The sequence below is a fragment of the Takifugu rubripes genome, chromosome 20 (genome assembly GCF_901000725.2).
Source record: "Takifugu rubripes chromosome 20, fTakRub1.2, whole genome shotgun sequence".
NCBI classification, from domain to species: domain Eukaryota; kingdom Metazoa; phylum Chordata; class Actinopteri; order Tetraodontiformes; family Tetraodontidae; genus Takifugu; species Takifugu rubripes.
The window spans coordinates 6,551,451-6,666,824 of NC_042304.1; the positions used below are offsets into that span (position 1 = coordinate 6,551,451).

Consider the following 115,374-nt stretch of genomic DNA (forward strand, 5'->3'; position numbering starts at 1 on the left):
TTTTTCCCAATGGGGGCCGTTCTGAGCCGTGAATTAGCACAGGTTTGTAGTCTTTTGCAGCTTTTTGGGAACATTTGTAGAGAGATGCGAAACACACAGAGAAGGATTGAGACAAAGACAAAACTGTCGATTAACCCCTAAAAAAAACAAGCACTGCCAGTCCTGTAGTACTGCGGCGGTGGTCCTGGTGGACTGGCGACACGGACACAGCAAGGGCAACATGTTTAAGGCACCGAAGCCTTGACATAATAGAGACTCCACCAGCTAAAAAACACTAAACCACAGATGCCCAGTGTCCCCGTAGACCGTGTTCAGGACAAATCCGATGACGCTGCACATTGAGGGACAGAAAATAATCACATTTCCGCTCCCATTGTCCCCAATGTCTGTTTTTTTCTTTTCTTTTTTTTTTAGTGAAAGGTAAGGCCACTTAAAAAAAAGTTTGAGGTTCACCGAAACGGTAATCTCTCACTGCAATCTCTCGGGAGTGCAATTAGTGGAAAGGTGGTTTTCAATCGGACAGACGAGGACGCAGAGCGGACAGCACCGGCGGTCCGCCCGTCTGGGACCGGTTCCCTGTCAAAGTATGTCCACATGAGCCTCAGGTTGGCGTTCGGGCCCGAGGGTGGGCTAAAACAGGCTTTCTGGGTCCTCGAGAGTTGGGGGAGAGGCTTTCAAAAGAAAAACAAAGAACCAGCGGTTTGCTCATCATCTTCATCATCGTCACATAACAGGAATGTTCAGCGCTGAGCAAGACGCGAGTCCACAGTTAGCTTCATCCGTTCTGTGTTTGGATTTCTGGGGGGGGGGGGGGTTGTTTGTTTGTTTGTTTTTCAAGCATTGGAAACACTTTGTTGCTCTGACGCAGAAAAGTAAAGATCACAACAATGAAACCCTAACCAACAGAAGCAGCATTGTTTATTTTCTTCACAAATTCATGCACGTTGTCAACCTTCATTCCCACAGCACCTATTTTTCCAGCGTTTTGCATGCAAAGAAAAGCCACGCCCCCTTCGCTATTTCTTTCTTTTTTTAAATTTCTTTTTTCTGAAGTCCACGTTTGTAGCAGCGGAGCTAAGAAAGACCTAACCTGATATGTCCGTAGATGCACTAGTGTAGGCACTAGGTAATGATGCAGGATGCACATCCTACCTTATCTCCGATAAAAAATAAACAGTTTCGTTTTTTTTCGTTTCCCTAATCGGACACGTGTGTGTGACGCACAAAAGGGCTCGTGACACGTTACGATGGGGCCCCGTCTCGTCGTCCCAGCTGTGCTTTCCGAGCAGCCGATGTTCAGGGTGTCGAGGGCCGGTTTTTTTTTTTTGGTAGTAGAGACGCCTTTTGACGGAAACACGGGACATTCTAACGCAATTTACACTAACAAACACCCTCGCGGACCTTTTGCCAATTGTCATATATATTATACACAAAACCCTCTGGATCAAGCCAATCTCTTCGGACCATCTTTTGTGGCTTGACGACAAATGAAAAACGTTTGCTGACAAATGATTGAACGGATGCGCGGGCTTGGCGCCGGTCGACGACCCGGCCGGAGACGCGGAGGGCTGCCGCTTTTTGAAAACGGCAAACAGGAAGCGAAATAAAAATAGATTTTTCTTTTCTCCATATACATTTTAAAGATTTTTAAATCCTCTAAAGCACTTTTCTGTTAATATTAATTCTTTTTGTTCATTCATTAACCATATCTATCCCCTACGCCACCGAGGTTGATATTAACACTTCAGTATTTTAGTCTATCCCAGGCCCCGCCCCGAGTCACGCCCACGGATGACGCCCACGGGCCACGCCCCTTTGCCGCCGTCGTCTTGCACAATTTGACCAGCTGTTGTGAAAATGTGCAAAATTGACACCTACTTTGAACCGTTACATGAAAACCTGAATGTTTTGTGAACAATGCTACATATTATTTTCAATTATAAAATATAATATGTTTCAAGATGGAAAAAAAAGCATAACCACCCCGTAACAGGTAAAAATTTAACTCTGGTTGGTGAGTTTATTTTTGATTTTTTTTTTTTTTTTTAAAGAATGCCCCGTTGGAATAATCCATATTTTGGCAGTCCTGCCATCCTTTGAGATTAAGAAACACTGTCCAGAGTGTGATTTAGAAAAAAAAACACGTTAAAAAACAAAAATACCACCACCCACCGAATTCTGCTAAGCTCGAGTTCACGTCCAGTCTGTTATCATACTGTAAAAAGTCTTGTACGCTGCTGAGTCCGAAAACAAGCATCAGAACAAAGTTGTGTTCCGTGCTGCTTCACAAGGTCAACTGTGAGTGACAGATTGGGATTGAAGTCTGCAGGGAGCCTTTTTAATGTGACACACTGTCAGTCACAAGGAGAACTTTGATTTCCTCTTGGCAAAAGACGCCTCTGACACAGTTCTGTGTCACCTCCTGCCAATCCGCTCCCTCCTCTCTTTCCGTAAATCCCACGCTCCCGAACGCATCGCACAGGGGTCAGCCCTGCTCAGGCCATGACAAACTCGGACTTCAGGTCGGCCTTGACGTCTGGCTTCCACACTGAATCGTCAAAGTCCAGGTCCAGGGAGCCCTCGCTGGACATGCTGCTGTTGCTGTTGCTGCGTCCGGCTTTCCGGTTGGGCAGCCATTGGTACGGAGCGCGCTGGTCCCGCCGGGCCTTCCTGCGCAGGCGCTTCTGCTGCATCAGCAGCTGCAGGCGCTCCACTTTGCAGCGCGTGGCGCGGTTCTCGTTCTGGCGCATGTGGTCACCTGGAGACAGAAAAGGACAGACGCGGTGGTCAGATTGGCTTTTCCGGACGCGGTGACCCTCATCCAGGCAGGAGAAAATTAATTAAGCGAAAGAGAAAGCTGGAGTTGTGAGGATGTCGATACATGTTTGTGTTGTGTGTCAAACAGGAAGTAAATAAAGAAACACAAGCCTGACAATAACGTCAGGACAGCAAGAATCAATTCATTGGCTCTCTCTCACTCAGACTTTGCACGTTAGAACCCCCCACTGAGCATCATTAGCCCTTCGGAGCCATTTCATCGTGTAACGGACCCCAATCTCCTTGAAAGATGAATGGCAAAACCAGTCGCATGCAAAGACGAGCGGGATGGAACCGTAACTACAGACGACACGCCTGAGCGACTGGGCGTGTTGCTAAGTGCATTTCTGGCTGTTGATGTGCCTATAGCAGAATCCAGTCCCGAGGGAGAGGGAGCGCATCACGCCGCCCATGCTTTCCTACACAGGACCAGTCAAACCTAATTTCATTTATGCGTATATTCAGGGGGCCTGGAAGGAAAGGAAAGCAACCGCAATCCATTCGCCGGCTCCATTAGTATCTGTCTGGGAATTAAATAATTAAATAATGGCCAAGAATGTCAATAAACCCAAGTAGAGCAGCCATCTCTGCTGCACACCAGAACACACACACACACGCACTGCCCACAAATCTACGGCCGGGTACATATGCGCATAGACGCGCACTCGCGGCCCAATGCCGTGCACGCTCGCGGACACACGTGCGCACACAGCGACGGCGAGAGGCAGCCGCAGTAGCTTTTAAAGTGGATCGATGGCAAATTAAAAAGACCTATTGATTAAACCTTAGCTCTAGTGCAGCCATCCATCTCGGGCCTGGGACCACACTATTGGCTTTCAATAGAAAATGCAAGCAAATGGAAATTGTAAGGAGAGGAAGGGAGGAAGGGAGGAGAGAGAGGAGAGAGGAAGGAAGGAAGAGAGAGAGGAGAGAGGAAGGGAGGGGAGAGAGAGAAGGAGAGAGGTGAGAGGAAGGGAGGAAGAGAGAGAGGAGAGAGGAAGGAGGAGGAGAGAGAGAAGGAGAGAGGAACAGAGGAGGGGAGAGAGAGGAGAGAGGAAGGAGGAGAGAGAGAGGGAGAGAGATATTTGTTTTTTCCTGTTATTCCTTTATCAAGGCTACAGCTTCCCACTCTCGGCTCGTTGACCCCCCAACCATCAGCTCTGCTACCCCCTCCCCATTGTCACCCCTTTCACCTTCTCTCTCCCCCGTCTCACAGAGACGTGCAAAGACAGAAGACCCCCCTCCTCCTCCTCCTCCTCCTCCCTCTTCCCCCATGACTCTCTGGAGACAGCTAGGTGGGGAAGTGGGAAGAAGGGGAAGCAAGAGGAGAGTGTAGGTGGGGGTGTTGGCGTTGGTTAAAGAATTTGTCCCTCAGGGGCAAGTGGATTTTGAGAAAAAAAAAAAAAGAAAGAAAAAGACAGAAAGGAGGTGGAGGGTAGAGGATCAACCGTAGGTGGCAGTTTTTCCCTAATCGATTGCACCCTCCTCTGCTTGACTTAACTCCCCCCAACACACACACTATTGGAATGAAATCCTGACTTTGTGTGGGCTTAATTTTACTCCTTCCCTCATTTACTTATCGAATCAAGCAGCGCTCCCCCCCCCAGTTAAATATTCACCAAGGACCACTGGTGCATAGTGAAGCACTAAACCGCCATCCAGCAACATCCCCCAAAAACAGACAGACAGACTGCGCTCTGTGTTCTGCCCTGACAAGAGTGTGTATCCAGATGCTGCATGCATGTGTGTGAGGGTCACCACCAGAGAATGGGGGGGGGGGGCAGCAAAGGGAGCGTTGCCCCTACATTAGACCCATTGTTCCGTTGTCTCAGCTCCATGTGACACCCATATACGCAACCACGAGGCTTTGTTCTCTTACTGGTCCTCCTTCTGGCTGACAGCGAGTCTGCCCTCGACTGTGTGGAAATATGGCCCCACACACACACACACACACACACACACACAACGGAAAACACGCCTACTGACACAATCTGTGTGCCTCTGTGTTATTTAGTTTATAAGTAATTAGTTCGATAACGATTCGGAGACCCGTAAGAAACAACTGTGTATTCATAGCTTAAAAAGCTACCACAGGGCCTGGTTTTAAAAGAGTTCCGGAATGTGGAGCACGGAACACGAAATTAACTTGAGTGACAGTGTGTGTGTGTGTGTGTGTGTGTGTGTATGGCCACTCAGCAGCGTCACTACCGGAGCCCTGGGCCGCTGGGCCGGACACAGCTGGCCGCAAGGATCTCCAGACTATGTTTATGACAGTAGGGCTATTATTAGGGCTGGCCTCACGCACACACGCACACACACACACACACACACACACACACACACACAGACACACACAGACTATGGGTTGATGTTAGCACAATAACATTGGAGGACCAATCAGAAGGTGTGAGCGCCGCGGAGGAGACAGAGTGCACTCGTGCACGCGTACTCGCATACACTCCTGCATGAGACAGCGCCGATGGAGCCATAATAGATCTTTTCTTAGAATGTGGAGGGAACAGAAGGCAGGTCAAGGGCACCGGGAGCAGCCTTCTCTTCCTCCTCTCGCTGCCGATCCCGCTAAAGCTCAATCCCAGGACTCTCCTCCTGGAAGGTTCGGACACAGGCCGAGTAAGAGCGCCCGGCACTGCGGAGGAGAATCCGGGGAGAAAAAGCAAGACAGGAGGAGCGAAAGAAGGGCTGATCTATGAATAATCGATGCGTCAGTCGGTTTCCCTTGCCTCTGAGCCCAGCCCAGCAACATGGCGAGGGCTGAGATAGGGAGCAGGGGGAGGGAGGAGTGGGTGGGTGGGTGGAGGTGAAAGAGGGAGGAGTGCTGCGGCAGCGTGCAGGACACACAGGAAGATTAAAGGAGCTTCTCCTTTCATCGATCGGGTAAAGATCGGCCTTCATTTGCGGTTGTCTTAGCGCTGTTGTTTGTTTGTTTGCATTGATAAGTCTTGTGATCTCGCGGAGAGAACATTGTGTTTGCTCAGCATCCAGAGAAGAGGTGGAAGGAGGGAGGGGTGGACGAGAGGAAGGGGAGGGGCCATCACGCTCTGCAGCAAAGTCAAGCGCTCCCTCATTGTCAGGAATATGGGCATACGTTCTACGCTCGTTATAAACGGGATTAAAAAGCACTGGTCAGCTACAAACTCTGGCAAACCGGACAATTCAGGGGGAAATTGTCAACCGATCCACCACAAACCGAAGTGACCAATCAAATCGAAGCTAATTTAAGCGTTCTGACAGCCAGTGAAAGGGCACTGCCAGTCCTGCAGGGACACAAGCTCTTCAATGACTTTTAAACTTCATTTGCATTCCCTCGCTCTCCTTGTCGACTATGAAAGGGCACCCGATGTGCTTGGCTGGCTTCGTTAGATAGCTCTGCGCCTCGCTGCGTGGCTGGGGTCCACCCCGAGATACCGCTGACACGTGTGCCTCGGTATCCGAGGATCTAACGCGGCCTGACAAAATGCACGGATGGAAAAGAAGCGAAGGGATGTGAAAAACACACAAGAGGGGAAGCTGGGGAGGCTTTCTGAACTCCCCTCAGTCCGGCTCAGCCCCCTCTGTGTGTCCTTGTTGAACTAAGGCAGCTGTAGGGGAGTGGGACTAAAAGGCAGTACTATAATCCCACAGCCCTCCCCTCCCCTGCCCCACAATGGCTCAGCCTGGTGCCCTGAATACAGCCCCTGTCTCTGGCCTCAGCACAATAGGTTTATCAGGGCAGGGGGTTGAAGAGCTGGAAGAGGGGGTGCCGGGGAGGGCCACCCTCCTTAGTAGAGGAATTTAGCTAACAATCGGCCTGCCAAGCCACCCTAAAGCCCGCACTGTTCAAATTCAGACGAAAATCCTCGCGCTCAGCAAAACTGCACAGACCGAACTAGTCATCCAACCCTTAAACCAGGCGCTCGAGGTCGAGAGCAAGCACGGGTGAGCGCAGCCGAGCTTCTCATTTGTGCCCGTCTTCTCACCCTTGTGCATGAATTTACAGTGGAAAGGGTAAAGGCTCTCTGGAGACATCCAAGCTATGTGACATTTTCAAGAGGCTGTTTCAGCTAGAGTAGAACTGCAGAGCACAATCTCTGCCTCTGACACACACACACACACACACACACACACACACACAGACACACACACACGCACTGCTATCTTAGTAAGGACTCTCAGTGGCAGGTTATTCCTGTAGCTGAATGAAGCCAGACTGCCGTGAAGCAGCGTTAAGCCCTGGTGTTAACTCCACTAAGTCTTCCACCAGGTGTCAGTTGATAAGGCCGCCTGCAAGCGCTTAGTCATTGCTTCCTTAGGACACCGTATGGAACAGGACATAAATGAACGCACGCCCCCCCATCCAGGCAAACACAGTGGTGCGTTCATTGTCTTGGCGCCGCAGCCAGACACAGCGTTTAGCTGGCACAGGTTGCTGAGTCACGCCACTCGATGGAAGAGGACAATGCGTGGAGGACATCAGACGCAGGCAGGACAAAAGACATCAGACAGGCTAGTCTTGTTTGTTTCTCTGCCCCCGGTTAATCAGCGGGTAGTTGGTAGTCGGATGGGCAGGACATCAACATCCTTTGAATTAACAGAAGCCTTTATTCCCCTCAGACTTTAAAAAAAAAAGAAAAGCTCCTGTTTAAAAGGTTAAACGAACAAACGTATCAGCCACAAAACGGGCGTGCGAAGGCAGGAAGAAAGTCAGAAAGATGGATTCTACAGACAAGGCTGTTTTTGGAAAGCTAATGGGGGGAACGGCAATGTGGGCTGTTGAGTGCAGAAGAGAAATGGCAGTGGAAAAAGAGGGGAAATGGGTGGTGGTGGGGGGGAGACTGTTTATGCGGGGGCTGTGAAAGAAAAGGTCTTCCCTGAGTTAGGAAAATAAGCCGGTGTTATTCCAACTGTTCACTCAACACTTGCGAGCCTTGGAATGAACGGGCGCTGCCACTGGATCTGGGTTCGGATGCTCTCTGGTGCTTTATTCACACAGAATGGAATCTGCTGCAGCCAAGCTCAGAGCAGATGACAAACTTAAGCACAAGCGCACCAATTTCCTCCACAGACGACGAGGAGGTAGCGGATCCTCTCGGCACCGCCGGCCTAACCTTACAGCAACCGCCCAATCTTATCTCCCCTGGACATCTGTCCCACACTCCACATCCGCTGTCTCGAAACGCCCAGCCCGCATCATCGTCCGGGATCCAGCCCAGCCCTCGGGCACGGTTATGGGAGGGTTTGTCCAGCTCTGGTCTATACACGTCGCTGCCAAGGGCTTCTTTAAACCACCTGGAGCCTAATCTAATCTAAACACGGCCCGGCCCTCGCTGGAAGGGGTAAACCTATCTCCTTGGTGAAAAACAAAGCTGTCGCTGGTGCCTGACAAGTGACGCCTGACTGAACAGGTCTGGAGACGTTTGTATTGCATTACTAAGGAGACCCCCCGCCGCCACCCTCTCCTTCCGCTCATTATTTTTCCTCAAAACCCAGGAGGGATTTGCACACTACTGTTTTTTTGTTCCTCTTCCCTCTGTCTCCAAAACATCGGCAGCAATAGAAACATCTGCTGGGGTATCCACTACCTTCAGAAAAACGCAGGTTTCTGCGTCCTCCCGGCATCTGTTTACCCGAGTAGAGGTCGTAAAGAGTGGAGTCACTCACCGGGGGATTTGCACATGCGGATCTGACTCTGGCACTGCACCAGCGGATGGAGCGCCGGCACAGGGCTGCTAGGGCTGCCAGCAGGCACAGAGGTAGCTTCAGCAGAGAGGCCCGTCACGCTGGCGACCGGGGGCGAGGGCGACGGCGAGGGCGATGGAGAGGTGGGCGAGCCGCACTGCGTTTGGCAGCGAAGCTGGGTCAGGGAGGGGGGCATGCCTTGGTAGTGGCGTGTGGCGCTCAGGAGGTCGTTGAGGATCTGCAGGATGGTACTGATATCTCGCCTGGGACGCCCATTACTGTCCTGGCAGTTTGGGTGCAAAGTGCCTGAGAGAGGAAGTAGAAACACGGGAAATCAATAAGAATCGGGTTTTTACACACACACACACACACACACACGCACAGGAAACCTGCGTTTCATTTTCTAAACACGCAGCTTCTCATAAACGGAGGCTTTCCGCTGGAGCCGACCGTGTTTGAAGATTTCGCTTAGAGCAGCAATAAATGTCATCTTACCTGAAAAAGTCCCTGAGAAGACTCCGGGAGCGTGGTTCACAAAGCTCTCAATGATGGCGCCGGGTTTACGGGAGCGTGTCGAGGGACCGCTGCCGCCGCTGGCACTGCTGGGGCTGCAGTTAGCCTGCAAGGAAATCCAGCAGCGGTTAGCGACGTGCGGTGGTGCAGCGAGAGCCCTGATCTTTCTGCCGCGCTGCAGCTTCGGACACTTCAAACTCTACAATGTCCCGAGAGGCGCCCGCAATTGAAACCAAAACCCGAGTGCGGGTCTCCGTGTGGCGTTGCCGTTTGCAGGTTACGCTGCTGAAAGCCTGCTGGGGAATAGCCGTTTCCGTTTTCTCAGCACTAAACTGACCCGTCGCTGTGCTGGTGCTGTGAACCGTCTCCCACATAGTCGACGGACATCTGGTTCTTATTCGCTTTCCACAGCCCGGAGTTCAGGGAAGTGCAAAGAGTTTAAAAAGCGCAGTTGTTGTAGACGGGGAGGAATGTTTACGCATGTGTGCGCAGCTGTTTTTAGAGCGATCCAAAGTTAAATCAATAGTTAAGGATGAGTAATGGGTTTGTATCAAAAACACCCTTGATTGCTTAAATCTGCCTCTCTGATTTTTTTTTTTAAAGTATTTTCCCCTTTCCACAGCAAGTCTCAGTGGGCAGGATGAGGTCATACGGACGTCGTGCCCATCTGGTTTGTGTGTACTGGTTAAGCCGGCTGCACTCTAGTTCTGACTAAGTGCACTGTTGTTTGGAAGCGTGCACACACACACACACACACACACACATTACTTCAGGCCTTGGTCAACCACGCTGCTGGGACATCCCACCAATCTAATCCATCTAATTGTGGTTGATTTAGTTGTGCACGCCACTTGGGTCACACTGCCTTAACCCCTCCCTGCCGTAGTTCAATCATGAACAGGCTTAAGTGCCTATGATGTCATCGATTATGGAAAAACCATTAGACCACTCTCTACCTTCTTTGAGCTAATATTTAATAAACATACCTCAGGGCAGATGACCGGGGCGATAGGGCCGGCCTGTCCGACATCATGGCTGGTTTGGCTTGTCGAAGGCTGGTGGAGGTGGTGTTGATGATGAGCCGGGGATCGGAAAAGACTGCCGGGGACGTGGGAGGGCCGAAGGGAGTGGGGCGGCACAGGTGGAGGAGTGGGGGGGCTACAATGAGTAGAGGACTGGTGATACATGGGTGGGAGCGGCTGATGGTGCGCAGATGGCAAGGGGAAGGAGCGGGAGCCTGGCGAGGTGGGAGAGGCGGGGAGCAGGTGAGGCTGGGGCAGGTGGGAGCCGTGGTGGCTGTGGGGGTTGTGGGGCTGGTGGGGGTGCGAGTGCGGGTGGTGGTGGAGGACGCGAGGGTGCCCCGCGGGCTGCCCCGCCGTGGCCTCTGCATTGCCGCGGGTGATGAGGTGTCTGTGTTGGAGCTGGGGACCGCCCGACTGCTGCGCCGCCAACTGGAGCTGGACAAACATCATGTGGTCACCGACGCGCAGCGCCAGGGTGAGGGGGGAGCGGCCAGACAGGAAGTCATTGACCTGCAGACAAAGGAGAGAGATTTTGAGCAATCGCATTCAGAAAACTGCTAAAACCCTGCAGGAGAGATCCACCCCTGTCCCCATAAATGTTACACAAGACTTCCTCTAAATGAGGCGTTTGCACCTCAGAAGAGGGTTAAAACGCACACAACTGCCCTTTCACCCCCCCCCTCCCAAACAGACATACCACATTAGCCCATCACACAATCAATCACTCCTCTGTAACACTGGCCTGTTTACAGCTGTGGGGCAGTGGCTGAGAGGACCTATTGGAAACAAGCACACACTAATAGAGCTCACTCCGGCTCACCTCCCACTGCCCCCACCCAGGTTCATTCTTATTCAGACGTGTCATTCAGCTCGGGGACAGAGGCCACCCTTCTGTCTGGCCCGGGGCCTGAAAAATCAGTCCCACGTCCAGGAAATACACCCCACCCGCCTCTCAGACACAGAATGGACGATTGTCTGCAGCGGATCTGGAAGGGCTGCCCATTTTTGGAGCGCTGGCAACGCTAATGCGGGGGTCTCCGCCATCCCATCCGTAGCCCGGATGCACTCGCAGACGCAGGCTGGATGTTCCAGTTGTGACGATTTGGCGTAAGGATTCACACTGTACAACAAAAATTCTCGTCTCTTTTCCCGCATGCTTGAGGCTCCCAGTGCTGCGCAATAGCACTTGTTGCACCGTGTGTGTGTGTGTGTGTGTGTGTGTGTGTGTGTGAGGCTGTGAGTCATCCGTGGGTCAGCTGGCCTCTTTGGTTTTTGACGAGTCAGCGGTAAGGACATCTCGGGTTCTCCCCAAATAGAAGCAAGCAAACACGAACCGGCGCAAACACATAGTGACGTCTCTGTCCAAAGAGGACTCAGCAACCTCAGTGACTCATGTGCTGGCAGAGACGGACCAGAGCAGATGAACCAAACCAAAATGGAGATGCGCTAATAAGCTACATTAACAGGAAATAGAAGATGAAATGGAGAGGGAAAAATAGACAGCAGAGGTCTGACTCCCATCAGACCAGGAGCCGTTGGAGTGTGCTCCTGAGATGTTGGCCTGCATTTAACCCTGTGAATCATCGGGTTCTGCCCTCCATTACTTTCCTCCCTTTTCTTCCGCTTATTTATTTCTCTATCGACCGCTGCCTCTCTGTTGCCAGGGTGACCTTTGCACATTGGTATTGACACGGCGTGGATGGGTAGGATAGAGACAGAGGAGTGGCAGGTGAAAGGATGGGGGGGGGTCTGCAGGCTGCATCGCAACATGTAAATAATCAACAGGGGGAGGGATAAAAAAGCTGCACAACTCAGCAGGATCGGTGACTGGTTAAACAGAAACTGGTCCCGTTTTCCCTCTTCTGGGTGTAATTTCAGTTGATAAAGCCTGCTGATAGGTGAGGCTCCGTGATAACAATGTTGGCGTAAGACAAACTCAGCAGGGTGTGGCGTGAAGTGGGGGGGGGGCGGGGCAGGGCGCCACCTGAGAGGCTCTGTCAACCACGTAAGCAAAAGGTTGTCTGATAAACCCGATCTCTGTGTGCGTATGTTTGGGCCTGGGGGGGGAGAGACAGGCGGGGGAGGGACAGAGACAAAGGAGCAAAGGTGAAAGGGGGGAGGAGACGCCGACTGCGCCAATGACTGACGGCTGTCGGGGAAGAAGAGTCGGCAGTTTCCCGAGCCAACAAACACGCTAACCTCCGAAGCCTCAGACCCCCGGGGGGGAAGAAAAACAGTAAAATCAACCCAGTGTTTAATTAAAGGGAGGGGGACACTTTCTGAACATTTACTTGTGGATTAATCTGAAAACCAAACCGTCGCTGAAGTCCACTTTTTCAGCTTTGCTCAATGGTTCTTCTGCAGTCTGCCGGAGCTGTTTGCAGAAGGCAAATCAACCTGGGGGGGGGGGGGGGGGGGGCAGCTAAATATGGTAAAAGGAAACAGCGTGTGTTTGAGTCCAGTTTGAAAGCAGCCAAAAGGCCACGCTCTTTGACTTTGGGGAAGTCACATGACCTCTGTGCGAAAGGGGTTGGCTTTCTGGAGCACATGTGAGAGAATGTAGTGGGGGAGAAAACGGGAGATGTGAGGGGGCAGCGGGAGAGAGATGGAAAGGACCCATTACAAAAAAAACCCTGCGTCCTCCTACCGAGCTCCTGGTGCCACAGGGCGGAGGCTTCGACCTCGGCCTGTGGGAGAGGGGAGCGAGCGGTCCGCGGCGGCTTGTTATGAGAGACGCAAGATTACAGGAGCAGAGGGCCCCACTTCTGTTGTGTCCAAACAGACGGGGAGAAAGCAGCTCCTCATTGTCCTTGTCCTGATGAGGCAACAATGGCGTGCGGGGGAGAAAAAAGCAGCGCTGATAGCTGCAAACAAAGTGACCGTTACAATAACACGGAGGGGATTAGCGAACACGGACGAAGAGTCTCTCCTTTGTGGCGCACAGGTGTGTTGATAAAGAGCAGCTCCGTTTAATATGCCGACGCCGCCTCCTAAACAAACTGACCCCGGATCCATCAATCATGCCGGTTTTGTCCAGGAGGAGGTGTTTAGCTCCACGGGAGGCTTTAATCACTGCTGACGGATGACGGGCGAATATGATAAGGGAGAAAAGAAAAGCGGGAGTGGAGGAAGAAAAGGGGGAGTGTGGTTGGTATGAGTTATAAAAAAGAAGCAGAGATGTGGGAGGGGGTGGATGTGGGTGATGGGGGTAGGGTGTCAGAGCGCTGGTGGTGCTGGGTGATGAAATATTCAGTGAGAGTGTGCCTCTGGCTCCTTCCTTCTCTTTTTTTTTTTCCTTCTTCTGACATCACTGCCTGACAGTTTTATTTATTGGGGTCCCTGTGGTTCAAGGAACTCATTTGCAGTCGCTCTTCCTTTGCACACTAAGCGAACTACGGGAGGGAGATAAGGAGTGAGGGAGGGACGGGGGAGAGGGAGGGAAAGATAGAGAGAGCTGGCAGCACTGAGCTGACATTCATGAACAACTGAGCGGCTTTGTGCCAGAGAGAAAAGAGGATCGAGGATTGGAGGGCGGGAGCCAGGGAGAAGCGCGAGAGGAGGAAGCGTCCTCCTCCAACGGGGACTTTACGTGTCAGGGGCAAGGTAGAGGGCACAAAGCCCCGCACCTTAAAGTTCTCCGCACGCCTGGGTGCTATCGATTAGCGTCTGTAGATACATATCAAGTTGAGATGCAATAACAAGCTCTCAAAAAGAAAGAAAAAAAAGGGGGGGGGGGGGGGATCGATGGCTCGCATTATGCCTCGAAGGCTCTTCAAAGGTCCCATTAGGGGGAAAAAAAAGAAAACAGATAGGCGTCTGTAACACTGCCTGATCACAAACAGAGCAGGAAGGAGAGGACCAGCTGGCAGGTCAGATCAGAAAGGCAAGGTTCAAGTGGATCCTGTTCCATGTCACACTTCAACTCTGCCAAAATAGTCACCAGAATTATTTTATCCCAGTGATTAATGCCTGCTACTTAAAATACCGAGTTGGTGGTGAAACTATTCCTGGTTTCTGGACCCACTGGGAGAAGTCTGCAGGCAGCCGACCGACACATCAAAACAGGGTCTGCGTTGTTTGAGACGACCTCAGCAGGTACGAGCAAACAGACAGACGGCCAAATGTTTCTTCATTGGGGGGCATCAACCCGGATCTTTTGACCCATGCCCCCGTTTCTCTAGTAGTCGGCTTAATTGACTTGATTAGTCTCGGCGGTGGCTACGAGACGTGACATTCCTGGCCGCTGTCCGCCCACGCAGTGGTGCCGGTACTCACGACGTCTGCTCCTTGAATCACAAAGGCTCGATGTCAGCGGAGAACGCAAACAATGAGGGTCACGACTCAAACGCGGAGAGATAACCCTCCCTAGTCACCAGGAAGCGCACGCAAGGATGTGTAAAATCACACGCACGCACAATGCAGCCAGTGGGCGCATACGCACAATGCTACAATGAATCCTCCCGAATCCGTCCCAACCTTGACCGCCTCACGATGCACCTTCCCTGCACCCCCCCCTCCCCCGGCTCTGTGTTTAAGCACCACAAAGGAGCTTATGCAGGTGCTAAAACACTACACGCGGCACTTTATTAATACAGTTTTTCAAGGCCGGGGTTAAAGCAGGCATTGAAAGAACAATGTGATTTACATCCTGTAGCAAATTAATTTCTGGAGCTTTGATTTAGGAAACAAAGAGAAATTACCATCAGAACCATCCGGGTTTATACCGCATGCATACAAAAAGCCCTGATTGTAATGCCAGTAAGAAATACAGAGGGCCGTTAAAAGGGGAGGGGCTTCTCATATCGACCGGACTCGTTTTTCAACTCTTTGCACTCCCAAATCCTCAATACCATTACTCTGCAATGATTTCCAGTAGTGTCAATCCTGCAGATTAATTGACATCTGGATGGGGTGGATGCGAGACAGGGGAGAAGCATCGACCCTGTGTATTGACAGCTACGCCACCCGGACGGTCCAAATGGTACCTGTGCTTTCTGGTTCCTCTCCTCTAGCCCGTCCTTCCACACGTGTGACTTACACTGGCCAGTCGCCTAGCTCAAACATGTACTCAATCTAGTTTGACGTGTTACACACCCGACTCCCGGCAAAGCCCCCTCTTTCATTTGCCCTCCACCCTTCTGATCACCCCCTCTGGACTCCCCCACCCCAGGCAAAGAAAACTGACCCACAGCTAACCCCCAACAGATCATTAGACCCTGCTAGTTTGCATGAGTCCTCTTTCCAGACACAATGAGAGAGCCGCGCCACACCGCTCCTAGAGGCAGGGGCAGAGCTGGGGGGTGGGTGGGCTTAGGACAGGAGGGCCAAGAAAAGGGGAGCACATATGCAACGGCGTATTCCACTGGGACGCACGGGAAGGCGACGCACGACCTCCGCCCAAAAGCGATCTGTGTCGGTGTTCAAGGCGAAATTTGTCGATGCGCGGCCCCCGCTGAGCGCCGCTCCAGCGGGGGCCGCGCATTGATTTTGAAACCGGTACGCGCCACAGCAGCCGAGACTGGATGTAACCGACGCCTGTGGATGTTTGGGGGAAGAAATGGGATCGGGAAGGGGGGGGCAACTTTAAGAGTAACTCCACGATCATTATTGCATCTGAGGGTCTGTCAGCTGGGCAGGTCTGTCTCAGGCTTTAAGACAGGAACAAAGAGGATGCTGTGTGGGGGAAGGGCGGGAGGGGGATGGTGGGGGTGATGCCTGCCTGCCTGGTTGGCTTTTATTCCAACATCAATGTGCATCAATGGGCAAATAGTCCCTGTGTGCTAGGAGCAACAAATAATCCCTCTCTTTTTGTCAAATACCACGATCGATAGATGGAGGGCTGATGTACACTCCCTTTATTTCTCCTTCCCTGCTCAGCTTGCATGTATACAATTATTTCACGCCAGCCATCAGATGTTGTTTTTTTTATTCTCCGAGCGGGTTCAGAAATCCTCTTAAATATATCCTTTTAATTCTAGCGTGTGTGACCACATGTGGAAAAGCTTCACACACAGCCTGGGTACTGCAGACGAAATGAGTGGCGCAGCCCTGTACGATGACAGGCTGTCAGGAGGCAGTGGCTTAATGCAGCTAAGACGCCCTGCAGAACCTCCAGAGAGATGCCAGAGGAGGAATTAATGCAACCAGGACTGTCTTTACCGAAGAAGCGCGGTCAGAAATTGAGGCGGCTAACTGGACTTGCAAACCACAGCACATTTAAATTATAGGGTCCAGGGAGAGCTATTAAGCAGAGGGAGAGTGAGAGAATGAGGGAAGGGAGAGAAAGGAAGGCAAAGGGAAAAGAAAACCCATTTCGATAATTGCCGAGGTCCCATTTCCATAAAACATTTGCTATCAAACTTGGTCCACCAATGTGAATCAGCCCTGGAAGCTGTCACGTTCTGCTCGGTTGGCTAGCCGACTAGCTACAACACCCCCCCCCCGCCCAAATTCCAATAAAGGAGTTGGGTACAGGCTCTTCCTGGAAAAAAACACTCCTAGAAGTAGAAGTGACACCGGAGTTTAAAAGTCCAGATGGGCGGATGGGGTTAGAGGAGGTCTGGGTGCGTGTTGTTCTGCAGCCATCACAGCGAGCATCCACCCCCGGGCTATTTTGGGCGCATAGGCATATCAGTTATCGTGTCAGACACTTTTAAGAGCTAAGTGCATTGATTGATTTTTGATAGCCCCAGAGTCCGGGGGGAGGAGGAGGGGGTGAGAGGAAACAAGGAAAAGCTTTTGTGTTCCAATTTTCTAATCTTACCCAGATCCTTAATCTCCCTGCAATCTATATCATTCCATTCTGGCTCATGAATTATAAAAAGGACCAATTTTGCTGGATTAAAAACACACTAAAGCCGCTTTGTGCCTCCCCCACTTTTTTTTTTTTAACCTTGTGCTCCACTACTGTTCTTGCCATTTCCTTTGCCCCCAATTCCACAACAATAACTGTCATTCCAAGGTGGATTTTTGGCTCCTGACTCATAATCCTGCAACAAACCAAACAGCCGAGTGAGCGTTTGTGATTATTCATCATTCCTGGCTGCGCTGGAAAGGTGGACGTGGCTTCCTTCCACTCCGCATCACACACAGACGCGCGCACGCTCACACACCAGCCGTATGACGTCAGCGCTCCGGCGCCCGATGCCCTTGTTTCCCGAGCGCCCAGGACCGCCCGGCGCGGAACGTGAAACAAACCCCACACGCAACTCCGGCACGGACATACTTGAACTCCCAACATCCGCATTCAGTTTCACCATCTTGTTCTGTTTTGACATCAGTCAGCAGCGCATCACTGATTCAGTTACGCATGTCGGCGCTGGCCAGCGCTGCAAGAGGAAGTGGATGTGAGTCACTCAGTCAGCTGCAGAGGATCTCATACGTCACATGGTTGTCTGTGTACATTCAGCCTTATCTCTCTTCCTGCTCACGCTCTCTTTGCGGCCAGAAAAGACAACTTTGCTGTTGTTGGGCTTTTTTTTTCTCTGTTCTACTCTCACTATCGATCATTTCGGTGAGTCACGCGAGGACGTCTCAAACTTATGGCGTGCTCCGGCGCACCGGTGGAGCTGTTGCACCGTAACTACAGGGGTGTAAACCCTGTTCTGCGTGTGGCTGCATGCTTGGCTTCCAAGAACCCAATGCTAATAATGAGTAAAGAGGCCACCATCTGATGATACACTCTATTTATGAGTGAGCAAGACTACGCTCACTTTGTGCAGCCAAGGCACATTTCCTGGAAACTCGACCAGCCTGTGGGTTTGGGTTTGGGTGTGTATGCGTATGTGTGTGAGTGTGTGTGCGTGCATTAATTACTAAAGGAGAGCAGAGAGATCACAAATAAAGATAGAAACAGAGAGGCTCAAGAGAGTGTTGTACACCAGTCTGAGAAGCTTACAAATAAACCCCTTATGTGGTCTTCACGCTGGCTTCCTGCAGCAATGTGCAACACACGCACGCACTCGCACGCTATCACAGATGTTACTAGGATACAGAAGAGTGTTGCTGCTTATTATATCCTCACCCCTCACTCTGGATAGCTAGCTCGGCTCGGCTTGTTTAAGAGGCCGAGATTAGGCAAGCAAAGAGGCTTTTGCGTGTGCAGCCCGCTCGTCTCGTTACTTTCTCTCTCTGCATCTGCTGGATCTCGGCGCCGCACCTCCGCCAGAGCCACGGCCGCCCGTAACCCACGCATGCACGCTCAGCCCGCAGCCACGGTAACGCAGCACAATCGGCATGTTATGAAATGATCCCTTACCTGAGTTTCCGTTAGACTCTCCAAGGCTTGCATTACTGACTGTTCTGGCCTTGATGCTTGAGACTGCACAAAAAGAGTTCACAGGGATGTTTAATGTCAGATTAAACGGCTCAAAGGATGCAGACATCAAATTGTGCTTAATGCTAACAAACTATATTTGTGAGGTTATTCAGAGGGAAAATAAATCACCCCTGGGTGAGCCTTACCATTAATCCTGCTTCAACTGTCGGTACAAGTGTTAACTTGCTCCCATCGGAGATACCAAGATCCTGGAGTTTGCCTGAACTTAGTCGCCTGCAGGTTTAAGAGAGAGAGAGAGGGGGGGGGGGGGGATAATTAGAGTGCTCTGACAATATCTTCTTTATACAGACAATTCAGCTGGGGGGCAGACAGACTTCAAAAGTACTTTGGAAAAGAGCTGTGGGGGGAAAGGGCTCCATGAAAGTGGAGTATTGATCGCACCGCCATATTTCAATCTGGAATACAGTGGAGCTTGACAACTGCTGGCTAACTGGCTCGGCTGCCACTCGCCCGAGAGCAGGTGCGCAAGTGTCTGTCTTACAAATGAGAAGATCAACTCCCGGACCCAACAGTTGGAGCAGGAGCGCCGGCTCCGAGGAGCCAGATTTCTGTGTGTGCGCGGTGCCAGACGCTCCTCCTGCCTCCTGCACGTCAGCGCAGATAGTAACAGAAACCGTGACTCAAACCTAATCCCATGCAGATAAAACCCTCCACCAGCGCGGGGAGAAAACAGACCTGTTGTTGGCCTGTGGCTTAAACTTCGCGGGGCGTTCTGCTTTTAAAGAATGATGTGATTTGTTGGGTGATTACAGTGGGTGGGGGGGCGAAACAATGCTGCCTCTTTGCGTGCGCTTAAAAGCCTCTCCTCGTTTTTGCATAACAGCGCCCGTGCTGTTGTTAGCCCATATAAACCTGGGTGTGAACTGGGGGGAGGGGGGGGGGGGGTGCTTTGGTTAAATCGGAATAACAAATGCTCCCATTTCTGCTCTCGCCTCTCGGCGCTGCCGTAACCTGCTAATGCGAAACTGGCCCAGAAACCGGGACACAAACCTCCACCGTTAATGTATCTGTCGGGATAATTCCATGCTGAGCAGCTCAAGATGAAGAGTAAAGGAGCAGAGCTACTACTGAGCAGAGTCTGCTCATCATTTTTTAACTAGTTTGATTCCTGCAGCATTAATAATTCACTCGGGTTTCGGTGTTTATAGTGAAGGACGCATAAATCAATGCGCGCCCGCGCATCGCCTCGTCGATACTGGTCCAGTGACCGGTGCGTCCCCTGTGCGTAATGCCAATACCGTGCGTCCTGACGCCCGGTAGTTTCCTTGAGTTTATCGATGCCTTTAGCGGCCAAGGTTGCCTCTGAATCTCCTGAGAGCTCAGTCGCGCATAAAAATCCAAAGTATGGATTCAAGCCTACCACGGAGGGCCCCGGGGATAAACCCATCTAAAGCCGTTTTATTATAATTTGCAGGATCAAAATCGACGTTCATTGTCCCTAGTATGGCGCAGATGCTGGACTTTCAGGACAAAAGCTATTGAATTGCTTTAAATACCAGGCTGCAGCGCTGTTATAACAAGCAATCGATTGTTACACCGCGTTTACTCACGTTTCTTTGTGCAGCAGAGCGAGTCTTTCTTTCGGTACTTTGAGTTTCTGAGACAGCCTCCTCTTCAGTCCTTCTACAGTCTCCTCCTGGGGCAGGGAGAGCTCGAACCGTGTTCCGGTGGTGGAGTGGATGTAAAGATTCATGGAGGGCTCAGTCGGGACGGCCTCGCAGGACGAAGCCCCGCGGCTGGTGCAGCTCCGAGCGCTGGGGTGCTGGTCCATCCGATAACCTGTGGTCAGAGAAGGGGTTAGAGGAGGCGAGCGCAGCCGGGGACGAAGACGGGCGAGAGCGGGCGGCGAGGAGGATCCGACGGCTACCGTCCCGAGATCTGCTCACGAATCAAAGGCAGCATTCAGAGAGGTTCTCTCGACCTCAGTCACAATAAAGCCAAGTCCGTCTCCTCTCCCGTCAAAAGCATGAGAGTATTCCCCCAGCAAAGTCAACTGCATGAATCTGGTTATTATCTTTTTTTTTTTTTTTCCCCAGCGTGCAAAACAAAGTGTTCCCAAATGCTACATGCACGGATGCCTGGCAGGAACGCAAGTATGTCAGCGGAAAAATGCCATGAGCGCTCGTTAAAGCAGACGGTACCTTTAAAACTAAGAAAAACGACTGCTGAAATGATGATAGAAAATATTCCACTCGGTGTTTCGGAAGGGTTAGAAAAGAAAACGCGAGTTCCGTGAGCTGCAAAGCCTCACACAGCCGGTAGGAAGAGGCTCCCTGCAGCGTAGGCTTCTCAGACCCACGGCGGCGGCTCCGGTAAAGTATCGACCAGGAACCGAGTCACCAAATATCCCACTTCCACCATCGATAAGACCCGCCCACAGACCGGAGGCCGCCCAGCCAATCGCGTCGCCGATATCAACCAGCCAATGAGAAGGCGAGATCCGCACCCACGTGGAGGGCAGGCGCGTTGAGGCCATTCATAATAAATTACGGCAGCGAGCAAAATATGTTGTTCAGTAGAACAAAACAACGCGGTTTAAACGGCCCCTGCGTGGGAACTGCGCAACAGCACCGCGAACCTGATGGAAGGGCAAGATGTTTGAGGCCGGATCAATGCCAAGGCCAACGTGTTTCGATCAGTGGATTTTAAAGATGACGAATCTTTACATTTCGGATGTCAAACCCGTTCCTGGAATGCATCATTACAAAAACTGGGCAAGACATAACAATTCACGTTAAAATGACAGAGATTCAGTTCAATCAACTACGAATAAACGCTCGCTTACAGGAAAAACTGGAACGATGCAATTTATTGTAAACCACGCAGGCATCTTCTCACGACTAAAAAAAACCAGTCACAAAGACTATGTCGCCACCTAGTGGCACCTAGAGTCAACTGCGGCGAGCAAAAGTTGATTCATAGTTTACCAGCAGTGTTGCGTGTTTCAGTTTCTGGGCGTCAAACGTCAAATATCAATCATTAATCACTCCGGATCACAGAGATACACAATATCTGCAGATGTATCTGTGTCCAGTATGTTGTCATTCAGTATTTCTCTAGAATTCCAAACACGAAACATCGGTGACGATTTAATGTCAACTACTAATTATCACTGACACTAATAGTGGAGCTGAGGTCGATAACTCATAACGTACTGAGGATTCACATGGAAGCAGGCAGATCCTCTCATAACACAGCGTGTTTTTATTGACCCTCCGCACATCGACCGCCTGTCTTCGGTCAATTTGTTGCACAACAACGCAACTTATCAGAAATGAGTCCACCGCAGCCGAAAGCGCTACTCACCGATCACTGTGGCGAAAACCGTGAAGCTCCGCGCTGAACTCTGCCGTGCCGCAGTCTGTTTCCCCAGCTTTGGCATGTAACTCAAACCACCACAGCAGAAAAGAATCACAGATAGGGATCCAGGCGGTCCAATATCCACACGCGTCTCCCCGGTGAGGTCTCTGGGTGCCCCCGGTGCGTCGCGTAATTACGCGCCGGACTTGGAGCTTCTTTAGAGAGGAGCCGAGTCGTCCAGCCGCTTCTGGCGCTTCTACCGGCGTCTTCCTCCGCACTGGTAGCTCAGACTGGAAGGTGAGCCTCCTCTTTAGGGGCACCGCCGTGAGATGAGTGGGGAGTGGCGAGCTTGGAGTGTCAGCGTGTGATTTAAGGAGGCCCCGCGTCGCCGAGTCCGCCTCTTTGACTTCACGCGGGGTGGAACCCTTCACGCGGGGTGAAACAACAGCACACGCACAACAACAGCAGATAAACTTGCCCGACTGTGGGGAGAAACTACGCGGGGTGTCTTCAACGAGGGTCTGCGCGGAAATGGCAGCGCGCCGCAATCACCACCTTAAGGCAGCAGTCGGGAGAAGGCTTGGGCCATAGCAGGGGTGTGGCCAGGTTAGAGAGGAAACGTCACCAGGCAACAGGACAGGTAAACAGGCTGCCTGGATACAAGAGCACGCAGCGGTAAACAAGTGTTTCCCGTAAGCGTTCACGCCTGGCGGCCGCGTTTTTTGGCTTTGGGACAGTAACTTAAGCATACATGAGAATAATTCTGCAAGATTTGCACCATAGCTTATGAAATCTTGAGCACTTATGATAACCCAGACACTGTTTTAAGGCCTATGAGAGTATAGTCTAATCTCTGTTTAGACATTTGATATGTAAAACTATGAAAGTGGTCATTGCAAACATGGTCCTAACAAAGCATGTTTCTAATAAATAGAGTAATTAATCAAACAGCCCATAATACAAACCACCTTGGAACTAACTTTAGTGACATTATCACAAACTCTTCAATCGCAGCTGAGATGTGCGATAAAGATGGCGGCGTGGTTCACCTGAGGGTGAACCGCGTGACAGCGGGGAAGCACCTGACGCTGCCTCCGAGAGCGTTTGAACGCACATACCCGAGCCTCCGCCTGGCCTCGGGACAAACACAGATTGTCTGATTACAGAGATTCCCAACCTAGCACACACACACACACACACACACACACTCACACACGCACACACACACACACACCGCTGTGCCCCATCAGTATGTTATCACAGCGAGTGAGACTGAATCATCCGTGTGTCTGACTCCGAGCCGGAGTGTGTTCAGAAATATCTCCTTCCACAGGCAGACAAATAGGCCTGTCTTTGCCTCCCCCCTCCCTCTGTCTCTCTCTTCTTCTTCCTCTTCTCCTCTCGGGGAGGTGCTGACTCGCCGAAACGAAGCAAAGGCAGTGGTGTAGAATCCCAGAATCCCCCTCTTCTCTCGAAACACGACCCTTTGTTGCAGCCAAACCCGGCGCTCCCTTATTAGCGCGGCTCCTAGCTTGTGTTTGATGCTCGGAACGCCTCGTTACACCATCCACGAAGCGTTTCCAGGCCGCAAAGCTCGGATCGGGATGGAAGCGCTGACCTCATTTGTGTATCGATCCGGCCGTTGTCTGTGTCGTCAGGCCGGAGAAGGTTCCTCCCAGTACTTCATCTGTTTTAATCCACACCCGCTGTTCGACCCCGTGTCTTTGCCTCTGCGCTAATGTGACCAATCACCCTCCGACCAGCTGAAACAATCAGGTTAATGTTCAGATTTATCACGGCACAGTGTGAAAGCCTGCAGCCTCCCTGCAGGGCCGAGCCGGATGTACACGGGTGGGCCTGTGATGGAGGACGCCGGCGCAGCCCCTCCAGCCCAGCTTCAGGCTAACGCACCAAACACCTCTGAGGACGCTTTATTGACGGAGGGTGGGCGGCGGCGTGGGCAGGTCGTAAACATTTCACCGGACGTCGGATGAGCTGGGACAGAGCAGCCAGTGCGTGATGGTGACCCCCCCCTCTACGCCCGTCCACGGGGGCCGTGCGCCTGCGACCATGTGAAGGCAATAACGCGCGCGTTGTGTGTGGGAGGAGTAGGAGTGTGTGCGTGGGCGAGCAACATTCCTATCCATCAAAGTCACAAGTGGGCCACCCTCTGTCTGGGGAGACAAATGTACCGTGCCCTGCGCGCCATCGTTCCCTCTGGCGTCACCCCGAGGGACCCCACCATACATGCACGCCCCTCCACGTGCAATTATTAACAGAGTGCAACAGTGTAGACAGTATAAAGCTACAGCCCCAAGACCAGGAAAAGCCTGGAATAGTTCTGGAATCGGTTCAGATAAACTATGGATCCAGCGAAGATCCCTGAAAACGCCCGTGTGGGACCCGCCCGTCGAGGCCGCGCCACACTGCTCTCCCCAGGGTGCTGCAGGAAGTCGGTGCATGACGACGCCCGCGTACTGGCGTGCTGGTGCAGGGACGAGACTTCCCGCCACATCATAAAAGGGTGAATCCCGACGCCCCACCGTGGCGGCCGGGCCGAGTCAGACGCCTCCGCCGCCATCTTCATCAGCCTGGTATCGACTTTTCAACCCAGGAGCACTTTTTATTTTTCCAACTGAAGAATGTTTCTGTGTGAGAAACCGTTCTGTCAGAAACTGTGATTTAAACTTTCTAAATTATCACTCGGGGATCAGGGAGTTTCCAGCCCCCCCGCCCTTTAATGGCCCCTGGTGTCCTGTGATGAACTGGTGACCCACCCATGTTTGCACTAGTTCTAACGGATTTAAGCCAACATGAGGTGATACGGTCAGGAAGACGACTGCCTACACGGGTTATTTTTGTCACTTAATGGAAGATTAAATAACAGAATTCTCATAACCAGCCCTTATATGGATCGCAGACTCATCTATTTCCAGCCTTCTGGTTGGCATCCATTGGTGAGCTGATGCATTATGCTAAGCTAAGCAATTCAAATAAGAGAAAAAAAACAGCGTTAAAAGGAGCCCTGAGCTCGGAATAGCTGATCACAGCAGCAAATGTGCAGTAGGAGCGGTGTTAAATCCTCGGAATTTAGTTCAAAGCGACCTGAGATACAGGAAAACTGAGGAGCAGGGAGTCAGGAGATAAGTGGGGGAGGGAGAGATCCCAGGAGAGGGAGCGGGCCTCTGATCCCAGACCCGCGGAGGGGCCGTTGGAAGCGGCGCTCGCAGCACAGACGACCGAGGAGACGTTTGCAGCTGAGGGTGGCGAGTGAGAGGTGGGGTGGGGGGGGGGGGGGGGGGGGGGGGGGGGGGGTGGCAAACGTGCAACGACAGAAGCCCAGAAAAGAAAGTGTCACAGCAGACTTTGATTTAGTCACAGTCGCAGCTTACTGTAACTGTAACGGACTTCACGACCACAGCCGGATTTCCAGGACTGTGAGTCACGACATTCCCGGAACTTTTATCCTGAAAACTTTTCTTTTTTTTAAATACATTTTTGTTTTAGGAGAGCAGCTCTACCACTGGGCAGGAACTCGGGAGTTTACATTCCCCAGTTGCTGAATGAGCGGTGACTAAACGCCGGGCCCCCGGGGCTGGAGCCGCTCCAGACCTTTCACAATAAAGCGCCGCCGGTCGATCCCTGCGGATGACACACTCATCGGCCGCGTGCGCGTGCGGGCGCGCGCGCGCGTGCTGTTTCTGTACATTTAGAACACGTTAGTCACCGCGGCTTTTCTCAACACCTCCGAGGCACACGAGTGTTTTGTAATATTTTGGCTATGGCAAAGTTGAGCGAGTTCATTGACATGCTTGTTTGGTTAAAGGCCAGGCAGTGAAACCGGCTGTTGTTTACTGGCTGTTTGCTTTGTAACCTTGTGAATGAGAGTTTACTGTTGTTATTTCCGGTTAGGACCAGTTTGCAGGCCTGGTACGGTTGGTCTACGAGCTAACCAATGCTAAGCTAAATGGACCGTGGGACAGTAGCTGTGCGTCCTGAAACAGACGTCGGTGTCTTATTCCAAAACAGAGAAACGATGGTTGAGAAATGAAATAGAGAATCAAGTCGGTGGTTAAATGTCTCAATCCCATCCAATATCCTCCCAGTTATTACCAGTAAAGATAATTACAGAACAGAGACATTTGCTTATGTAAACGGTCTGTTGCGCGCGGCTGTGTGGAGACGCCAACCAGACGGGTGACCTGGTCTCTGTGGAGGCCTTTAGATGAAATACGTTAGCATGCTCAGCTCAGTCGAGCTATATTTCTAACACAACTTAGCTAAGAAATGACGCCGCAGTTAGCGCGTTAGCAACTGAGAGGATATATAAAGTGTAAAAAGTTGTGTATTGGTGTAGGAATAGATCCACGGTCCGGTTGTGTTAGCTTTCCGTGGAGCTTCAGCTATGAAATGATTATTTATAACTACAGCCAGCGACAGTGACTGTAGTAACAGTTACATGAGTCAAGGCGTCGCAGTGACTTTAGCCTCACACGGACCCTGTGAGAATGTAGAACGTTCCGATGCGACGGAGCCTATCGCATTCGTCACGGGACGCTTGACGCCGCGTTCTGCACCCTGTCTGCCCAACATTTGTCTCCTTCTTGTGTCTATTGTGTCGTGACGGGACACTCGCTCGGCAGCGCCGAAGCCCGGGATAGGTGCTGTCCAACACTTCCTGCACAGTCTGAACCAAATGGTGTCAATTCAACACCCCCCACAAAATGGACCTGATAATTTCTGGCTGCTGGTTTGCTCACACCAAAAAGGCCCACAATAGGACTCAGCCTGGAACTGGGCTGAATGTGCTAAATAAGCTAATGAAATCCACCCACAGGACACAAGGCGGACACGATAAGAACCTTTATAGCTGTGAAACTCAGCCAAGCCGAGAGAGCACTAGCTCCACGCGTTTGTTTATTTGTCTGTTTGACAGCCCACGGCGCAGCGCCAGAGGAGCTGGTGGTCCAACAAAGGTTAGGTGTCAGCGCGGGGAGCGTAAAATAGAACGGCGCGGAATGAGTTACGGCGAGAGACGGGAGATCGCAGCGAGAGAGTGGAGGAGCGGGAGACTCAGGGCAGGAAGTGTGGGAGGTTGGGTAGGTGGTTTTGGCAAAACAGAACGGACTTCTTTTCTATTACTTCTGGTGAAACAAAGATAGGAGTTCTGCAACGGCGCTGCCCATTCACCGAGCGGCGGCGGTTGTAAAAATCCCGCCCTCTGAGGTCAGCGTTTGTGGAGGGGACACCAAATAAGTTTAGGAGCAGCCTGTTATGCACCCAGCAGAGAAGAGATTTTTGAAGAACCAGCGTGTGTGTGTGTGTGTGTGTGTGTGTGTGTGTGTGTGTGTGTGTGTGTGTGTGTGTGTGTACAGTAGGCTACGTAGTGATGAATACCAGATGCAGGCATTTCCTTTGTTGGTGCAAGCGAGTTCAGAACTTGCCAAATCGCCATGCTCTCCTCCCACACGGTTGAATGCGTCCACACACACACACACCCACACACACTCCAGAATCCCTGCCCACAAATCCTCCTCCGTCCCAGGCTTAGGGGTGGCCAGAGCTGCAGGCAAACTCAAATTTTGGCTGCTGCTTCTCTGTTTTATACCTTCTCCAGCTTCTCCTCTCCACCCTGGGGCTCTTAACTCATTTTGCTGCATAATTATTTTTCTGTAGCTTTTAACACCCCACCCCCAACACACACACACACACACACACGCACGCACACGCAAACGAGGGAACGTTGTATCTTAGAATTTTAAAAAATAAATTCCCTCAGTTTTTTCTCTCCCTGCTTCCTTTGTCTCCCGATATTCTCGTTGTTTCGGTGCATCTGCAGCTCGCTGCCTTGGTTGCCACGTGAACGGGCGCTAACCTAATCATTTGATAGCGCTGGTCGTCACAGGTGGTCACGCTGGGCCAGGAGATCGCACACAGAGTTGACCTCATCCGTGACGTCCACTCAGAGGCGCGCGCCGCGGCCCTCTCCCCGTCGCAGCCTTTAAATAGCTCGCCATCCCTGTTGACGACATCACCCCGCGGCTCTGCTGCCCCCTCCGTCTCCCTCCGCCTTTGCTCTACTTTTCCATCTCCTCCTGCTCTAAATTTTCAAGGCTTTGCCCCCCTGACCCGCGTGTTTGTGCCTCTTGGTTCTGGCAGTGAAACAGAGGTTGTTGTACTTTATGCTGATTACAGCGTCGCAAACAGTCGCACCAGCTCCGGAATCTAAAACACGCTCCATTACCTCCCGCTAAAGGCTCCTTGTTTTTCTCAGAAATGTTAACAATCTCACGCAAGTAAATGTGGCCTTCCGGACCAGACGTTTTCGTGGCATTTTGTCTAAAATTTCAGGGGTTTAAATACCAGACACAGGGTTTCCTTGAATGTCACCAATTAGGCCGAGTTAAATATTCAGATCCAAGGTGGACCGACCGAGGCCCTGCAACCTCGCGCCCACGTTGGGTCCGTTTGTGTCGAAAGTAACGTTTCCCACACCCTCCTGCGGCCCAACATCGAGACAACCTGCAGAAGAAAAGTGGCGACGCACTGTGAAAGCAGCTGAGACTTCTCGCCTAATAACAGTTAGCATGGACGCTACTAAAACATTTGGCGCTCCGACACTTATTTCTAACAAACAACCTTTTTTTTTAACTGCTGTGTTCACAGCTCATATCGCTCTTTAAAATATGTCGTCTTACTGTTAACACCGTGTCGTAACTTGCGAAGGCATCTGCGCGGACGGCCGTGTTCCTGGGAGGACCCACCAGGGTCGTCCGGGGCCACAGTTGGACTGGGCGATTTTGCGCCTCTGTTTGGTTCTGGCGGTCGTCATCCAGCCCTTTTGAATACGTGTTAAACCCCTTTTTGACATCAGCTTTTTCTTAGCTTGCCTGTTTTCAACGGAACCAAACAGCTTTGGTGTGAAAGCGCCCGCCTTTTAGCTTATTCTGGAGCTGTTTCAGCATCTTGTAAAAGGGTTTGAATCAAGCTTGCGCGGCTATCACGTTCCCCATAACAGGTATCCTAATTGGGTTGTGCCCCCCCGAGTTCTCCACTAAAGCTTCCCAGTTATTGCCACAAAACGTCTCAACAGCTATCAAATGAATTGCTGTTAAATTTAGGAAACCAGCTCAATGCCTCTCCACAGCCGGGCTGTAATTACCTCCTGCTGGCTGATGCTATGAGCCATATTTAATGGAAGATTCCGTCATCTCAGAACGGGATCACATGGCGCAGGTCAAACAGGGACTATCATTGGACCCTTTGATTCGTAACACCATCCGTTTGCCCCCAGCGAGGGTTCCCGACACGCCCGGGGACACGGCACACAGTTTACGTGACGTCCGGCCTCGTCAGGTCCCTCCTAGCTTTGGTCGGGTCTATTCCCTCCGCCCGATGTGAGCCGATCCAGCCCGGCCAAGCCTGAGCTCCCAATTGTGTCTATTTACGCTTCACCAGCGAATGCGGCTGGTGTTGACAGACCGCTAAGGACGTGTTTATCCAGAGATGGCCAGAGTCTGTGACACGGAGGTCACGTCGACATTACAAACATTATCGACAAAACGTGTCCCAACTCGACGGCTCTCGGATGTGTTGAAGTTGATCGGCTGATCACACTTTGACATGTTAGATTAAGTTGCAATCCACATAATCCGGGTTATCGGCGCCGTTCTTGTCTGAGATGGCGTTCCGCTTACATTCCTCTCTTTATTGCCCCGTTTCACTCGAACTCTCCTGCACCTTTATTGATAATCTTCAGAGCGGCGATAGCAACTGTTAAATATTGTCCTTTACTGAAGAATCAGTCAGCGGACTCAACATGGTTAATTATTTAGGCTTATAGAAACTGTTCCGCTTGTTCAGTTTGCAGAAACCGGCACCTGAATATTGTCCAAATGCCGGCATTTGGCCACAGAGCTAAGCTAAATGCCATGAAACGTGATAACATTCTTGCTCTTAAAGGGACAGTTTGACATTTTACCCGCACGCCACACTCGGCCTTGGACAGAGAGACGAGAAATATGCCTGGTATTTATTCTAAGCTGAGCTAAGCAGCACGAGAAGAGCGTGTAATGCTCCATGTGTTCGTGGATCGAATGAGTCCCGCTCATCTGATCGCACCATCGAGTGGTTACAACATGGATCAGACGTAAAGATTATAAATTATCTGTTTAGGTGCTGGGATCCATCTATTTGACCTTCTCAGAGGTGTGTAGTGGCGTTCCGTTTGGAGTCGTGGTCTTCCCCCACCTCCTCTGCCTCTGTGTGGGGGTCACCACCTGCGTATAGAGCCAAAGGACCTGAGATGAACTTCATGCCGACAAAAAGTGCACAATAAATGTTCCTTAATAACCGCCGGAGCCTTTGGATGCTTCTACAAAGGTTACACTTGATAAAGCGTAGAGTTTTGGAATAAATCACTCCTTTAGTATAGAAATACAATACACCCTGTCACTATGGTAACAGTCGGCCAGTCTTTAATATACAACAATGCATCGTCAGCATCTACAGGACAATCCCGCAGATGCGACAGATCCATATTTCTAAAGGTCAGCGTTTTTTTTTGGGTTTTTTTTTAAGTTTATGCAGAGAACAACCATGTGCTGAACCACAGAGAATCATTTATCACCGATCTGACCAAAAACAAACACGGAACTCGAAGACTTAAAGGTCAGGAAAGATGAGGAAGTATCCGGGCGGCAGGAGAAACCGAGTTTTCTCTCAAAATTGAGCCAAGATGCAGGAATTTAGAGGCAGTTTGGGGCCGTGCCCCGGCTGCACATAGCACCTGAGTGTAATAACACTCTTTATAAGACGCTAATAAACGGGCAAATCTTAAGGGGCAGGCGCAGAGGGGAATGCTTCGCCCAGAAAGAGGATCCAGCAGCCGAATCTAAACGTTTCCTCATTTTAAAACTGGTATACAGCATCTATTATTAACCACAGCCATCAGTCTATACCAGGATCAGACATATGATTCGTTAGCGTTAAGTCGCCGTGTACAGTAAACGCATCGTTTACTGCGCCGTGTTTCAGGGACAGAAGACAGCTTCAGATTATTCCAGGGGATAAACTCTTCTATAAATAATCCCTCGCTGTTCCTGTTAGCGAGCACTGTCGAGGTTAACCAGGGCCGCTAAACTCTAAGGCCCATTATTTCCTCCCATGACTCCTATTGGGGGTCGTGTGCGTCAGTCACGACTGGTCCGTGCATGTGAGGGGAAGTTATTTTTGCCTGCTTTAGGTGTCAAAGGTGCACGCTGGGACATTTTCCTCGTGTGCAAGCAAAGACGCGTGTGACTAAAAGCAACAATGAGCTGCTGGTAAGGACACAAGTGTCGCCGGCACCCAGGGACCAGCCGGAGCAAAGCTTGTTCTTTATGGGTTTTCCTGCAACATTGGTTTCATGTTACTCATTTTTTAAAAATAATGCACTATTTTTAATATCTGCGAGTACCCCCAAAAAAAACCGAGCACTGGGAATCACATCATTTTCACAGTTGCCTCTGGAGATTTTGGAGGAAGTTATTTTTCATCCCCGCGCATGAATAACTCTGATTTTAGAGCACCGCCCTGTTTGTGCAACGCCACGGGCTGAGGCTGGCCGTCACAAGGGCGCCGTGCGTGAAATTCTACGTGTTGCCAAAGAGCATTAATGGATGAGGAAACGTGAGACTGCTCAGAGATAAAAAAAAAATCTACGTCAGCCAGAAAGTTAGCTAACGACAGAGCGCCGCAGCGGTTGCATGACATGAGCATTTCGCCACTAAAGGAAGGAAAACGTAAGTCGTAAGGGCCTCTTTTGTGTTATCTACGCATGTCTCACTTCCTCTTTTGGTATGCTGCTGTCAAACACACACACACACACACACACACGAATGCACGCACGCGTGCATACACACTCCACCTTACAACATCATCTGTTGTTAGCGTTGAATTAAAAGGACAACAAATAACTGGTTGCACCTTTAAGATGGCCGTTCGTGTGCCGTCAAGTGTGAATGCATCCACACGTGCCCAGACAGAGATGATTCAAGAACCAAGACGGTTGAAGGAAAAATGTGTGTCCAAGTCTCCCAAGGTAGGAAAACACTCCCCGGAGCATGTGGCCACATCACATGGGAGTGAGTGTCCTGAAGTGCAGGAGAGGAGAGGAAAGAGTAAAATGATCCACAGAGGAACATTTCAAACACCCCAGAGATGATGACTGAGCCCCCTAAACAGGGAGCAGAGCGGACAGACGTCACCCGCCCTCAGGGGCCGCTTCTTGGCCCCTTGTTTGGGAAGAGTCAAGTGTCCATTTCAGGATCGCTGCGTTCAGCTGATGCTAGCTTTAGCGCTCAGATCCGTGAGAAACGTGAGCTGTTTTACAGGTGGTGTCTGTGTGACCAGGGACATGATCAGGTCCCTGAGACAATATTTTGTCTTAATGAGCTTGTCATAGTAGCGCGGCTAGCGTGGCTAGCATGGCTAGCATGGTTCTTTTGGCGTGGAGCTTGCGCGCTCTCCCAGTGTCGACTGGCGTTTTCCAGTTGGCTTCCACGGTTCAACAGCGTCGCTCCTGGGTTCTGCGATGAACTGGTGTCCAGTCCCGGGTATGTTCCCACCTCTCACCCAGCAACCTCCTGTGACACTGTCAGGAATGAGGGCGGGCCCACGAACGCACAGATGAAATCATGCTCAGTCAAACTGGTCCGGGCCCAGTTTGCGTTTTCAAGCTGGTCGTGTACAAATAACCATCGAATAAACGATAGGATCGTTGCAGCTGTTCCCTGAAAGAATGCCTCCATGTAAACGGGTTACACCTCTGCCGCCCTCCACACACTCACACTTCAACACTATTTCCTGCTCTGCTGTTCTGGTTGAGACGCCCCCTCCACCCCCACCCCGCTCATTCCCTCCTATTCTGAGAAACATGACAAATGTTACACCTTGTTCCTAAAATGATCCCCTTCGTTGGTTCCTGGCTAAAGATAGATCCCCGCATGTGGTCAGCAGGGGCACGAAAGGCCACACTGCTCCCATCACACTGAAAAATACAAGTGTGTGTGTGTGTGTGTGTGTGTGTGAAAGAGAGAGAGAGAGCGAGCTGGCCGTATCTTCTTTTGATGACAAATCCCTTTAATTGGAGCCCTTTCTGTCACACGGGCCCGACCTGGTCCGACCCTGCACCAGGACGGCCTCCACCCCAACATTCACACGTTCCGCCCCCATTTGGTCTTAAAGCCGCCGCCTCCTTCGGCGTCGCCGCTCGATCTTGATGCAAAGCTGAAACCTCTTGAAATGACAATAATAAATGTGGAGCAGCTGCCTGGTTTCCTCCTGCAGCGGAGCAGAGCTGAAGAACTCTTAGCTGCCCCCCCCCGCTTATGTTAATCTATGCGAGGTGGGAGAGCAGCCGTGAACAGAACGCGCTCGGGCCCGTTTGGCGTTCCTCTGCTCCGCGTTTGCGTTAATGTATGTTTGTTTGGGGGTGTTTTCAGCGTGGGGGAGGATATTTATGCGCTTTTAAATGGACGCCTGTTAAACACTCCGATTACCTGCTTTGCCGCTCACCGGCCATTTGTTGTTGCCACGGCGCCGATTATGTCACCCCGCCGAGGGCGGCGGTGCGGCTTTCGTCCCAGGTGCCCGCGCCGCTATTTATGGAACTGCTACCTCCATGAACCAAAATATGTTTGTGCGGATTTTTGCATCCGAGCGAGCGTTTGCCCTGCGATGGGCGCGTGCACGTGTGCGTGGGCGTTTGCGCGGAATGGAAGCATTGGTGGGGTGCGTGGCACAAACAGGGCAGAGCCGTGGGAGGGTGGTGTCAGGGCCTCACTCCCACCACCAGGCTGGATACATTATCTGACAGCTGGGAGTCTGCAGGCAACAGCCCAACCGGAAAGGTCAGCGCTTCAATCGGCCCGCTCCCTGGATGCTCTTATCTTCCAACGCCCTCCGCTTGCCCCCCCCTTTGACGCGCACACGTGCGCGCTCCTCTCTAGGTGGAGCCCTGAAAGGCATTGTCGCCCCTTCACGCGGTGACGGATGAGCAGCAGGCAGTGGGTGCATGTGTGTGTGTGTGTGTGTGTGTGTGTAATTTCTGGGCCTGTTGAAATCTGCCATCCTCAGTCAGAGTTGATTCACAGCTCGGCGTGTTTAAGTTTCCCAGACCTTTAATTTCCTCTCCTCGGGTCTCTAATTTGCCGATACCGGCTCTCTCTGCACCCTGATGCCGGCCGCAGGCCCGCGTCCGTCAGAATCGGCGGTGACGCAGCAGGAGCAGGCAGGTGACGGCGCAGCGCCGGCTTCCGTGACCGATAGCATCACTTCCTGTAAGTCGGCCAGCGCGCTCGGGGTTTATCTGCTGTCATGCTTTAGATGCAGCCTATCTCAGAGCGAAGTAAAGATCTGTGACTTCAAATGCGTCATCCGTCACTCGCCCTCGTCACCGCACGGCGCCCTCGTCACCCGCCATTTTTCTCTTCCTTCTTTATTGGGAGCGGGTGGATGCACAGTTCTCCCCGTCAGGCTTCCAGACGCTTTAATTCTCACCGGCGTGACGAACGTGACGTTGGCAGGGGCGCTGGTGGATGATGCGTTTAAGGCCCAGGACTCACTCGTGCTCCGCCACTGAACCTGAGCTACACCTGTACCGCTGCAGGGGTGTTGATTCACCTGTTATTCACCGTCACCACAACCGCTTCTTCTACGAGCTTGATTCTATATCAAAGACGTCCAAGGTCAGGCAGAGGGATTCAGAGTCTCCAGTATTCCCCTGGTGGTGGATCACTCTGGTCTCCAGTATTCACGTGGTGGTGGATCACTCTGGTCACCAGTATTCCCCTGGTGGTGGATCACTCTGGTCACCAGTATTCCCCTGGTGGTGGATCACTCTGGTCTCCAGTATTCACGTGGTGGTGGATCACTCTGGTCACCAGTATTCCCCTGGTGGTGGATCACTCTGGTCTCCAGTATTCCCCTGGTGGTGGATCACTCTGGTCTCCAGTATTCACGTGGTGGTGGATCACTCTGGTCACCAGTATTCCCCTGGTGGTGGATCACTCTGGTCACCAGTATTCCCCTGGTGGTGGATCACTCTGGTCTCCAGTATTCCCCTGGTGGTGGATCACTCTGGTCTCCAGTATTCACGTGGTGGTGGATCACTCTGGTCTCCAGTATTCCCCTGGTGGTGGATCACTCTGGTCTCCAGTATTCCCCTGGTGGTGGATCACTCAGGCGGTGAGAAGGTGTCGGGGCTGATTATCATGAAAGAAAGGCACGTTGCCGAAGAGAAAGGGTGAATTCTTCAGATTGTGCTTCAGCTTATCAGCAATGTACACACACTTTGACCTTTGGGAGGACTCCCATCAACAGGGTGTATCCACCAGCCACAGCCCTGACCTTTAACCTAACCCTAACCAAATGTCCTCACTTTGTTCATGAAACTTTGGTCCTCACTGTGTAGCATGTACAAAAACACACCTCTGCATCCCTTGAACTTCTATGTTTGGGAGGACGTTTATAGCCATCATACATTCTCCAGCTCTTCATCCCAACCTTAAAAATGTCAACTTTGCTTTTAGAATACGTATTTTGATACATAGCATAACACACACACACACACACACTTCCCCTTCAGTAATCCTAACAGTAATACAGAGAAATAGACAAACTCGCACCTTCGGTCGGTTAAGAGTCACTGTTGGACTGTGGAAGGAAGCTGGAGAACCCGGAGAGAACCCGGGCAAACACACGGAGAACATTCAAACTCCACACAGAAAGGCCCCTGGCTCCAAAATAGAATTTCACTGATAACAAAAGTGAATCCTTATTAGAACACAAGTTAGCACAATCTGGGTTTCCCCCTGATCTCTGGGCCCAACAGAACAGATTAGCGTGTAACACCCTTTCTCCGGTTCTACTGGTTTACAGGGGGATGTGTTGTGGTTCTTTATGAGGGATCAACTGTAACTGGAAATAAATGCAAGTTATGTTGAGTAATGGCCAAGAAGAGTTTTAGCAGAACATTTTCTGGCAACTCGCCAGTTCAATTTACAGGAATCTGTGGGAATCTCCGGATTCCACAATGACTTATGCATCCCAAAGCGGCTTGAGCAATGGAATTCTCTCCAAATATTCCACAACATGATTGAGAGCGCCGGACGGGACTCAGCGGCGGCACGTTTTCAGGATTGATCTCGCTGCTGCCATGACAGCAAAGATCTGGCCGCAGGCCTCGGCAGCACGTGAGCGAGGACTCAAGAGGAGTCCCAGTTTTTCCACAGGGCTCCTCACTGGAGGACTTTTCCTGGCTTTGTCAGAAGCCTGAGGTCATCCCTCAACAGGCACTGCCAACATTTCTGAACAGCAGCATCAGCGGGGAGGGAGGGGTCCGGGTCAGCCCGAAACGAGTGAACCTCCAGCAGATACAGAAGCTGAGTTACTGCGTAACAGCACTTTCAAACTCTGATTAAGAGGAGCCTTCTCTTTAGGAGAAATCAGCAAAAATGGGACCGCTTTGGTTTGGTTCTGAGCATCAGCGCTGGTATCTACCGCCACCAGGCGGCAGAGGCCGTCACTGCACCACAAATAACCAGGGAGTTCATTTCCACACCACTCAGCAAGTCTGCTTAATGAGAAAAACATCCCTTCAAAACACTGAATGAAGCCTCCTGTTCATGATTATCCACTCTTTCTTTATACAGGAACAGTGCAGCATGTGATCGACACTGACGGAAAAAGAAAAAAGACTTTTGACGTGTAATTCCAAATAAATTTATTCTTGTCATTTTATCCACTGTACAAAGCAAAGCATGGAATCTTCTGGACACCAACGTGAGCTGGAAAAACAGACGGACTGCCGCTTTCCACTGAAGAAACAGAAAAGATTACCTAAAGAGGAGGAAAACACAGCCGCTCAGATGATACAGTCACCGCTCGTGTCCTGCAAGTAATCTCGGTACTAATGAAGCCGCAGTCTGTCATTTCTGGGAAACAGACTCACTATTTTTCTGACAGGATCCATTTACTCCAATGTTTGTTGCCGGGGAATTGCTATTTGGGCAGAAAAGCCTGATTAAACTACCAAGTCTCCCTGGATCACAGGTCACGAGCTCCATCCATCAATCAGAGCCTTTGTCCTGTGTAATCCTGTCACTTCAGCTCACAATTTTGATTAGATTTCCTTCAGCTTAACTTAATTTACTCCCCGCAAGCTGAGAAACAGCCTTGTCTCCCCCCTTATTGAGTGGGAAAGAATAAAACCTCTCACCTGGCACTGCTCGTTAAGAGGACTCTGAGACAGCAAAATAACGGACTGCAGCCTCACGCCGACAGCTAAAGGTCATTAAAAACAATCTAACGATCAGATCGGGACGCGGCAGCCGAGGCGTCGTACCACAGCTCTACTCCAGAGCCTTGATGATGGCCTCGTTGGCCTCTATGCTGATCTGAACCTCTGCCCTCGCCGCCTCGTCGGATGCGCCCGCCAGGGCAGACTGGGCCTTCTCCAGGTTGGCCTTGGCTGCCTGTAAACACAAACAGAGGAGCAGATTTTACCCACACAAAGCAAATTCAGGACGGACGGAAGGATACTTGACTCTAGTGCGAGCTCCATGTCTGAGGATTGAGGGATTATTAGAGGAGAGGACGGCGGGCTCTCTGCTCTGCCTCTGGGCTGTGAAAGCTTCATTTGTCACAGAAGTGATTAGAAAGAAGAAATGCCAAACATAGCTGGAAGTTAAAGGTCTCCCAGTGGGGATTTGACACATCTGCTATAACTCAACAGTGACTGACCTTTTCCTGCTTATTAACAGTGTGAGTCCGTGTGTCTTTTCATTGCAGGCTGGGGAAAAACGTCCACCCCCCCCCTCCTCATTTACGACTATAAAAGCAACTTGACTGTGACCCGGCGCAGCCCAAGGTCAAAGACGGGCGCCTTACGCAGCGAGCGGGTAATAATGCAGCCCGGCGTTAACGAGAGTGACATTTCAACGAGCGCCGGGCGTGCACGTGTGACTGAAACGCTGATCAGAGGGATCATCCGCAGCTGGGAGGTGCTCATCAGCACCAAACAAGAAGAGAACAAGTTCAAAGATGTCGGAGCTCGAGTCTCCGGGGTACACGGAGCAGCAGAAACAGACACGAGCACTAAACCTCATTACCAACATCCTCAATCAATCAAAACGATGGACCCACCCACAAAAATACAGCTAACTTCAAAAAAAGGGGGGGGGGGGGGGCACATTGGGAACACGTGAGTACAGAACCCCTACAGCTGATAAATGATGTACTTTAGATGAGACGCAGATCTCCGCAAGATATCCCATAATAGCTGGTATTTGATCTCATGGCTTCAGGAACGCGAAACAATTATATGAATGTCAACCGGAACTTAGCTGCAGCTGGACTGAGAGTAGAGGAGAAGGTTTTATTGAGAAGTGCCTTCAAGTTCCATGTGAGCGCTTTGAGATCACCATAGCAACGAGTTACAGGACTAATATAGTTAAAAGGGAAATATAGAAGTAGACACAGCTTCCTAAATGTGCTTCCAACACTCATTTTAGTAGGAATGGGCGAGTACGGACCCAGGCTGTTAAAGCCAGCCACTGATACTCAGGGGAACAATCAACTTTAGAACCGTAGAATGAAAACTCTGCAAAATGAAAGATTTGAAACAAATTCCCAGGTGCTCCCGTTCCAGAGTTCCGACGCTTGTGTTTTCACTGAAAAGTGCCACTTGCACCGAGACGTTTGCTTGCTAGCGACAGTGCTGCTAGCTAATGGTTCAGGTTTCAAAAGACTTTATGGTCCGTCACATAGCTGAAAACATAAAGGCTCCAAAAACGCAAGACACATTTAAACACATTTAAATCAAAAGGCTGTGATTGTCTTTGCTTTAAACAAGTAAAAATAGACACCTGTCACTGGTATAGATGTGGGCTTTTTAAATGTCTTTATGGTGTTTATGTTGTGAGCTCTGTGATGGACAATAAAGTTTTTTGAGTCGTGAACACATCAGATACAGACATGTCAGCGATGTGGCACGGGGAGTCTACCTGCTGCAGAAAAGTGATTTCATTTGGTTAAAGCAATTTTACTGCAGTAACTTCAGTTCTTGTGCCCATGAGTTCTGTCTCCAGTTCTTTTGGGTTTGTCCTGACTGAACTGGACTCTGGCTAGTCTTGATGCCCTCTTGAGGTCATTTATGTTTAACCCTTTCATTTCAGTCAGTTTGGGACAAAAACTGCCATACAAAATCCTTAAGAATATGCTTAGATAGTACGCATGCGAATAAAGATGTTGATCAGTTTATTTAAACTCACTAATTGCTACTTAGCCCCCAAAAATCCTGCTCGTGTAAAGCTGAGTGGCATCAGTACTGATGAACACTCAAGAGTGAGTACCCGTACCTGGTCTGAAAGAAAAGAGGTATCGGACCTCCCTATATTTCCGCTTCAGTCTGAAAACTTCAGTGATGCTTTGACTTTATAACTCTGCCTAATGAAATGGTGCAGGTCACCCTCAGCACTCACAGCAACATCCAGCTGGTCCAAAGAAACCGCCTCCTCAGCCAGCAGCTGCACTGAAGAATCCGCGTTGACGGTTACCGACCCGCTGCTCACTGCACACAAGAGTACGCACACAGGACACAAGTCAGCTAACCAGCAAGGATGCACCCGCTTCTACAAAACTGTACATCAGGAGAGTCTATGGTTTTGCAGACATTATTACAGGGGGGTAAACGGGCAAAAAGAAAGCTCAAATTTACCTTAGCAATATCAGCATTTGCATTAAGATAATTTTACTTTTTAGATTTTTGGGATAAACAAGCACAGATGTTTTATGGAGAAATAAAACTCAATTTCAAGTTTGTATGAACAAAAATGACGGTACAGGTGTTAAGCTTCTGTAAAACTGTTTTATGGTACTTTGCGTAGGTCATAATTAAGTCTGAAGGGTTTTCCACATTTTATTTTCAAAGTCTCACCGAAGTACTTGACGGCGGAGCCATCATCGCTGAAAACTGTGACGACACCGGGCCTGAGGACCTGCAGGGTGGGGACGTGGGCAGGAAGGATGCCGAAAGTACCCGTGAGCGTGGGCACGTCCACCTGTTTAACACTGGCCTCTTGGAAGAACACCTGAGGAGAAGAGACAGTCTCATTTTCAGTAAAAAGTGCAGTCAGTCTCCAACATATGATTGCAAACAGGCAATTTGATGAATTTGCAGTAGAATTGCGTACTGATGGCAGCACAGCGCAGTAAATATTCACTTTGTCTGAAACTTTAGGCTCTACAACGGACTGGAAGGTAAAACTGTGGAGGTCCAGTGAAATCTGCCTCAAGGTTAGAGAGCGCTGCACTTCACTCGCACTTTATGTACATTTATGCTGAAACCGTGACTATACATTACAAACCACAGAGCCTATTTTCAGTTGCTACCTAAAATAGATCGACGTGATAACAAAGAATGATCTTTATGTAAAGGTCTGTGAATTATACCCAGTAAGCCATCAAATGCTAGCTTAGCTAAATTGTTAGCTCACAGTGCACAAACGCTCAATGGAAAAGGTGCGTTTCTAAATGCAACACACTGCATGGTGGCAAGATAAACCACGATAAACCACGCACTAGCACCAAACTACTGAATATAAAAATCACAATAACGACTAAATCTGTGATTGTGTATTTCAATGACGGGCAAATGTAGCCGGTAGCTGGGCCTGAGCTATATCGCGAGCAGTCTTTAGCTAGCAAAAGGTACCTGTGTCGGGGAGGCAAAAGTGAAGGACATCTGCGGGGCACCGGTGGCAGCCTCGGCGTAGGACCGAGTTTGTCTCAACACGGGGAGGGCGCGGCGGAGAAACCTGGCTGCCAGCATGTTTGCAGAATCCGGTTTTGTTCAAGCACAAGTGAATGACAGAGATCCTCAAGCCCTTTCGTCAGTGTGCGCTCGGCAGGACAAGGACGTTGGAACCCTACCCACAAGGCCTTACGGCAAGACAAAGGATGATGGGAAATGTAGTTTTAGCGAGCAAACGGCGCGGGCTTTACATACTGAATATGCAGTAATAACATCCGCCACAGAGGCTAAATGACATCCGGCGTCTCCCTGTTTGGGAACAAAACCGACATTTATTTGTGTGTGAACAAAATAATTAGAAGCGAGACCTGGGCTCTCCGAGTACTTTCCTCCTTAATTTATGAAATTGATAATAAATTACTTAGTGACCAAATACTGCTGCTTTGCTGCTATTGCCATTACAACCAACAACGATGTCATAATATACATTTCCAGGAGGGGGCGCCAAAGTATTAAAATATGGCGCTCCTGTCGACGATCGGTTTAACTTCTTTTGCGCTGGCACGCAAAGGCACGCACCTACATGCACGCACACGCGCATTATAATTTTCCAAGCCCCTTTGTACATATATTGTCGACGTCCCCCCCCCCAACAGATAGGTGAAATAAGCAGTAAAGACCCCTTGCAGGCGTTATTGCTGCATTATGAGGGTCGAAGCCTTCCCTCTGGCCGGGACAGCCTGGTGGTCTCTGCCTCCCATCAATAATTCGGAGAAAACCCCCTCAGTCACTCGCCTTTACCTCACTCCTGACGTCACGTGGTGCGCTGCTGACCGAGGTGGGCGTGTCCTCATCGGCAGGGCTTCATTCATAAATACTTACGCCTTCCAAAACCCCCCAACATTAAAGAGTTGACCGATGGTTCCGGTGGTGTCGGTATTGGACCGGGACAGCTGAGTAGGTGAGTGCTGCCTCCGCTCCGCATCCGCTCGGCTGATCGAGCAGCAGGTTCGGATCGTGAGCTGCCTCCTCCGTCGGATAGAGATCAGAGAATAGCATATTTATTGTCTGCGCTGCTTTGTTGGGGTTTTTGAAAAAAAGAAAACTCGGCTGTCTTTAATCACGTCTTGCGACGCGACTTCCCAACCTCCTCGAGCAGAGCTCCGCCAGAGACCACCGAGCTCTGGGTTATTTGGTTCCGGGAACGTGTTTTTGCGCCCCAGCTCGGACACATTCTTTCATGCAGCCGCGCTGTTTCAAACAGGTTATTGCGAGATCAGTCTTTACAATTAAGTGAACGCCAAGTCAAAAGAGTGGGAGGGAATATTTCAGCAGGGAACGAGTCCATGGCGGAGGGAGAAAAATTGAGTTATACGGCAATGCAGCTGCAGGACGGACATTTAGTTCAGCCTGTCTGCATGTCATGGTCAGGACTGTCTTTATGCACTTATTAGAGAAACAGGTTGAGATTGCAGTTAAAAAGTTATTAATTATTATTATTATTATTATTACTACTACTGCTATTATTATTACTGCAGTGAACAGTCCTGCAAGCTGTGTGTACTCCGTAATGTCCACATGCTTTGATGCAATCCTGAATAATGAGCCTGTCCTTTTTTTGTCTCCGTCTCTCAGCCATGCAGCACTGCTGTCCTGTTGCTTCAGTCAGGCCGGCGGGCCATCCCTGAGGGGGCACCCCGCTTCACTGCTTCACTCATCTGGAAAGGCTGAGGCGGCTGAAGATGCAGCAAGACAGCTGAGGAGACCCCCGAGCCTCACGCACTCTCTCTCTCCCTCCCTCTCTCTCTATCACACACACACACACACACACATTTCCCTGCGACGCGCACATCACCAGAGCCGCTGCTGCTGCTACGAACTGCCCTCCATCAGGGTAAGGCACCGGGCTGGCAGAAAACAGGATGTGGTGCGGCGCTGCAAATGAAAGCTCACTGGTCACAGCCTGACGTGCACTTCCCGTATCAGTTTTTGTTGGATGGAAGGGGTGGGGGTGGGGGGGGGTGCAACAGGGTGGTGGTGGTGGTAGAGGAGAGATCGGCACTAGCTCGCAGGTTATGGTGCTGAAGTTGCTGCAGCGACTAGCAGGCAAAGCGAGGGGAGCTGCTGGCTTGTTTTTACCCTGCGGGGTGAGTAGGGGTAGCTCTCCAGGGATGGGGGGAGGGAGGGATCGGGGGGAGGGGAGGGCGGCGTGTGTACATGTGTGGGCGTTTGGTGCAGCAGCAGTAGTATTAATGGCTGTGATCTATAACAACAGATGCATAGCAGCAGTAGTGTAGCTCTGCTGGAGTCATTGTTGAGTAAGAGGTGCTGTTTCACTCGCTCTGCGCGTGTGTGTGTGTGTGTGTGCGTGTGTGGGAGGGAGGCTCGTCATTTCCAGACTTATATGGAATTATGGCCAATGAATTACAACTGGGATGCTGGCGTTGGCATCTTCCGAGACGCTCCGCGCAGGCGCGCGGGCACAACGTGCACGGCTCCTGCTCGGTCCTGCAGCATTTTAGGTGCCGGCGGTTTTCACCCTGCCGCGTGCGTCTCCTGCACAGGCGACTTGACGTGCACGTGTCACGTCGTGGAACCTCAGACATCAACGCCCCGGGCTGTGCCGAGAGATGCTGCTCTGTCTGGAAATGCTAACAGCCGTGACAGTATCCGAACACCTCCAGTAACAGTCATTTCCCTTCTCTCTCTCTCTGACCTCTCAGGGGGACCTTCTAGCTGGCCTGGACCATGAGCAATGTGTCTACCGTTTGGAACGTCCTACCAGAAAACTCCACGGTATGTCTCAGGCCGCTGGCTGACCTCGCCGACTCCCCCAGACGCGGCTCGCCTCACGGTCTCTCCCGTCCACTCCACTGACTAATAGAGCACATCCTGACCTGGACCTCGAATAATTAAATCTCTGATCCAATCTCAGCTTTCATTTCCCCTCGCAGAGACATTAAAGCGTGACGTCAGCGCGTGGCGCTTATTAACACTTGCCGTGCCGCCTCTTTGCCCCAGATCCATAAGAACGTACGGTCTGTGACGCGTGTTGCGTGCTCAACATGCCTTTACTCCAGTTTGGCAGAAACAAATGGACTTTTTGAGGAAAACAAACCTTGAAAACAGTTGATTTTTATGTGGAACAGATACTGCTTTGCTAGTGCTTTCTCTTTTTAAAGTGGCACAGGCGAGATTGACAGTCACCAGCGCCCCCTCTTCCTGCCATGCACTCGCTACACCCCACAGATCTGATCCTCTGCTCTTCCCCACGTGTCCTCCCAGATCCTGTTCGAGGCGGAGGAGCAGCAAGATGGCTACATGCTTCTCCTGGTGGTCCTCTCCATTTTACTGGTGGCAACGCTGATCTTCGTCTCCGTCTTCATCGCCTGCCGCCGAGGAGCGAAAGTCTGTGCTGGGTAGGCTGAAGCAGCTATGCAACAGCATTTAGCCGTTTCAGCACTTTTGAGGCATCCCGGTCCCACGCGACTTATTAAGAGCCTGAAAAAGACAATACTGCAGCACAGCCCGAGATCTGTCCGTCTGTCTGTCTGTCTGTCTGTCTATCTATCTGTTTGTCCGTCCACCTGTCTGTCTATTTGTCTATCTATCTATCTGCCTGTCTGTCTGTCTGTCTGTCTATCTGTCTAGCTATCTGCCTGTCCGTCCGTCTGTCTGTCTATCTGTCTATCTATCTGCCTGTCTGTCTGTCTGTCTATCTATCTGTCTGTCTGTCTGTCTGTCTATCTGTCCATACACACACACACACACACACACATACATACACACACACATACACACACACATACACACACACACACACACACACACACACACACACATACATACATACATACATACATACATACATACATACATACATACATACATACATACATACATACACACACACACACACACACATACATACATACATACATACATACATACATACATCCACGGGGTTGAGCTGCTCTGAAGGAGACACTTGCTGGGCAGAGCCAGAGAGAATGAGGCAGACTGGCACAAATGATGAGTGTAATGAGATTTCATAGCAGCCATCGGTTGTGATTAATCTCGCATCTCAACCCAGCCTCATGAGCACACAAAGGCTACTCACACACACACTCACACACACACACATACACACACACACACATGCGTACACAGACTGTGGGAAAGCGTGAGCCACAGAGGAAATGAAAGAGAAGAAGAAGCGCAGATCTGAGTGGACACAGCTTCCTCAAGCCTTTTATGCTCACACACGCATAAGAAGACTGCACAGAAAGATCGGCTGGGGGGGTCGGAATGACCAGAAAATGCTCTCAGTTGCTGCCATCCACCTCCTAGAGTCCATTTCGGTGGAGGGATTAAAGGAAGAGATCGGCAAGGGCGTTAGCAGTGTTAAAAATGTGACCTTTTCCGCGCCTTAGCTCCGTGCCCTTAAAGAGAAGTGGGGTTGTGCTATCCAGTGAAGTGCCCTGCTGTAGCTGTTCAAGAGGTCCCCCGGCCCTGAAGGTTATCAGGTTACCGCCAATAATTGAAGCTCTCATTGATTATACAAGCATCCTTCTAGCAGACGGAACAATCGTTCTCGTCCTGTCCTAATATACTGCTGACACGAAGGACGGGAAGGACAGGTCATTCCTTTAACGCTAAGTACACCAGCCTCGAAAGGTTGAATTACATATTTGTTTTGAAACTTCTGTGTCGCAGTTTCTAGAATAGTGGTCAAATAGGTAATCGAGTCTTTCCTGTGTGCCGCAGGGCCAGTGATGACCCGGAGAAAACCAACACCACCTACCTGGAGGAGTCTCAGCCCAGTCATGGTAGGAAGAACTAAGGGAAAAGAAACGTGGTGGTAAAATCCGGCCCATTCTTCCCACCGTCTCTTTTGCCTTTGTTAGAAATCACTATCAGGGTGGACGAGACCGAGTGCCTGTCGATGGCTAGCTCGCACGACCAAGAGACCGAGCGCTTCCTCTGCACCGGCACGACAGGCCGCCGCGTCTCCTTCAATGAGGCCGCGCTCTTAGTTCATGGCAAGAAGACCCAGGAGAAGGGCCGCAGGTCCGACACCCAGCCCGAACCGCTAACTTCAAGGATTAGAGCCTTCTTTCTCTAGCACTGCATGTCATTCGATCTTGTCCACACCCAGGTACACTTTGACGGAGGGCGACTTTCACCACCTGAAAAATGCCCGGCTCACGCACCTGCACATCCCGCCCCCGGCCCTCAACATAGTGACCATCCACGAGTGCGAGTCGGTGGAGAACAGCATCACCATGACGCCGCGTCCAGTTGCGAAATCGGCGCTCTCCATCTTCCAGGTGACAGCCTTTAGCCAGCTATTACTTCTGGCGCGTCACTCGGCCCGACCGGGGCCAATGGCAGCATCAATCATGCGGGTCAATCATGCGGGTCAATCATCCGGAGAAAACGAGCCGCACCAAATAATAGCTAATGAATTAACGAACGCGGCAATCAGGAGATTGGGTCCTGCTGATTTCAACAGGCCGGCCACATTGATTTCCCATTTAGCTTAGGCTGCTCAATCACGCGCTGCGGATAGCTGAAAAAGAAATCTGGAGGTCATTCGTATTTATTTTAGGCCCAAAATTTTCTAAGTTCTAGCTGTCTATATGACTGAATTCATAGGATTGTTCAACCATTAAAAAGAGTGTACTTCTTTGGGTATGCTCTCCTTCAGCCAATGCTGTGTCCCCTGCCACAAACAGCACTGACCAGCACCAGTGTCAGCCCCAGCTCCGCCCTGCCCGGAGACGCTCTCAACTCTGTTGTGGACCCCAGCTTCAGCGGAAACCCTCCGGCTCTCGCCACCGCCGAGCCGAGCTCCGTAAGTTTCTCGCATTCACCGAAAAAACTGGGTTGGGACTGGTTGTGGAGTTCAGCCCTGACTGAGTCAGTCTGAGGCTCCCGCTGCAGGACGGAGCAGAAAGGGGAACATTCCCGTCCGACCCGTCATGGCGGGATTCTTATTCTGACCACTTATCGGTTTCTGTTCAGATCGAGATGACGCTAACTGGTCCCAGGGGCCACGTTGGCGGAGAAACGTCCACCTTGGGCGCCATCGCCCCTCCTGCCGGGAGAAGCGGATCTAGCCAGGGGCCCATGCTGCAGTTCTTCACCAAGCTGCGCCGCCACGCTAGCCTGGAAGGGGCCAGTCCGTACTTCAAGATCAAGAAATGGAAGCTGGACAGCAGCCAGAGGGCCTCGAGTCTGGACACCAGAGGTAATGATCCTCGATGACCCAGAGTGGATTAAACTGGACCCTCAATCAGCACAAGCAGTCAAGTATGGAAATTCATAATTGTTCTGCAGCGAGAAAATCAAGTCATACTTTTAGCAATTTCGGTCCATTTTTTTCGCACCTTGCCAGAAGTATGTAACAGACTGTTGCGCAGGGGTCTCCAGCAACCAACTGTGAATTGGATAAACACGTAGACTCACCAGCACGAGACAGATGGCTTGATGACGTAAAGTTTGTTCTTTCCAAGTCAGTTTGAGCTCCTGGCCATACCCCGTCCTAAACAAACTGGAAGACAAACTAAATAAAGTCAAACCCCAGACAAACATCGGCCAACGGTTGATGCGAGCCCTTGCGTGAATCACGTGACAGCCTTTCCCACTTTGGGTGAGTAACGGCTAATGCAACTCGCCCCTCTTGCCTCCCCCGTGTGCGAGCCAGGCTCTCCGAAGAGGCGCCACTTCCAGAGGCAGCGGGCGGCCAGCGAGAGCATGGACCAGGAGGACAGCGACGTGCACCACGTGGACCTCATCCAGTACATAGCCCGCACCCAGGACGTCAGTTTCCCCTCCAGACAAGCAAACGTGCGCCACATCGCCGCTCCGTCCACACCGCCTCCCTCCCTTGGCAGGTATCTTTAATTCTCTTGCCATTCATCGTGTCCACGGCTTCCTCACCCTGCGCCCATTTCCCAGTGTAGAAAACGACTGTACAGTGATGTTGTGCAGCAGGAGAGGGCTCTAAGTCCCAATTTGTAACCCTTTGTCAATTTAAAAGAGTAAATCAATGTGCCTATAAATATGCATCATTTTATTATTTTCTTAATCAGTTTATTAGGTCGTTTGAAAGCAATAGGAACATGTGAGGTTAGGAATTGGGACATAGGGTTTATCTTTGAAACAGGAAACATTTCCCCGCCGACATGATCACATGTCATGAGTGCTAAACAAGAACAGGTCACATGGTTTTTCTTTGAGATCGCCCCGAATTAGCCTTAAGAACAGTTTGTTATCCCTTGCCGGATATGGGATGGTACAGTTTTCCTGTCTGCGTTTGCAGATTTTTTCAGTTTTTTTCGAAGCAAGGGGGTTACGATATTACGCAATTCCCGTGTTTACAAATGCACATTGCCTCTGAAAAATTGCCCTTTGTCGAAGAGGAATTGTTCACGCTTGTTGTGAACAAGGGAACAAGGGAATTGGTCCGATGAGTGACGCCCCGACTCGGTTAGTTTCGGTCTGAGAACATGCAGCCGCCATTGCAAGTCATGAACGCCATTGAAAGCTCATTTCGAGTGTCGCTGTAGGTAAGTGATGCTCTTGATGTCTGCCTCCTTCCCTCCCTCCCGCCCTCCCACCCGCCCTCCCACCCTCCCTCCCACCCTCCCTCTTTCTTTTGATACCATCTCATCTTTGAACTCCTATGTGCACGCTGCAGGTTAGAGGTGGAGGTCATGGTGGAGCCGAGCGTCAGGCGTGGAGGACCGGCGGTTATCGGCTTATCCCCAGATCCTCCAGACGAAGCAGTGTCACCTCACAGAACGGGAAGTGAGAGCCCTTTGGATCCCCCCGACTCACAGTCACTTTACAAAGACATCTGGAGCCTCCGCGCAACACTCGAACAGTACGCAGCGTCCGACCACAGCAGCAATAACGACAGGAACTCCGTCTGTAGTGACGCCGACAGCGTGTGTTCGCTTGGCGGGCACCCGGAAGCGGAGAGAGGGGGGCTGCCGAGCTACCTGTCCCAGGATGTAGGGGCCGACCCGGGAGGAGGAGAAGATGACAGAGATGTTTTCATGAGTACGCACCGGGAGTACGCCACGAAGGGAAGGAAGAGGAAACAGGAAGACGCAGAATCAGAGCGAGGGGGCGGTAATGGGGAAAGCGGGACTCGTAAATTGCTGCAAATGGACAGCGGCTACGCATCAATCGAGGGCCCGTCTCGCTGTGCAGAAGACCTGCGGCTCTTTGGGAGCGGTAGCGGTAGCCCGAAGGACAGAACGGCCCACGAAAAGAGGCACCGCTTCACGAGCACGGGACGCAGCGGCACGATCGGTGAGAGTTTCGAGTCTCACTTCTTCCAGGAGGAGTTGGATGAGGAGTTGCTACTGGGTGCCAGTGGAGGCGTTTCCATAGAAACAGGCGAGGATTCGCTCAGCTGGTTCCCATATGGTCAGATGCTTATGCCTCGAGATGCTGCACAGTTTTCATCACAGCCACCGAGGCTCCACCAGCGAGACTACAGCATTGATGAGAAGACAGATGCTCTCTTCCACGAGTTCCTTCGCCACGACCCCCAGTTTGACCAGCAGGAGTCTCCCAGGAAGCACCGGTCTAGAATCCACATCCGGAAGCAGTGGCAGCGCCACAAGCAGTGGAGCGACCCCGGAGTCAGACACTTCCACTCCTCGTTTGAGAGACAGCGGACCCCTCTGCGGAGGGGGGAAAGCGTGAACTACCCACTGGACACAAGTTACCACAGCACGCTGCCGCGCATCGTCAGCGCCCCCGACGAGGAGACCAGTGAAGGGACCGGCAGCGGTCCTGAAACCCCAAAGACAGAACCGTGTGAAAGGTGTGGCAAAGAGGGGATGGAGGGGGAGGCCGCCAAAAATCGCCCCCTTCATCAGTACATCTCAGACAAGGACGGAAGGCTCGGGGAGCCCCATGACCCCCACGATGACGGCAGAACATCTGGACTCCCTCTGGAGCCCCAAGAAGAACACTCGCCCTCTCAGATGCCGGACTCCTCAGGCTTCGGCCCCCAGACTATCAGCACAGAGCTCACGGACAAACTAACTGCTAACCTGGACGAGAGGCTCTATAGGAGCCTGCGCAGAACCAATGACACGGCCACCGAGTGTGTGACGGTGACGGCCGCGCACGCGTCTCCAGACCACAGTCCAGTGTAGCAGGGCTCCAGATGGCCTCCTCACCTCCCACCGACTCCTTTTCTTTCAGTGCGATGGGTCTCGCCTCAGAATTCATGTCCCATCATTTAGAGTTACGGCATGACCAAAACCCATTAGCCTACAACCAGAGTTCTCCTACATATTAATCCCGAGTTATATATTTATTCTCAGACCATCTGGGATGCCGGTTCCCTAAAGGCACATGTAATCTTCTGTATCTTGTGTTATCATTACGACGTCCACTGGTTTCCAGTGGTACAGTTTGGTTGATGGAAGGCTGGTAGACACGATTTTAGATGTAATTTCCAGTTTGTATTCCTGCAAGTATACAGTTGGTGTTGGTGTTACTGCATATTTTTCAAAAGGTGTTTACTTCAGGATGCACCGAAAATGCCAGGTGGACATACGTCCGGATCATGTCAGAGCTAACACATAAACAGTCATCTGGCTTCAGTATAGTCTGTCTTGTGTATATTCTTTTATGTCACATGTGTTCTACAGTATATTTCAATGCAGTTGGGGCTCAGTTTGGTATCTGTTTTCTAAAACCACTGTGAAACCAGGTGCTAACTTTGGATCTGTTCACTGGACCCGTATCCAAACCCGCCACAATATAAGATCACAGCTTTCTTTGGGGTGGCACTGTGGTGCTGCTCAATAGGTTGATTCCCAACGTCGGGGTTCTGTTTTTCATTTGTAGAATTCTCAATTCCTCATAGTCCAAAGACACTAAATTGCCCCGGGTGTGTGTGTACACAGTGTGTGTGCCTTGCAGTAGGCTGGTGTAATTATGCCAACTGGGACAGGCCCCTGCAAATAAAGTCCTGGCTAACACAAGCTAAATTAATATTTTCTATCAATCGATGCTAGATGCAAACTTTATGTCAAGATGGATTGTTCAGAAGATTCCATTATTCACCACTATATTTGACCTGTGATCATAGCCAGATGATGAGCAAACAATGGTCGATTAAGCTTCTTAGCTTCCACCCAGCAGAAGCTCACAAACCATTGTCACAAAATATTGACAATTATTTCCTTCTTAACAATAGTTAAGTATAGTAGAGCTTAGCGAACAATAGTGTTGTTTGCTAATAGACACTGAATGGCTTTTGTGAGTTACAAATCAGCTAGAGCTACTCTACAGCTCCTCTTTTAGTGGTGGAAGTTTTTTGTATGGGGAGAATCCTAAAAGTGACAGCAGAGAAAAGTATTTATTTTTAAAACCAATAGCACTGATGGATTCGGCCATGCTAGTTGCCCGTATCAGGCGATGTGAATGTTCTACTTTCCTATTTGCATTTATATGGCTTTTTTCATAGTTATAGCACGACTGTTTGCTGATCTGCGTAGAAAGTGCCAATTAGAGTGAAAAACCTAGAGTGAAAAATGATGTCACCATTTATGCTCTATTAGCTTATTTCAATGTCACGAAAAACACGTTCAGTGCAAACTGACAGCAGACAACCACCAACGCTCTGGAACAAAGAGAGTGATCTACAGGATCCTCCTGTCCTCCGGGGAAAACACTGAAAACACATTTAGTCTTGTTTGTCGCTTTGAGGCAGACGGATACAATATAGCTTTAGTTTAGACAAGATGGCTGCCATCCCAGATGTGTGCTGCTTCTTGAATTTAAAAGAAAGGCATGCTTTCTTCTGCATGGAACTGACAGAACAGGGTTTATTTGTCCACATGGGACGTTCCCGCGCTCCCTCCGCTTCCCCTGAGAAAGTTGACAAGAGCTCAGACGCCTCCCCGAGAGGCCAAGGACTTCCACCCCCCCCCCGTTCCGAAAACCAATTCAAACAAATACCTCATTTATAATGACACCCGTTCTCTTAGTTGCGAAAATGAGAGCCAGCGCCAAATCAGAGGGAAAGCGTGCTCCTCCTCTGTGGTGTAACGACCACGATAACGCACCTTCGGGATGTGGCGTTTCTCTGCCGTGAAAGAGTAATCATTCCGTTTGTCGCTGACCAAAGGCTGGGGACATTTCATTAGCAGAGCAATGACTGAGATGAAAGGCAATCAACTCCGATAGGCAGCGGGGACTGATTGCACCTTCACACACACACACACACACACACACACACACAAATATGAGTTCACATCATAGCCCAATGTGCCGTAGACCCATTTCTTGAGCCAAAATGAGATAATACCATTCTATTAAAGACAGAACCAAACAGAGGAGAGGAAATGAAATCCCGCTTATAATGAAAGTGTGACAATCCCAAATCCTGTTCTGAGTGTAGCTGAGCGAGTCCGACCGGATCACGTTACAGAACCTGCAGCGACTTTAATAAAATGCTGGCGAAAGCTGACGCGACATAACCCGGGAGCGCGTTTGCGTGGATGCTTCGCCGTGTTTGGGGTCTGCATGACACTTCTCCTTTTTGACTTGAGACAGTAAAGTTTATTTGTTTAGGGCTGAAAATAAAAAGCCGGTATGACTCGATTTTTCCTACTTGGTGAAATCCGCTTCTGACTGTAACAAAGAGATTTTGATTTAGAGCACGTTAAAGGCGGGAAGGTTAGCTTTCTTATCAACTTTGCGTTCCGTTAAACTTCGAGGGACCAAAACATGAAGAAGTGTTATTTTAGGGTTGTTTACAAATCTGTGAATAAAAGAAACTATTTCAAAAGAAAAAAATCCAAAAGTTTGGGCTGTTTATTAATCACGGTTTAGGAGCAGAGGGTGCATTCCAACAGGAATCCCACACTATTTCCTGTTTTACTCGTGCGTTTATATTGGTTTTGTACTCGGAATAAACAGAACAAGAAGCAAATTCAGCCTTTGAGCTAAACAAAGAACATTTCTAGCTTCACACAACAGCCGAGGATCTGCCCTAAATTCTCCTTTCATAAGCTGATTTCGATAGGAAAATAAGTTCATAGAGTTTTACATTGTCTGTTACAGCCAGGAAGGGTTGCTGACTACAGATGAGGTTTGGAGAGCGGATCAAAATGCAAATTTCAGGGAATGAGTGAAATGATCCTCATCAGTCAGTCAGTCGAACTCACTTCCCTCCTCATGGGGTGGAGAGAGTTAAGTGGAAGCTAGCTGTCCTCAACAGGGGAGAACTGCTGGTTTCAGTCTGCCTCAGCTCTCTCTGACATTCTGTTGCTTCGTATGGCGCCTGTCAGGAAACCACTGCGATGTTCATGTCCGGAGAAATCCCCCGTGAGACATCACATGTCCGAGACGTCCAGCAGTGGGTGGACTGGTTAAAAGGCAAAAGCAGGCGGCTGTCCTGGTCCTCACCAACCCGCCTGATCCCCACTGTGAGGCCCCGTGTGCATCGTAGGTGCAGCCCTACGATCCTCCATCTTCTCTTAACACACTCTGGAGGGGTCAGTCATCACAGGACACACACACACACACTCACATGTACAGGCAATTTAGAGTCTCCACTCATCCAGATGTTCATGATTTACTGCATTATAGTATGAGCCTCAGCAGCTCCATATACACCAGAGGACACGCTTCCATGGTGGCTCGTATTCTCCAGCCTCGATGGTGAGTCAGGGAACGTGTGAACTGCTGCGCGTTCACAAGCAAATGGCTGCTCAGCCAGTCAAACAGTGATGCTGAGGTTTGTCTGACTCCCCGTTCCCCCCCTTGCTCTGCCCGACTGTGTCTGTATAGATTAAGGGAAAGCCCCTCCACCCCCTGCCCCCCCCCCCCCCCCCCTTCCCCATCTGCCCACGCACTCTTCCTCCTCCTCCTCTGGCCGTCTCCCACCAGATTCCCTCTTAAAGTGAGCAGCGCGGCGAGATGCCGATGACTCACTGGGCTCCTCGCCGGTCACGATTCAGCCGGTGTTTCATGTTTTTTTATGAAGCGGAAATAAATGAGATGCCAAAAGATGAAGAGTGTCAACAGTGTTGCAGGAGCGCCGCCCGGCCGGGCTGATCATCTTTCATGAAGTCACACGCGCTTGTTGCAACATGGCTGCCGTGCGAATGGCCGCGATAATCGCTGTAATTACTCCTTTATGAAGGTGAGATGTGGGTGCATACAAGACTCTGCTTGTTCTTCAGCCATTCAGCACCTGCGCTGAAATTAGGAGATTGTTATCGTTATTATTATTACGGTTGATGAGAGCGTGGAGATCAACCGGATGGCACAATAAACAGGTGTGTGGGGGGGGGGGCAGGATATTGCTGCCTTTATTATGCATCATCTCCTTTCAACGAAGCCTGCCCACACTCCCTCTTCACCTCCTCCACATCCATTCTTTTCTCTCCTTGTTTGGGATTCGGCTATATTCGTAGCCTCCCTCCTCGCCTTTCTCAGCTGCGTCATCCAGCCTTTTGCTGTGCGCACACACACACACACACACAGCCCCCCCACCCTCGACCCACCTCTCCAGGGAACGGAATAGAGAGCCTGTTGATACGTGAAGACGCGCACGTTTGGAGCAGCGTCTTCACAGAGCCTCGTTTATCCCACATAGAGCGGAGGGGAAATGACTTTGCTCAGGCGCCAAACAACCGGGGAACGAGGTGTTTATTTCCTCTAAAATGGTGGGTACAAACAGCCGAGAAAAATGTTAAACTGATGACTCAAATGATCAGAGGAGCGCTTCGTTTTCTCGCTACTCTGAGAAGTTTTGGGAAACCGCAGGGCGGCCTCACGTGGCCGGGCACACGGGCGCACTCCTCAAGCCCGGTGAGTCAGACATAAAGACAAAATGCAAATGACAACAACGTGCACTCGTCCTCCATCCGACAGAAGAGGTTGTGTGATGTGGGGCCGTGCGCGCCAGGGGATGCCTTCAGGAAATGGCATCGCTGTGTAAAGAGGTTTTCATTTGTCCCGGATGGGCCTGAGTTGTGTCCTCAGCCATCGCGGTTCCTTGTGAGTAACGTGAAATTTCATTATCTCGCCATAAAGAGCTGCCGCGAGACTCTAAACTTGCAAACTCTAAATGACAAAACAGGAACGAACTTTCTGTCAAAGGGTGAAATGAAACCATTCTTTCCGGAAATCTCCGTCGGATGCCCCCCTCCGCTGAGCTCGCACCACCCACCTCCTCCACAGTGGGATTCTCAGCTGTGGGTTTACTGATTAGCGTGATCCATAAATGAATAATGAGACTGAGAGCAATGAGATTCCGCTCGTCTTTATCATCAGTCGGCTTTGTAGTCTGTCTCCATCTCCCTCTAATACACATTAAACCGATGAGCCCCAAACCAGGAATCCAGGTCAGATCCAAGATGCTTTGGACAAAACTGTGAGCAGAAGCAAGCAGAGGCAGCAAAGGATAAAAATATATCTGCAACATGTGGACGGTCTCTCTGTTAGGCCTCAAAAATCCAATTTTAGACTTGAATAAATTTGCTATCTTATGTTGTGGAGCCATGAAGCTATTGTTGTTCTGCTCTATTTTATGGTGGCCGAAACAGGTCAAACTCTTGTCACATTTAGAAGCAGTGAATCTCTTGAACAATCCAGGGTGTGTGTGTGTGTGTGTGTGTGTGTGTGTGTGTGTGTGTGTGTGTGTGTGTGAGGGGGGGGGGGGGGGGGTTATGAGAAAGGTAAGAGAAGCAAACATACAGTCGGTGTGAGTGTGACTAAAATGACTGCAGCAGAATGACTCACCCTGTTGCTATAGCAACCAGGAGACACACACACATGCACACACTCACTTTCTCTCTCCACTAATGTACGATTTCAGCTGCAGGCGGCGGCGGCTGGCTAACGGTCGGACAATGTAGCACCTTCTGAAAAAAGGTAAAGGAGGAAACAGAGGGGCACATATGAGCAGAGGCAGTGGATGGGGGGAATGGAGAGACAGTAAGGAAAGACAAAATGGCCCCCACCTACCCACCCACCCACCCACAGAGAAGGCCTGCATCAGCGGGTCGACGCTGCAGCATTAAACCCAACAGCTGCTTCTTCTCCTCCTGCGCTGGGCTGCTGTGTGTGGGTGTTCAGCTCGAATGCCCTTGGTAAACAATCACCACGTAGGGAAAAATACCGCCCTGAAACACGTGAGAATTCCCGATTCGGACTGCTGCTCTTTCTTTATGTCCATGAGCTTTGAACAGATAAATGCATTCATCAGAGAGATCATGACAGGTGCTCCGAGTCTCCTCTGGGTTTCCTCAGATTTAGCATGAACTCCCTCCGTGCCGTCCGGCCCCTTTAGTGGTCAGCTGATGATCACCAGACCGTGCACACCTCTGTGCGCATACTCACACTGTCAGAGGAACATTAGAGTGCATTCGTTCATTTATTATTCTCTACTCACTATACAGGAAGCCCGTCCATTTCTCTTCACAATGCATTATGGGACACTGAGTGCACCAAACAGGCTCCTCACCTCTACAACTGTGTGCAAGCCGTGTTGCACGCAGATTATTTATCTTTTGCTTCCTGATGACCTCCATCCTTCCCACTAGATGAAGGTCTAATGTAATCTTCCTCCTCATAAACAGTCGGGTCTGACATATTTAACCTGCCGGTAATTGGCAAAAGAAGATGATTCAGCCTCGTCTCGTCCACACTCTTCCTACACTAAACACAAAAGTGAAGGTAGAGGAGAGTGATGGTCCTAATTCGGGACTTAATTGGGTCCTGCGTGGACCTCATCACACTTCCAGGCAGTTCATTACGAACCACTATAGAAAAATAAGTGTTCCCGGTCAAAGACTGAAAAGAACATGAGATGGGCCGCAGAATAAATAGACATAATTTCCCCGGTGACAACCGAGACAAGTTTGTGGAGTTTGGCGCTGGTACGTGTCATAACAAGGAACAACGACACTGTTCTCTCTTCCTCTGCAGAGCCGGCGCAGCAACACGCTGGGCCGGGCTGTGATGGAGGAGGCTCGGAGATGAAGGCTGCTCTTAAACTGTGGCCTCTGTCACCCTGGCTGACTCACCGACGAGAGAAAAGGTTGTTTCATAACAATGGCCCAAAGAAATAAACTCGCAATTGATGACACTGCTGGATACTGTGAAGAAAACTAAAAGGAATTATAGTTCCTGCAGCAGTTGTGCATGAAACACTTGTTTGCATTTTTATGACTGATGGAAAATGGTTACAAAACTCTGCGTGTGTCCGTGTGTTTGTGTCCTTGTATTTGCTACGTACTGAGGACCAAAATATGCAAAACGAGGACAGTTTTGCAAGATAATTTCAAAGGACTCTTTGAGAATTAGGACTGAAGGTTTGGTTTATGTGAAGAATTCAGGATTAGGGTGAGGGGGTTCGTGGTTAGGGTGGGGGCCTGGTTAATGTTAATGCTTGTGTGTGTGTGTGTGTGCATGTGTGTGTGTGTGTGTGTGTGTGTGTGTTTTCCCAGGTAACAGCCAAACAGACCTTCTGCCGTTCGGCTTCATGCCATATCTGCTGGCGTGTTGTCGTTACGCTCCTGGACGTCACAGAGGCAGATCAGTTTAGAGGGATGAAACATTGGTATTACTGCAGCCCTGAGGCGAGTTCGGCCTCTGAGGGATGACGTGCACATGTGATTCAACAAGGACAAAGACCTTGTGCTTTAGGGACTCTTCTTCTGTATTTTTCATTCTTCAAGGTTCTTGGCTCAAAAGCTTTACGAGCTGGAACAGCGTAGAACATTTCTTTAAGTGAAAATAAGAATTTGTAAAAGCACAGATGTCAGCCAATCAATGGATCTGAAAGAAAACACTTCATCGCCCTACAAAAGTTAAATAGTCCTTTCTGGCAACTTTCCCAGCAGCGTTTTCTTTCTAACTTTTCCATCCATATTGAACGAGTCGATTACAAAGTGTCAGGTCATTTGTAGCCACAGACTGCAGCGAAATCACTGCATGCAGGCTACATTTCTGATGAAATGTCTGCATTTCTCCTGCTGGCCATGAAAACCTCCGTCACAATCGTTGTGGTGAATCACTAATTAATGTGGGCGCAAAAACACAGAAGACAACATTGAAGGAGACAGTTTGGCAAGAGGCAGATGGCTCATATAGAAAAAAGGAAGCGGGAGTGACGGAGAACTAACCCCAAATAGACAGGAAGTCTAAGAATTAATGACTGTAGCAAAGCAATGAAACCCTACACAGGTAAAAATGTCCCTCCTGCGGCCCCAAATCCTGGAGAGTCTGCTGCAACACAAACGCTGAGTGTTGTGTTATAACAGCTCCTAGAACAGAAGCGATGCCAGCGCAACCAAAGGGCCACGAGGTAGGTAGCTCTAAGAGTGTGTTTTAATACGCGTGTGTGCGTGTGTGGGAGGTGTGAGTGCAGAGCAACGTGTGGGAGACGCATGTGCGCGCTCGTGTGTGTGTGTTTTACTGCACTGACAAACCAGCGCACGCTGGGAGGTGTCACATGTCTGGCCCGAGTACGTGACCTCCTTTATTTCCTTTTGTCGATGACCTTTTGTGTGTGATTGCCGGTGGACCTTCGCCTGAAATTATTCTTTTATTCCGCCGTATTTCTTCCCACCGCGTCCACGTTGTGATGTTCCACTCGGCTGCCTCTGCCACCTCCAACGCTACGGTTACATAAAAAAAAAAAAAGAAGAAGCCATAAAGGGTCAATTACGTGTGACTTGATTGGTTCGATGGGGGAGTGGAAACGTTCGCGCAGGTTAATGTTTGAACGCGCGCCCACAGGCCGGGAGGCTGCGACAGGCAAGAACGATCAATTAAAGGGGAATATTACGTAAGAAAGGCTCTTACATATGGAGTTTGGGACACAAAAAGAGGTTCTTTATGCAGTTTCTAATATAAAACTCCTTCCTGTTGGTCGCCAGACAATGAAATAAGGGTTCATTCTTACTTTGTAGGTCACGTCTGAGCTAAAATCCTGCACATTTTCTTTTTAGAGCAATCTCCAAACACGAGGAGGTCTGCTGTCGTGCGTCAGAGTCACAGTCTCATGGCCCGGTCGGCCCATTCGGACTCTATGGATTCCCTTTCTATGATCCGATGAACCCCGACGGCACCCCGTTAGAGCCGTATGGCCTCCTGGTCCGCTCACCTGACCATCTACTGCTTCATTCAGTCGGGTTAAAGCAGTAAACTCGTTGGCCAAGCCAAGCTGAGGGGCATTAATACTGCATGGGCTCCAGCTCTGTGCCACTTCTGATTGGCTCCCTAATGCTCATATTTACACTTAGTGGGGTAATTAATTCTAAAGACCTAGTTGCCCTTTTTGCTTCTTTAAATATTTATAGAGCAGCTCGACAGCCGTGAGAAGGCAGCTCCCGTTCACGGCGGAGACATTGATTTCATTCTCTGGAATAATTCATGGCTGTTAATGACCGGGCAGAAGGCTGGCGGAGGAAAACAATGAATCAGCCTGTCAAACATCCGTCCGCAACCCCAGACGAGCGGCAGAGAGCTGACACGTAGTTGACGGTGTCGGTATCCGAGCCCGTCGTCACGCCGATGCCCCCGTTTTCGCCTCCGCTGGTGGCAAAGGTCACACGGAGGTCAGGCCTGACAGGATCGCCCCTCCCCGTCTTATTTTAGCTGTTTCTGATCCCTCTCATCCCAACGACAGCACCACACACAAGCACACCCGCGGACACGCTTCAGTCATCTGTTGCCACGGTAACAGCTGCCAGCATGAGCAACGGCTCCTTGTGCAGCCGCGAGTGTTTTAGAGGAGCCGCCAGTAAAAGCAGGCCGAAACAACCTTTCGCGTGCTGACATTTTTACACCGAGCGCACAGTTAAATTCAACAGGAAGAAGCGGATTCAGGTATTATTTAGCTTTTGACCCGTTTTGGCCCGTTTTGTACCATAACCAGGGCAGGTTTCTGCTAAAGGACCACTTGATTATGGCAAGAATATGTGGATACACACACACACACACACACACACACACACACACACACACAAACACACACACACACACACACACACACACACACTTCCCCCACTCCCTCACGGACAGATGGCTATTTTTGGTCAATGTCTCTGCCATGACGGTGCTGGGAAATAGCTGCTAGCTGTGAAGTGACTGGAATTAAGTCGTCCCCGGCCAGAGTTTGCATGGACAGCCGGCACGAGTGCAGTAAAGGAACTTTTTCTGCAGCTATGAAGGGCACTGTCTTCTTTTTGTCCTGTATACTGTTTTTAAAAATGGTCATCTGATCTGTGCTCGTCTCTCAAAACTTAACAATATTGGTCTCATCAAGACCATCCCAGGCTGAAGAGCTGAACTCTCAGGCTGTGCTCATCATATTTCTGTATGTACGTACAGGAGCAGCTCAGTCGAGATGATTTGGCGGTTTTGCTGCTCTGAAACCTTCAGATGTTGATGGACACAAGGAGAGAAGACATCAGTAACCATCATTGCTGCCCAGCAGTCGATCTGAAACCAGAACGGCTTCTGTGACCACTTCAGGACCTCTGCGGAGATGCTCCACAGCGCCGCCGCTGGTGAGAATGAAGAACAGCACATCAGTCAAATCCTCATACTTGCAGCCACGGGACCAGGGAACCGAGCAGTCCACGAAAGCTGCCTCTATGTCACATTTCTCCATGATCTTTGTCACATCCTGAGAATGTTTTTATGGCCATTTAGCAGTGGTGGTCTGGATTCCGACTGCCTGTAGCAAACATATCATTTGCACACATGACTCATCCCGTCCTCACCTGCTGTCAGACTGACGCTTCTCCCTGATTTCTCTCACGTCCCCGTCGAGCTCCCGTAGATGCATTAACACCCGCAGCCTTTTCACCACCAGCTCTGAAAGGGGCTGTAAAACAGGTCTGAGGGGATGCTACGCACTCCTCTCTGTTCTCACGTCAGGTTTGTTCTGATCTCGATCCAACTGGAAGTGAGCTGCTAGAGGAGAAAACTCACCTCCAAAGGTGACATCATCTCTCTGTTTTTCTCTCAAAGCTTTTGTAGATGTAACAATAGCACCTCTAGACTGTCAATTAAGTTCTTTCTTCCCAAGTGTCACTGCGACTGGTCCCTGGTCACATGACATTGTACGACCGCCGCGACGATGATCAGGAAAGTGATGACAGCCAGCTCACAGCGGCTCGGTCCTGTTTGGTACCAAACCAGTGGGCAAAGATTTATAAACTTGAAGACCTCGTATCAAGACAGACTGAGGTTTGAAGGGTTAGCGGGGCAAAGATGGAATGTTATAACAGGCCAGATGACAAATAATTAAGAGATTAGACTGAACAGAAAATGTCAATAATATGGTTCCGAGTTGACGTTTCTGCCGCTGAGACGGTGGAAAGCAGCAGGTGATGTCACTCGGGTTGGGCCCGCTTTAAAAATGGAAACCAAGAATCAAGCTACTGGAAATAAAAGGGACCTGCCACTTGAAGAAGCAGCCGAGTCTCTCCAGGACGCGTGCGCGAAATCGTAAATCTGTCGCACAAGTGGAAGAAAAACACTTGAGAGGCTTTTCAAGCGTTAATGAGCAGAGAGGCATTCAGGGTCCGTTCAGAAGATTAACGGCTGCCCACTCGAAGGAAGCAGAGGTGCAAACACTGAGACCGAGGGGGACCCGCAGTCACGACAGCACTGGTGTCCTCCTCCGGTTATGAAAGAGCTCAGAGAAGGTGAGGCGGGGGCGCCAGGGCTGAGAGGAAGAGAGCGTCCGTGTGAGGGACGCGTGCGTCCACATTAACTCCCCTAATTAATGATCCACTCAGGACAACGTTGCAAAGCTAAAAACAGGAAGTGAGCCATGGGGGGGTGGGGGTCAGGCCTGGAAAGACTTCAGTCAGTACCAAACCAAATGAAGACGTTCAGGATTGTGCTCCCTCATGTGCGTCCTCAGAAACACACACACGAGTTGACGAATCTGCTGCAAGAACAAATACTAAACTTCTACTCAGTAACTGCGTTGATGAGTCAATAAAGGTTCAGGCTTCATGAAGGAAAGTTGAAGCGCTTTAAGCTGCAGAAAAGACTGAGGCAGAGGAGCAGCGCCCTCATTCGGCCGGTGGGAGACATGGATCCGTTGGTAAAGAAAGTATAGGTATATGTTGTGTCTCACTATTAATGATGAGCTGTAGACGTAATCATATCAGTGGTTATTATTCTGGATAAATCGGCTGTGGCAAAAATAAATAAACAAATAACCTTGAAATAAACTAATTCCCTACTTTTGCTTGTTTGCTTGTTGCTTGTTACTTGATTCTTGGTCTCTGATGTCACTGTCACCCTTTCAAATTTAGTTTTCGCACTTGTTTTTACTGGTAATTACAAGTACAACAAAAAAACTAACAAAAAAAGAATTTCACATATATTAAATTTACATTTCAAGGCCAAGAGTTGTGTGTTGCCCCCAATTTCACAAAACGGATTAATATTCTCATAATATATAATATTATTGATCAACTTTGAGCAAAGTGAAGTTTCCAGTCCCTGAAATCGCAGCAAGGACATCCTTCCGGAAGTTGAAGATGACATCTGGAGTCGTTTTTTCACTTCCTCTCCCACATCCTCCAGCACCAGAGCCGCATATGGAAACTAACCATGGGTTACAGGCCCAAATGGTCCTGTCGACTGCTGGTGATCAGTTGGTCCCCCTGGTTCTTCAGGAGCACTTGGCCCATCCTCTGTGCGTCACGTGGTCTCTTTAAGATGTTGCTTTGTGACTTACCTGAACATCTTCTAATGTTGCAACCTGGTGTATTTTCAGGGAACCCAACAGGCAATCCGTCATTTCCTGGGTCAATCGATCAAAGTCAAGTTCTAATTGATTGAAGATGTGTCTTCTTGAAGCTTGGTGTGTTTTGTTGCGTGTATTTCAATAGGACTTTTCTGAACGGTCAGCTGGCGTTCAGCAGCAGTAACACCCATCTGCCGCCACTAGAGGGCAGCGGTGTTTCGTGGTCTTTCTCAGCAGCGAAGAAACTGGAGCGCCACACCTGCCTGGACTCTGGACACACTTATGCTCCCCACATTTCAGATTAGACACAGCCTTGCGTGGCCTCCGCCAATTTCACGCTTCCTCACATAGTCGTGCACTTTAAAAAAAAAAAAAAAAAAAAGAAGAAACACATTAACATTTCTCAAAGGTGGGAAGCTTCATGCCAATGAAGAGCAAGCATCAGCAAAGCGCTTAAAAGTCCCTGCCATGTTGTACTCATTTTTACGGCTCGGCAGTGATGATCCAAACCATATGAGGGACTGGCTGGATGTGCGGAGACCAAGTGAAGAGGCAGGCCACCCACAGCCATCACCGCTCTATTTCTTTTCCCTTCTGAGGTCAGGCAGCATTCCTCTGTGCCCTGGGGATATCTGGCAAACATCATTCACAAAGACTCAGATAGGACTACCTCCAGTTCCTTCTCCAAAAACCATCAAACGCTCCCATAAAAAGGCCGTGACAGGCACAATAACTCGCGTTATTTTGGGGCTGAAGGCATAAACCTGAGTTTCAGAGGTGAATGGGTGCACGGAGCGCAAAGAGCATTGCAGATGTTCCGATCAAACACCACGATAGCCCGGTTTGTCCTCATCCCTGAAGCCTGCATGGAACCCTCCACGCCGGGTCCTCTGGCAGACAGATGTGGCACAGGGATCCACGGGACCTCGTTGTTTTCAGTCTCGCCTACTGTGGCTGTCTGGGTTTGAGGCTGAGACTGAGGGGGCAGACATGAGCGTTCTTGATAAGCCCCAGTGTTGCCGTGTTTGTTGAACTGAATGCGTTGCTCAAGGGCAGACCACCTTGCTCCCACGCTCCCCCATATCTTGCAACTGCAGAGTGAAATACAGGCATTCGTTGATAAACCCAGACAGTCAGCAAAAAGAGCTGCGACAGATTGGGTCCTTTCTGAACACCTATTGTTCTGTTAGGTCACAAAGAAAAGTGCTCCACAATAAAACAGCATTAGCAAATATCAGGTGCGGGTGTAAAATTAAAGAGTAATAGGGCTCCTACAGAACTTTTAAACACATCACATTTACAGCCAAAGTAACAAATGCGCCCAAATACCCCAAACATTTACTCCAGTAAGCTCATTTAAAGTTGAATAATGAAAGCTAATAGCCATTTATGATTTTTTTCCAGGACTTAATTAGCCTTTAATAAGCATAATGTGAGGTGAAAATGGTTTGTAAGGTCATATAAGTGCCCAGTGTCTGGCACTCCAGGGCATGGATCACTTCCCGGCTGTGGAAATTGAGTCATACTGTGTCCTGCCCTGGATTATTACTGGCTGAGAGGATCGCCCATCCCATCAGCATAATTCCATCTGGACTAAATATTTATACAGAGGGGGAACAACATCACATATCCACAACACATCCATTCACATAGGGAGCAACGTCCACAAGTGGAGTCAGACCCATCAGCTCTGTTCGGAACGCCGCTGCTCGCTGACATTTGCCAAAGACAGGCGACGCTTTGAGAGGGGAGTTTTCAACCGGCTCGCAGGCACAATGAGCTTTTCCGTCTGTGTTTTGGGGATGATAATCACTCTGTATCAGATTGGGAGGAATCCCGCAAATGGTGAGTTTCTCTTTTTAGTTTCCTCACTGAACAAAAATGCATTTGTTAAAAATCATCAAGTTATGTTTTTTTTAAACACAATTCTTTTTTTTAAAAAAAATCTTTTTAATACACAGATTTAAAACCTTAAGGGGAGCTTTTCTACTTTATGTTTTTTGAGACCAGAAAAACTTGTAGGATCAACTGCTCACTTAATGTGTTCGAACAGAGTTTAAACAAACCAGTTAACCAGTTAGGTTCGCTCCAGTACACTGGTATTATGTCTGGTGATTTAACTGTGTGTGATGATCCCTCCAGCTGGGATGTGCTGGCTGCAGAGTCAGGACCAAAAGTGCGACATGGTGCTGATGAGAGGGGTGACCAGAGAGGAGTGCTGTGCAGGGGGTCGTCTGGACACGGCGTGGTTCAACACCAGCCTGCCCATGAACGAAGTCAGCCTGCTGGGATTCCTGGGAATCGTCGCCTGTAAACCGTGCAAAGGTAATCCCATGCAGGAGGAGCCGGTCCGGTCTGCCAGTGCCAGATTCCACTTTTTGTTTGTTTTGTGTGTTCTAAAAGGGGAACAAGCGTGAGTCAAATGTTTATTTGGCTCCTCAGTAGAGACATAAGGTTTAAATGTCGGAGCGTCACAACTGAATATTCCATTACCCATGATGACTCTCCTGGAGAGTTTGTGTAAGCTAATTGAAACCATGTTATTTATGAATCAGGATATTTACCAGTGAAGATCTGGAATAGCTCCCCCCTTTATAACAAAATGCAGACGTGGTTGGAGAGGCGTTCCACATAACTCCAGCCAGCTGCCCGGAGTCGCTAAAGTGATCTTTGGAAGGTTCAAACAGCTTCACAGATCGATTCTGTTTTTACAGACAACGCGCGACGTGGCCGGCCAAACCTCTGAACCTCTCTGCGACCATAAAGTCCGGTTAAAATCTTTTCTTTAGGTGCGCGCCAGGATTTTTGAGCTTGTCGCGCAGCGAGCCTGGTTCAAAAGAGCAGAGAGCTGCGTCACACGGACCCTGAACGAGGCTGCAGAATAGATCCTCTGTGCTTTTTGTTTCCACTTTCTGAAGTTAATTGAAACGGAGCCCCGCGCGCGCTCCCGTGAGTGACGCACATTCCTCCGGGCTGGAGCGAATGTCTGCCACATGCTGCCGCGTCTGGGAATCATAACGCACAACACTAGCCTAATGGTTTGGAATTGTGTGGCCTCGTCGGAGAGATTTGAGACACCTACGTTTGTTTGAGAGAGGGAATGAAATGAGGGATGAAATGAACCAAAAGAGAGAGGAAGGAACAGAGCAGGATATTAAAGAGCAGGCAGGAAATAGGCAACGTGTTTATATGTGATGAGAGGCTCATCTGGACTCGGTCCTGGGCAGAGGCCTCATGTGCTTTGGCTTGCTTCGACTCGCCATCATGTCATCTTACACCTCCTCCCCTGCGTTGACATCATGTAGCATCGGAGGAGCCCTCATTCCTCTCCACACATGTGAACTCCAGCCCCCCCGGCCCTCGGCAGGAGGGGCTGAGGCCGTGTGCAGCGGTACACATAGATCTGTTATGAAAACACCGCGGACCCACATTCCACGGCGCGAGACGTCCCTCTGTGTAACGGTCAATAAAGAGATGTGATGAATGTAAATATTGTGCCAGGTGAGAAGTGTGTTACGGTCTGGGGAAAACCCCCAGAGCTCCAGCTTGTTTGGTCTGAAAATGAACGTAGGGATCGCCTGACGTCTGCAGGCGTGCTGATACAGCAACTGCTCACGCTCGCTCTGCTTTTCCAGACACATGTGAGGGGGTCAAATGCAGCCCCGGGAAGGTTTGCAAAATGAAGATGGGAAGGCCCCAGTGCGTGTGCTCCCCGGACTGCTCCCACATTTCCCGGAAGCACGCTGTGTGCGGCAGCGACGGGAAGTCGTACAAGGACGAGTGCACCCTGCTGATGGCCCGCTGCATGGGGCACCCGGACCTGGAGGTCATGTACCAGGGCGGCTGCAAAAGTAAGTTCACCCGCCCGGGTCCAATCGTTCCCAAAAGCGGGTTCTTTACCGACGCCTTTCTCCGCAGAGTCCTGCTCCAACGTGGTGTGTCCGGGTACCCACACCTGTGTGACCGACCAGACCAACAGCGCCCACTGCGTCGTGTGCCGCACGGCCCCCTGCCCCGCCCCCATGCCGTCCGAACCAGCCATCTGCGGCAACGACAACGTCACCTACCTCAGCGCCTGCCACTTGCGCCGGGCGACCTGCTTCCTCGGCCACTCCATTGGCGTCCACCACTACGGCCACTGCAACAGTAAGGACAGGAGGAACGGCGCCCCCTACGTTACTGCGCGTAAACAGATAACCAACACGTGTCACGTCTTTCTGCAGATCCTCCTCGGCGAGCTCATAGTCAGGAAGGCAGCGAGGAAAACGCCGTCTAGACGGACGGCCGCCGGCGAGGCCCGCTTCGGAGAGAAGAATCGTCGAGTTCCACACCATTAGCTTTCCACGATGACCACTTTTGCTATGACAATCGCTCCTCCTTTCCTTTGTACACAATGAGAGCAGGTTTGATGTGGACAGAGGCCAACATGTGAACATGAGCTCTTTGGGAGACGTGTGCATATTGTAAATAGAATACCACTATTTATTGGAGAAGGTATCAAATTCTATTTATATGCTGTTGTTTTTTTAAATCCTAGCAACAAATCCACATATCCTTGGGAAAACTGATGCAGCAAGTGTATTTATTTCGTGTTGTTGGTGTATGTACAACAGCGGTCACAGGCAGAGGCCTGTTTCAACCTTTTATCCCCCCCCTCCCCCAGTGTCTGTGTCTTAGTGTCTGTTCCTCACAAACAAACAGTTTTTCTTCCTGAGCTGATGGAAAGGAACTTGATAGCGCTTCATTTCCTGCCAATGTGGTTACAGTTTGGTGCCAACTCTAAACACTACACCTACAGTTTTCTTTGTTTTTCGAGGAGCGGCCTTGGCCTTTAAACAAAACATGTGTACGTCTCCGTCTGCCTCCATCGTGTTTACGTAGACTTTAATCCAAACCACCCGTTGATCCCTAAAGTCTGCGCTCGCACTGCCTTTGTTGGCGTCTGTCCCCGGAGCCCCCAAACACACCTCCTGAGTTGAGTTTTGCCCTCTTCCAGAACTTCTCAAAGTCATTCTCGCCGATTCTGTTGTCCCCCCCCCCCACCGCCCCACGCCCGTCCTAAAGTGCTGACAGACAAAACCCGATTGAAAAGGAAAATTCAATTTGTCTGGAAAAGGAGCGCCATGTCTCTGCCAGCGGAGCACCCCTGATCAACCTGGAAAACATCATCAGGTGACCCCCGGCAGACGACCGGCGTCCTCTCTGAAGAGTTCATCCACTCTCCTGTATATCCAGTGTCCTCTACTTACCTGTGTACCTACTGTGAAATTTGACGGCTACGTTATTTTTGTATTTTTGTACTGACATTTCAGAACAACATAAAGCTCAATAACTGTCGCCTCATCGTCTTCTTTGTCTTTGTCGTAGAGGAACGTGCCTCCCTCCCCTCAGCAGACTGTCTGCGTGCCATCAAACCACATTTAATAACAACACATGCGCTCTTCTGCAACTGTGAGGCTGCGTGTGATATACGCTTGTTTAAACAGCGTTGTAGGCCTAATCATCGCCAGTCTCAACAAAATGAGATCACACTCGTGCCCCCGCGGGGGACTTGGACCACTTCTCCCTCACGCTGTGTTTTTACAGCACCGGGGTCCCGGCTGGAGCAGCCAGCCAGGCTGCGTGCGGCGGTTACAGCCCTCCTCCTGTGCGTGCGGCCTCTGACAGGCCTCGTGCAAGAAGCCACGGACAATCAAACCCAGGCCGGGTGGTTTTCGCCTCCTTGGGGAGCTCCTCCTGCTCCGCATTAGGCGGGAGGCATCGGGGGGCTGCAGGGTGCAGTCTGGTCCTGACTCACTCTTGTGTGTCAGGACCCTCCTTTGTTTTTGTGCATTTCTGCTACCACGCAGCAGCATCTGGTTTGACTTTAGGGATATATGTACACCCCCGTCCAAGTACCCTTTTATTACTCAGGCCACAGAATAAAATGGCGTGTTAGCTTGAACAAGTGCCACGAGGGATTGTTTCAGCACCAACGTATAAAATGGGCTAAATGTTACATTTGATGAAGGTTACCTGCGACTGAAGTCGCACTCCTGTCATGAGCACAGAGTTACAACCACCACATCAGATCCCCTCACATTACCTTCGTGGCGACTAATACATCAAAATGAATATTCTTGGATCTCTGAAACCTCTGGAAACTTTAACAGAGTAAATTATTCCTGTTCCCCCATCAGTGCCAGTATCTTGCAGTCCTCCCGGGACACAGTAAACCTAACAAACGGCTCTTTTCGCTCCAGTATTCACCACAGTGTAGGTGTAGATACACCAGAACGGCATTTCTTAATTAAGTTATGAGGTTACGAGAGCACAAACAGGAAGACCGATGGTGGCAAGGAAACATTCTGACTGAAGGCGTGGAGGCTGACAAACACAGATGCATTGCCACGGCAGTATTAAGGATGGGTAAATGGAAAGAAATATGTGGAAGATGGCTTTGGGAAGATGTTAAGATGGACATAGGTCCTCCAGTGGCGCCACCCTACAGCAGCACAGCCGTCTGCAGAGTCATCGCCGTCTTAATTACTCCCTGAAACCAGAGTCGAAGGTGCAGGTTGGCCAAACAGAGACTAGACAGAAGCTTGAATTGTACGGCTCCTATTTTTAAACCCGATAGCAAATATTTTCCAAATAGCAAGGGGGAGTTTTATTTTTGCTCCGATTTTGACGGGTAACTTGCGCAGCGAAGCCAGCGCGGGGAAAATACGGCGCATTCTACTTGTTCATGTCAGGACACAGTCCAGCAGAACTCTGGATGATTTATGGTTTCATTTGAGCGGCCTGATAATATGGAGATACAATGATCCAGAAAAATGTGGCCTGTTTTTGCTGTTTCCCCAGACAGAAGGTCTGCGCTCTGAATTTTGGTCTTATTAGTTCAGTAACAGAAGATATTCAGATGTGTTTGAATGTGAAATTTCAGGGTCCAGATGTTTTGATTTTGTTGTTGACGTTGTGTCAAGAGACCGTGACTAAAACCAGGAAATTTAGAAACTGGCAAATGTCTAGGTTGTTTTATCTTACATGAGTTATGTCATCTGACTTGATTTTGTTTGGTCAGCAGAGATTTAGTTGATTCTGTCCCGATATTGCCTGGAAGGACACCGTTTGGATGTGCATTGATCCGTTTGGAGCCTTGTTTGACTCCAAGATTAACTCAAGGCGACATTTAAAATGTATTAATAACATGTCCAATGTGAATGAGTAACAGTAAACCATCGCATCTAACAGGACGTGAAGGTCCAAAGTTTCAAACGTGGCACTGACGTCAGGCGGATGACAAGCGCGCCGGACTGGCCGTTGTTTTCCAGTAAAATACACAATAATGAATAATATTTGCCAACAGGCCGAGCTGATGGAAACAAGACAAAACAGTTTCCCATTTGGGGAATGTTGTCATTAAGGCGAAGTAAACAGTGTGATTCCTCCTTCGGGAACGGCCTGTAAGTCATTAGATTGCGGCCCCTCGGACGGATGTGATGTGGCTTCACACCAGCGGTGGTAATGACATAACAACAGTCGACCAGTGTTTCGCAGCTATGGTAATTACACCTAACACGAGACCTCAGAAACTGTCTGCAGTGTACCTGGTCCTCATTTCTTCATTTTGTGGTCTGTGGTGCAACCAGGAGTAGGAATGTGTGTGTGTGTGTGTGTGTGCGTGTGTGTGTGTGTGTCTGTGTGTGTGTGCGTGTGTGTGTGCGTGTGTGTGTGTGTGTCTGTGTGCGTGTGTGTGTGTCCTTGTAGTTGCTACATATTGAGTCCTGAAATACGTATTCTTGCAGATGACATTTAAGACTTGGTAAGAATTGGGTTAAGGTCAGGGTTACTTGGGATGGTTAGAGGTAGTATTATGTCTATGAAATACCCCCCAAAGATAGAAATACCAGAGAGTGAGTGTGTGTGTGAGTGTGTGTGTGTGTGTGTGTGTGTGTGGGGGTGTGTGTGTGTGTGTGTGGGTGTGTGTGTGGGTGTGTGTGTGTGTATGTGTGTGTGTGTGTGTGTGTGTGTGTGTGTGTTCACTTGCTCCACTGGGAACAGTCCGGCGTCACACACTAAGACCTCTTGCCAGGCCAATTATGACGCAGTGTTTGGATATTTTAACATCGTGACCCCTGACCCCATGCAAATATTTCAGCGGCGCGTAATCGCCCTTCGCCAGTGCATCAGCTTCCTTCTCTTCCTGCATGGTATCATTTCCAGAAACGACAGCTGCATCTTCCAGTAAGCGATCCGCCAATTTAGACCTGAAATGCTGTTGTGATGAGACCAGGCGCTGCGCAGTGTTTTGAAGACCACCCACCGTCTGGATCACGCCACTGGATTGTAAACAGCTGAGCTCCACAGCTGAAACTAATGGATCTCAGATCCATCACTACATCATGCTAAAGCCAACGCAGCTATAACTTCCCAGCCTTGTTGTTATCTGACACATTAAGTCTGCCAGGTATGATTGATACCCTGAAGATAAATTAGTTCCACACTGACAGAAGTGCCCGCACCCCAATTTATGTTTCAACGTCTTCTTGGAAGTGTCTTATCTGATCGAGATCATCCATATTTTATTAGAAGCTGAGTCAAGTGGTTGTGGTGGATTAGTACAGAAACAACAATTAGAGATGGTGATGACATCCGATGGAGACGACGAAAGCAGTTCCGGGAATGACCGAAGAAGATCATGTAAAGTCCAAACTACACCGACACCAGCCATCATTTCACGCTATCTAACGCTCGGGATGGAAAGAGCTCTCAGAGCGGTGATGTCATTTGCTATAAATGACCGTATTGAGCAAGAAGTGAAATTCTAGGCAGGTCCAATGCGGCTGTGTGGGAAATGATTTGCAGAACATCAACAACAGATTTGGCAGGAAGTTGTGCAAATGCTAATTGTCCCAATTATTCTTCTGGAGAATTCGTTGACTTCCTCGTGGTGACCTCTGGGATGGCTCCTTTTCTCCCTAAGTGGGTGGTCTGGCCCATATGTACAGTCTGACAGGACACAGCAGCGGGGTTACCAGAGGAAATAAGGTTTCAAAAGCATTAAATATGACAAAATTAAATGGGATCCTGTCCACAAGAGCACATTGGTCTGCTGGTGAACATTGTATGTTTTTATGGACATTTATGGACAGTTTTTTTTTTGTTCCATCTAAAATGGAACAATTTTGTCAGTGGGAAGAGAAATCAAAAGAGTCCACTTGTGCTTCCATAACTTTGAGATGGACAATCTAAGCAGGAACTTGTATATACTGGAACAAGAGCCGTAACAACCGTGTAAAGCTGCCCAGTTTCCTCCAGAGAAAAAATGCACACAATCGCATGTGTTGCGTCTTTACACTGCACCTGCCATGGAATTATGCGATATATATCTCTGTTTCTTCACTGTTATTCCAGGGTGCTGGAGCCTATCCCAGTCGCTTATGGGTGAAGGCTTGAATGAGTCGCCAGCTCATTGCAGGCTCCCATGTGAGCATTTGAGGGGTTCAGTACCTTGCTCAACTGTACCTTGGCAGTGCTCTGAAGGTGTCCTGGCACCTCTCCCGAGGCTAGAGGTGTTTAGTCTGTATCAAGTTGTGAACCAAGAATCCAAATCAATCAATCTTTATTTATATAGCGTCTGTTACAACTCCCCTTTAACAGGAAGAAACCTTGAGCAGGACCAGGCTCACATAGGGAGACCCTGCTGCTGTTGGGGGGGCTGGGTAGAGGGAGAGGAGAGGAGAGGAGAGGAGAGGAGAGGAGAGGAGAGGAGAGGAGAGGAGAGGAGAGGAGAGGAGAGGAGAGGAGAGGAGAGGAGAGGAGAGAAGACCAAATGATATAACAGGACAAATGTATTCATTCATTTAATGGTTTCATTTAATACAAACAATATTATGGGATGAACCTTATGGGATGAAACACTTTTTTCTCTTTTTTCCATTGAAAGCACTTCCAATTGTCTTTACCATATTGGAAGAGTTCTATTTTACAGAAGCATTTATGGCATTCCGGATATGGATCTGCCAATATTCCTTTTCTTCTTTGTTTTTTAAAGCCATTTTATTTACCTTAGTTACACTGTTTGATTGTCCTGGAGCTGCTAGCGTTGCTATTCTCCCATCTTTACCAGTTGAACAGCAGGCAAACTCATTTACAATGATTATGATGAATTAAACAGAGTACACAACGTCCATCACGCTGAACCTTTTGGCACAGATTCGTATCGTGTTATGGCCAAGAGACTAACATTTGCATGACAAACTGCCTGGCTCACTGTTTAACACAACTTTTGAAGGCCTTAGCTGTCCTCTTGGTTTGCATTTGTCTTTTTCTGGAGATACACCACAGCCACGGAGTTATATTTTAAACTGGCTATCTAAAGAACTTCCACATCTACAGAGAGTTTAAAGAGCAGACTGCAGGCGGAACCCGAGTCTGACACATGCATCATACGAACTTGCTGCCTTTCCTATCTTGGCATCGGCGAGGCCGGTGGATTAACTCTGGTTTGCATTGCTGCTGAAATATCAAACCACAAATCTGGAACAGAAAAAGAAATACAGAAAGCAAAGTGTTATAATTGAGCTGCCCTTGTTTCCCAAATGTGACACAAATTGGGTCCAATTTTGCAATTTGAGGTTTGAACATTTTCCAGGCCGAGGCCACAGTTCTCTTCAGCTTTGCAGGTGGCTTTCGCAGACGAAATATTTTTTGTTTTCAGATTTCCACTCATGCAGAGCGGGTTCATCATTTAATTTGCCACCGCCCATTCAGGGATCCAATGCGGAGACAGAAAAACTGATAGTGGGATCATCGCCCATTTTATTTGACCACACACACCGCCATCGACATCAGCGCGACAAAATCCAGTAAACAGAATTTGAAGGGGAATAAAACATCCAACCTTTGCCCCAGCGTTGCTTGGATTGGAAGATATTTAACACAGTTAAAACGTTTTAAAAACTCCACTGAATGTCTTTTCATGCAAACATTTTTCACAATTTGGACTCTGACTACTGCAATGTAGCTGTTAACATTTTCCCATCCATAGTTTATGTAACTAAGTCTGTCATTTAAACCCTTTTTAAACTTAACTTTAGCTACTGCTGGATGACGTTACTTTGAATACAAATTGAAAAAGGCTACTTTTATCTCCATAAAGTAAAACAAAACTGGGTTTATTAGTACCAACACGGGCAATTATCAAGCTAATTGTTTGCATGTGTTCCTTGAGCAACGTCTGTATTTTCAGAGCGGCGTTTGTGACGTGATGCCAAATAGTTATGTAGCAACGAGGTACGGAGCGAAACCACTTGGTTACGTGCAATAGTACACGCCGTACATGTTGACGACTTTAGGGTTTGTGTCTTCATGGCAGGGGCTTTGTTGACCATTACACACTTCCTACTGTCCCTGTACGCATCCTGCACAGCAGGCAGGCTCGTGTGTCATGTGACATGTGGCCTCAGACAGAGCGTATCTGGAGGGGGACAGAGTCTTCCACGGGTGGGACGGAAAACAAGTGACGCATGAATAAGAGGCCCAGGAAGTTAAAGCAGGCAGCTGTTATAGTGCTGTGCGTGTGTGTGTGTGTGAGTGTGTTGCTGTACTTGCTCCATATTGAGTACCCGAATCCTCCATTTAAGAGCAAAGTAGTGCCGTGATTGGGCAAGAGGGGGGGCATTTTGCTGGTCGCGACAACATCAATGTTTAGGAGGTTAAGATATGATTTTAAGGTTGAGGTTAGAATTGGGTTTAGATTAGGGATAGGGGCTGGGTAATGTACTATTGCTATAAAAGTCCCCTCGGAGATAGAAATGTGAGGATGTGTATGTGTGTGTGTGTGTGTGTGTGTGTGTGTGTGTGTGTGTGTGTGTGTGTGTGTGTGTGTGTGTGTGTAATTAGTGGACCATCTGGAAGTGCTGTATGGAATGACTGAAGCCATCATGTCTGTCTGCTGCGGAAGACACTGTCTTCATCGCTATCATCCTTTCACACACACAGAACTTTACTTTCCCCACAGCGTCTGGCAGAGCTGTTTTCACTGCTGACATGACCTGTCTCTGACCCGAAGTCACACAGTCCCCAGATCGCATTGCTGCAGTGAGCATTCGACTGCGATGGCGGTGACGCACTGGGGAGCAAAGAGACAATAGCCTACCTCAGCCGGGCAGACATAGCAATCCTCGGCGCTATCAGACGCTCTCTAATCTCAGCCCATGGGACAGCGATGTCTTTCCTGCTCCCACATGGCTGATCTGACACAGCGCTGACCGAGAGACGGGACGCAGGCTCCGGATGTTACACCGCCATGCCAGTTAACTTCGCATTGGAGCAGGTGGTGGAGAATAAAACCCATAATGTTTGTTAAGAGACTTTTATAAGAAACGTTGGTGATGTCTGTGGCGTGGGAGAGATACATTAACCTGTGGTTTCCACGGTTTAAAGGCCTGCAGACAATGTACAAAGACACAAATTTGCACAATCCGGCTTGGATATTTTGCTGATCAGAGAGCATCGTCTACTTTGTTTCCACATTCTGTTTGGCAGCTAACAAGACGTTGAAGGCACCGGAGAAAAAGGATCAAACCTTACAAAGTTTGCAACTGAATTCAAAAGTAACGTCACTCTTATTGTAACTTGCAAAAGCTGCGGGCCTCATCCAGGGCCATTCTTCCCAGACCGTAAAAAGCAACATTTGTAAATAAAAGAATCAGGCCAGACGGTTTAAGAGCTGTGATTGGCCGATGGTCAGTCAGAGGAGAACTCCTACGTGCATATGCTGCCAAGCACAGGAGACGCTCCAGACATGTTTGACACATCTATATTCATCAATCTGCATTTAACAAGATACCAGTATTACTGAGTATTATCATATAAGTCTTCAAAATCAAAATCGATATCTGGAAATGAAATCAAACCCATGATTTCACATTTTCTTATATAACTATGTCTTCTCTGAGACCTGCAGTGCTGTCTCAGCACTGCCAGATATCATAAAAACAGACAATGTCTTTTCCCTAAAGCAATATGTTTCATGGTTCCTGTCTTAGATCTGAAAACTTGATTAATGATGTCAAATACCCAAGGACAGCATCTGTTTCTCAAAAGCAGATGCTGCATATTCTTTGAAACGTTTGAAATATGTCTGGTGGACTCGGGAGATTGTGATAAATGCAGTGTCAAAACGAATCCAACTCACTGCCAGATTGCAAAAAAAAATAAAATAAGTTAAAAAAAAAATACATCTCTGGTTTTCATGTGAACGGGGAGAGCAGGGGGCTCTCACCCTGCAGGGGTGAGACTTGAGTTCAGTAGAGACACTGTGTGGCGATACATGATACAGGCCTATGTGTGAGATTGTATTAACAAAATATAGCTCCTTATTTGTTTTACGATTATGGGATAAACCGTATAACTTGACCAAAGATCTCATAAACGCCAAAGAAAACAATGGTGTACTATGTCCTCTGGTCCTGCTGGCCCCAATGTAAAACAGGCAGCACCAACCGTTTCCTCCATCCGATTACACAAAAGCACCACCATGTGGTTACAACATATAAGTCCAAGTCTTTGATGCCTTTTTTTTTTTTTTTACAGACGTATAGAACAATATTTTTCATGGTTCAGCGAATATAAAATAAACTCTTGGGTTTTAATTAGCTGTATGAAAAAAATAAGTTAAAAGTGAGTTTGGTGAACTGGTGCGTCCCGTTATACAAAATTGGATTATGCAAAATATCAATGGCTAACACACATTAACCACGACACCATTGTACAATTGCCCCACTAGATTTTTGATACTAGCCAGATTATTTTAACTCACGGTGTGACATTTCTGTATAAATGTGTTATAAAGCAGCGCTTTTGTCACCTGCGCAGTCGTCGTCGTTTCTAGTGTCAATATTGACCTGCGTGGCGTTCCGTAGTTCTTGCCCTGCGCTACCTTTTCAGTGGCTAAAAATGGCTGAAGCTCCTCCATGGCCCAGCCGGTTCTTCTGTCACAGATGTTCGGTAGAGATTAGTCCAAGGCTTCCTGTAAGTAATACTATCAGATAATGGACTTGGAGAGTCGGACAACAAAAAAGTGATCTATTGGCGTTGTTACAGGATTTAAAGTAGCTGTAATGTGGCTGCTAACGGATAGCAAGCTAACGGCATTAGCTACATTTAGCTTCTCGTGTTAACATTGAATTGCCTTTAAACGTTACTATTTTGGTCATTGTGGAAAAGTAAACTAGTTGCTGATAAGGCCTAGAGTAGTATTGCTTTCTGTTACATTTCACAGCAGCTATTTTGGGGTGCCACGTTTGAAAAACTGCGGCATTGTGCGTTAGCGTAGCACCAGTAAGTAACCATATTGTTAATTGTGTTCCCCAGTTTAATCGGGTCATTCTTAGGTTGCTTTAAAAGCAACACACTGAACACAAGGATCGGTGTGCCGCATTGTGCTAACCGTGTCCGTGAACGAGCCTAGGTTGACAATGCCACTGTGTCCTTTTCTTTTTTAACCATTCAGCGCATGTCTCCACCGGGCTAGAATGATCTGTCATCCGGCTGTAAATATGCTCCTCACAATGTAAAAGAACCACCGCAGGTTTCTGGGGGTTGCCAGCAGCCTGTTCCCCAAAAGGCCGTGCAACTGCTAGAGGTCACACATGCATTATTAAGTTGACCCCCACATCATCTCTGTCAGGGTCAGTGTAGAAAATAACAGCCCGGTTCATTTTTGCATATATGTAATGTTTAATAGTGATAGTAACAGTGACCATGGGACATCTGTGTCGACTGTTTTGATCTTGGAAGTCAGTGGCACCGTAACCTTTATATTTAGTGGAATGATGGAAACGTCATCACGCTGCACAATGGAGCCTGTCAGGCAGGCTGGATGAGGACCTTTCTCGTTCTGGTTATGTCGAGTTTATCCTGCAGCGTATTTGCTTCACGTCTTGTAAATTTAAAAACTTTGGCTTGTTTAAATCTTTTTCTTTCTTTTTTTTTTTTTAACTGAGCGTTGAGCGTGTTATGCATTCTTATATATGGTTTGTCCACAGGAGTACACCTGTCCAAGGTGTGATTCTGGGTTTATTGAGGAACTGCTCGAACAGAGAAGGTGTGTTTTATTACAATATAGGTGTTTTCTCATTGTTATCTTACTACTTTGCACAAAAACGAAAGAAAAACTGTGTGTGTCTATTGTTTAGTGCTGACAATGGCTCCATGCCGACCATCTCCAGTGGACCCCAGAACCAGCAGTCATTTGAGGTATTTTTTTTAACGCAACTCCCTCCTTCACAAAAATGCAACAAATGTCATAATTTTCCGTGACCATTTAGCTAAGTTAAGTTAAGACGTCCACTCATGGTTACACTTCTCTTTTTCAAATCCTTCATATCTTGTTGTTCATATTTGTAGCAGTTCTTCATTTAGCGACTGTGCTGACATGCAGTAAAGGCAAAAATCTTCAGGCCCTTTTTATTTTACATTTTCTATGTTGCAATTTCATACCAAAATAAAATACTGACGCATTTAAAAAATTGTGATTTTTTTTTTTTCTTTCTGTTGCAAATGTATTATTAAACACAACCTAAAGTGTTAGATTATTATCTGTATAGACAGGCCTTTACAAATCCTGTCCAGTCAATGGAATATTTACTTTTAGTACTTGAAAGGAAATCTAAAGTTGTGTTTCCTCGTTGTACCTTGATTGAAGAATATTTTCTTTAAATTATCTATTAATGTTGCCCACTGGTCTGTCTTTTTTTTTTGTTTTAGGGAGGTGTTTTCTTTATTTAACATGAACAGATGTGGGCAGAAAAGTAATAGGTTTTTTCTTCCCAGAATGCAGATCCGCACTTATTTCCATTCCCTTCTGGGTTTGGTCAATTTGCCCTGGGCGTCTTTGATGACCACTTTGACTTTGGAGCTGGTCTGGGAACAGAAGACAACCGGGACAGAGAGAATGCGTCGCAGCAGCGGCCACCAAGAGGACACCATGCCTCGCGACGACAGGCAGGGAGGCATGAGGGAGTTCCCACTTTAGAGGGGTACATCTTTTCTCTTGGTGCACACTTGAGCCCTCTCCTGTTGCTTCTATATCATAGTTTTGTCTCCTGTTTGCTAGAATCATTCAGCAACTGGTGAATGGAATAATTGCACCAACTGCAATGCCCAATATTGGTGCCGGATCTTGGTAAGTCACTGACAAGGAGCAAAATATAGATATATACTGTGTATATATGAAATTTCTCCCTCACTGATTGAATTTAAATTCTTTTTAGGGGCGTTCTTCATTCAAATCCTATGGATTATGCCTGGGGTGCTAATGGTCTAGATGCCATTATAACTCAGGTGTTTCCCAGAAACTGTTTAAATAATTTAACAAAGTTAAATTATCTTAAACTTATTTGCACTCTTACACTTGTTTCTTCTTTTGCATCATTAGTTGTTAAACCAGTTTGAGAACACAGGCCCACCACCTGCAGATGGAGATAAAATCAAAAGTCTTCCAACAGTACAAATTACTGAAGAACATGTTGGTAAGTTAAACCATCAGCATCCCAATAGTGGTAATTGAATATCTCGTATATAGTGTATTTACATATTTGTGTTGCAGTGTAATTTTGTTTTCAACACATGTATTTCAGTAGTTTACCTTGAAATACTTATTTACCTATTAATTTAGCTGGTAAATGGCCTGTTTTTTAAATCTGTCTTGCTTTATAAATACACAGTCATCGTCATCTGCTGGCTCTCTGTCTTCACACACACTCTAGATTTAGCTGATAGTGCAACTGTGCTGAAATTCTGGCCCAAATGCATCAGACGTGACCCTCTTAAATGCTGCTGACCTGACTGAGAGATACTGTACCTAACTGTTATTGGCCTCCATATTTTCCTGGATAACAGGCTAAGCTCATAATGTCACTAAACCTGCCAGATGGATTATAATTAAGAATCTTGCTGTCTTTCAGCTTCGGGCCTGGAATGCCCAGTGTGTAAAGAAGATTACAGTGTTGGGGAAAACGTGAGGCAGCTACCATGCAATCACATGTTCCACAATAATTGCATCGTCCCCTGGTTGCAACAGGTGTGAGAGAACAGCTTTTTAATCTAATTCATCTCATCAGTCACTGTTTAACCGCTCCGTAATTTCTCTCTTCCTCCAGCACGACACGTGTCCAGTGTGCAGGAAAAGTTTAAGTGGACAGAACACAGCAACAAACCCTCCAGAACTATCAGGGATGAACTTTACCTCTTCCTCCTCCTCCTCTTCATCCACACCTCATTCATCAGGTTCAACCAGCAATGAGAACTCTACTGATAATTCATGAAGACTGCCGTCGCTCAGCTGTTTATAGCTGTAAAACAGTCGGCGCTGGTCTTTTCCTGCTTCGGGATAAAGACCCAAGCACCCAAGAACAATTCGGCTATGAACTATACATGATGTCCACGTGTTTCTGCCCATCCCGTTCCCACCTTCATCAGGAATTTAGACAAAGGAATGGGCGGAGGCCGGGAGGGCAGCTTCTAACTGGGAGGATGTGGAAAATCATGTAAACTTCAAGAGGCTCAGTCTGCCTGAATCAACATATACGGGAACAGAAAAGAATTCCAAGCTAAAAGCTTCGGATTCCAGGACAGCCGTCGCTCTGCTTAATATCCAGACAGGGATTGAAATTAATCCACTTTTGCCACTGAAGCAAATATGTACATTTGTTTTTTAATCAACATTCTTCTCTCATGGATGGAATGAATGAAAGTGCGCTGTTGTGCACTGATTGAGTGTGCACTCGAGTTCCTTCATGGTTTGGGTAGATAATATAGTTATCTCTGCACCAACAGTTTAAAGACTGTTTACCAACGTGCAAGGGGTCGATTATTTGCATTTTTAAAGATGCATCAAATCACAATAATGTTGAGCTGTTTAAATAATGTGGATAATCATCACTTAAAGACTGAAATGGAACAATTTATCTGAACATATAACACAATGTGGTTTTTCACAGTAAAGTCTTAGGAAGTAAAATGCTTGTGTATCTTAACTTAAAGGTGAATAAAATGTTTTTAAAGATGCCAGGATTTTCAGGATGATTGTGTGCAAAAATCAAAAATGATTTGGAAATAAAGATGCTGAAGTGCTGCCACTCAAATGTCATCTAAAGTATTCTGACTTTATCTGCAGTTCCAGTAAAAAAAACAAAACAACTTGTTATAATTACTGGAGGCTGAAAAAATAATAAAAGATTTCTTGCACTGTTTTAACAGCTGAGGCTGTGAAACCAGTTGGAAATATAAAAATGCATGATATTTATGAAGGGAAGCCAGTATTAATTGCACAAACGTGTCCTAAAACAAATTCGTAGCGTAATTAATTCTGCTATAGGAAACAGGTTCTGTACTGCAGTGTGTTCCGTTTCAGTCGGAGGAATGTCTCCCTACAATGATATCTGGAAGGCTCAGGAACAGAACAATAACCTCACGGTGTTGCACCGCAGAAGTAATTTCAATGCATAATGTTGTTCTTAGAGTTGCTTTGTACTTGTGGCTTGATATGCTGATAACAAACAGAATTCCCATTACATCTTTGAACAAGGTACTTGACCAGAACTATGATCAATAAGCTAATAAAGCGTGTTTCCTTTTATTATTCTGCGATATGGGGGTACTTCCTCTACATTGTACCTCTTCCCTCTGAAGTTTTAGTTCAGAGCTTTTTAACCCGAGGGGATTGTTTATGGTGGACAGGACAATTGTTTATATACAAGATTAATGAGTACCTGATGGTCATGAGTTTGTCTGTACCATTTTTTTTTAAAATTTGGTCTTATGTGGTTAAATTCTATGCATCTTTAATATGGGAATTACATTAAAACATGGTGCAAAAATGATAGACTAATGATTTGGTTTGTGTTTTTACTGCAGTCTGTTAATTATTCCATGTTAAACACATAATAAAACTATAAAACTAGTTGCTGAAAACAGCTGAGCAAGGACTTAATGAGAACTAAATGTCTATTAAGGTGAAAGAGGTTTATATTCATTTTATTGTTAAAGTTTTATGCACAGTATTACCACAATACAGTAAAAGCCAAACTCACTTTCAACAAATTTCAACTAATTTTAGAATTGAGGTTCTTTTCTGTACCACACTTCTGTTCCATAATAATATAAGTAAGTTGTCTTGTAAGTACAATTAAATCAATAAAATGCTCAAAGACATTAGTTCTAAAGCCTACAAGTACAATAAGGTGATATCTTTCGAGGCATTACCTGCAGTGTTGTGTAAGATCTGTATGATCGTCAGATTTCGGCTGTAATCTTTAATATCTCTGAAAACATTTTGTGAAAAATATAAAATTACTAATGTAAAATTGTAAAAGACCTAAGGGGGCCAGCGGATGCGGAAGTCACGCATCTAACCACGCCCCCCATTTACGTCACGCCTACGTGCCGTTTAGGGCGTGCTCGCGTGCCAACTAGAGGACGAATAGCTCGTAGCTCCGCTCCACTGGTACATTTCTGCCCCGACATCTCGCCCGGAGTCCGCACGAAAAAACAGGGAAATAGAGCGATTACAAGAACTGTAGCCGACTTAAGGCCTATTCGACGACAACGTTAAAACCAAATTATAAGCAATGAAGTTGCTGTGGGCTGTTTGCGCCCTTCTTTTGAGCTGTTGGAGAGCCAGCGCGTCCACAGGTAAGAATGTACAGTCAGCCATGTTGGCGGAAGCCGCAGACTTTGCTCTCTTTCAGGGCGTCAAAACAAACCGGCCCCGCTCGGTACTTATCCACGTATTTGTGTGTGTTTTAATCTCGATTGTCACCAGTCCCGTGATTTTTAAACGTCCGTAGGCTCCCATAATAGGCTCCCATTATCGTCCGAGGCTCCGCCGTCCGGTAGTCGCAAACCCCCATCTCGGACGTTTCCAACCGCGCTTCGTGACTGTTTCTGGGACGATTGTTCTGCTCCGTATCGAACGGGCCTCGTCGTCGTTTTGCTCGGAGGATTCGGGGGTTGGCGTCTACAATCGCCGTTTTTTGATGCGGCCCTTTAATGTAAAGCATATGGCGTTGCCATGACGTCGGTTGTAACCGAATCTGTTGTTGCTCGGGTGCATTAACGCCGAGGCCGGGGCGAACTCGCCGTCTTTCGGTTTGTTGGATAAAAACAAGCCAAAGCGGTTGCCCGTTTTTAATCCAACCATCCCGATTACGCTACAGTTGCTCGGGACACCAGTGGCATACTTTTGCATCACCCCAATTCCGGGTGATCTCTTGCGTAATCGTGGACCCGAAAGATTAAAAAAAAGGCTATGGATGTTCCAGTATCACAGCGCCATTGTTGCCACGGTCACGCCTAATTAATGCACAAATGTCTCCATTAGTTGGATACAGTAGATCCCTCTTCTTAAGTGGATTATTTATTTTTTTGCCATCACCGCCGTTGTGACCTACTGGAAACAGTGGTTTGCTACAGGTTGGACTGGTTTGGACGTGGTTCAAACTGTCCTTTATCGTAGGTCCTCACAGTAATTTGTCCTTTGTGTCATTGCCTTGTTTGCAGTGGAGACCTGGTTGGTGGTGCTGGGATCAGCACCCTGACACAGGTGACAGGAAACTGTTGAAACATGCTGGGGTATCACTAACCCACGGTTGGGCTGGTTCCGGATAGTTCTCGGTAACATGGGAGGTGTATTATAGCTATCTTTGGTTGAGAGAGCATGTGGAAGTGCTTCCATCGGAAAGTGTTCAACGCCGGGCTTGAACGGCAGCTTTAAAGCTGCGCGTTTCCATGCATTTTATCAGACCAGGGTTGCTGAAAACTACATTCTGTTGCCCCGTAGTTTTGGATAAAGCGTGTTTGTCGTCTGCGGGTGTTGAAACTGGCCTTTGTTCTGTTTTTAAGGACTGTGTGTCTTTCACTGGGGTCATGAGAATGACAATCTGTCCCAGATAAAGCGGGTTTCTGTAGAGTTTTGGGTTTATCCGCTTCATTTTCATCCTGAAGGAATCGCACACATCGTCTGTATCCCGTGACTCTGTCCATCTTTTGGGGTTAGGCATGTCAAGGCTTTGTTCAGATAAAGTGCTGGTGTTGAGCAAACCTGACGACCTCTGGAATTTGTCCTTCAGAGTTAGTTCCAGGGTCACAGAGCAGTGGGACACGGTCGACACAGTTTGGTCTGAGTGGAGTCGACAGATTGGGCCCATTTTACCTGCATATTTTGTACACGTCCTTTAATTTTGCCTCGTATCCATTACTGTCACTCCATCCTCACCCGCCTTTTGTTTTTGCATTTTTATTCATCTAACTTGTGTTTTTAAAATATCAGAAAGTGTGTCTGTGATCTCTGCTTTATTATTTTTCATATTTGCACCAAATAACTCTGTTTCTTTTTCTTTCTTTTTCTCCATTTGCTTGTCTTTTTCCTGCCATTGCTCTTTGTCACCCACCAATCATTCATCGTCCTTAAACACACATTGCCCCCCCCCCCCCCCGATTGCTGGGCTAACGCTAACCTGTCCCCAGCGGGGTTCATTAAGTGTCCCCTGTCTCAGATGAGGCTCATTGGTGACAGCGCAGAGCTGCACTGTGAGGTCATAGGAGCCCCCATCCCCGAGGTGCAGTGGTGGTTTGTGGAGGGGGAAGAGCCCAACGAGACCTTCACCCAGCTTTTTGACGGGGCGCGAGACGGGCGCGTGCAGATCAATGCCACGTATATAGCTCACGCCGCTAGCAGCATTCACATCGCGAGCCTCGCCCTCAATGACTCCGGCATGTACGAGTGCCGCGCTTCCAACGACCCCGACCGCAACGAGCTGAGGAAGACGCCCAAAATCAAGTGGATCCGCTCGCAAGCGAACATTGTTGTGATGGAAAGTGAGTGGTAGATCAAGCGTGAGGAGGAGTGGCTCGGCTCTTTGCTCCCTATTAGCCAAGTCTTGGATGTCCAGCTCCCGTTCATCTCCCCAGTCCATCCTCGTTCCCCCAGTATTCACACTCCCTTTCCTCAGAAGCTCCAAGGTTGTCCCGTGATAATAGAAATCCAACCTTATCTCTTTAATCTGATGCCTTTTCCCCGTGTTTCAAGAGTCAAGGACCAGATTAATGATCGGATACGTAAAACCTCAGGAATAATACTGGTCATAAGGTTAGAAATGTGCAAATGGCTCACTCACACTCAAATTTGATGGACAAACGAGGTGTCAGATTACAGCAGTAATGCTTCTGTAGAGATGTAAGAGACTAGATTTCTTCATTTTATACTAACATGGATGTGTCCCCCTTTTCTCAGTTCCTCTGGCAGAGAAATGAACAGAAGATGGCAACAAATTCTTAAATTAGACTCTCAGCCATGGGGTATTTTTCCACCTTGTGGTCCAGTATTAGTCACTCTGAGATTTGGTCTCCATTGAAGTGAAATAAAGCCTTGACGTCATCACACGATTGGCACTAACCTGCCAGTTACACGTTCCTATTGTTGCTTCTTCTGCATGTATTTCTGGTTGGATTCCCTGTGACCTTGTTATAGACCGTACTGTAGACTTCCTCTGTCCTCTCTCCTTCCTTTTTTGATGAGATGGATCACCCGTCTTGATGTTTATCTCATTTTATGTTCAATTTATTGGTTTTCCTTCAGGGAAAACACAACGTGCTCATTCATGCTTCACACTCAGCAGTTGTCACATTTAAAAAGACCTCTCTGCCGTTTATCACTCATGGTTTTGCATATGATTTGTACCCAAATGATAAAACTGGATCTGTACTGTCAGATCACTTCTTCCTTTGTGACCACTGTTGAGTGTCAGCTGTTAGAAGAGTCAGACACCTCCATCTTGTCGCTATTGTCAGGATCAGTGCTTTACATTTGCTTCTCTCTTTATCCCAAGTCCCAAACATCAGTACTGATCCGCCTATGGTCACCAACCAGACCTCTGCCACCCTCACCTGCAACCTGACGGATCCCAATCTTCCCATCAAGGGCTCCCACTGGCTCTTCAATGGGAAAACCGTGGAGAACTCCGAGTCAACCAGCAGTGACTCCTTTACTAGACTCCAGTGAGTAGCTACATGACGGTCTTGTATTCTAACCATATACAGTTGTTTGGACTAAACTGGCCCCAGAGTTTCCCTACTGACGTCAGCTGACGCCGGACTCTGGTTCCTTCTGTCCGTGTTTCTGTCCCCCTCTGCTGCCTCTGCTGGTCCTACGGCAGCAGGAGCATCCAGGCAGCCGCTGCTCCTGAGGGCCAGAGATGGACCAGCAGATTCGCTGGTATTCTTGGCAGCAGGACTAAATGCCACTGGCACTGCGCTCACTTAACCTGACCTGGATTCTCTCCATTAGAGAGGGCAGTCAGGAGTGCACGGGGCAGCAGCACAGAACAAAAGAGGGATTGTGATTATCAAGTATGGAAACGCAGCTTTGTTTTCCCCCCCAGGCTCCCGAGCAGGAACGAGGTTTCTACTCGGCTAAGTGGAAAACCCATGCGTGTCATTAATGTGGCTCTGGTTGAACTGCTGGGGTAAATATAGCGAGAGCCTTGCTAAATGTCCTTCCATCTGTGTTTTGTAGGTTGGACAAGATCACCTACAGCTCCAGCGGAAAGTACGAGTGTGTGTTCGAGACTGACCCAGTGGTGAAGGAGGTGATCGAGGTCAAGTGTAAGTTAGGAAATGTCATTCATCCTTTTCATGTCATCTTGTAACATCCATTTCCAAAGGTCTTGCTGTCTGTTGTGACTAGGTGGAATTAATATTCTCTTGTAAATCCATTTAAAACTCTCTGGGCTAAGTTGCCAGTGCGGTCGCATGCTAAGCACATATAGAATTTTCTATTTTTAATGTACGCTACTGTGGGCAGTATGGCGGTGAGAGGGTGGACACATCGGCGGTAATGACTTATATAACAGGAGAAAAGTTAATGCTGCCAGAACTGAGGTGGACATCTGGTGAAGAGGGCAGAGGAAGGATGTTTTCTGTCGACGCGTTCACTCAAAGCACCAAAGATGAACTCAATGTGGGACTTCCTTCTGCAGCACTTCCTCACGTCACTGCGTACAAGCATTCCGAGCACGGCAACGAGAAGGACAAAGCTGTGCTGGTGTGCCTCAGCCACGGCTACCCTCTTCCCACCGACTGGACCTGGTTCACCATGGTGGACAACGACGTCCGCAGTGTATGTATCCCGCACGTCCCAGTGCATTAAACGGGCTTGGCGTTACCGTAGCAACAGTCCTATGGTTGTTTCATTTACTTACTTGTCGCTGGACGCTCCCCTCTCCAGCCCATCATCAACGGTACCAGCAACAAATATGAGATCAAGAGCACCCCGAACAGGACCAGCCTGACCATTGACGACCTGAACATCGAGAGCGACGCCGGAGACTACGTCTGCTCCGGGATGAATGAAATCGGCACGGCCACCGACACCATCCACCTGCGCGTGCGCAGCCGCTGGGCCGCCCTGTGGCCCTTCTTGGGAATCGTGGCCGAGGTCATCATACTGGTGACCATCATCTTCATCTACGAGAAGAGGAGAAAGCCCGATGAGATCAACGATGGTGCGTACTGGATGTTCCCTTGTCTCCTAGGGTTACGGTGGCTTAGTGTCTCCTACGGTAGCTAGCGCCGGGCTGTACGATCAAAGATCCAACCACAGCCTCTCGTCTTACTAAAGGAAACTGATGCTGTTAAACAGCCTGATGAGAATCTGATGATGAGCACACATGCACAGCGAACTGGCCCGGTCTGGTCGGCGGTGGCCATTTAGCACTATTGGCTCCAGTTGCATGTTCTCAGTACGAACCCTTTTCTTTTCTTATTATTTCTGTGGTTTAAAGTAAAGCTTTAGCTGTAAGCTTGAGGTTCTGTTGAAGCATTCTGTTTTGGATATCGTTATTTACATTTTTTACTTCTCTGTTCGCTGCTGATTTTGCATTTTGGTAAGTGAATAAAACTGCATGTCAGAATGAGGTGGTTGAGCTGCGATGGCGGCGTGGACTGAGCTCTGGGAGCCTGAATGATCTGCTTTCGTGGTCACCACTTCTGAGGAATGTGCTGCGGCAAAATCGGTCACTCTTTCACTGGCCTGAAACGCCGGAACGCCTCAAATCCCCCCCCACCCAAAGCCCAATACTTTACAGATCTGGGTTTGAGCCAATGAAAGAGTCAATCCTGGCACCAGATAAGCCTGGTTACTGGTTTGACAGGACAGTGGGCAGGTTGCAAAGCCAGAGGTTTCAACATTGTCTGCATGCCCTCTGCATCTTGTGCTCTATGCATGATGAAACTGCAGCAACCAGAAGACCAGCCGCGCCACATTTATCTCTGAGCAGCTCCTGGGATTGCTGCTCCTGCTCTGGTGTGAAGGCTCTGCCACTTGACCTGTCAGGTTGTGTGTAAGCTCTGCCTAAGATGCTTGTGGGGTTACAGCCACTGCAGTGATGTATTTTGCCTGTATGCATGAGCCTCTGTAATGAGGGACTTCTGTTCATATGAACTACTCATTAATGGCAACATTCCTAAAGTCTTCTGAGACTCCCCGGGGGTAGGATGTGACGTGTGCCCTCGTTGACGGGGTTTCTCAGATTGTGTTAATGTTCAGAGATGCAACAGGCTGGCATGCGTCAGTTCATGGTGGTCATGATGTCATCGTTCACAGCTGGGGGAGGTGGGGTGTGGGAGCATGTAGCCTTCCTGTGCGTCATGCGCTGATGTTACTGACTGCTCTTTTTCTGCCCCCCCCATCCTCCAGATGACGACTCAGGAGCTGCTCCTCTGTGAGTACACACAGCCGAGAGGCTTCATCCAGGTCGATTCACCCTCTGGATCCACTTCTGACTCTGTTTGTTGTTCCAGGAAGAGCAATTCGAACGCAAATCACAAAGACAAGAATGTGAGGCACAGGAACTCCAACTAGAAGCCGAGGAAAGGCACGTATTAACCTCAGCACTGCTGTTCAACAACGACCCCGAGACGAAACAATCCTAATCTGCCTTTTCTCTCCCAGGCAGATGTCCGGACGGCACTCCAAGGATCAGCCGCTGCACACCGTGGTGCACTCTGCAATTTTAAGTACCTTTTTGTGCTTGGGTGTAATGAAGTTGACTCTCTCTGTTCTTTCCTCCTTCATTTCTCCAACAACAGAGAACATAGGAACGTAGTGACATAATCATTTCTGCTTGAGGCCGTGGGGGCGTTACTGCATGAGTTTAAATGCTGTTAATAGAAAAGTGTGCGTGTCCGTGTCTCTTAAAAATGGGGAAGCCTAGTTTGTGGTTACTTCCTGTTGATAATACTACGTCCCATGTTGACCTCACCTTGTTTTTGTTTTTTTTTTAATTTTCTTTTTTTTTAAGTTGCTTTGCTGTGGTTTCCTCGCTGTGGATTGGTCACTTCAGGGGCGGCAGAAGTTGTTGCCAGATGATCTGTGTCCGATCCTGCTCTGTCACTGCCGTTCTACCCACAGCAGAGTTCTAGACTTTGCCTTAACCGCTTTCTTTGCATCTTTTCTTTGCTTCTTTTGCTGTTACTAGCTTTAACTGTGAAGCTTAAATTTTAAGTGCAGACTTTCAGTTCCACGTCTGCCCGATTTTTGTTGCCGTAAGAAATTACATCATTTTAGTTCATGCTTTCTCCTCTCTGCAAAATAGAAATTCTGAGTTTGAGTCCACATTAGAATAAATCGCTGAGGACCAAGTGCAATAGATCTGTTGAATCTATCGATTACTCCCCCCCCCCCACTATTATTTTGAGATTAATTAGACTCTCATTGCATCAAACAAATCAAATACTCACCTCACAATTATTCTTTAAAGGAACGCCACTGAACCACATACTAATGTTTAAATTTAACACAGCGCATACATGTAATCATAACACTATCTTGTATGACTGGAGATGAAACAATGATGTGCGGTTGTGCGTCTCCGTTCCTTTACTGTGTACATGCAGAAGCCATATGCTCCATTTCACCTGAGTCGTGTTGTGATTGGATGTTACCATTTCAGAATCACCCAAATGAAGTCTGGCCAGAGTTGTGTAAATTGTTGTACCGTGAAACATCCTTGGCTGTACGACCTGCACAAACTGAATAAAACTATTGGATTTTACTTGTTTGAGAGCTTGTTTGTTCCATCCTTCTGCTCTAAAAAGTGAGAAAACTGATATTAATGCATATGAATTGTGTTGGCCTTCAACTAAAGGAGCAACTTCTTGATACAACTGTTAAATGTTTAAAAAGTTATGTAAAAAGCAGTGATGTCACTGGTCTTGCTGTCTGTGTGACATCAACAAGAAGTGGTGCAAGAAACTTAATATAAAACAGCCATAACAAAACTTGTACCCTCTGATTTTCTTTAATTTAACCTTTACTTATCCAAAACATATGCAAGAGAATACAAGAGATCTCTCAGATTCTATCACCAGACGTCATTGGTTTTATTTAAGGGCTGGGGGTATCTGGATAAGAGTTGAAGCGTTGGTTATGACGTCATCCATCGGCGACCTTAAATTTCCTGCCTGTCATGTGCGCGTCTCTTCGCAAGATGGCGCCATTTCACCAGGAATGGAAGCGGTCGCGGACACTGTTGGAGACTCAAACGGAAGCAACAGGCAGAAATTGTTGCTCCGCTCCTTTAAAATAGTGGAGAAATGGTCGGCAGTTGTGATTAACCTGAGAGAGAAATTAATGTTTACCAGCTAATGCTTATAATTTTTTTTTTTTAAATGAGGCCAAGAGAAGATCGGCGACTTGTCATGCTGGGTTAAATACGATTTTACGAGAAATTGAATATCACTTTTTGGATAATGGAGTTCTCCTCAGGTGATGGGTGGGTCCTGCTTTGTTGACACGGGAGAGACTCTTATGAGTAGAAGCTGTGCAGCCCGTTATTATCTACCTCTTACGCACGCATACAACAACAGGAGGCAGGTTGCAGCCATAGAGACGCGCACGGGCGTGTGTGGAGAGGAAGGACTGTTGCCTGCCGCCGCCGCCGCCGCCCCAGCATCCCCCGCCAGGTTGAAGGTTTTGTTTAAACCCGAGGAGGATCAAGAACACAAGATGTTCAGGAGCCAGTTCGTCCGGACGCGAGGGTCATGGGAGCAGTGGAGGAATTGAGAAAAAGCATAAAGAAATTTGTGCCAGGAGGCGGAGCTGCGTCCATTACGCGCAAAAAGTCCTACAACAAAGAGCCGTGCCTCCTTCGAGGGGAGGACTCGGCACCTGTCAGTGACCGCGCAGGCTGCGCTCTGCTGCGCCAGAGGGATGCTGCTGGATCAGAGTCAGAGCGCAGAGGTGGAGGGGACTCGGAGTCAGGGGCAGGCGTGGTAGGAGCCGCAACCATCGGAATGATATGCAACAAAAACGGAGACTGTAGAAGGGACCCCACGAGTTCAGGGAGCCTCTCGTCTCTTATATCCCGACAAGAGAGGCGGGCGGATGGAGTGACCACACCATCAGCTGAAGACGGCACGGCTGCAGTCATGGACGGCTCCGTCACTTCTGCCGGGTCCCTCAGCCAGGGGCCCGGGGCCGAGGTCAAAACCACGGCCACGTCGGAGAAAAAGGACTCCAGAGTTTCCTTCTCCAACGCGCCTGCCGGTAAGGGACAGACCCTGAGTCAGCATTCAAAGAACTCAAGAATCTCCTTCTCCAAAGCCGAGGATGGGTCCCAGATCGGGCCGGATGACGGGGAGTCCAGGGGGAACCAGACTTACATGCAGCGGCAGTTCAGCTCCATGCTGCAGCCCGGAGTCAACAAATTCTCCCTGCGCATGTTCGGTAGCCAGAAGGCGGTGGAGAAGGAGCAGGAGCGCGTCAAGTCAGCCGGGAACTGGATCATACACCCGTACAGCGACTTCAGGTGGGGGGCAGACAGGAACACCGCTGCTGACACATGATAATAAAGCAAAACAGCCAAATATATGTCAATAGGACAAAACAACAATTGCCTTTATGAAGAAATTGGCCATCAAAACTTTTGGCTGTGAAAGAAATCTGTTTTATTTTCAAGTGCAAATGCATTTATTTATCGTCTTTAGTGTAGTGGGACTCTGGAGGCACCAGAGAGGCTGTTAAATGTGTTTTATGTTAAAACACACTTTTAATTCAGGAAAAAAAAGTTGCTGCATGCGGTTGTTTCTCAAACTGGTCAAAGGCTGGTTCCTCCATTGAAATTATGAATCTTTATGGTGTCATGACTCAGCAAAGCCTTTTTGGTTCCTCCGTGGGCCCTGGGGCCTGCAGCAGGGTCGCCTGAGCAGCCTGCACGGACGGAGAATCAGTCAGTTAAGTGGAGGAACCAAAATACCACCGTTGTTTCTGAGATCCCCCTCAGATGGCGATGACGTTGTGTTTGGTATTTTCCAAATGTTTGCTCAGGAAACAGTGAAAACTGCCGAGTCATTGCGTTCCCGGGGCGTGATTTTGCTGTGTCACGTAAAAAGAAATGAGGTGTCAGGCACGTGGCTCTGATTCAGCACTGGTCTGGTTCCCTCCAGGTTCTACTGGGACTTCACCATGCTGATGTTCATGGTGGCCAACCTGATCATCATCCCCGTGGGCATCACTTTCTTCAAGGACGAGACCACCACGCCCTGGATCATCTTCAACGTCATCTCCGACACGTTCTTCCTCATGGACCTGGTGCTCAATTTCAGGACCGGCATCGTGTTCGACGACAACACCGAGATCATCCTGGACCCCGACAAGATCAAGAAGAAGTACCTGAAGACCTGGTTCGTGGTGGACTTTGTCTCGTCCATACCCGTGGATTACATCTTCCTCATCGTGGAGAAGGGCATCGACTCGGAGGTGTACAAGACGGCCCGGGCGCTGCGCATCGTCCGCTTCACCAAGATCCTCAGCCTGCTGCGTCTGCTGAGGCTGTCCAGGCTCATCCGCTACATCCACCAATGGGAGGAGGTAGGCCGCGTCTCACGGTTGGCGTTCCGGGGACAACAAATTAGGAAATGTTATTAGTTGGAGTAATCTCAGCTCAGCAGAGACGAGTCTGACGTAACCGGAAAGACTCGGATGACGCGTTAGAGGCTGATTAACGATGAGATTTAAAAGAAAAGTTGCTTTAGCCGTTCAGAGTTTTATCAGATGAGAAGACAATTTCATTAATAAGACGAGCAAGGCCAGCGTGTCCAAACTCTCGCCGGGGCTGCTTCCTGCAGCGGAGATTTAAAAAGCCCCAAAACAAACAATAAATAAGGTGATTTCAGACAGTAATTCAGTGACTTTCACACTTCCTACATCACAGTCCCCACACCGCTGCTCAAACCCAACAGCTTTTGCAGATTTTTATGTAATAACTGTGCTGTTGGCATTAATACACGGGCCCCGTTAGCAGGATCAGCTCTGGCTGTTATTGATCGCTGATGTTCCTGCACCAAGTTGCATTTTGAGCACCTTAATAATTGATGACACGCTGGAGTTCAGCACAGGGCTCCAGGTCTGAGCTGCTGTTTGCATATTAAAACTGCCCCCCTCAGGTTTTAAGCCCTGCACGCCTTAGGCAGACGCTCACCTGTGCACAGGGTCTAATGAGCATCTGGACCTCAGATCTGATCCCCTCACCCTCAAAAGAACTGCGGCTCCCGCAGTAATCGGAGCTCCCCGGCAACGCTCGCGTCTCAGTGCTGCTCGGCTCCGACTCGGGAGTCTGTCCCCTGCACGGCTTCATTTCCCCTCAGCCCGGCAGCACCAGAATCAGCCCGGCTCAGCTGCGGATTTCAAAGCTCTCCTCAGTGGAGATAATTTGTGAGCTTTGTGGGCCAGTCGGGTACATAATGCTGATCGACATCGTGCGTGAGCACGAGCATGAGCCCAGTTTAACTGTCTTTAGTTTTGACATGATCTTTGAATAGACTGGTGTGTGTGTGTGTGTGTGTGTGTGTGTGTGTGTGTGTGTGTGTGCGTGTGTGTGTGTGTGTGTGTGTCTTGGTGTCTGTGTGTGTAAACCGAGATAAGCATGCTTAGAAATAGCCAGAGCAATTTCCCCAATCAGAAATGCTCCTCACATGTTGGCAAGAGTGAGAGGAGTCTTATTTATCGGAACTAAACAATGTTGGTAAACACGACTGTGTGTCGGCAATAATCCCAGAATGCCTGCTGGATTGTTTCATGCAAACCCAAGAGAACAAATATTGTGACAACTCTCAGGAAAAATTTGCATGAAACATCCTAATTCAGAAAGAGACGATGCCAAATGTGGCCTTTCGTGAATGCGCTTGCGGCCAGACACGTTAGCTCAAGTTAGCTTGATCATTTATAGGTTGGATTGTGTGGCAGATGTGTGTCTCGCCTTCCTCATTTTCAAGATGAGTTTAACTCTTTGCGTTTGTCTTCTTTGGGGGGTTCAAATGCAAACATAAGTTTTGTTAATATCTGGGTCATCGTATATTCGCCCAGGTGAAGCGGCGAGGGCTCCGTCTGTGGTCACGGTAACATGCCTCGGCCCAGATTGTGGCTCTGACAGTGACACATGGTCAGGTGCTGTTCTGTGTCAGGGGGAACATTAGTCCCGGCGCCACATTAATCATGACGGGAACACTCCCCTATCACGGAGGGGGGGGGCTCACGGTGTGTTTCCCAGACGGCCAACAAGTGCAGGACCAGGCCCCCGCTGTTCTGAGGGGATGCGAAGGGTGGTTGCGAGTGAATGGGGACGTGATCTGAGAACTGGAACACAGCCTAGAACACTCCTGGATGCTTCATTGACCCGGACATGAGTGGTTAGCACCCGGGCTTTAGAGGGGAGCTGACCGACCTGACCTGTCTGATTTAAGACATTCATCATTTCAAGCTGATCTGGGATTTGGGGCCTCAGGTCTTTGGGATGACCTGGTGTGAAGGTAAAAAAGGTCACAAGTTTTTACTTTGGCTCCTTTTTGGATCTTTAGGGGAATTAAACTTTTGCCAAAAGTATGCTAGTATTTATACCCCCAGCCACAAAGAAACCAGCTTTCCCACCTCTAAATGTATCTTTTCAGTATTGCTTCATGCACGTAGCCTCCTCCTAATTGGCCCTCTACTATCACCAGAGTCAACGAGGTTTGAGGTTAGCAGGTCGAGTAGACTGATGTAGATGGCGAGGTTCTTAATGAAGCATGGAACACACAAAGGTCCATAAATGTCACGTCAGTAATGTGCTTCTGCTTTGGGTCAGTCCACAGATCCCCATCTGGACTGGGTTAGGGTCTCCTAATGAGTGAAAAACACTGTGAAGACCTCATAAATAAATACTAATGTGTGTGTATGTGTGTGTGTGCGCGCTTGTGTGTGTGTGTGTGTGTGTGTGAACAATTAAAGCCAATGCTGAGTTCTGCTGTGTGAATGTATAATTATGCTCACTCTTAATCATTCCTACGCACGCACACACACACACGCACACGCGCATGCACACACACACACACACACACACACACACATGCTTAGCCTCATTCACATTTAAGATGTTGTCTCAAGCTTTTGTTTTTGCTGTAGGAACACATCAAACTCACTGAAGCATGAATCCCAGTACACATAAATATATGTATTCCTTGAATACATAGATGCTGACCCAGTTCTCTTTGACATTTCTCCGTCCCTTCCATAGAAAAGCCCCCAGGGAATATATCAAAATAAAAAATCAAATAGTAGCCAAAACTATTGATCAGAGATGATCAGAGAACTATAATAATTCTTTAAGACCAACAAAAGTCTCATGAAATAACCAGTTAATTCTAAAAATATCAATATATGAGTCTAAAGTTCAAATGTAAATTTGGATACTTTTAAATTCCTATTAACATTAGACATGGAAAACCGTATAGAAACCTTCTCAATGTGAGCTGGAAGAGGAATCCTTCTCAAATGTGCCTCAGGTTCTTCCCACTTGTGCTGGGATGTCATCCCCAGTAACTCCAGTCTCCAAAGCCTTAAGGGACAGAGACGGACAGCTGCATATGGTCAACAGAACAGGAAATGACATAACACAATTATGGCAGTGAAGATCATGGTTGCTGATGAAGCCAAAGGAAGCATGTATGCATCAAATAGAGCCGGTCCAAGTGCAGAACCCTGTGGAACACCATAACTGAGTCTGGTAGCAGGACACCATCATAATAAACAGATCAGATTCACATGAGAAACTTGTCATGTTGTGATTTATTGTAGAAGATGTCTGGTTCTGTGGTTTGCTCTGAAACCAGGCTGGAGATCTTCAGGGTGACCAAGAGCGTGTTGCTCTACAGCTCGCTAGGAAAGGATGGCGCTCTGGATGGCGTTTCATCCAACTATTGTTGTAAATTACACCTCAAGTTGCTCCTGGACAGGTGCAGCATTGATATTTATCAGTGATCATCGTGGTCGTGGTGCAGCTGCGGACTGGCTGGGAACGCCTTGTTCAGCGCCACAGGAAGTAGCTCAGCTCCGAGAGAGATGGCGAACACACAACACTTCCACTCAAGCTAATGGGCATGAACCGTGTTCATGTGACATTTCTATGCACCGCTGGACATATTAAAACAGTCAAGAACATCGGTTGAGGTTCTCTGACACCCACAAGCTGTGTTTGTGCGAAGATGATCGGTAGAGGCAAAGTTGGTTCTTGAGAAAGGAGATAACGCTCCTATTGCAGAGAGAGGGCAGGGCAGGGTTGGGACTGGCGCCCAGGTCGCCTCATTTCGGTGTGAGCTTCATTCTCCCCTCACCATGGGAACACTTCGCACACACACACACTCAAAAGTCGGGCCTCCAGAAACTTGAGCTGATTCTCATTCCCGTCACACGTCCTCTCTGTTGTCCCTCTCGGCAGATCTTCCACATGACCTATGACCTGGCAAGTGCTGTGATGAGAATATTCAACCTGATCGGGATGATGCTGCTGCTGTGCCACTGGGACGGCTGCCTCCAGTTCCTGGTGCCCATGCTGCAGGACTTCCCATCCGACTGCTGGGTTTCCCTCAACAAGATGGTGGTGAGCAAACTCTGGCTTTACTCTTTGTTCTACAGCAGATCTGAACTCCAGCGATCACTCCTCCTCAGGTTTTGGATGTCCTGAATAATCAAAATAAGTAGATCTGGAGTTCAGAGGGCGGAGCAAGAGCCTCTGACAGAGGAGGAAGCTCTGGCTCACATTCATTTCCAGGAAGGTTCGACCGTTTCTGGAAGGGAACGCGGTGCAGTTGTGAGCGAGGACGTTCAGCAGACTGGTTCATGTGTTTGTCGCACGGTTACCAGGTTTGGTTCCATCCTGGACCCTGAGGATGCTGCTGTCATCAAGAAACGTTGAGACATTTAGGTCTCAAAGATATCTCATCATAAAAGTCAACTCTGTGTGTGTGTGTTGGGGTGGGGGGGGGGGGGGGGGGGGTAGGATCAGGAACAGATGGATCTCATGTCTGCTGCCCCAAGAGACTTGTTTCTCTTCATCTTTTGCCCCACAGTCACAAGTTCACCACTTTGAGCTAGTTCTAAAGATACGACTTTCATTTTTAGAATATGTAGCCTGACCTTCACCCCAACTTTCTGACCTCCAACACAAACTTTCTGATCCTATTCTATATATTCTAATGATTCATGATAGTGATGATAGTGTTAGTTTCGCACACACACACACACCCACACACACACTACTCTAACCCTGCTAACTAACCCCGTCACCCTGACCCTAACCTAAACCCAGTTCTAACCTCCACAACCCTCAGTCCTTTGAAGCTGTGAGGATGAGCCAGAATGTCCTCACTTTGCCAGTAGAATGTATATTTTTGTATACATTCACACACACACCACCTCACACATGCTGCTCTGACCTTGGGATGTCTTTTCTCATTTGTTAATGCGATGAGCTGAACTCTGATCAACACACTCCTCCAGTCAGGATCAGCAGCTTGGTTGCAGTTGTTCCGTTTTTCTTTCACGATGGACAAATGCACGACTTTAGCTCCGTTTCTTTATTTTAAACCAGCAACAGTTGTGTTTCCTCACCTCTCTGCACTCTTCTGAGCTTCAGAGCACTGTGGAGAAACCTGCCAGATGTGTTTATTGATCTTCACATTCAGATTCAGGCAGCAGGAAAAGGTCACTCTGAATGAACTCATCCATTCCATCATTTAGGAGAACGCTGACGGGTACTTTTGTCCGGTTTACGTCCACCTGCCGGACCAGCGGCATTAGAATAAAGTTCCTCTCCTCTCAGCTCCTCAGACTTTATTTCACGGCGGGCGATCTGCCGTAATTGAGGCTGTTCATGTGGTTCCATCACCTGCGCTCATGCACGCAGGGGCCTCTGGAAAGAGCTGCCTTAATGAAGACATCCCTCCATTCATTCAATTACTGATGGGAGGTGGCTGCTTGCAGGCCCGTCAACCCAGATTAGAACAATGGACACTTACCAGGATCCCTGGCTGAGGTGGAGGTGCATGTGAGCGAGTGCAATTACCTGCAGTGTTAACAGGCTCTTTTGCGACACACAATAAAGTGGGACTGATCTCAGTAACGCGACATGAATCCCTCTGCGGTAGCACGCTGAGCTAATCTGACATGGACACCATTGATAAATGCTGCATATCAACGTTTCTACATCTTAATTTGTTCAGAGAGACGCGGGGATCAAACGCAACACAGTCATTTGCGGTAATGCGAGCTAGCGTCGAGACGCCTCTTCTGCATGGTTGTCATGCGGCTCACGCATATCTTTACCATCACACTGCCCACCAAAATCCGCCGGAGAATGAAGTGAACACAGCTAATTTCATTTGCCCCTTCCCACACACCCCTCTAATTCTCTCCACAATTAGTTGATTGTGTTACTATGAAGGCTGTTATTTCCAGTGGTAAGGGACAGCTCTTCGATGTGTCACGTTTAATCCGATGCTATCACAAACTCACCGCAGCTACAGCTAGCAGGACTGTTGTTGCCAGCCGTCTCGCTGTAGCATAGAACTAGTTTTCATTTTGGCTACGCTTAGGAAGCTCTTTATGCTAGTAATTTAATTAAAGTCAGTCTTTGTGTCTAGGGCTGGCATAAACACTCTATGCATTCTTTAGGGTCACAACCACCAAATCACACACAACCAGTGTGTGATTTGCTTTTTGTCCCTCTCTTAATTTTAGGATATCGTGGTTCTTGGTTTGTTCTGTGATCGGAGTCAAATGTCCGACGTTTGTTATGTAGGTGTGTTACGGTTGAGTACTTGTTGATACATTTGCAATAACATGTGTGAGCCTAAGTTTGAGTGTGTGCGCTCTGTGTTGCCGTGGTTACAGCCTACAGTAACCGATATTAATTAAAGGAAGAATCCTTCAAACTGCTGCCGTGCACACCCTCGCCCCTGTAATGTTAGGATTGGTGTCAGAAGTAAAACTCCACGGTCTCGTTTGCCACCATCTTTTATGGAAATATGACAGCAATCTCCGACACCTGCGTGGCAGGTGATGAAGGGGAGGGGTCCAGATCAGACCTGGTCCGTGATTTGGAGCATGTAGCCTGCACCGCTGTAGCCGGGTTCAGCCTGAGGAGTGCTGAGGGGCCGGCTGGCACAAGTAGGCCTGCGAAAAGTGATGAGGGAAGGGATGCGTGAGGCTCCAGGAGAAGAAGCCAAAACACTCTGGCGAACTGGGAGGCCTTTCACGCCCAGTTCAAACTGGTCGCAGTAGAGGCTGCAGGCTGGTCAGAGCACAGCAGCACACTCCAGTCGGCTCTTTGCCTCACAGAGGAAGCCTTGTAATGCTGCTCTGCTGCTGCTCTGCTGCTCTCCTGCTGCTCTGCTGCTGCTGCTGCTCTGCTGCTGCTCTGCTGCTGCTGCTCTGCTGCTGCTCTGCTGCTGCTGCTCTGCTGCTGCTGCTCTGCTGCTGCTGCTGCTCTGCTGCTGCTGCTGCTCTGCTGCTCTGCTGCTGCTGCTGCTCTGCTGCTGCTCTGCTGCTCTGCTGCTGTGCTGCTGCTCTGCTGCTGCTCTGCTGCTCTGCTGCTGCTGCTGCTGCTGCTGCTGCTGCTGCTGCTCTGCTGCTCTGCTGCTGCTGCTCTGCTGCTGCTGCTCTGCTGCTGCTGCTCTGCTGCTGCTGCTCTGCTGCTCTGCTGCTCTGCTGCTGCTGCTCTGCTGCTCTGCTGCTGCTGCTGCTCTGCTGCTGCTCTGCTGCTGCTCTGCTGCTGCTGCTGCTCTGCTGCTCTGCTGCTGCTGCTGCTCTGCTATTGTTGCTGTTGCAGCACTTGTGGTGAAACTCAGCTTGGGTGTTCAGAGTTAACTGAGCTGGTCGGGGCTGCGACTCTACCATCCACACAAGGCCTCCAATGTGCTGGTCATGTTGGCCAATAAACAGCGTGACAAAAAGACCTTTACCACTACCCTGCAATGATAAATACCTAGACCAGACCTTGGAGTCTGGGTCATCCTCGTTCTCCTCTCTGGATCATCTCTGTGTGTGTGTGCAGGAGCCAAAGGCTTATATGAGCAGAGGGTTGTGGCAGCTCTCTTTTGGCCTGTGCAATGCAGAAGGTGTTGGCTTGAATTCCGCACTGGGAAGGTCTCGTCTACTCGGACTTCAGCCTGCCATTTGTGCTGGACACAGACCCCAGCGATGTTGGAATAGGGACGCTGCTGAGCCAGATGGGATGGGACATTCAAAAAAGCTGGACGATGCTGCTGGGTGACACACAGATAGCTTCTTGCTGTGGTGAGAGCCATAGACCACTTCAGGTACTATTAGTATGGACTGCTCTAGTCCGGACTGGTCACTCAGCCCTCCGTTGGTTGATGTCCTTCAAGGAAACCGAAGGACCGACTGCAGGCTAGCTGGGGGAGCTGGAACGGTTCAACAGAACTTTGGCAAAATAATTGGCCATTTTCAGTGCAGAGCGTCAGTGTGGGGAAATGCAACGTCCACAGCCTCCGGGTCAGGGAGCAAGATTCCCTGCTCATCTTGGGCGAAGCGTTGTTGGTTTATTCTGGCAGGTAGAGCGGTGTCTTCTGTCCGACGGTTGTTACGCATTAGAATCCATCAGGGAGTTTCTCTCAGGAAGTGTGTTACGGTTGAGCAATTACGTATGTACGCATGAGTTTGTCTGCCTTTCAGTGTCGCCATGGTTACGGCCGACAGTAACCAATATTAGTTAAAGGCGGAGACCTACAAACTGGTGCTGTTTATTCACTCCCCTCAGCAGCGCTACAACATGCTAAACTCACAAATCTGATCAAACAGACATATTAGTACTGAGGTGAATAATAAACTAGTAAAGAAAGTCCGTTTGGGAGTCGCCCCTCGCTTCTCCATGCGTGTCCATAGTGACACGGCATCGTCAGCGTTGGGCAAATGGGGCATTGTGGGTAATGTTGTGTCATTGTTTATTGGGTGGGGGAAATTACAAACATTAGAAATGGCTCCTAAAAGAATATTTAGGAGTGGTGCTGAAAAACAGAAAAAAGAATAATGGAGAAGAAAGAAGACAAGATAAAGGTATGTTAAAAGGTGACTCTTTAATCTGACTGAAAGGAATAAATCGATACTATTTTTCTTGCACGCTAGCACGCATCACAACAGCATGATGAGACACTGTTACGTCTCATCTGACACGTTGGCGACACCGTCAACTGTATCAGCAGGTTATTAATCTTAGTAATAAACTGGCTGATAAATTTAAGGCTTGTCAGTGCTTGCTAACCCCCCCCCCCACACACACACACATTGGAGACATTTTTACAATGCAATTTTGTTTCTCGGCATATTCTTTATTTATATTTATATTTATATTACAATCTTGAGTAAATACATTTGAACTCAGAGCAACAGTAGATATCAAATTAATCAAAAATAAGTAAAATAAGATATAAATAAGTTGCTATGCAACTACTATGAGGTGGTTTTTAGCATTAGTACTTCTACAGTCAGTAGTTCTAATAGTTGTTTTTGTTAAGCTGGACAAAGTTGCGACATATGGTTTAAACTGATTTCACGCCACCTCCCGTCAGACAAACGTGAAAAGTGGGGGGCGAAAACAACGATTCCTAATCTTTAAACTGGAATACGAACAGACCTTACAGGCAGTATATCTCAAATAAGCACAGAGATAATTAATCCTTTTATTTTATGATGCACGTTTTTAAAAGCTATTGAATTTATTAAACTACCAGAGGCCAATAAACATGACTAAGAGTCTAGTTTACTCCTTAACTAGCTACTAATGTTTTATTGCAACATTAAATTTGTGTTTTGATTTATTATTTTAATATTGACCAAGTTAATAGTCCAAATTGGCCCAAGTGGTTTCAGGCTACCCATTTGGTTTCTACGCTTTGTAAATATTTGCACGATTAGCTAATTTGTAAAATTTTGCTCTAAGAAAATTGCATTTTCTGCGTAGGTAAAACGTAGGCATGGAAGATAAATATGATAGCTCCCTATGGGTAAACGTAATAAGATTCTCAATATAATGTTTTCAGGGAGTTATTGACTAATTATAATATAATAAAATTATAATTTTGACCGTCCTGGATGTAAGCTACAATATGTGGGGAGGTGAGCTGCTTGGTGAAGGTTTGCACTCTGAATCCACCCCCCAGTTTCTTATTTTTAATTTTTCTTTTCAATTTAATTGGTTCTCAAAATCGGATATGCTTTTAACACACCGATGCATTAATTTAAAATACAGATATTTCTTGTTAATTCATGTGCATGTGTGTTCATTCAGTTAGGAGCAGTGTGTGTCATGTAGCGGGTGCCCTGTGAGTGTTTGGGGGCCCACAAAATCTTGCTTAGGGCCACCAAAATCCGAGGGCCGACCCTGTTTATGGTGACTGGGTCGTGGTTTTGGTCACTGAAGTTTAAGTAAGCATGAAACAGTAGTGATAGCTGTATTAGCTGATGACATCATAGCAGCACTGTAGCATGTGTTCAACAAAGTAGAACGTGACAGAGCAGCACCGAGGCTCTCTGTGATTATTGATCCGCTGTCTTTAGTTAAATACAATCGTTGGGCTGAACTGGAACAGTTAACTGGTTCCTTTCCTGATTTTAAGATGGTGAAATAAAATAAAGTTAGAAAAAAATGAATAAAACATGGAAAAAATTGTGCATTTGAAGTGGGAATGTGAAGGTTATTTCATTTTACAGCTAAAGAGGCCTTTTCAGTGTCCAGATTTAAATGCCAAACTAGTCCAAACTAGTGAAGATGTGGGCTGTGTGGGTTTTCTGGGCAGTCCAATTCCTCCCACAGGCCAAAAACATTCCAAATTGCCCTTCAGTGCGATGGTGTGAGCTCCAGCACCCTGACCCCCACAATTAAAGTTGACTGGATGTTGCAGCGAAGACACCCAGATGCTTCATTAACACTCTTCTTCTGCTCCATTAAGCTTACGGAGAGGTTCTGAAGGCTTCTCATTTTTACATTTACAGTGTTTATTACCTCTTCTTGCTCTGCGGCTCCTCGTTAACGATCTGAGGGGGTCACTGGGTCAAAACCGCTGATACGTGGAAGAAGTAAGGAGGCTCTGAACGAGAGTTTAACGTCGATTCTTCTCGTCTCCTCTGTTCCTCGTAGTCTGTCTGGGCTAAATTGCTGCCTGATTTCTGTCTCTGACGTCTCCCCTCCCTCTGTGCCTACAGAATGATTCCTGGAGCGAGCTCTATTCCTTTGCCCTCTTTAAAGCCATGAGCCACATGCTGTGTATTGGATATGGGAGACAAGCTCCAGAGAGCATGTCAGACATCTGGCTCACCATGCTCAGTATGATCGTCGGAGCCACCTGCTACGCCATGTTTATCGGCCACGCCACCGCTCTGATCCAATCGCTGGACTCGTCTAGACGCCAGTACCAAGAAAAGGTGAGTGTTGCGTCACCGGAGTGTTCAGAGTCGCAGGTGGTGGAGCTGAGGGACCCGATGAGGACATGACTGCAGATGTGGTTGCAGCTGTAAGCTAATGTTTGCAGTGTTAAACCATAAAACCATGCTCAGTTTTATGTGGCACGTTCCCATTTGGAACAGTATGTGGTGGCTTGCGTTGTTTCCGTGAGGTGGGCGGGACGGATGCTGTCAGAGGGGCGACATCAAAGTCAGGCGGTGTACATGACACCTAAAAAACACACCGTTATGTTAATTTAGCTACAAGGGAAGAAAAACAAGAAACAGTGACATGTTAGCTTGCTTGCTGATGGCTACTGCTGTGGTCTGTGATGACAAAGGTCAAAAGGTCATGGCCCAATACAGGCTGAAACAGTGCAAACGGCCACCTATGGAAACAGAGGAGACACGATTTCATCAATAAATCGATTGCACTCAGGACACGGACAACAGTCCAATTAAAGGCCCCAGTCAAGCTACAACGTAGAGTAGCTGTGCGTGTAAACATAGTGCGCAGTAACAAGTGTGTAATTCAGGCTGAGTGACAGGATTACTTTGCCCCACATCCAGGTGATGCACCTGTGACTAATAATCAGGAGCCACTGTGATCTCCAGCATTTGTCCCCTGTGACGACATGGACACGCTCGTCAGATCAGAGAGGCTTTGCCGGTTTGATTCTAACCGGCTTTGAGGGAGACAACATCTGTTCCATTAGTTCATTATTCATGGCCGCGGCTCGTCTGGACCGGGCCTGGCTGCCATCTCAGCTGCAGAGGGGAAGCCTCCCCCCGTTTAAAGGGCGACACAGTCTCTGCGCCGTGTCTGCTCAGTGTCCTCAGACCCCGATGAGGCGCTCTCCTCTGCTGTCCGTCACTCGCACAGACGAGACGTTAACGTCCCTTCCATCCCTCTTCAAATTGTGAGCAGTGTGGACCACCCTGAGAGGCTGGCGGCCATAACTATTTGTTCATCATTAGCCATTGGGCTGAAACACGTGCTGCCCAGAAACATCAGATAACAGATGGAACAAAGGGCTGGAACCCACAAATTACATTCTTTGTCTAAGATAGCAATGCTAGCGACATGGTGGAGCCGTGTTGACACAACACAGAGTAAACAGCGCTGTTCTTGGTCGTGAGACCAAGATGTCGCAACACGTGCAGGGACGAGCGTCTTTCTATGGGCAGAGACCCCGGCGAGCAGAGGCAGACGTGGATTCTGAATATTTACACTCAGATCATCAGAAAAAAGCCTTATCGCAACCAACACATGTTGTTTGGTTAGCAATTCCATCCTATTTCCCAGGGATGTAATGTAGAGACAAACACAGAAAGTTGGAGATAAGAGATGGAAATGTTCATGAGAAATACTGCAGAGAGGCTTTCCAACTCCATTTTACATACAAGTGCCACTAAATAATCTTAAACTAACGCTAATTGGAGCTTTTTAGGTGTGTTTTTCGCTGTCCTTTACGACTCACTGACTTTTAAACTGAGAGGCCATTAACGCTCACTTGTCACATCTATTAATCTGATTAATCTAGAGCTAAAGCAAGAAAAAGCGGCAACAGCAACAGGAAATGAGATAATTATATCACCTCAGCCAGATTTTGGATGTAGCTGAGAGCTCTTTTACCGATCTTTGCGTTTAAATTTGCGTATCTATCCTCAGTTGATGTGTCTGGCCACCTCACTGAGGTGGCGGGTGTGTTTCTCCACACGCCCTCTTTCATCCGTCCATTCGCCCTTGAACGCTCGGCAACCCACCATCTGCCAGCAGACACCTCACATGGACAGGGGGCATTAGCCATTATATAACCGCACTCCCCCTTCTCCTCCCCCGATGCAATGGAGCAGCGTGTGGGAGCGGGGGGGGGCAAGAGGTGACTCCTGTGGCCTCTGGTGGAGAGCGCCAATCCAGGGGGTGGAGATGGAGACGTTAAGTCGTCAGTAACCAACTAGAAATGGAGTTTTTCACCAGAAGACTGACATCACGTCTGGTTTTAACCTGGAGATCAGGACTGGCCATGCATGTCTCCGTTCAGTGCACACACACACACACACACACACACACACACACACACACACAGATGCGTGACTGGCCCCGTCCTGAGCCCTGACACTCACTGATACAGCCCTTTAATGCGCGGGCCAATTCAATTTCTCCCTGCCTTCTGCAGCAGCTTACGCTGACAGTCGTACATCATGCTCATAAGCCACAAACTGGAGACTTTATATCCTTTAAAAAACTCCATGCTGCTCTTAAGCAAGTCCAGAGGCCGAGGGCAGCCAATTGGATTTACCAAATCTAATGTATTTATTAGTGTTTCATCCACCAGAAGTTCCTCTGCCCAGATTGATCTGCATTTTTGACCACAAAACTCCAGTTTGTTTATTTTGGAGCCTTTTTTTTTTTACCAGCTTATACAATAGCCTGTTAGCAGTTAGTTCTCATGAGGATCAAAGGCCAGTGGGACGTCTCCACCTAAAACATCGGTGTCAGATTGGCGTGTCGCTAATTTTCCTCCTCTGTGTCTTGTGTGGCAAGTTAATAAATCTCATCTCCGTCAACAACAGACGAGTCAGAGAGACATCGTCTCACTTTAATTGAAAGTGCCACGCGCTGATCCTGAGGCAGGGAAGGCTTAATAGGAGCCTCCCAGTTCATCCTCACGCCCCACTGAGCGAGCTGGAGGCTGCTGGAGTCGGCGGCGGCGTTCCCGAGGCCGACATGCAAGCAGGCGCTGGCAAATTTATCAAGTTAAATCAGTTGATTTGTCTTCTTTTCACAGGTCTTTCCGGTTGGTTTGGCAGAAATTGCCTGGTTTTAAGGCAGAAACCTTTAAGGACACAAAAATGTGAATGGATGATTGGAGACGGTTTTACCGCCAAATTACCCTTGAAGTGGAGCAGCTAATTAAGACTGAGGCGGACTGGGATTAAACTTTACACCATAAATAAGGAAATCTCTCATTTCTGTGCGTTTGAATAAAATGGTCCTCAACACCTCAGTGGAGAAAAAAAGAGGCAAAATGTGGATTCTCCTGGAATTCTCACAGCTTTTTCACCACAATAGAAGCAAATAAATAATAATGTGCGATCGCTGAGCTTGTGAGGGTCGCCGGTTCGAACCCTCACCCAAAGGGATGATTTAAAAGCAGAGAACAGACTTCCTGTACACTCATTTAGCCGCGGCGGCGCTAAAGCCTTGTAATGGTTATCATCAACGCCCGGCTGGTCCTCCACACTTGGGGGGCGTCCTCATTAATCACAACTGTCCGCTCCAGGTTCCCAGAAACACCACGGCGGCGTTATTAACTCACACCGCGAGATTAATAAACAGAGCTGCGCCTTTTCTCTGCCGTGGAGGCCGGACAGCAGACGGCTGGACCTGACCCCCCCAAGATGGAGCCGGAGCCCTCAGTGGGATGATTCACACTCCTAACACACACACACGCGTCTTATGTAATATTTCAGAGGGACGTCCATGTTGATCTGTGGCTCTGTTCCCCAGCAGCGAAAAGGTTGAAAACAGCTCTGGTTGACTGTCTGTGTCAGCGAATCAGCTGCTGATGTAACAGGAAGTGAACAGCTCTCCGGGGGTCCCCCCCCCACTTTTATGACCCTGTACAGCTCTATCTATACGAGTGTTGCCATGGCCAGTAAATGAAACAGAGCAGAGCGGGAAGCAGGTCTATTCCCAGGCGGATGCGGTGGCCTCCTCAGTCCGCCTCACAATTCAGGCGTGAAATGTGTTCTGGAGCGTCATGATGGGATGAGGGAAGTGAACATGCAGTCCGCGTTCATGCAAATCAACATGCTATTAGCGAACAGCCGCAGCTGTCAATCTCACACGCAGGGTTTCTCAGTTGGGTCCTGAGCGGGACGTCCCGAGAACGTGGCCCGAACGAGATGATAAATGTGAGGGATCAGACCAGCCTTCCTCACCACTGCCTCACCTCCTGTGTTTCTCCAGTACAAACAAGTGGAGCAGTACATGTCCTTCCACAAACTACCGGCAGACTTCCGACAGAAAATCCATGACTACTACGAGCACCGATACCAAGGCAAGATGTTTGACGAAGAGAGCATCCTGGAGGAGCTTAACGAGCCTCTGCGGGAGGTAGCAACACATCCGCTACTCTGCTTAAAGGTTTACTGGGAAGCACTTTGACATTCGGGAAATCTGCCACCCTGTCCTCCTGCAGGAGATCGTCAACTTCAACTGCCGTAAGCTGGTAGCCTCCATGCCGCTGTTTGCCAACGCCGATCCCAACTTTGTGACGGCCATGCTGACCAAGCTGAGGTTTGAGGTCTTCCAGCCCAAAGATTACATCGTCAGAGAGGGCACCATCGGAAAGAAGATGTTCTTCATCCAGCACGGGGTGGTGAGCATCCTGACCAAAGGGAACATCAGCATGAAGCTCATGGATGGCTCCTACTTTGGAGGTACGTCGATGTTCTGCGTTGTCTTCTGCTGTTTCCTGTCAGCACATTAGAACTGAGTACGTTATTCTGGATTTAATCCAAACAAAGAAGATTTCTATTTTGTTCCAATCTTGTTGGACATCGGCGATCTTGGTCGTAGTTCCCAACTACAGACTTATAAACCACCTCAGACCAAAGGTGGTTGTTTCTGAGGTGTCAACACCCATGTCTAAATCAACATTTGTGATTATTTAGTCTTTGGTACTGTGTCACCAAGAACACATCGGCCATTGGGTCAATTGGCTGTTGACCCAATGGCCGATGTCTCACCTAGTCTAGCTTAGCACTAGAACATCGCATCCTGGCCGTCCCATTCTAGATGATCCTTTCTCATTCCTATCCAGCCTAATTGCTATATTGTGCTATATCATCCCATCCCATCCCATCCCATCCCATCCTATCCTATCCTATCCTATCCCATCTTATCTTATCCCATCCCATCCCATCTTATCCTATCCTATCCTATCCCATCCCATCCCATCCTATCCCATCCCATCCCATCCCATCCCATCCCATCTTATCCTATCCCATCCCATTTCATCCTATCCTATCCCATCCCATCCTATCCTATCCCATCCTATCCCATCCCATCCCATCTTATCCTATCCCATCCCATTTCATCCTATCCTATCCTATCCCATCCCATCCTATCCTATCCCATCCCATCTTATCCTATCCCATCCCATCTTATCTTATCCCATCCCATCCCATCCCATCCTATCCTATCCCATCCTATCCTATCCTATCCTATCCTATCCTATCCTATCCTATCCTATCCCATTTCATCCTATCCTATCCTATCCTATCCTATCCCATCCCATCCCATCTTATCCTATCCCATCCCATTTCATCCTATCCTATCCTATCCCATCCCATCTTATCCTATCATATCCCATTTTATCCTATCCTATCCTATCCTATCCTATCCTATCCTATCCTATCCTATCCTATCCTATCCTAACCTATCCTATCCTATCCTATCCTATCCTATCCTATCCTATCCCATCCCATCCCATCCCATCCTATCCTATCCTATCCCATTTCATCCTATCCTATCCTATCCTATCCTATCCTATCCTATCCTATCCCATCCCATCCCATCCTATCCTATCCTATCCTATCCCATCCCATCCCATCCTATCCTATCCTATCCTATCCCATCCCATCCCATCCCATCCCATCCCATCCCATCCCATCCCATCCTATCCCATCCCATCCCATCCCATCCCATCTTATCCTATCCCATCCCATCCTTATCATATCCACATTATTATTAACAGTTAGTCAACATCTAGCTTGTGTTCTGTCAGCACATGGATCCCACACAGCTCCCCCTCGCACACACACGCACACACACACACACACACACACACACACACACACACACACACACACACACACACACACACACACAGTCTGATCAGCATTTTCACCCTGTGATGTCCCCTGCATCCACATCAGCGTTAAGCGGCAGTAGTGCTGATGTGCCCGGGGGCCGTCGCTTCAGTGGAAACACACAGTGCACACACGCCCAATTAATAACACCTAATTAGCGCAGCACCATGGTGGTCACACACCATTTATAACGTCAAACAAAGGCGGTCAGTCGCTGGCATGCCTTCATACTTGGGGAGAGCTCGGTGGTGGAGTTTAGGTATTTGGAGTTTTTACTCAATAGGAAAACAACATAATCTGGGGAAAACATTGGAAAGTTAGACGGCCGTATGCTCATATAATCACTGATGGAAGAATCACAGGGCTCCTGCTGGCCTGAGCAGCATTTTAATGCAGCGCTGATGACTACTTCGGTTTCCTTCTCCCAGTGCGTCCCACTAATGATGCTAGCAACATGCAAATGCTTGTTGTGCTGACGTAGAACCAGGAGGATCCCCAGTGGCAGCTTATGGAACGGTGGAACGAGGGGGAGTCCTGCATTTTGCCACTTACAAAACTAGAGCTTTTGGTGCTGAAACCCACATTTTGTTTTAAATGTGAGTCAGTGACAGCAGCCAGTTCAGAAGGAACAGCACTTGAAAAAAAGGGCTCAATTTTATACTGGAAAAAAGGCACGTGCACGTGATGCACACCCATAGTTTTATATATAGGCTTACATAACAGTAGCTGGTTGCTGTATAAGCAGAGCCCATTGGCTCTGATGGTTGGAAGATCGAAGGTCAAAGTCCCTCCAGAATTGGGAACATTGTCAAAATTTAATGAGCTCTTCCTTGGCCCATGAGCAACAGATCCTGAAAATTTCATTAACCCTTATATGCATGAATTATGAAAACTTAAGCCAAGATTCTTACTGGCCGTCTTTTCCGGCACGTCTACAAAAGAGCAGCCTTTGAAAAACTGCCCACTATAGTGGCCTTTATGTACGAAACAGCTGGAATTGGTCCATTCAAACGGTTTTAACCTCATTAGAGTTAATGAGTACTGATTACAAAGCTATTCAAGAGTATCTGATTCAACAGACGTCACCAGTTTGACATCCAGTTAGAACATGTGAAGTTATGAAACCCTAGCAACTATAGCTGAAATCCTGCGAACAGCTGGATCTCCACAGCTGGAGCTCCTGGATGCTAAAACTAGACGTAATAAGCCGCCTCCCATCCACAGAAAAAGCATTTTCATTTGACAGAACAGTTTAATCCATGACCAAAGTACCCAAAAGCCAAACATTTTTACACAAATCTATCTAAACGAGTACCAAAGGATCAAAAGTGCCTTCATCTCCTTACTTTATTTAATATGCCGATCAGTGGTTTGATCTCATTGGTGTAAATGATTAACCAGTGTGCAGGATGACGTTCTGTGTTCTGACTCATCTCCTCTGGCCCGATCAGAGATCTGCCTGCTGACCCGCGGCAGACGGACGGCGAGTGTGCAGGCGGAGACCTACTGCCGCCTGTACTCGCTCTCTGTGGACAACTTCAACGAGGTGCTGGAGGAGTATCCCATGATGAGGAGGGCCTTCGAGACGGTCGCCATCGACAGGCTGGACAGGATCGGTAAGAGCGGCGGATCGGACGCCGATACGATAACGTCGGTCAGTTAAGTTGCTGTTGATCCGTCATCAGCGCGCAGGAACACAAGTCACGATGATGGAGGCAGAAGAAGTGATGTCAGATATCCAGATTTTACTGAAATGGGGATGGACGGAGTGTATACGCCAGCCGTTGCCATGGCAGCCATACTGCAGTCGCGAGAATTCCCGAAATTGGCATAGAGAAACAAAGAGGGACGGTTGGGCCTCGGTTTAGCCGATGGATTGATGAGGCGCTACACGTGCTGTTCAATTTGCACACGGCTGCCCCCCTCACGTGGGGGAGGGGCAGACGCCAGAGGGCCAGAAACCACAGCGTCCCATCCCACTTCGTTCCCCGGCAGCGTGATTTTAGTTTTAGCCCCGACTGACCTTTAAAATCATCCTCATTTGTCTCCGGGTGTACCGACAGCCCAGCTGGGCAGAGGCCCGGCAGCACCACCCGCAGCGCAATCTGCTGATACATGCACAGAAAACGGATGACAACGTCCTCCCGGGTGGCTCCTCCCACGTCTCCTCGCATCAGATCCTTTGAATTTTAGGTGCCGCCGTTTATAAATTGTACCTGTCTGCCTCAGCCATTAGCAACGCCTCCTCGCGCATCAGATCCGTGGAGTCGCCGCTTCTGCTAATAAGCCGCTTCCCTCGCTTCGTCACGGAGGGAAATGTCTCGCTTCAGTTCTTCAATCATCCTACCTGAGCCTCACGCCAGTGAGGAGAATGTCTAAATTCTCCTCTCAGCAGGGTTCCGACTCAAACACATCAGGCTCACTCACGTGACAGCGGCGGAAATTGAGGCCTCAAAACCCAAATAAACCCTCTGAGATGGATTCAGGTCTCGCGGGGGGCACCAGGTCTCTACTTAGAAGTATTAGCTGAACCTGTGTAACCCGCTTTCTCCAGGACAATTCAGTTAGCAGGCTGCAGCTAGCTCCATTCTTCATGCCCCTTTTCTCTAAACTTATGAAAGAACGCCTGTAGAAGGAAATGAGACTTTTCACAGGAAGAAAAGTGAATTTTGACTGACATAAATGTGTAGAATTTGGAGCTGTGGGAGGCTGAATTACTCCTCAATGTAAAAACATCAGACCTGTCGCCAACAAATAAAGCTAACAAAACACGGAATGGGCACCACAGGTAGCAGGGCTTGTCTTGTCTTGGGTCTGGTTCTTCAAAGGTGTCATTGTTGTGTTTCTGCAGGCAAGAAAAACTCCATCCTGATGCACAAAGTTCAACACGATCTCAACTCCGGCGTCTTCAACAACCGCGAGAACGAGATGATCCAGGAGATCGTCAAATATGACCGGGAGATGGTCCAGCAGGTGGACGCTCCTCGACCGCGGGCCATGTCCCTGACTCCCCCCCTGCTCGGAGGGATGTTTCCGCACTCGGGCCCGACGGCACAGCCACAGAATTCAGCTATCGCCTCCCTGCAGCAGGCCGTAGCCATGAGCTTTTGCCCCCCCGTCCAGGACACCTCTGCGGGTGGGGGAGGAGGACTCCAGTCGCCCAGGATGCTGAGGAGACTCCAAGTGACTGAAGGCATATCCACCCCAGCCTCATCCTCCCCGCTGCAGTCCCAGCTCCTCGCTTCTGGTGCCTTTGCTCCCATGCTGTGCAGCCCCCCCGTCCAGAGCCCCTTAGCCTTTGGAGGACGGTCTTTCCAGTATGGATCCAGTGGCCTGGCGGGTCCATTTTCAGGCTCCCAGCTTTCTCTCACCCAGCAACACTTATCCAGCCCGGTCCACAGGCCCAGCACACACAAGAGTACCCACTCCCTGCCGATGGGGGGCCTGAGCCAGGACGCCAGGGCACTGTCAGCCTCCCAGCCCTCGCTGCCCCACGAGGGAGCGCAGCCGCACGGTCCGAGTCCACCCCAGTCAACGCGAGTCTCCTCCACATCCATTGGACCCCCTCAGACCCCGTCGGGCCACGCGGGCATCCGGAGCGCGGTGGTTCACAGGGTGGTGCTGCCCCACCAGATGTCTGTGGGGGCCTTCCCTGTAGGCTCCCTGCCAGGGTCTGCACACAGCTTCGGTGCCAGTGTGGGGCTGGTGGTAGGGGGCGTGGGTACGGGTCTGAGAGACCCTGGACTGCCCAAGAAGGACTCCATATCCAGCATTCCCGAGACAGATCACATCAAAGTGAGATCCAGGCTATCCTCAAACTTGTGATCCACTTATCTCTGACTGAACTAGGGTCTTGACTGCAGCAGTAAATTTTGTTGCTCTTTCTACTCCGGTTCCTGGTCTCGCTGATGAATGTAGGACTGCTGAAGGAAACAGACTAAAGTGGGGACTTCTGAGTGGAGCGCTGAGGAGTTTCCGCTCCCAGACAGAGTAGCTGCGCACGTCTTAGCGGCCCAGTAGCACCTTCCCCTCCCAGCGTATTTATTTGTCGTATTCCGCTGCACAGGGACCGCTCGACTTTTCTTTCATTTCCCCTCTCATTCAAAGCCAAATCCGACTTTAAAAATCAGGGACCTGATTCAGGTATCAGAGGGCGCCACCTGAATGGGAATTAACTGCCACGTGTACCACAAATCTAGTCTTGGTATAAAAGATGCTATAAAAGCCAAAAGGATGTGTAGGGTGTAGGTTTTATGACTAATCGTGAGTCCTAGAATTCTGTTAAATTGGCTGTTTTTATTGAAACTAAAGGACTTTTTTGTCTTTTGTTTAAAATAAGTCAGTGTTTGCTCATTAGCGACTCAACTCATCAAATGTAATATTAATATTAGAGCACTCGGCGATGCTGAGCGCATCTTTGTAGAGTATTTTAGCGATTTTCAACCAATTTTGTTGGTTTTAAACCACATCATAAATAAAATTCTCTAGATCAGGCCAAATGCTTCTTTTCTCTGTTTTACATAGAATTTCTTAACGCCACAAGCTGAGGTCTGTTTGCTAACAAAACAAAAGCCAGATGCTCTTCTCAGGAGGCCAGATGTGAGCGATCCGAACACACCTGCTAATGTTGGAACACATTTTCTTACATTTGGCTGCTGCAGCTTTTTAGACGGTTTCTTATAAATGATAACGATGTTTTAGTCAGTGTAGCAGAGAAAAAGCTTTTGCTAGCATTTCTGGAGCATTGAGGTGAGGTGTGTGTGTGTGTGTGTGTCTTCTCTGCTGCACCTTTAATTCTCCTCACTAATGGCCAAAACCATTACTGAATAATGAATGTGAAAATGTGTGAACCCTTGATGGACCCTGATGTTTTGTGTTATTCTCCTTCAAATGGGTTTTTAATATAGGCTGCCCACTCTAAGCCCCGCCCCTGAGATTGGTGTTTGGCGTGTTTGTTTTCCACCTTGAGAGTTTCCAGTCAAGGTTTTTTTTTAAGGATTCTAAAACTGTTTTTTGTGTGTTTGTATTCGACCCAAATTATGCCCCGTGGAACCTATTTGGGGGTTGAAACGTAATGAATCTAGAGGCTGCTCTGGAGGTACCGCTGTGTTCTGTCCTCAAAGCTCAGATCAGTGGCAAAAGTGGAGAACAAGAGTGCACAGAAGCAGAGACGGATGGATGCCAGAACAAAAGAACAGGAAGAAAACAGTAATGCAATCAGAAAATGACAGAAAGTAACTCTTTCGGGCCGGGACTTTCTTTGTAAATTGTGCAAACGCACCCTGTATGTTGTTAGGTGTCATATACAAAGGAGAGAGCAGGACAACAGTGCACCGAAATGATGCTAAACACTCAGCAATAACGGAACGAGGACTCCTTCATGCAGACGTTCTGGTGAGGCCCACGGATGTGTAATTTCCTATCATCTGGCTTCTCAGACTTAATATTTCTAAAACATTTGGGATTTTAATCTGGTTTGATAATAACTTCTTCTTGTTGGTTCTATGTGCAGAATATTTATTTAGCTAGTTTACTGAAACTGTAACAGCGGAACGTTTTGTAATCGCTTACTAAATTAACATTTGGAGCCGTGTGTGACTCTGAACTTTGTATATTATCCTGTCTCAGAGGATGGGATCTGCTTTACTAACCGCAGGAAACCACCCGTATGCATGTTTCCCAGATCCCCGCGGCAGATCCCAGATCTCCTGCCCTCTTCCTCATTTGTGACAAATCTGATGGTTGATAAGGACAGCAGGCGGAGGCAACGGTTCATCCTCAAGGGCTGATGAAGGAGGTGATGGGAGCCTCTCAAAAGATCCCACTTTCATTTTTGGACCAGCTGCTTCAGCTTCACCTCTCTGATGATGCAGTATCACACTCACACCCGTCCTCCATTCACCGGTTCCCCCCCTGCTGCTTCCTGCCTTGTTTTTAACACAAGACAGCAGCTCCGAATCCCCTTTTCTGGTCCACTCTGCCCAGAATATGTCCGCTGTGTCCCTAGTGCCTAGCATACACTCTAGTCACCTACGTGTGCTATATTATTGTTGTGTCTGTAGGATGGAAACGTCGGTTGTATTGCCGCGGGACGTGTGTGAGGAGAAAACAAATAAAGCGTATTTGACTATGACTCTGCTTCCTGTGAAAGCTCGGCGCTGGAAACTGCATGAACACACGGCGAGCGCCCGTCTTCTCCGCTAGGCGACTTTTTTTTCTTTCAATGCATCCTGTAAATAGCATGAAAAGATGCGTTTCCGGGTGCCTGAGTGAGAAGGTGCAGCATTCCCCACTCCTCATAAATAAATCTGCACCAGCAAATCTCCGGACTAGAAATACTCCAGGATGCATTTGTGGGAACCTGCGGTTGCTAATGACTGTTAGCATGTTAACCTAGATTCCCATGATTGTTTGCTTGGTGCAAACAATCAGAGAATGTTT

General features: G+C 48.7%; 7 protein-coding genes across 13 annotated transcripts; 5 read left to right on the forward strand and 2 right to left on the reverse strand.

Annotated features, from left to right (window-relative positions):
* Positions 1 to 414: 414 nt before the first annotated feature.
* Positions 415 to 22,124, reverse strand: midn (midnolin). 2 transcript variants are annotated; one of them, XM_003974071.3, is made up of 8 exons: positions 21,673 to 22,124; positions 19,917 to 20,145; positions 18,492 to 18,579; positions 18,286 to 18,348; positions 9,993 to 10,538; positions 8,989 to 9,112; positions 8,476 to 8,799; positions 415 to 2,758 (listed from the first exon to the last, which is right to left on the reverse strand). In XM_003974071.3, exons 1-8 carry the CDS (start codon positions 21,746 to 21,748, stop codon positions 2,496 to 2,498), a joined length of 1,713 nt encoding a protein of 570 aa, XP_003974120.1. In that variant the 5' UTR covers positions 21,749 to 22,124; the 3' UTR covers positions 415 to 2,495. The 2 variants fall into 2 exon arrangements, with proteins under 2 accessions (XP_003974120.1, XP_011612987.1); XM_011614685.2 differs by lacking the exon at positions 21,673 to 22,124 and adding an exon at positions 20,508 to 20,717.
* Positions 22,125 to 36,407: 14,283 nt separating this feature from the next.
* atp5f1d (ATP synthase F1 subunit delta) lies at positions 36,408 to 40,647 on the reverse strand. 2 transcript variants are annotated; one of them, XM_003974011.3, is made up of 5 exons: positions 40,421 to 40,647; positions 39,644 to 39,797; positions 39,189 to 39,277; positions 37,052 to 37,181; positions 36,408 to 36,524 (listed from the first exon to the last, which is right to left on the reverse strand). In XM_003974011.3, the coding sequence occupies exons 1-4, from the start codon at positions 40,535 to 40,537 to the stop codon at positions 37,059 to 37,061; spliced, it is 483 nt and encodes a 160-aa protein (XP_003974060.1). In that variant the 5' UTR covers positions 40,538 to 40,647; the 3' UTR covers positions 36,408 to 36,524; positions 37,052 to 37,058. The 2 variants fall into 2 exon arrangements, with proteins under 2 accessions (XP_003974060.1, XP_003974059.1); XM_003974010.3 differs by having other exon boundaries at positions 36,408 to 36,546.
* Positions 40,648 to 41,292: 645 nt separating this feature from the next.
* cbarpb (CACN subunit beta associated regulatory protein b) lies at positions 41,293 to 51,825 on the forward strand. Of its 2 annotated transcripts, none has more exons than XM_011614683.2 (11): positions 41,293 to 41,420; positions 42,095 to 42,353; positions 43,183 to 43,255; positions 43,745 to 43,878; positions 45,227 to 45,288; positions 45,367 to 45,529; positions 45,618 to 45,789; positions 46,170 to 46,316; positions 46,487 to 46,712; positions 47,169 to 47,358; positions 48,165 to 51,825. In XM_011614683.2, the coding sequence occupies exons 3-11, from the start codon at positions 43,208 to 43,210 to the stop codon at positions 49,639 to 49,641; spliced, it is 2,619 nt and encodes an 872-aa protein (XP_011612985.2). In that variant the 5' UTR covers positions 41,293 to 41,420; positions 42,095 to 42,353; positions 43,183 to 43,207; the 3' UTR covers positions 49,642 to 51,825. The 2 variants fall into 2 exon arrangements, with proteins under 2 accessions (XP_011612985.2, XP_029684014.1); XM_029828154.1 differs by lacking the exon at positions 41,293 to 41,420 and adding an exon at positions 41,581 to 41,723.
* A 12,011-nt stretch (positions 51,826 to 63,836) lies between these two features.
* fstl3 (follistatin-like 3 (secreted glycoprotein)) lies at positions 63,837 to 67,571 on the forward strand. The gene is made up of 5 exons (XM_011614682.2): positions 63,837 to 64,079; positions 64,377 to 64,559; positions 65,870 to 66,085; positions 66,153 to 66,380; positions 66,458 to 67,571. The coding sequence occupies exons 1-5, from the start codon at positions 64,010 to 64,012 to the stop codon at positions 66,508 to 66,510; spliced, it is 750 nt and encodes a 249-aa protein (XP_011612984.2). The 5' UTR covers positions 63,837 to 64,009; the 3' UTR covers positions 66,511 to 67,571.
* Positions 67,572 to 76,125: 8,554 nt separating this feature from the next.
* LOC101072415 (E3 ubiquitin-protein ligase RNF126) lies at positions 76,126 to 81,104 on the forward strand. Its single transcript, XM_003974009.3, has 9 exons — positions 76,126 to 76,253; positions 77,270 to 77,328; positions 77,420 to 77,480; positions 78,057 to 78,262; positions 78,340 to 78,408; positions 78,497 to 78,566; positions 78,661 to 78,754; positions 79,190 to 79,305; positions 79,385 to 81,104. The coding sequence occupies exons 1-9, from the start codon at positions 76,179 to 76,181 to the stop codon at positions 79,547 to 79,549; spliced, it is 915 nt and encodes a 304-aa protein (XP_003974058.1). The 5' UTR covers positions 76,126 to 76,178; the 3' UTR covers positions 79,550 to 81,104.
* A 576-nt stretch (positions 81,105 to 81,680) lies between these two features.
* Positions 81,681 to 89,335, forward strand: bsg (basigin). Of its 4 annotated transcripts, none has more exons than XM_029827798.1 (8): positions 81,681 to 81,917; positions 85,112 to 85,280; positions 85,798 to 85,886; positions 86,261 to 86,400; positions 86,509 to 86,785; positions 87,991 to 88,003; positions 88,083 to 88,156; positions 88,234 to 89,335. In XM_029827798.1, the coding sequence occupies exons 1-7, from the start codon at positions 81,854 to 81,856 to the stop codon at positions 88,141 to 88,143; spliced, it is 813 nt and encodes a 270-aa protein (XP_029683658.1). In that variant the 5' UTR covers positions 81,681 to 81,853; the 3' UTR covers positions 88,144 to 88,156; positions 88,234 to 89,335. The 4 variants fall into 4 exon arrangements, with proteins under 4 accessions (XP_029683658.1, XP_029683659.1, XP_011612982.1 ...); XM_029827799.1 differs by having other exon boundaries at positions 88,238 to 89,335; XM_011614680.2 differs by having other exon boundaries at positions 81,683 to 81,917; positions 87,979 to 88,003.
* A 117-nt stretch (positions 89,336 to 89,452) lies between these two features.
* Positions 89,453 to 113,427, forward strand: hcn2b (hyperpolarization activated cyclic nucleotide-gated potassium channel 2b). Its single transcript, XM_003974068.2, has 8 exons — positions 89,453 to 91,090; positions 91,728 to 92,151; positions 96,032 to 96,193; positions 102,814 to 103,032; positions 107,027 to 107,173; positions 107,259 to 107,499; positions 110,385 to 110,549; positions 111,785 to 113,427. Exons 1-8 carry the CDS (start codon positions 90,324 to 90,326, stop codon positions 112,756 to 112,758), a joined length of 3,099 nt encoding a protein of 1,032 aa, XP_003974117.2. The 5' UTR covers positions 89,453 to 90,323; the 3' UTR covers positions 112,759 to 113,427.
* Positions 113,428 to 115,374: the final 1,947 nt, after the last annotated feature.

Excerpts from the sequence above, each read along its gene's own strand:
- midn (XM_003974071.3), bottom strand. The coding sequence starts at position 21,748 with ATGCCAAAGCTGGGGAAACAGACTGCGGCACGGCAGAGTTCAGCGCGG. Across the intron at positions 18,349-18,491 it reads CAGTTGAAGCAGGATTAATG|TCTCAAGCATCAAGGCCAGA; the intron begins GTAAGGCTCACC and ends CTTTTTGTGCAG. Across the intron at positions 9,113-9,992 it reads CCCCGGTCATCTGCCCTGAG|GCTAACTGCAGCCCCAGCAG; the intron begins GTATGTTTATTA and ends ATTTCCTTGCAG.
- atp5f1d (XM_003974011.3), bottom strand. The coding sequence starts at position 40,537 with ATGCTGGCAGCCAGGTTTCTCCGCCGCGCCCTCCCCGTGTTGAGACAA. Across the intron at positions 39,278-39,643 it reads CTCCGCCGTCAAGTACTTCG|TGAGCAGCGGGTCGGTAACC; the intron begins GTGAGACTTTGA and ends TCTTGTGTGCAG. Across the intron at positions 37,182-39,188 it reads TGGACCAGCTGGATGTTGCT|GCAGCCAAGGCCAACCTGGA; the intron begins GTGAGTGCTGAG and ends TTGTGTTTACAG.
- cbarpb (XM_011614683.2), top strand. The coding sequence starts at position 43,208 with ATGAGCAATGTGTCTACCGTTTGGAACGTCCTACCAGAAAACTCCACG. Across the intron at positions 45,289-45,366 it reads GGAGTCTCAGCCCAGTCATG|AAATCACTATCAGGGTGGAC; the intron begins GTAGGAAGAACT and ends TGCCTTTGTTAG. Across the intron at positions 46,713-47,168 it reads CTCGAGTCTGGACACCAGAG|GCTCTCCGAAGAGGCGCCAC; the intron begins GTAATGATCCTC and ends TGTGCGAGCCAG.
- fstl3 (XM_011614682.2), top strand. The coding sequence starts at position 64,010 with ATGAGCTTTTCCGTCTGTGTTTTGGGGATGATAATCACTCTGTATCAG. Across the intron at positions 64,560-65,869 it reads CGCCTGTAAACCGTGCAAAG|ACACATGTGAGGGGGTCAAA; the intron begins GTAATCCCATGC and ends CTGCTTTTCCAG. Across the intron at positions 66,381-66,457 it reads CCACTACGGCCACTGCAACA|ATCCTCCTCGGCGAGCTCAT; the intron begins GTAAGGACAGGA and ends GTCTTTCTGCAG.
- LOC101072415 (XM_003974009.3), top strand. The coding sequence starts at position 76,179 with ATGGCTGAAGCTCCTCCATGGCCCAGCCGGTTCTTCTGTCACAGATGT. Across the intron at positions 78,409-78,496 it reads AATATTGGTGCCGGATCTTG|GGGCGTTCTTCATTCAAATC; the intron begins GTAAGTCACTGA and ends AATTCTTTTTAG. Across the intron at positions 79,306-79,384 it reads TCGTCCCCTGGTTGCAACAG|CACGACACGTGTCCAGTGTG; the intron begins GTGTGAGAGAAC and ends CTCTTCCTCCAG.
- bsg (XM_011614680.2), top strand. The coding sequence starts at position 81,854 with ATGAAGTTGCTGTGGGCTGTTTGCGCCCTTCTTTTGAGCTGTTGGAGA. Across the intron at positions 81,918-85,111 it reads GAGAGCCAGCGCGTCCACAG|TCCCAAACATCAGTACTGAT; the intron begins GTAAGAATGTAC and ends CTTTATCCCAAG. Across the intron at positions 86,786-87,978 it reads GCCCGATGAGATCAACGATG|ATGACGACTCAGGAGCTGCT; the intron begins GTGCGTACTGGA and ends CCCATCCTCCAG.
- hcn2b (XM_003974068.2), top strand. The coding sequence starts at position 90,324 with ATGGGAGCAGTGGAGGAATTGAGAAAAAGCATAAAGAAATTTGTGCCA. Across the intron at positions 92,152-96,031 it reads ACATCCACCAATGGGAGGAG|ATCTTCCACATGACCTATGA; the intron begins GTAGGCCGCGTC and ends CCCTCTCGGCAG. Across the intron at positions 107,174-107,258 it reads TTAACGAGCCTCTGCGGGAG|GAGATCGTCAACTTCAACTG; the intron begins GTAGCAACACAT and ends GTCCTCCTGCAG.